The sequence below is a fragment of the Paramacrobiotus metropolitanus genome, unplaced genomic scaffold (assembly GCF_019649055.1).
Source record: "Paramacrobiotus metropolitanus isolate TYO unplaced genomic scaffold, Prichtersi_v1.0 Parri_scaffold0000010, whole genome shotgun sequence".
Taxonomy (NCBI): Eukaryota; Metazoa; Tardigrada; class Eutardigrada; order Parachela; family Macrobiotidae; genus Paramacrobiotus; species Paramacrobiotus metropolitanus.
In genome coordinates, this window is record NW_026570230.1 from 780,005 (window position 1) to 901,900 (window position 121,896).

Here is a 121,896-nt window from a genome sequence, read left to right on the forward strand (position 1 = left end):
TTTATTTGAAGCTTTACGCGCATCAGGCTTTACGCTGAAACCGGCTAAATGCCATATTGCTAAGCCGGTCCTTCATTTTTTGGGACATGTTATTTCAGAATCTGGCATCCATACCGATCCCGAAAAATTACAGCTATTAAAAATTTCCCGCAGCCTAAAACAGAAAAGCAATTACGCTCGTTTTAGGTTTAGCGAATTATTATCGCAAATTCGTACAAAATTACGCGCCCATAACCGAAAATCTTTATGCGCTTCTTAAAAATGTTAATGATATTACCGATTGGAATGAAGCTTGCGATAAGGAATTTGAGGCTATTAAAACAGCGCTAATGAACGCTCCAGTCTTGGCGAAATTCGATCCAGAAAACCTACGCTAATAGAATGTGACGCTAGTACAATAGGGATCGGCGCCATATTAAGCCAAGATGGTCATCCTGTCGCTTACGCGAGCCGCTTATTAACTACAGCTGAACGTAAATACGCGCCCACAGAACTTGAATGCTTAGCAGTTGTTTACGCTGTTCGTAAATTTCGCTATTATGTAGACTACATGCCGTTCACCGTTAAAACTGATCATCAGGCTTTAGTTAATTTATTACGCTCAACGTCAAGCCGCGAAGGGATGAATCCCAGGCTTGTACGATGGGCTCTACAGTTAGGCGCTTACGATATGACAATTGTCTACAGGCCAGGAAAGTACGCTCATAATGCAGACGCATTAAGCCGCGCACCTGTTGATCCCGCTGTACCGGAAGAGGACTTCGATATCCATTTCAGTACACCTACAGTACGCGTAATCAGCATACCAGAAGCGCCAAATAGCTCTGTACGCGATGCAGAAGAACAAAATTATGTTTTTCTGCGTAATGAACAGCTTAGTGATCCAGCGTTAGAGAAAATCATTCTAGCCATAGAAGACGCTGATAAGTCACAATATCCGCTTTCACGTCCCGCTAATTATGAATTATGGAATAATGTACTTTATCGTACAGGCGAAATTAATGACCGGCATACAAGGCGCTTTGTGGTACCTAAACATTGGCGTTATGATATTTTAAAAGCGATGCACGATTCACCAGCCGGCGGCCACCTCGGCCGCGAAAAGACGCTTTCCCACATTTGTGTTCGTTATTTTTGGGAAGATATGTTCCGCGAAATTAAACGCTATTGTCGTCGTTGTCTAAAATGCCAGCTTCGTAAAGTACCGCGTAAACCGCTTCCAGGAAAACTTCAACAAATTGAAATAGGCGAGCCATGGTTTAGGCTACAACTTGACTTTAAAGGCCCGTTAAAGCTTAGCAATAATAAAAATAAATACATAATTGTGGCAATTGATCAGCTTACTAAATTTGTAATTGCTAAGGCTGTACCTGACGACTCTGCTAGAGTTGCCGCCGATTTTCTGCTTAACGAAGTTATACTTCCATACGGTGCACCGCACGAAATAAATACAGACCGCGGTACACACTTTATGTGTAGTACAATAGAGACTGTATCTAAGCTTACTAAATTCGATCACCATTTTGGAACCGCTTATCATCCTGTAGGAAGAGGCTTAATAGAAAGGCAAATGCAGTGGATAGGTGACTGTTTATCAATTTTTGCTCAAAAACATACCGCTGAAAAATGGGATGAATTTTTGCCGTATGTTGTTGCCGCTTATAATCGTACAAAGCATAAAACCACGAGACAATCACCGTATTATATGCTCTTCGGCCGCGAACAAACGCTTCCAGGCGATACGATCACAAAAACAAATCTGCCAGAAAATTACGCTGATATCGAAGATTATTTAGATAGTCTTCAATGGCGATTAAAAGAGGCGCATGAAATCGCTCGTTCTCTTGCTAGCGACGACTTCCTTAAAAAAGCTGAACGCTTTAATAAGCGCCGCGTTGAACCTGATTTTTGCACTGGCGATTATGTAATGTTACGCTTACCTATTCCTAAAACAGGCAGCGAAACGCTTAAAGATAAATACGAAGGCCCATTCGAAATAATGGAATTTTCGTATCCTAATACAGTTATTATTAGGCGCTTACGCGATCGCAAAGAGGAGCAAATTGTTAACGTAGAACGGCTTAAACATTATCATCCAGAAGATGACCAGCTTAAACCGCGATTAATATTTAAATTTCCACCTAAAATAAGCAGCTTGATAATGAAAGTGAAATAACCCCGCTTACATCTGTTGATAATAGTACGAGTACATCTGCTAATAACAGCGTCAATAACACTCAGCAAGACCACGCTCAGCTACAGGCTAATAATCTGCAAAATAGTACTGTAGATTTACCGCTTAACTCTGATAATAATAATTCCGGCGAAATTAACGCTGAACAGAATGCAAAAAGCGAAGAACGCGTAAACATCCGCCTAATGACTTGTTATCTAAACAGCTTGATGAATTCTTTGATGGCGAAGATCCAAAGTTACAGGAGACGCTTAATAAATCACGCTATCCTAAGCGAACACGCAAACGTCGTTTTACACTGTGATTTACGCAAATAGTCGCTTAATTACAGTTAACAAACGATATCTTAGATGGTAGCTACAAGCTTATAATTGAATGCTAAATAAGGCTAAATTAATACAGGTAATTATGCAGTAGTTACGGCTTAAAATGTTTATTTCGCATTACCGTCTCAGATGGTAGCTAAAATGAACTGTAATACAGCTTTTAAACCGCATAATGTTGGTTGAATTATGCTTAAAATTATCATGCTAATAATTCCGCTTTTATCTTGTTCTGCAGAATATCGCGTAAGAACATGGCGTTCTCCGGCTTATACAATCCCGACAGCTGTTTTCCTTGCAAGATCAACTTAAACAACCGCGTATGTGTCGGCTGCCTTATGAAAGGACGAGCGGAAATCGAAGATCGCGTCTACGCGTTGTACTCGGAGGCAGTATGCGGAAACTCAGAGGCTTTACTCGGCTTGAAGCATATGGGTCTGTGGAATTATGCGATGAATAACCAGCAATACCACCGCGGGATCGCTCAGGCTATTCAGCATTTCAAGGCGAAAAACGAACCCGGCTGGCAAATGGTTGAAGCGATCGCGATTCCGTCTATCCAGTCAACTCCATCTACCGCGAATAAAGCGCTTCTTCCTCATCCGCCTAATGAATTACGCCGCGCACAGTTGAAGTACGCTGACGAAACCGAAGAGAACATCAGCGACTGGAAATCTGTCCCGCTTAAGCCGTCGTTCCAGAAAGCTTCTTCTGACGACTGGACGCGAAATGCAGATCGCCCATTGGGAACAGTACGTATTGAAAATAAACCGCGTATTGATCAAACGCTTGTTCTTTTAAAAACACAACCGGCTAATTATAACTCTGAACGCTTAAATTTGCAGAACACGGCTAACCACAGTCAAAGCGATGACCAGCGTCAGCGAGGCGATCAGCGTCAGTTCACCGAATATCGCCAGCCTACAGATCAGCGTGCAGATCGGCGTTCAGAACAGCGAACTACTCAGCAGAATACGCGCACTGGACAGTCTTCCGCTACCAGATGGGAGCCATTCCTCAGCGTATGAACGCTATGGACCAGGCTGAAAGGATTTTTAAGCATCTCGGCTTATCCAATGCAGCTAAGACGCATGGAAGTCTAGCGATCACCTGTGAAATGTTCGTTAACCGCTTATACGCGTTTATGGATGAAGTTAATATGGAGAAAGCGATGCAGGATGTGAATTATTACACGGATAAGCCTAAACCTGAAGACACACAGCTGATGTATAACGCTTTTCGCGCGAATGGTATGGAATCAGCTCTCAGCTTGGATACATTCTCCAACAAAATTAACACCATCGACTATGAACGGCTGAGCCAGTTTAAGTATTTCGGCAAAACTTCCCATTTGGCGCACCTTTTCCAGTTTATCTCCGCGAAAGCTAATCCAGCTCTGATGTTGTATGCCGCGAAATGTACCGTGCATCTGATGGACATCTACCGCGATTTGAAGGCTCGCCGAAAGGCTAATTTTAATGACCCAGCGATTAAGGCTCAGTACGATGAATTGTTTCGCTTGATGTTTGCCGCCATGTGTGGACATGCTTACAGCCATTCCCAGTTGGATAAGCGAATGAAAATGAAAGAAAATGCTGACCATCCGCTGAAGACAGTAATTACCGCGCTTGGACCGCTCACCAATGAGCAACTGCAGCTTGAAATGTTGGAAAGTGCACGCGCACGCGGATGGCAAATAAGGCTACAAAGGCTTAGCGACCTTGGTTGAGAAGCCCCAGGACGCTTATCAGTACTGGACTTCAATCCTGCGACAGCGTATGGAGACTAAGGCTTCCAAGATCACTCTTGGCAAACGCTCCCTGACGTCTCCGGAAGGCTCATCCGGATCCCCACATTTGCCACCAGGCGAACCGCTGGTTAAGCGTATGTACGTGTCTACGGATGAAGCAGCTAATGAAGCGACACTGGTGGATAAGCTGGGTAATTTGAATTTTACCGCTTCCCATATGCGTGATATCGAAAATGGAGGCGAAACTGATCAGAAAGCTGAAGGCGAAAAACTGGCTACAGATATCAAAACGGAAGGCGATAAAACTCCGAACGCTTTAAACGCTGATATCACTGATGATGAGACGAGCGAGAAGGATAAATCGGATTAAAGGCGAAAATTCATGGGATTAAGGACGAATTCATGTGGATCATCCTTGGAATGGATTAACCTTCATTTTCCTGTTTTGCTCACCCGGAATGACCAAAGTAACATGTGATGTTTTTGTTTAACTAACTCATTTCGATGGATCTTATTTTTCTTAGCATTTGTTTAGAATTTCCTTTCATTGTAAGGCAAATGGTATACTTGCGCTAACTTTGCGATAAAATTGTCCGCTTAATTGCAGCATTCGTAAACTTATACAGCTTCGCGTAACGCGCTTATTGTCTTTATTTTTGCGAATTTAGGTAAACGCTTATAGTGACTTCGGTCAGCTGCAGGCTTATACGCAGTGAAGAGACCATGCAGTCACGGGAATCCATTTCCGCGCTTCGGTCTTGCGGCTGTATCGCGAGGCTGCGGCGTGATGCAGATTCTCCCACTTGCACACTCATGCATATCGCTGGTATCGGCACCGGGGGTGCCAGGCTCTCGGAGGACCTCGAGTCCCCACCAGTGGCATGAGAGGGACTTACGCCCTCGTCCCAGCAGCTCAGACGCAGTGCAGTGGCTTTCACGCTTGGATCGTATATACCTGATCGCAGGTATTACGATCCGCCCTTCCGCTATCTTCCGCCAACGGCATCGCGCCGTACCTTTTCGGCGATTGCGTGAGGCTTACGTAGCGGCGTATGGTAGAGCAGCGTTAGCGCAGGTATATTGTGAGCTATAGATTGTCAGTTGGTGATGATGATTTTTAGAGAGATGTTATGCTTTCGGTTTTATGATAAAAAGTCCCTTTTTATCCTTGTCTCGCTCCCGTTTCCGGTAGATCGGCACTAGAGAGTCTCCCACGCAGAGAGGAGGACTCTTAGAGTACCCTCCACCCAACGGGGACTGCCATATGTCAGCGCAATTCGTTTGAAGGCTGGCGACAGATTTTTGACAATGGTTGATACGATTACGTAATCCGGTCTTATCCAATCGCGTTCCCAGAACGGGCTATCGGCGATCCAGATGGTGTCGTTTAATTTGGCATTCTTGCTTACATAGAAGAGTAGTCCAAACTCGGCAGACGCGCTGCAGTCGAGTTTGTGTTATAGTGTCCGGATACGACAAAATTTTACCTGTTATCTCAGGAGGCAACGTTTGAATTCTGGCAATCTTTCTAGGATGAATTTCCCGGTTGAGCACGCGAATTGTATTCATGTGCAGTGAGCTCTGGCTTTTTCTTCTGCATCTCGTTTCATAAACCGTAGAACCTCGTCTACTATTTCAATGATTTTGGGCTAAACAATAATAATAGAAAGAAAAAGAGTTTTTCAAATTGGTAATTATTAGAGAATTCGAATTTCCTCTAAGGTAAATAATAAAAGCCTACTAGCTACCTACAGAGTGTGTGTATGTGCATATAATGCGGCACATCAACTATAAAAATATTGTACAAGAATGGGCAATAATTTAAGGAAAACTGCAAACAAAATTATGTATTGTTTATGACTTAGTTTAATCAGAAACCGCTGGCCTATGAAAGGTCACAATTGCTGTACCTCTTTTTCCGGTCTGGAGCTGCCTTCCGGAAGCGCTAGAAGGCGAGATCGCATTCGCGGTGGTTCCGCCTTTGCCTTAGGGCGCGTCATATATTGCAAATGCCCGTCAACCACGTCAACAAAAACAACATCCATGTTAAAATCAGTGGTCCATGGCCACTTGTCGTCATCGTCATCAGAGTGAACGAATTCAGTTAGCAGGCGAAGGAATTCTTTTTTCGACACGGAATCCGCCAGAAATGCCGTGGTCTCTTCCAAGCGCACACTGTGTTTCGTAAAGGCATTTTTGGCAACACATTGGGGCGCCCCTAAAGGCTGCGTTTTGAATCGTGACAAGTTCTTTTTCCAGCCCTTCAGTGGTTTGCGGACGCATAGGAAGGGGAAGATATCCACATTCTTCTTGCCATCCGCGCTGTGCCATTCGACCTGCGCTAACTTGTTGATGTTAATGTTCCGCGCTCGTGTGAACGATGTGAGTAGTCGACCAGGCCACCAGATCCAAGGTCCGGAAAGGTGCTCACGCACCAGTACTTCCACCTCGGGCCCGAGGTCGTCAGTTTCTGTATCCGGCTTCTGAGCAGTATCTTCTTCATCGCTGGCGTTGTGAATAATAGGCTGTTATGCTGCACATCTTTCGTCCGTACAAAGCGTGGAAAGCCTTGGAAAAAGGAATCATCTCCCGTCTTTGGGCTGCGGAGCAAAGGTCAACGATAAGACCTTTCTGGCTTTCTCATTGTCAGCCACATCCACGACGCGGCCAAAACGATACTTTCCATCATTTCCCAAGACATCCACACAGTTCCATTCGTATGGAGACTTTGAAATTACCATCACAGCTGGATAAAAAGGCGATATTTCTCAGTTGAAACGGAAAGTTATACCATGTGCTCAGCTTCACCAGCCCATTCGATGTCGACGAAAGTCACAGATCAACGGAGAACGGGTCGCGCTTGGTTAATAATTGTAGAGATAGTAGTTAAAGGTGCATTGTTTTTTCGTGTACATTGTTTTTAATAATCTCTGTGTTACGTTGGTTATAATACAATCAGACAGTTTGGAGATTTAAATCACATACGTGTGTAAAGTAGTCAGTAAACCACATACATTAAAATGAGCCACTTCTTAATTCTTGGTATTCAGTTAGATTATGTTAATGCGCCTTCACACTCTGTTTTTTGCTTTTTGCGCGGAGTTTTGTTTCTTCGAGAGATTTTCTATAGAGTATTGATTTTATGTATACATATTGATTTCATAATATTTACATACATATAATAATAATTTGTAACAATTAATTCGCAGTAATTTCACTGTTGACAGAAAAAATCCGTACTTCGTACGGTACCTCATACTTATACTTCCTTTATGGCCTACCCTAGTGAGCAAATTGCATGTGAATCGAGCTACCTTACGAATGCAAAGCCTGAAGTGGCTGAAGAATTACGATATGCGGTACAAAATTGTAATATGTTCATGTATGGATATACGAGGTATCTTAAAGCTACCAGGGAAACAAAAACTGTCAAAATGCGAACAAGATAATGCAAAACTGCGCGCAGATCAGCGTAGATGAGTGCATTGGAAGTGTTTTACTGTGCACGCATTTCGTCATTATGAAAATAAATACAATATTATGTACTAATTCTTGTTAGTCACTGTTGTTAGCTAGAAAAACGAACACTTTTTACGGTTGGAATTAAGAAATATCTTCAGTAATATTAACATGGTAAATAAGCACTAAGCATTATTTCGACGCTAGCTACAATTTATGATATGCGGCATATACTGAAATTTGTCTCATTGGATTCAGTTAGTAAAGTATGCGACTCCGCGTTACTGCATACTTGCGTACAGAGTAAATATAATTTTTTAGAGTAAATATAACAGAGTAAATATAACTCTGTACAGAGTAAATAACTCTGTAAATATAATTTTTTAGTAGATACTGCGCCTTCTTTAGACCCATATGATTATGGCAATTAAAATCATTCGAAAACAAAGATTTCGCGTATATCAATGATTAATTTACTTTACGCTATTACAAGCGATAAAAGTATTATGAGACGTACGGGATCTCCTGGGCTTGGCCGGACTAAACAAGCTGTAAAACTGGGGAAGCGATCTGCATTCACTGGTAATTAAAAGGTTTCGCACATATATAATATTTTAATTAGTATGGTAAAGTGTGGAAACCCAGACAGAGCCAGGTTTCCAATATTTCCGTTTAGTACCACTAGTGTGAAAAATAAATATGGCTGTTCAGACTGCAACACATTTTTACAATTTGAGACCCACGAGGAGAACGCCGCAGTAGTACGTACTGCACATATACCACTGTCGTAAGTGTCGTTAGAAATAAGTATGCACTATATACATAATTAATATCAAAACAAAACCATATGTGGGTGAATCATTAGAGCACCGCGTACTGAGTTTTTAAACCAAAAAAGACAGCTGCTTCCACTTTTTCGTCATTTTACGTTAGTAAATTAAAGATAAGATTAACAGCCAAGAGTAAAAGCATTACCAACCACAAATTACAGTCCAGGCCATGTAAAAGAAATTTTCTTTAGATGGTTTTGTTCCAGCTTTAAAATTTGTTCGCATAAAAAAGCACTGTGCTGCATAAAAAAGCACTGTACTGCATAAAAAAGCACTGTTCGCATAAAAAAGCACATCCAGCCTACTAACTGGAAAGGACTGTGGCAATAAATGCTGTAACAACGCGCAAAATTCTTCTAACTGATCCTCTTTTATTATGAACATTTTTGGGAACAAGAATAAGTTACAAACTGAAAATCGAATTTATTTATGCAAAACAGAAGTTAATTTCATATAGAAAAATGCAGTCACTCACTAAATTTCCTGTATGACTTATAAATAAGTACAGATAGGTAATATAAATTCAACACCGGCTCTCTTATTTTAGTTTATATAAATATTACGTTGTTTACAAAGTCGCCGACATCGCTGGATACTGTACATTCTTGATACAGTTCATTATTGAATCGATACCGTCTTGACACGATAATATTGTTAGCTATGTGCGAATTACGTTTTTGATAACCTTCACATTTTGCAGTATTAATGCAGTACATTATGCAGTATACGGTTTACCCGGCGGATACGATATGATTTCCTGAAGGCCGAAAATGGACACATTGCTAAATACATTGTACGAGCAGTTTTCACATGGGACAATCACTGGTATGACAACTGCAAACCTGCAAATTGTGCGAAAGCGATAAGAAGAATTGTTTGAATGATGTTTATTGTTTATAATGGTACCAATACACTAGTTGTGCTTCCTTAATATTATACAATATTATAAGCCTTGATTGGAGAGATTTAAAATACTACAACTTCCTGCAAGAACAATTCGCGGTACATTTTTTGACTGCATAAATTATTAATCTTCTACTGTGGTCGTACAGCTTTTGGTTTTAACTTTAAGCGTACGCGAATGGCTGTGATCTTAAAGAATTTAATTTTAATTCACACTAAATCAGTAAGATTCTTCTGGAAAGACAAAAACCATACAAAGCACAAGATCTTCTGTTACACTTGGTCCAGTTCTGAGATATGACAGCCAAAGCGTCAAAAGATTAAACATTTTGGCAGATTTGGTTAAGAAAGTTATCACGTTTACTGCCTTCACTCCACACCGCAGGGCGAACGCGTATCATCGATTCAACGAAAAAACAGGTTCAATGGAATTAAAGAAACGAGCGGAAAATCAGCACATACAGGTGATTCGCAGGAAAAACGAAAGTTATGAGTTTTAGCGAATGGCATAAGAGTGACCTGCAAATAAAGGAAGCAATAAAAATCATGGTCCCGACGCCTTTTCTAGTAAAGTTGGGAACTCGAATATCTACGATTTGAAAAAATAATATTCGCTTGACCTTGCCAATAAACTTAGAATTTTATACAAGTACCATTCTAAAGCTGCTTACCGCGAGTGTTGTCGCGATCGTTGTTGCCGTATCCGCCATAATTGCGGGTGGTGTAGTTATCGGCACCGTAAGTTGGGCGATCCCAGTTATTAGAGCTGCTGCTGTAATAGCCACCACGCGCAGTTGCCTCTCCGTCAGTTGTGTAGCTGTTTCCATCATAGCGATCACGATCATAACTGGTAGTAGTGTTGGACGATCCGCAATTGTCACCTTCGAAACGATAAACCAATCAGTCACATTAACCATAAATATAATCATAACCCAAAAATTAATATAATACAGCCACTAGCCTGCAAATTAACGGGTAAAGTGCTTAATAAAAGTAAAAATCAGTAAACGCCAACGGTGAACCTGAGAAGAAGCTGCCAGTATTCAAATTTATGTGGCTGAAAATTATATAACCATTACCAAAAAACTTAGACCGCAAAGTTCAAACTTTTTACATTTTCCATAATTTAGTACACCTAGCGTACTTACGATCATAGCTGGTGCCGTATCCGCCATAATTGCGGCTGGTGTAGTTATCGGCACCGTAAGTTAGGCGATCCCAGTTATTAGAGCTGCTGCTGTAATAGCCACCACGCGCAGTTGCCTCTCCGCCAGTTGTTTGGCGGTTTACATCATAGCGATCACGATCGTAACTGGTAGTAGTGTTGGACCCTCCGCGATTGTCACCTTTGAAACGATAAACCAATCAGTCACATTAACCATAAATATAATCATAACCCAAAAATTAATATAATACAGCCACTAGCCTGCAAATTAACGGGTAAAGTGCTTAATAAAAGTAAAAAGCAGTAAACGCCAACGGTGAATCTAAGAAAAAGCTGCCAGTATTCAAATTTATGTGGCTGAAAATTATATAACCATTACCAAAAAACTTAGACCGCAAAGTTCAAACTTTTTACATTTTCCATAATTTAGTACACCTAGCGTACTTACGATCATAGCTGGTGCCGTATCCGCCATAATTGCGGCTGGTGTAGTTATCGGCACCGTAAGTTAGGCGATCCCAGTTATTAGAGCTGCTGCTGTAATAGCCACCACGCGCAGTTGCCTCTCCGCCAGTTGTTTGGCGGTTTACATCATAGCGATCACGATCGTAACTGGTAGTAGTGTTGGACCCTCCGCGATTGTCACCTTTGAAACGATAAACCAATCAGTCCACATTAACCACAAATATAATCATAACCCATAAATTGATATAATACACCCACTAGCCGGCAAATCAACGGGTAAGTTGCTTAATAAAAGTAAAAAGCAGTAAACGCCAACGGTGAATCTAAGAAAAAGCTGTACTATAACCATCACCAGGAAACTTAAACCGCAAAGTTATAACTGTTTCAATTTTCTATGATTTAGTACAGCCAGCATACTTACGATCATAGTTGGTGCCGTATCCGCCATAGTCGCGATTGTACTCGCCGCTGGTCTGGTAACCATATCGTCCGCGATAGTCAGTGCCCAGACGTCCGCCGAATCCACCATTACGAACGGTAGTTCGCTTGTCGTTGCCGTCGTCCTACAGTAACAGAAAAATTCTGAATAATTAATTTAAATCAAGAAGTAAAAACCAAACAGAAAAACGTGTAAATTATGCTCCTGTTATAAATAAGCAAAATATCACTCACGTTGCGATCATTATCCTTTCGGCGAGAATTTTCACGGGAACCACCAGTGGCAGGATATTGGCCACTTTTGAGCGCGTTGCTCTCACCTGGCAGCAGTAGGCGCACAAATCCAATACCCCGATCACGCCAAGCATTGTTCAGTGCCCTAAATTCATGAAAATATACCACCATGCATCCGTTGGCTTCTCAGAGATCTCTAAATCCCTGTACTTTAGCTGGAATAATCTCATTTTTGGAAAAGATTGCTAAATTTCTAAGGATTCTAACGATACCAAGCACTGGCTAATCAGAGAACCAAGTGGTAGGGAATGCGCCTCGTTATCTGGGCCTCGTGCACTTACCGCTTTATATTATCGAAGTCGTCCAGGCACCCAATCCGACCGTATAGCCAGATCTGGTCCGGGCCGCCCTGTTCGCCAACTTTACTTTCTATAAACGTGTGTGGCATGATTAGAGGACCTAAACGCGGTTCCAGAAACACCTCCAGAAATTCACCAGCTGTGAGACGCGGATACTGAGGAAGAGGAAGATGCTTATTTCCCAAAACTGCATCTAATAAGCCATCGACTGAAGTTTCTGGCTGATAATAGGCTCTGTTCAGATCATCAATCATAACGCCTATCATGAAATTACGACGATTTCCAGACATTTTCGGTGTTATCAGATAGCAGTGCAAAGGTTAAAGAAATCTAGCAGAATCAATAAAGCAACCACAAAAACCACAGAGTCTATGCGGAAAGATGCTGATAGAAACAGTGGCTGCCAGCGAGCTCGGTGAATGAGCGGCGTGCTGCAGCTGCGTATCAGCTGAGCAGCAGAAATCGCTCGTAGACTCGGCACCGCCCCCACGAGTGTAGCAGTACGCTGATTGGTCAGCGAGAACAAAGTATACGCTGAGCTGTCAGCGTATATGAGCGGCACGAGTGGTTTGCCACCTGCGTGCGGGCGACAAAGCAAGCCACAAGAGGTGTCTACCGCCTCGAGTGTGGGGCCTCTGACAGTGTTACAGTAATCGCGATAAAACAACAACAGTATATATATCCCAAGTTCTCAACCTTTACTGAGTTACATATGCTTTTATGCGGCAAAAAAATACAAGCGAAGATCTTCCTTATACAGAGCAGGAATGTGTACTGGCGGTAAATAGAACCGTGTCAGAAAATTTGAGAAAGCAGGGCAAATCGCAGCTACATTCAACCGAAGAACGCTGATTGGCCGTAGAGGGAGGCGCGGTCAAGTCGAGTCCAACTCCAAGTGTGAGTCGACACACCGGAAACAGGACTGTCGCATCCAGCTGCCACCGATAAGGTGGGCGACTGGCCTAAAGTGGCCCTAAACGGCTAAACTATCAATCTATTATATAATTACTGTATATGATGTGGACTTTAATCGTTGGTCAAATCAAAAACGCAATGCACAACCATGAAAAGAAGCACAGAAAAATTTCATTTAGTTTATCTAGCCCTTCCATCGTGCCCAGCACTGAAGCCGCATTTCCCCGTTGAATTTCCATCTGCTCGACAGCGAACATGAGCGCTCCATTGGGGCCTAGATTCTCCAGCTCCATCACGTCTTCCACGGAGACCAGTTCCTGCACATCCACAACAGCAGCGAAAGGTAACTTCTCGTTGGCGGGATCCAGATTGATAGTGGCCAGTTTTCAGTTTGCGGTTGAAAACGCTTTTTAACAGCTCCGCAATGTGGAAACAGTATGTGGTTTTCCCACTCCCTGGTGGCCCGATCACCAACTGTCCGTAATACGGCTTTCTCGCTTTAGCAGCCATTACGCTATTACGGAATCAAAATAATTTGATCGAAATTTGAGCCTTGCTGCCCTTGCAATAAAATCTTTGGAGAAATCGCTAAAACCAACAATTTACAACATCTTTTTTTCAGAGTTTGTTTCTCTGACGGCGAATAGATAGATTCCGGTACGCCTGCCCACTGCGTATACCCCGCCTGTGTGACGTAGGTGGGTGAGAGAAAATCGTATTTACATCCGCCGATGAGGTTTTAAGAGCCTTTCGCAGCCAGTTGGCCTGGACGAGCTGGCAGCACCCCAAAAGTGGATTAGTTAGAGATCACTCTATTTACCGAGTATTTTTCGGTTCCTATACGAAAAGGCGCAAAGAAGTTATTCCTCGTTTAAGCTCCATTAATAATGAGACCCACTGGGCGGGCGGACAATGCGACCCGAGCCTGAATTGAACGGAACTTATGTTTGAAGTCTCAAATGTAACTGGTGGAATTCAACCAATTACTGACTTGATTTCAAACAAGGACAGTTTTGATTGGGTTCGAGCAACCCAATCAAAGCGCACGGGCGTACTGGAATCTATCTATTTAGCACTTTAATCCATTTCCAGGGTGGCAAAGCCAGATTCACATTTCACAGCCGATTCCAATAGAATCACTGGAATATGTTCTTACCTCTGCAAACTGACTGGTAATGGTGAATGGTTGGTAATGGTGAATGGCCCATCTTCTTGGATATGGTGCGAAGCCACGCCCCTGTTGGCATACACAACTCTGGTGTCAAAGCGTTTCCGTTGAACAAGCCAGCTTTCGCCATTTTTGGCGCACGACACCACTAGCGAAATATCACTTGCCTCGGATGCATTAATTTTGAAATCTTGAAATGAAAAAGGGAATCTGTCTGGCTTCTTTTATCAAGTTTTTATCTGTTATGAAATTTGTTTTTTGAGTGTTTTTATTGAAGTTTTAGTTTTTAATTCGCATGCGTCGTTAGTGGTATTTATTGCCTAAACTTTAGCATCATGATTCTTGGGGATTTGGTAAGCGAAAACTCATTTGATAGTCATCAGTTGTAAGATTTCGCAACTCCGTAGGACTGTGCGTTTATGAAATTATGCGCTCTGAATTGAAATCGGCTTTTAGAGTTACCGTTAAGCTTTATGCCGTTATCAGTTAGGTTTCTTTTTTAAGCCCGGAATCTGGTATGGACATAATGTTGCGCAGTTAATATGTAACGGGATCGGTGATTTAAGCGCATAGTGCACGTTTTTATGAGACTTTTTGAGGTTAGGACTGTTTGTGGTCACTGGTTTCAGGGTTTGTAGTATTATTAACCACTGGCAAACTAGTTTAAACTGCGGCGAAATACGGGGTGTTTTATTGATTTAAACTTCGCTGCTTGTATGATTTAAATTAAGCACTCACTTACGTCTTCCCCAGGTAAGAGGCTTATGGAACAAAGCGGTCTATGTCGCCGACGTGCTCAACCCCTTTAATTCAACGGTTCGGAAGCCTATTCCCAGATTAGGTATGTGCAAATCAGGAAATTACGAATTTGAATCATTAGAATGAATAAATTGGAAATCATCTTTTCATCCATGTTGGCGAGCGATTTTTATCGGATTTATATGGACGATTTTCATAGACTTTTTAGCCAGCTGTTGCCTGCGTTGTCCGCACCACTCATGCATTTCGTTTAGTTTTTCTACCACGGCTTGTTGAAGAAAATACACATCAACGCATTGCATAATTGCGACTAGAAACTTTTATTGCCAATGTAAGTCATTTTTTGCGCCAATCATTGTGTTCTAATTTTTGAAATTAAGTTCCAGAGGTGTGATTTTCACTTGCTTAAATGTTTTGGAGCTTTGTTAAATTCTTTATGCGTTAATAATTTTCAGAACGTAGACTGAATTATGCTTCCACGCTTAGGCGATGATTTGGCGCCGGCGTTCCATACCCGAAGCGCTCTGGATCTGTCGGGCAAAGACATGCATGCCTTGGAAATGCCGGAGACGGTGCATCATAATCACACCAGCCGCACCGGAAAAGGAACCCAATCCGTAGGCAGTTACCTCAGCGATTCTGTCAGTCATCTTTTCCACAAAGAAACTCCCGTTCCTGTCATTAAACGCCGACCATTGTCGTCCGTTTCCAAGACATCCGAAGCGTCAGCGACGAAAGCGTCGTCCAGCACCAAAGCCTCTACACCCTCCTCTTCACCCAGCAAGGCTGTCGGGAAAGTCTCACCCCGCACCAAAGCCGCCACGCCGTCGGACACGAAGGCCGAGTCGAAGAAGCGCGGTCGACCCCGCTCCCAGTCCCGTACGCGTGCCGCTTCCGCCGCCAAGGAACGGGCGGCTTCGTCCGCGAAGGGACGCGCTGCGTCCTCCTCTAAGGAACCGGCGTCCAAGAAAGCCAAGACCGTCAGTACGAAGAAGACCGGGCAGCAACAGCAGCGCGGACGGAAGAGGAAGTCCGGAGAGACAACTTCGCCACGCCGCCTCCGCAGTCGCGATCCATCCCACCACACCCCCACGGAGACGCACGGTCGATCGGGCAGCGGCCGGAGCAAACGATCGTCACCGAGTAAGACGAAATATTAATAGATCCGTTGGTGCGTTGAAGTGTTCCTGTATTATTCCTGTCTTGGGCCTTGCGGATCCTGTTTTCCTACTAAGCATGGAGTATATTTATGGTGCAGTATTCTGTGCGTGTGGATCTCCTCCTCTGCATTGTTCACGGAGTGTGTCACCAGTCGGCGCTCCCAAGTGACCAAACTCTGATGCCTCTTATGTTTTATCCCGTGTTTTACGTATTTTTAATCGGCCCTGTGCATGCTGTTGGCCCGTATAGGTAATTATTATGTGGTGGGTGACGGGAATGTATTGTAAGCCAATGTTATTTTGTCAGGTACTTATTATTCTGTTTCGTTAATACAAACTATGCAACCTCAGATTTACGACATCGAATTTTGTTGTTGTCCGAATATGCTCTTGTTGTTTATTTATGCGAGACATAGTTAAAATGTGCCAAACTTTCACCTGTTGTTTTGAGGAAGCGATTTGTTAAATGATTTCATGGTTTCATCGTGTCGCCCTGCTGTTGGGTGTGCACTGTGCTGTCCAGTGCATACTGCAGGCGATACTGCTAAAAAGGCTGCCATACTGGTTAAATTGTGAAAGTTGCTGTTGTTTCTGCTTGTACTTAAGTTCTGTGCATTGTGCATTATTGTATGTTTTCCATTGAATCCATTCTATGCCTTTCTGTCAGCGGCGATACTAGGGATTCAGAGAACTGGTGAAAAAGTTAATAATGAGCAACTACGACGTTTTGCGATTGGTTAATTATTAATACAAATAAAATGAATTAATTTATTGTAAAAGAATTCGTATTCGGTCATTGGTTACCACCAGCGGCGTGGTTCTGGTGACGCGAACTTTTGATTCAAGTGTTCTCTGCAATGTTCTACGGGAGCCTGCATGAGAAGCAATGCCATCGACGTTCCCGATGTCTATCCCGATGCTTTTGCCAATATGATCCGGTGGGTGGATAAGCATTTTTGTTAATGTATAAATAGTGTGCATGTGCAAGGAAACACAGTAGCACTGGACACGGTACGATAAAGGGCAAATTACAGTGGGGTGACTCCTTCGATTTAATGTCGTGACTATTATTGTCGTCCGTAGATAGCGCTTGCATGATCTGCTATTTGCTGTTCCTTGCGTATATACGAGTTAAGAGTATGTATGTTCAATGTTGAATCCCTGGTTTAATTTTCCGTTTTAAAGTTTTACATGCACCGATGCAGTGCATTCCGACAACATATTCTGCATTCCGACAATTAACGTTTTGGCGACGATGAATTGCGCCGGAGAAGTACCGGAGCTGGTGTGCAGATGTGCTATAGCCTATAAGGCTGTAACCTCATCGTCAGCCAGTGGAACGCGGATAATTGTCTGGCTACTTTGACACAGGCAGGACGATTGCCCATTTTTAATACGGGTGTCGCGTGTACCCAGTTACCAGTACAGCTGGCTGCGATTTGCGAAAATCAGTAACGGATTCTTCCGTCTGCAGGTTCTGCACTTGCAAACCGCTGATATCATGGAAGGGTGTTCGGTTTTGGTGGATTTATTCGGGCAATTCTGCATTCGTACCATCTAATCGCCTATGCCATTCCCCACGGAGCGCCGATTAACGCACGAACATCAGGAGCGGAAGGTGATTCACACGGGAGACGAAGTGTTTGTGCAGTGCTCAGACAACATGGGACCATGGTGGGAGCCAGCGACCTTGATCGAGGTTGAGGACAAAAGAGTGGAGTTCACGTGGTGCAAAATCGGCTATGCGGACATAGAAGCAGCCGACAAGGTGATCCACGCGAAAGACCTCCTGAAAGGCGACCAGACGATGTTCTCGTATGTGCGCAGTCTGGGAGACTATGCAACATATCACTATGTCGGCATTGCTGGGAAGCGCTGGATCAGCGACAACCGAGTGGTTCGTTTGGCCGATTCGCAGCTGCACAAAGAGCTGGTCCAGCTGTGGAAGGCGAGAAAAGCTGGAAATGAGCCGCGGTGTGTGCAGTCATCTACCCATGTGTGTGAGAAAATCTTCGCTTTTTAATGCTTGCGAAAATCTTGCGTTGTCATGATTTGATACGTTGTCTGTTCTAATATTCATGCCGGAATATTAAAAGTTATTACATCACTTAAATTTTCTACAGCTTTATAATATTTTGTATCGTTGGAATAAGTCCACTGTCCACGGCGTTAAATAATTTTTAGGGCGCCTAGCTGACTTTTGCCGATTAAAAGAAAGTTTGATGATCGCATTGTGACTTACTGGTACAACTTTGTGTAACTAGTATTCCATGTTCGCAAGAACGTTTGTGTCATTGCAATTATATTAATGTATTGATATCGTACGTAGCTGACACTGACCGGTCAGAATATGCGCTCGTAACACTTAATACCTCACAAGATACCAACCTGTTGTTTCGAAAATTTTTGTATGCAGATGTGAAGAAAACCTATCGTGTTACTCCCAAAAACTTATGTGGACAGCACGTATGGCCAAAGTGGTCGACGTAATGCGACCTGTGGAGGTATACTGCATTTTTTTATAAATACGGGTACATCCGAAATATTACGAGATCCACAATAACAAGATGCACTTGTGTTTGTTTTTTGGTTCTTGTGGATTCTGTAATTTTCGATACATCATAAAGAATGAAGTGTAGCCTCACTCTGGTACTCGTACAGTCGTACTTTACTAGGATAGGATAGGATATACCTACTGGTAGTAGGCATTCATTGACGTCAATGTCCACAACAACATAACAACCCAAATAAAACAGTAAAACCAGCAGCAATACTTGACCGGAAGTAGAATTTCTTGTGTACTCGTTAGTCGTACAGCATTATAATACGGTTTGTGGTTCGCACTCGTCATCCTCACATTCGTCACATTTATTTGGTGATGTCCAGCTGGACAGCTGGCAGTTTGCAAGATCTTCGACGCCACCAGTTTTTTGGCTCGCAGGATTGTTAACTAAAAACGACCTGAAGACTATTGATTCGTTTCATTGATCGCACAGACTGTATTGGCGGTTATGTATTGCACAAACGATTCAAAGGTTTACAACAATATGATCACCATTCACCAACAACCGAAACAAAAATTACTCGTACATAAAATCGATATATAATACAAGGCAACTCAAAAATGTACAGCTTAACAAACAACGATTTAAGAAACAATTCAAAAGAGATTAGAAAATTGGTCCAAGATACATTTTGGTACGAGGTTTGATGTGACCGGAAAATCTGGACTGCAAACTGACAAATCTGGGCGCAACCGCTGCAAACTGCTAAAATCCATCCAGTATCTGCTAAATACATACACACTGCAAAAGACCAGCACGGGCACAACGCTCACAGACAGATAATATAATATGATGACCATAAGAAGCCCCGGCCAAACCCACGCGGAAAGGGTATGACTGACACTAACAGGATTAGATGGACTAATTTGCACCACAATAAAAGAAAGATTAAGTCCATCGGCGGCACAAATCTTGGAGTGTATATATCGCGTGCATGTGCCTCTTTCTCTATATCGTCTACAGCTGGCCAACATGTTGAATAATTTATCTGTGGAGAAGATCCTCAGGATTTCGTATGAACCGTCACATGTTGGGAATATTTGCTCAGATAATGGCCAGCGTGAGAAGGAGGATGGTGTAGGAGGTCAGCTGGATGGGGAAAGTGGACAGGAAGGTGCCGGGTGCGGCGTTGTTGCCGCTAAGACCCAGTGCCTGTGCTTTCCTTCCGGTATCCATGGGGAACTGGGTGGCTACAATAGGGTGGACATGGGAGATATGTTACACAGAGCTGTCGGCCAGTATGAGAGCTAATAAACTGTCTAAATGGAACTAAGGCTTGGAGAATATACTGCGGAAAGATTGCAGGCGGACGTATATATACGTAACAGGGTTAGTAAATGAAGTTGCACACACACAACGGGGTTAGTTCTCTTCACGGGATGACAGTGAACAATAATGCCAGTGTAAGGAAAATAAGGGACACGCGGACACTGCATGCTGAGTCAACGGGATTCAGACCGGCTAATAGGTTACGATCTTTGTAATCACCCACGACACGCGCAGATTCTGCAATATAATTATAATCAAACAGAAAAGAAAACCGAATTCCACGGAATAACAAAAGAATAATTTCACCGCACGATACAGTGTGAGTGAAACAAACTAAATACATAATTATTTTCTTGACGTCATCCATGTGCAAACAGGGGACAGTAGATATAGCATAAATCAAATTTCTGGAACACCGTTACTGAAGAAAACAATATAAACACGAAAACAAAAAACAGAAAAGGATAACACGTACACAGAAACTTTAAACTGAGCAGTTGCTCTTACATGAATAATTTTAGTATAGTTATATGAATTTATGAACTACCTTATATGAATCATTGAATCTGGATAGAAAAATAAAAGGCAACGGAAATACACAGCATGAACACACGCTCTCACGTATACTATACAAGTCTACTTCTACACAAGTCTTGGAGTCTGTACAAGTCTAAGTCGAGTCGTGTCGATGGAATTACGTGTTATAAAATAACTGCGTTTATCGTTAATGGTATTTTGTATTTTTATTACGGTTTTATTACGGCATGACTTGGGAAAAATCTATTATGTTTGCGCTTACCATAGAGGTCAACTTTGCCGGTGGCGGAGCCCAGCTTATTGTGCGCTACACACTGGTAGATGCCATAGTGTTTTTTCTGGATATTCTTGACCCGCAATTTCATCTCGGTGACCTCATTAACAACGGAAAATGTTGAAACATCGTAATATTGATCGCTGACTATTTTCCGTCCCTCAAACACCCATTCCACCTGCGGCGGCGGAAAGGCTTCCACGATGCACTCCAGTTCCCGTTCATAGAATAGTGCTTGACCAACGCGATCCCGTGGGACACGCACAATCGGCGAAACTAAACAGGTATGAAAATGGAGACTGTTCAGCATTAATCGATCATTCATCATTCCACACGCAATTATTCCGTTTCCTTCATTAGGCACAAATAGCACAGTACTCGTGGCCATGTACATGCACGCCGGTGAATTTAATAATAATGGCTTCATATTTCCCAACAGAATTGTTCCCGAACGTGCATATTAACCTTTCCGATACATTATAATAAGTCGATTTAATAAAAATTATTTATAAGTAACGTTAATGGAACAGTAATGCTACGCATAAAAAGGTTGCACAAAGGGCTGCAAAAGTTAATTACACAGACAGGAAATTAGGTGCAATTTACTTACATTCGACCCGTATGTTAATATTCCTTCGATCACCCTGGCCAACCGCATTATCCGCTGTGCAGATGTATGTTCCACGATGTTCTTTTTGTATGTCGAAAATTTTTAAATCGGTTCCATGGTAAACAGCGCCACCGGTCGGTAATGCGGCATTCCCCTGCCGTCTCCATGATATTTTGGGATGGGGAAAGCCAGTAGCATTGCAGAACAAACCGACATCCTCACCGCGACCAATTATCAAATCCCGTGTGGAATCGTCCGATATTACAGGCGGTCCTAAAATTTAACCGAAACGATTATGCAAGTGTGCGAAAATTACATTTGCACATAACCTGGAAATTTCGTCGGTAACTGTGTCGATTATGGTAACTGATAAATACCGGTACCCAAACCATAATCAAGCTTGCAATAAACAGTATGCGCAAATTCAGAACGGAATTTGTGTGAAAGTAGGAAAGCGTTTATTCTAGCGAGTAGATAACATTATTAATAGTTAATCATCGAGCACTGGTTGGCATTTTACTCACTGCGAATATGAACTGGAACCTCCGCCGTGATTTTATTAACATTATTAATGGGTATTTGGCACTGGTAAACTCCCTGATCGGTCTCCTGGAGATCCTGGATTTGTAATACAAATGTCATGCTCGTCTCATCGTAGCGCACAGAGTAGCGATTGTCAGGAACAATACGTGATCCTCGAAATGAAAGCGGGGTGTCCGTGCTATCGGCGTATCCCCGCCGCATCCACATCACCTGCCACAGCAGCATACAATATGTTACATTCTCAACGAGGTACATGGAAACATGGACAAACATAGTGTACAGTACAGACCATGTGTATATATTGTGTAGTATGTATATATTCGGTAAAATGCTAGTTGAATATTAATGACGCCGCCACTTGACCAGCGGCTCATCGCACACGGTCACCGATCTCGCGCCGTGTGGATACAGCCGGCACAACAGGATTAGTCAACGATCCACGTTAATTAGCGATATGATCTAGTTATTGTAATCCGTGTGTAAAGTACGAGGACGTAATTAATTATTCTTGGAGTGTGCGAAGCGTGTTTACAATATAGAAGTACATGTACACTTCGCATAAATTGCGGGATACGCTGTAGCGTTTACAAAAGGGAAAACACACAGCTGCAATAACAGTCTGTTACGAAATAGTTAACCCGTTCAAATATCCATAAGCTTATTACGAGTAAATGTAATATATGAAAAGCAATCAATATTAATACAGTATATTTATCGTTTATAACATACCATTCCATAAACATATACACAACAGCACTACAAGAAATTAAGCTTTTGCGAGAAAAGCACAACTTTAGAAAAGTAAAAATAATCGTGGAACACTTACGGGGAAATCTTTGGCAAATTGTACGGCACATTTCAGATCAATGGTCCCGCCAAGATCGGCCACAATTTCTTTTGTAATAAATGTTATCGTGGGATTTTGCTGCGCGGTCACTGTACAAAGCAGAAAAACAATTACAATTCCGATTGGGAATGTTATCATTACGGGCGACATGAAATCCATCACTATAAATCAAAACGCTGTATAACCGGCTAATGAATTGTGTTAGTCACATTGGACATGAAAATCATCAAGAAGCGGAAAATTAATATGCCCGAAAATATTATAATCACACATGGAACATGATGAGTTGTGGATGCAATAATTAGCCTGATTGTGATAATGACGGAATTGGCTGTTAATATCATGCTTGGTGAAGTAGCCGATGGGGGAGGGGGGCAGATTTTACAGGGTAGTGAAGCGGAGTAATGAGGGAGCGTGTCAAAGCCACAGTTTGCTTTGATCACACGCTACGGCAGTAGTCCGCAGTGGTGCTGTACAGTGTGCGGCTTTTGAAAATGTCCACCAGACAGGAAGGAAGCACCCGCACATCCTTCCCGTTCTGCCTTATTGCATTCACATCTTTATCTGACGTGCCAATGGCCAAACTGGTTCATATCCCGCAAACATTTTGCTAATATGTACAATATTAAGTCATTTACTACACGACTATGCAATTTTCGACCTTTGTGTATTGTTTGTAACCGGTCTGGTAAAAGTCTGCCGTGAGAATGTCCATTATCAAATTAGCGTGCTTAGTTGTAGTAAACGCACATTTTTCAGAACTTCAACAGGAATTTGTAAAAAATTTCCAGTTGAAAACGAGAATATTACTCGTAGATGTTTTGTACTGTATATGCACTCATGCCGGCGGACTGGATGTTTTCAGAAATGTGTTTTCGAAAAGACTAAATTCAATTCATCATTTTTACAACGTTTATCATTCCACAATCAAAGAAAACTGATACGACAATTAATTCGGCTATTTGCTTTGTGCTATCCTAACCGCACAAGCAATTGTCCAGTGCTGGACATATCCTCATACATAAGAAGGCGCATCAAAGTGTCACTGAGGAATGCCGCAACGATTTACGATGGACGCCGAGCGTCCATACGGTATTATGGAACGCATAAAATCTTTTAGGATCTATCGTCTCTTGTTTCCTCACAGCCAGACAAGTCATTAATACCGTAAAATGCTACGGATAATGTCCAGACCATAAGGCCGCACACTGGCGCTGCCGGTCACTATCCAATTGATTTTCCAATTCGGATTTTATCAAAACAACCTAGTAAATTTATTGGCTCACAGTTCATCAAATCCTCCACGATCGTGCCGTCGTCTAAAGATGGCTGCGAATTTTTGTATGACCATATATCACTAAAGCGATATTTTATGATTACAAATAATTTTAGAAACTGGAAATTATGGTCATGCATCTGTATACCGAAATTGATTTTATTTGAAGAATTTTCCGGTACCAATAAAAAGTCAGAGGTCGTATTTCCTGTATGCCGTATTGACTTTGTTATGGTTTCCCAAAACACTCGTCCGGAAAAACATTTGTAGAACAACATTAGAGACGCTGTATTGTTAGCACCTGAGAAGCGCTTTCTGCCAGCGATCTCCCGGCTAAGCTTCACACCGGATCAATGGGTAAACGTCCCATTCATCGGCTAAACAAGGTCAACCTATTGATCATTTAGTGGTCAGTCGGGTAGTCGTTTGATAAAATGAGAAAAGACTTGTATGTTTGCACATAAGAAGCTGATTAAAAGGAATACTGTAAAATGATACTCAATTTGGCTTAACTTAAACAACCGGCAGCCGTACGACGCAGCAAAGTGCTCTTATTTCTCGGCATATATATATATTTCTCCTCCCAGTCCTTATATAAAGTATAATCAATATATCGTATATATACATCTTGACACTTAATAAACTAAACAACGTAATGAATGCTCGTACAAACAAGCGATCTAGTTTCGCTTGTATAAATGAGCACATATGCTTAACGACGGCGTATGCATTCTGTCCATACTGAGCTTATTAAACATTTGCCGACAAAAATGTAATCGATATACAAACGAGCGAGAGTTTTTAACCGGCCACTGCCGGACCCTTCATATTTAATGCGTATATGGGAAAAATGCTTCCGAGACCTCTGAGAATGAGTCCTTCACAAGAAAAACACATTATTCATCTTTAAGTGCTTCCGCGACTTAAACGTTTTTAAGCTGCTGACCGCCTGCAAGTGTGTATATATGCCCACTGCGCGGGTTTATTTATTAATGTTCTTATACGCGTCTTTTCAACCTTCGCGTCCGGCTTTGGATTTGCCGAAAAGGACTCCGCTGTTAGCCAAATCTGAAATTGTTGATTTTAGCAGAGCAAGAGTTTTTTTACGAAAATATTGCGGATTGAGTCAATTGACATACCTTCGATATGGTCAATCTACAACCTACTTTACCGTAATAGTGTGTTTTTAAAACTGTCAACATTCAACAGTCATGTTTTAGAAACTCAGAATGCAAGAGGAAAGGGGATGTAACCAGCAGTAATGGATTATTCACAGTCATTACTGGGATATATTAATGATGTATGGAGCGCCAATGATAAGAGTGTTAAGACGCATTTTAAGTGGGTGGAATACATTAATCCCCGGCCGTAACCGTTTATTTCTCACGTTTTGCCTCAGATTTTGTTAAAGTGGCAGCATAAGGCCATCAGCAATTAGGCGATGAACCTCCATAAACTGGTCAGGCAGAAAAAAGCCCTTGAAAAAGTGGGCCAAATTTGCCGGTGTGCAATTTTACCGAGATTTTACACCGGAAAGCGAGTGGTGTGTACATTCGACTCCAATTGGGCAATTGACAATCTGCCGTGGCGATTAGGTGGCGAAAACCGGGCGCAGTCAGCGTACAGTGTTTCACCATCCATCTCTCGAGAGAAATGTTTACGAAAAATTCTTCGCTTTCCCCTTACGCACACAGGCAACCACGCCATCCGGATCAGTCATAATCCGACAAACATGGCCACGGGGTCTGATGATAATTTATGGTTTCTGTCGCTTGTCAGTTGCAGGTGTCCCCGTCCCCTTAATTTAACCAAAATATATCACAATACAGCCAGACCGGCATCATCCGACACCTTCCATAAACCATATTCCACCAATTTGGCCCCCATCCAAATAATACATTTTCCGTACCGTTTTTCTCCTCACTTATTTTCCAACTCATTGCAAACGCCGAGGCAGGCTAAATGGATGGTGGCGCAAGTCGCTAAGTACGCGGTAGTCAAGTGGAAAATTGCGCTGAGAAGTGCGGCACAATGCCGCTGCTGTGTACATGTATATTCGTATATTCAGAATGGGAAACTTGATCGGCGCTGTTATGTCCGCCGCGTTGGGATGGTAGATGCTGTTGTGGTGTTGCTTGTCGGCAGTGTGTGTGCGTTACATTATAGTGGCGTAAATGGGGAAGCTGCTGTAGTGTTGATGCATGGGCACGCTTGATCCCTTTTACATCTGTCAGAATATTTCATTCGATTCCGACTTGCATCCTTAACACATGTTGATGACGTAACCAGTGGTCAGGGTGCCGCGCAGGGTAAACAGGCAGAGAAATCTAATATGCGTTTCATCAACTCGTTATCGTTGTCCAATGGATACTTATCATTTACCAAAGCGCCACACAGGGTGAAACATTCCCGCTGATGGGCCAGCAAGAAACTTGTCAATATAAAACGCTACATTTGGCTGAAAATGCAGCTTCGGTATTTTCGTAGGCATTTCGGTTTTCCTTTTTTTTCAACATATGCCGTTTTAAATTTCACATTAACAGTATTACGATAAGTTCATCAAAAATTTTTTGAGGAAGTTAATATCTAGTTAAGTTCTAGTGTGTCATGTACAATGCTTAAAAAATCAACAAATAAAGATCTTGTCTGTGCACATTTCCTGTCAAGAGCAGACGGTTGTTTGAAACTTGGGAAGCTGTTATCAAAGCTGAACGGACAATGCCACCCGGATGGCACAGCATAGTTTTATGGACTTTACAGTCCATTTAAGGAAACTGCTGGATCACAGTCGAGTGCTTGTCGATGGGGTTTACTAACTTCCGGCGGTTAATTCGCGATTCTAAGTTGATCATGTTCCAGCAGTGGAATCAATGAGCAACTGGGTCCGGTGGCGGTTATATGCATAACGGTCGAGTAGGGGTGGACTGTGCTCGATAATATTGAGCTAGTTAATGCTGTCCGGGTTCGGTCAGTGGGAATAGTCGTATATTAGCCGGGGTTGTGTGGGGTGCGCGCGCGAAGAGCGTAAGTGCCATAAAACTTACAAATCCTGATAAGTGCTATTTTGCTCATCAATCCATGGACTATTAAAAGTGTATCAAGTTTGTTTGATTGAATAAAACGATGAGCATTTATCCGCGAAAGACTCTTTTAGCACCAATTCAGATAAGAAATATATATTGCAGGAAGCTGTAAAGATATATATGGAGATTGTCCGATAGGCGTCAGGTCAGTAGGATGTGTGTGTACAAAGAGCTGCTACTGTATATATATGCCGTACATCCCCTAATGACACACTGAAAAGCGTCCGGTCAGTTAAGGCTACCGTTTAGTGTAAATAGGCTAACAAAAGCCCTCGGTTAATCCATTTGATACACGGGATAGCTTTTCGTTCTACATTTGGTTTCAACTTGTATGGCGCAATCTATTAACTACCCCCACGGAAAATGACCAACAAAATTATCAGTCCTGTTGTCACGCTATTGACCATGTATGTCGGCGCGCAGACTGGCCGAATACATACAGAGGAAGTGGCGCGCTTTTCCGGCTGCCTCTAGGGAACAGGTGCAAATTAATATTTTTCACTGGTTGGGTCGATATACAGTTCGGCTACACTGGACACGCAGGTAAAAGGGAGAGTAAAAGTGAAAATTGAGAGAATTGTTCGGGTTGAAAATGGAAGGATAAAGAATGGGAAGCATAGAGAATGCTAACGGGCAGGATGGACAGTGTACATTTGACAACAACAATGTGCGGAGGTGATAGACGGGGTCTTATTAAGCTTATTTGAATAACCCAATTCCCATATGGGATTATTAGTTCGCAGGCGTATATACAGCGCCCATACTGGCGATGGCGAACGATGAGATAATCAAATGCATGGCTTCCCATGACTGAACTGGGAAGATCTTCCTCCATTGTATGTAGGCTGATGAGATTAGAGATAACAAGTACAATGGGAATTTTTTTATTTTAATTTCACATAAATTTCCGGAGCGCGGTTGACATATAAAAGTTTATCCTATGTACAAGAACAGAAAATCTGTTTTAATCCCACATTGCCAACTGCAAAAATAACTAATAAGCACGGCGTTTTCTACAGCTACTTTAAAGTTATTTAAAGTTATTAAACCACGATCCATATCAAGCGTGGATTACCCAGCTGTCGATTAAAATCACAGTGAATAAACACCACTAGCCGAATAATCCGCAGCACAGTTTTATACCAAAGTAAATTCGGGAAAAGCCTCCTGGGCCAAAATGGAAACATTGAATACAACGGCAGTGTAGAGTGATTACACGCCGTTGCAGGCACAGTTGTTTAATTTACTTTTGTCGTAATTAAGATTTATCTACATGTAATTAACGGGCCCCCTGGGGCGCCGCTTGGGCAATGAGCGATTCAGCGCTGTATTAATCCCATTGTCTCTTCTCCCGTCTGCCGGTCTCACCTGATGGTGACCGGCTGACCCCATGTGAACTGTCCAATTATCGGGGCTAACAAAACACAGCCACTGTGCCGCTGTAAACTTGTCCCTAGCTCCAGGTGAGATAACGGCAAATGTGAACTAATGCAACTCGGGCATAACGATAAATACACCATCGGCTACTAGCCTACTACGGTACACAGTAGTGTGGACAGCAGCTGGTCGATGCACTCGTCGATTATGATCGATATTTTATGCCGCTTGCGCTATATATATGGACTGGGAATATGTAGTGGCAAAGCCGTTATACACGCATGCGTGCTTGTACTTCCGCGTTTCCGCTAAATTATCATGCTCCATAAAAACTGTTCTTAATAATTAAAGTAATCAATGCACTGTCCGCGGCAAAGTTGTAAAACCGCGCACTCCATACTAGATATTAACAATGGTGCACATTTTTCGCTACAAAGTATAACACACAACGCGCGCGTGCGGCGCTTGAATAAAATCGTCGTGCAAAATGAGAGTATTCGTTAACTGACAATTTTATTAATTTTTTGGTATTCTGTATTGCTCGCTGTTCATCGAACGGATTTGTAACGATTTAATAGTCAGAGGCGTTTTTTAAGAGCCATTGATTTTCTAATTTTATCAGATTTAGCCGTAATCCGTAAATCTCGCAGCTTAGTCTCCGCGCGTTGCTTGCACATGCGCGCACTGTAAACTTAATAAAAGTGGCCGATTGCCCGTTGATCAAGTGGCCAAAAAAAGCCAAATCCCTTTAAGGCGCACAGATTGTGTAATGGGGGTTTGTTTTGTTAATGAAGAGAGCACGCCGGCTGTAAGGTCACTGGGACCCGTGCGTATACGGGACTGATCATTTGGGGATTGCGTCGTAATTTGTCCCATTAATACAATAGAATTACAGTGTGATTGATCGTTGGCTGCAATCTTGTTATACAGTGGGCTGCGATGCAATTAAATGCGTTTGTTTGAAAGTCCTGCCATACAATGTACATACACGACATTTTGGCCCGGACTTGACATAGCCATGACCATCTAGTAGCCGGCTGAGAAATGAAGGCATATCGCCGTGCAGACACATTATTGATAGGTTTTTAATACATTTTCTTCATAGCTGGAATGCGGCGTAAGAAGAGGATGTTAGGAAAGAGGAGAAAGTGATCCTCACTCTTTAAACGACCTGTCCATCGTGCCGGCTGCTTGAAGCGCACATGTACACACACTGGCCAACATACCAAAGCCGGTTTTATAGCTACGCAATATACCGTCGATTGTCCGCTGTCTGCAATTCTGAATAGCTTGGGCGCTTTAAAGTAGGCATAGTTAAGGACTGCAGCGTCCATTAGGATTGTTGGCTGTCGAATACGCTGTACAGTACGGTTAAATGATGAGATGGGGGGCTTTGAAAGAATTCTCAAGTTTGTAGATAAAAGATGGGACAATCTGATACCTGGTCAGGCTGGAGGATCACAACACCGTAAGGTGGTTTGTTCTTAAATCAACACTTCATAGCTCAGACCGGAGCGGCTACCGGTAACTGGTGTGCCGGTAAAGAAGCCTCTTATCGCAGACACACGGCAAATATCTAAATGTGATCAAGTGCTGCTGACCAGAACATTCCCGGCCTCAATTTTCAAACGGTAGCACATGCGCATGCACCGCTGTACTCAAACTGGGTGTATTTACTTTTTCATTTAATTCTCCATAAAGGAACAATTTATGTCGGTTATGAAAAGGATTTGGAAATTAATTTTACATGTATTGAAAATATTCCTTAAGCGGGCGTAAGAGGTGCTATTTATTAAATGCCATTCAGTAATCGTTATATCGACTATTCTCATAAATCAGAATTATTGTGTAAAAGATTTCGCAGACAGTATTTTGTTTGTTGCAAGTCCAAATATCAAAAATGCAATTTTAAGTTGAGAATTATGTTGGATTTAAATTTTGTGGTTGGCAGACTGTGGAAGTCAGATGGTATCATTAATCCTTTTTGCCGGCACAAAAGAAAAGCTTTTAAGGGAAACATGACTTAACACGAAGCCAGCAATGCCGGCAGATTAGGTGCAGTGTAGCACAAATAATTTAAATTGACTGTTGCTCCACTTTTTGAACTGCAATATACTACTGGACTCCATATTCCGCCGGCATGGACATCCCACACTGACGGGCACACGGGATGTAATGTTCAAATAAGAAAAATGTTCGATGCTAGCAAAAAGAATTGACTATTTTTCCCCCACAGCGCGCACTCTTTTTGGCTGTAAATAATTCAGTTTCCGGGGAAATTGTATAATGGTCACACTTAAGTGCGCAACAAAAAACACTGACCCAGATTGTCTGTTTGCGTAACGAGGCGTAATAGTCGGTGGTACGACAACAGAGGGACCGGGAAAAAATGCCCCAACCCGGCAAAAATGTAAATTTCATGCCACTTTTCACAGTTGTAGCTCAGAGCAATGGATTAGCCTATATTTTCATGTCAATGCAAATTGTAGCATTCCCCCGTTGTTAAGTGAATGCAACGGCAGTACAAAGTGCATCTCGGTAATTACATTTGTCCAATGGACGTATTAACCCCTTACCGAAGGATCCGTAAATTCCAATTAGAATAGCAAAAATCCACATCTTCCTGTCCCAGTCCGTGCAGTGCAACAAAAACAAACGAGACCAAGTTTGTTCCGCCGAACTGGCCGGGTTTTTTTTCCAAACACGCGAGATTCAAGTCAAAAGCTGTGGTTGCCGGCAAATGTGATAAAGGGCACGCTGACCATTAGGGAAAATACGTGCAAGCGGGAAACTGTAAACTTTAAAAAGCAAATGCGGCGCAGATTTGTTAATGCAAATAGACGATAAGATCTTAAAATAACAGACTAGCAGGAACAGAGGCAATTACGTGATGGCCAAATGGATCCCAAGCGGCATCTGCTTGTTGTAAAAGCTGTTTGGCGGATCGTTTCGCAGCAAGATCGTGTCGAATGCGCACCCCGGCAGCCGTGGTCAATGTCTGGCCAGGGGCGGGGCTAGCGCTACATACTGTGCAGCATTTAAAGCGGGATGTGGAGGAGGAGTTTCCGCTGGTTTTACGCGCTGCTGTTCTACTCGTAGTACGGATACCATTCGAGTTTCCATAACATGGACATTGTAAACAGATCGTAAAATGCCCGGTAGTACCGGGCGGAACCAACGCCGCATTGTTAACGTTGAGATATTGCTAAATAGTGGCTGCCTATTTACATGACTGGGTAAAGTGTATGAACAACATACTAAAATATAATAATTCAACCTTTCACTTGTACTTTCAGTTCTAGTTTTTTAGTTTAGCGATGCTGCATAAAGTACAAATTTATAAATATAAGTATTTTCAAGTACAACATTTAATGATGCTAGAAAAGTGAGAAAACGTAACCGCTGTAGCAATAGAACTTTTAATGTGTTTCACAGTTCCATATTGTTCATGAGCACTTGTCGGATCAGTGCAAACTGCTCTATAAAGTAATTAATCGAAAAACAAGTTCTAACAACAAAACGCAATCTAAACTAAACACTCCATGAATTTTTACTGCCTTAAAATTTGAAAATCTTCACGCTTTTTGGCACACATCCTGCAGAAGTTTGAAGATAAAATGTTCGGGAATTGAAACACCGATTAATAATTAAAGTTGCGTTACTTATGTCGATGAATATTTGCTTTGTTTTGGCATGTACTTTTATGTGCAAGCTTCCAAATAAATAACATAATTACCAATACTAATCAGATTCAAGGAAATTATTTATGTAGAGTACACAACAAGGTCGCTAATTAAATATATTCTTTAGTTATAGCAACTTATAAATGAGGATCTATTTCTATAGTAACTCATGGGATCCCATGTGCAGGCTTGAAAATACCGGCAAGTTAATGCGGTATCGTATATAAAATAACTGTTCTTTAAATAAGGTCAACCAATGGTCAATTATTTCCATTATTTCCTGCACAAAGTTTAATACCACAGATTCACAATCTCGGCTGCGGCACACGGAGGGGGTTAGCATTTAAAATGCTTTTAATTCGCTGCGACAGCACCGTATAACGAAGGGTTTCCATGCTGGATCTATGTCAAATTTCCTTTCCCAGTGCCTGAACAATATACTGCACACTCCGTCAAGCTGGGTCAGAGCGGTGTGCAGTGAAAAGAAAGATAATTGTCAAATATAAAATTTTAATACGCTCATTTTTCTTCGACAATGGTCAGTTGGCTTCTGAGCGCTGATCTCATTAGCCAATGCACCACTGCGCTATAATGATCTGACTGTCCGCATGTTCAATAGCGCGGCGTTAGCATTCTGCGGTTAGGGACTACATTTTCCGCATGGATGGAAAAAATTTACAATTTTTGAATTTAACGAAATGTGCTTACGACTGAGTGTGACTGACAGAGACAGCGCCTTTTTAACCGAGGAAGCACAGTTACGGAGTGTGGCATGCTAATCAGTATTGTCTGCAATGTCTGACTAATTTGAAATGTCACTGACGCAAAGTTTGACTTCGACCGGCACATGCACAAATTTAGAACAAAACCCAAAGCATTCTGGACAACCACAATTCTGTTTGCACTGCATACTGACATTAACGTACAAGCAAAATCATTACGAACTTGAATACTCAAGCTATATAGTTATTCGTTTATAGATATCTGTATTACAATATAAGTAAAAATATGAATAGAAGTATGTCTGTCTGGCATATTATGCAGCAGCGCGCGCAGATATCAGACGTAACATACGAACCAAAGAATGCGTTTCGCATGCATTAGATTCTGAGTTCTACAATCAATTTTAACTGTTCCAGTAGAAACTACCAACATGAATTTTTCATACGAAGATGGCAAGACAATGTACACGCATAATTTGTTTTTACATGAGGTACGATTTTTCTCGTTCGTCATTAACGCTGGTGATGCTACCCACCCATATCCGTCCAGAAATGGGTGGGTAGAAAACCATGAAAAAGTTTAGATTTTTCGTTATTATTTCTTTATGATATAGCATTCTTGCATCCTGTTATACATATACAGGATGAGCTGGAACCTGGAAACGGCTGTTCTCTGTATTCGATTTGAATTCCAGGCTAGCTCCCCGACATCTTATTCTGTTATTATACTGCCGTGGCGAGATTAAATCTAACCGAACGTTGGTGAACAGGAAATGGGACCTACGTAATACCGGTATATCCCGGTATGTAGAGCAAAATTACGAAACTTCGTTTGGTCTCACAACTGCAATCGTTAAAACCATCAGCCTGCATAGTGCATAGCGTTGTAAATTGTGGCGTTCTGGTTCTGCTTGCTAAATGTATAAAGCAGCACCTTCATTTCAACGGTTGCGCGGGGCTGAAAGACCGGACAAATAAACAGTTAAAATGATTATCCAAAACTGTCAGTATATTTCACAGCGGCACTAAACCTTCTGATTGTGAGATTAGCTCAATAAATTGAAGATCCTGTGACGCGAATTTATGCGACCGCCGGTTAAATATGACTAAACTGTCGCCTTAAGAGTTAAAAGGAGTCGGAAACGTACAGTGTGCCGCATGTATACGGTATTGGCACGCCGAAGGAATCGGGATAGGACAAAACAAACATCACCGTCGGGCACTGGAAACATTCGGAAAAGACGTTGTCCGGAAGGTACTGGAGGGAAAAACGATCCAAACCGGATAATGATGGCTGTGGGTCGGTGCTCCATGAGGCGGCAAGGAATACGATGGGGTAAGACTGAGTGTGACTGCTGGAGCAAAATGGCAGTGAGACGGGTGGAGAATGTTACCGCGCGCCAGAAGAAAGCAGAAAGCAGGCAGATGCGGCTACAAACAGGTTGAAGGCCCTGGCTTTATGGAGCAAGTTATTCAGAGCCAGGACCAGTGGACGGGGTGCGACTAAGGTTGACCTTTTATATATCGGTCTCTTCAGTATGAAATTCCAGTACGCCGAGTTTTCTGGTTTCTCAATATGTGTTTTCAATATGCCTTCTATGTTGGGTTAGAGAACCGACTTATGAGCAAAAAATTGTGAAAGCAAGCTGCTATTATAATCAAGCGGGCTTGTAAAGAGGAGAGTTTTTTATTAAACTTATGACATTTGATAGTGTCTGTAACGTAAAGTTTTTATTCACATTTTTATTCACTTCCGTCTTGCAATCACAATATCTTTTATGGATCGCTACATACATAATGATTTTTTTCGAGATTGTCGGTATATTTACAAAGTCGTAATCCACACGAAAATAAAACTGTTAATGCATTCTGCAAACAGTCTCAGGATAAATTGATTGTAAAAGTTTTAAAAACTTGTATCTACATTGTAATTGAGAAAATTAATAAATTAAACGGTACCGCTGGAAAGCCAACCGTTAATAGAACGATGCCGGTGAACACGTGGTGGACGAGGCACTCTTACATTTGCTGACCAGATTTTCCTGTGCATATCGGAAATCATTCATCGCCGCCTGGGGTCGCTCAACAAAATCGCACGGCGGCAGATCGTAGACCCACGGGTTGTAGAGCATATCAGCCGCACCCAGACAGTAAAACTGTAGCCGATCATCGACAATATCTCGAATGATCTTGTCCTCTAGCGGTGTGATATCCTTCGGCATCTTTCTTGTCCACACAGAAATTCCCGGCAAGTCGCAAGTCTCCGCGGTTAGGGTGTCGTTAGCCGTGAAACAGTAAGATCTAATGTACACAAAATTCGGATCCAGGTACAGCTTGTAGAAATTTCGATTGGATCCTGCAATGTCATCGCTATTCAGTACTAACTGATTTGCCGCTGAATTGTATGATTTTGTTGACCTTCTTCGCCGGTGCCCAAACCACCAAAATATCCGAATGCTATACAGAATCCGTTACAACTGGTGTTTTGTGTTCCATAAGCCGCCCAGCAGTTGTACGGTGGAGTGTCTTGGCGAGCAGTGACGTGGAAAGACTGTACATACACCATCTGATCCGAATCACGTCTCCATCCAATTCCGCGATTTTCTTCTACCGGATTGGTAAGGTTGACTAAGGGAATGTTTTTTGGTCCGTACATGTACTGATACCAGATACCTAAACTCTTAAAAAAATAGTAGGAAGTAACTAGACGGAACTGCAGTTTATGTCGAAGATCGTCAAATTAGAATTCTTACCGCTGGACTATCCCAGGCATATCCGCTAGGTTTACTCTGCTTGCATTGTGTTTTGTAGGTATTACTGCTAGTAAGCTGTGCTGCCACAAGACTAATTGTCATGACAGCGATGAGCGAAGAGGATAGAAAAAGCTGGCACATCATCTTGATACGTCGTAAGCGAAAAAAAACGAAAGAGCCGAGACTGGATAAAACGGAAAGCAAAATTTCTCTTTTTATTGAATAGCTCCGTTCGTTCTTGATTTTATGATAGGTTGGACTTTAAACTTGGTGATCATAGAAGTATCGCAATAAATCAGTAATTAGGATATCCATCTTTACACCTTAGTCTTGAATCATTGCCGCAATCAATCAAAACTTTCATTGTAGCCATTCTCACCAACGGAACCGTTAAATTATTCTAAAACGACAGCTATTAGCCTTATAACTCCTGCTTGTAAACGGTGTTTACAAGATTGGGTGATTATTATGCAGTGTCACCATCGCGTTGTTCGTTAGCTTTGTACTCTAGAATAGGTGTTAGCGGGTTGTGGTTGGCAGTTAGCCTTTAATTAATCGGAGTAAATTTATCTCGTCATTATAAGAGAGATATATAATATGTTCGAGTTTTTAGCAAGTTGCGTCCATCTCCCGCCCATTCTGTTTTAAAATTTTTTTATACATACACATGTGCGTCTTAAGTAATGTTGTTTTACGATAGGTGCCGTCATCTGGTGGATAGTAGAAATAGAGTTATATCCAGCTGGAAAGCTAACAACTTTCTCAACTGCAAAGGTCATGACATCAACGTTAATTAGCGAAAGCCTTATAGAAATGCTGAAAGCCGTGTAACAATATCTATATATTGAACTGTATACGCTATTAGAAGGAACCTGGCATCCGAAGTTCATGCCTTTTAACAAGCTAGACACCCTTTTTAAATCTAGGTATAACTTCAAAAATCTGCATTAAAATTTATGTGGTTATTATTTATTAATAAATGCTCCATTCGCAATTTACAGTGAGAAACGATGTGAAAATAGATGTGATTTGGTCAATCTTGGTTTCTGCTGGCGTTTAGATATTTGAAATATCTCATATTTGATCATATTTCCAATCATTCTAAACAACAAAAATACATAATACGTGAGTCATGACGCATGAATTTGATCCTCTGATATGGTAAACGTTGTCTGGGTAGCAAGAAGAATAGCATCCAATAACAAGGAAATGACGAATTTTGGACTGACCGAGTTCTTACTTGTTAGTGTTAAGTTATGACAGATAACCATCTCAACTGCCACAAATCAGAGAAAATGCGTATGGCGAATTCCTGCAGATGCGGAAAACGTTGTTAGCATGGATAACTTACCAAGTGCATTTCGTTTCTCGCTGTATGTTTAAATGCTATGCGGACTCACTGGACTACTTAATTTTCAGAATGAAAAAAGTGTGCGTTTTTCTGATCGCCCTGGGAGCACTGCTGAGAGTGGCAGGTAAATCCACAATAATTATTGTTATTTTAAGTATGAGTGCTTACTTTTAATTCGAGTGCGCAAAAATTCCAAGTAGCATTGGTTTTTTCTGAATATTGGTACAGGGATGTTGTATTTTTGTCTGTCTAGCTATAGGATCACCGGATGTTAATTCCGCCCCAGTTTTCACCATGCGCTATATGGGGCATTACATCAAAGTTTTTCAAACGGTGACAGCGAACTCTACCGATCCAACATTCTATTACACTCCGACTTGTATGCTTTTTCCAAACATATCTTCCGTTAAAGAATCCCCGAATCCATCCATCACTATCAGGATTGGTCTTTCCGATGAGGATTACCTTCATAATATCAGTCAATTTATTGCTCAACGAACTGGAACCAAGCATCCACATTTGCTACCGATTCCTTTTCGATGGATGCGCATTGAGGGCTTCGATAGTAACCTTCGACCAGCCTACATAAAAGACTTGGGGAAAAGTGTTGACAAATATCCTGACACAATTTTATTCCGCATTCAGTGTGTATCGCTCACTGAATGCAACCAGCTGGCGGAATCAATGAAAACCGATAGTGAACATTTTGCATCAAACTTGCAACTAGCCTTCTCTTATCAAAAACCGAACACATCGAAATTATTTATCACTATCGAAGCCGACCACGTGCATGCTTCCGTGACCTTTTCGGCCATCAGTGAGCGTTTTCCGGATGCCAGTTACGCTTTCTTACAGAAGGCTGATCTCGACGATCTCGTTCGAGAGACCGTAATGAAAAGTATCGAATCCTCCTTGGAAAGCGATGAATTCATGGACACTGGTCAGATGGACAGTATGATACGTCAGGTTTCCGGAAAGATGCGGCATAATGTGACATCAACGGTTCATTTTACAGAAGCTGATTGGCATGTGACCTTTTGGCATGATGAAAATAAGCGGCCGGATGTCAAAACACGTCATTTGGAGGCGTTATTTAGTGACGGAATGAACTGGTTGCAACGGGAGGTATCACGAGACAACCTCACGGAGGCAGTGGCCGAAGCGCTTGACGAACTGAAAAGAGGAGTGGGACCGGTGAAACTGGACGGGAAGCGAATTGTTATCAGACCAATGAAACTGTATTGTATTGATCTCGCTAAACTTCGTGGACAGCCGGGTTTAGGCAGTTTCAGTCCGCTTGTAACGAAGAGCATTGCTGATTATTCGTCTTACGCACATTCTATGACCCACGTCAATCCAATGAGCGCTGTAAACGTCCGCAGTGATAAAGAAATTCAAAACCACTCCCATGGTGACATCACGTCCGTCGAGCGTCAGTTGAACGAAACTTTTGAAAGACGATTACAAGCCTTCCAAAATTATTTTGAAGCCAAACTGCAATTAGCTGTCAACAAAAGCAAGGCAGTTGCACATGTTTTGAGCTTGCTAGAAGAGACCATGCAGCGGGTGACACAACTGGAAGCCAATATCACCCAGGCATTCCATCTCAAGGAAAATGATAGCGGATTGCAGTCTGCATCAGAAGAACTCAAACCACTATTTTACATCCGAAATGACAGTCTGGACGAAATTGCTCAAAGAATAAACCAGATGGAAACGAGAAACGAAGGATTACTCAGCAATACAACTGACCTTGCTAATATGTACGCATCATTACAGAGGAATGTTTCGTCACTGGCCCGGAATTTGGATGACCTCGCCGAGAAAGCAACTCCCCAAGCCAGTGCAATAAGGGAGTTAAAGAAAAGTGCTGCTTTAATGGAAAATAAAATTACGTTAGTCAACCAGACCTGTGAGGCCAATAGTTTAGATCTCGCTGCGATGGTAGGCCGATTTCTTCCAATCACTGCACAACTGCAGAGCCTCACGGAAAGAAGTGACAACCTGATTGCAGTGAGCGCTGGAAGCGACTCGACCAAAGTACCGATTGGATCCATTGTTGCATTTACGTCTGTGGGCGGGATGAATTCCTGTTGGCTGGAATGCAACGGAGCCTACTTTTCTACCAATAGTTATCCCAAATTGTACAATGTTTTAGGCAGCACCATCCTGCCGGACCTTGGAGGACGCTTCCTGTTAGGACGGAATTATCGGCACTCAGTCGATTCCACAGGTGGAGAGGAGAGTCATACTTTAACTGTTGCAGAGATGCCCCAGCACAGTCATGCTGCCGCTTACGGCGGTGAATTTATGGATATGAGTGGCAAATATGGTTTTGCAAGGTATTCTGCACGCTCGTTATACTTATCTGAGAGCACAGATAAGGTTGACACGAACCGCAATACGGCACGTACCGGCGGTGGCTCATCACACAACAACATGCCACCATATCGGACCGTAATGTTTTTTATCCGTGCGTGTTAACAACTGCTCTAGTTTGAATGGCTTGTTTTCGTTTTAAGTCGCTCACGTAGCTAGGTTTAAAAATTCGAGTGGAAATTTTTATGAACCGCCTGATTTAACATTTTCAGATGGAATTTGGTAGTACTAGTTCCCGGTTCGCCAGGTAGCACTTTTTTGACGTGTGTTGTGCAGACCCGAGACGTGACGGCGACAGTATGTTTAAGTAGAGTTATCGCGCAATGTTTGACGTTAATTGGTACGTCTGGAGTACGTAGACTACGTAAAATTACAACGAAATTGTTACAATTAAAACGCATCCGTCCTGGCTCCGTATTTTGATGGTGCTCGGCACATCTAATCCATGAATGCCTTTTTATGAAATCGAACCGGGGTTTGTATTTGTGACCTTTTTAATAAATTTTTATGCGCTTTATACAATACGAGGAGAAGCACAATACACTCTAGCTATGAGCAAGATAAACTAGGAGCATAACATATGTTAAAGGGCAAGAATGAATTCATAGGGATAAGTGACGGATAACATTCTGAGCAAACTAAATAGATACGTACTGAGAAGGTACTGTGAATAGGTACTGCGAATACGACAATTTATTGCCATTTGTGTGTTTCATGAACATCGAAATATTCATTTGAGTACAGTTGTACAACGCTTTATACATGAGGCGAAATCTCGTCTTGTACACCTTCAAGAAGAGCAAACTCGGCGGTATTATTGTACATCGGCTCCCGCCGATCAGCAGCAATGTAACGAAATATTACAAGTGGAACTACCATCACTACCGCACCAAAAGCAAACGAAAATCCTGACCACCAAAAAACTGTTACAGAAAATACCGTTGCAAAAACAAACGAACCAAACAGCGGCATGACTGCCTCGTACGCCGCAATGATGGACATCATCTTTCCGCGTTCACCAGCGTCAACCAAATTTGACAGCAGTGATCGGATGGCCGTGAACTGCATTCTGCATGGTGCTCCAATAATGACAAATATGAATGCCATCCACGTTTTTGTCGTCATCGAAAGGATGATGAAGGAAAGAATTGTAGATAAAATTCCGGTGGTGCCAACAGTGAAATCATTTAACTGCAGCATCCGTATAAGAAATGGCACACCAATCATCATGAAAATACCTAGAATAGGCATGGTTAAAGAAAGGTGACACAAATAAAAGTTGGGACTGATTTGAAACTGTTACCGCCAATTATATCGCTCATAGCCAGCAACATTGCGAAGTTTTCCATTTTCCAGTTCAATGGAGCTGTTTCGAAAAATAGCTGCTGAATGGAACCTGCGCCTGGAATATTAACATTAACGGCTTTACACACGTGATCTTCTTGAATCTTCGGTAAAACGCAGTTCAGTTCCATTACGAAATGGGCGCTCGTTTAAATTGTCGCAATAAACATTTTGTTGTACAAATAATCGCGACAATAATTTAAGCGTTTCGTGACCTCTAACCTTGTACGCAAATATGACCGATCACTGCGCTTATGATCAGCAGAAGAATGTGCTTCGATGTTCCCCCAATACGATCTCTAACCAGCAGATCCTTGTTTGCTTTGAGATTCTGTGTTGTAAACACCAGTGCCAATCGATTTTTTGCTGGTATTTCTGATTGCTTTGCCCGGTTACCCACGGCCAGTGCAATGTATGAAATCGCCAGTGCGAAACACATGGTGTACAAAATGATGGGAAACGGAAATCCAAATGTACGATACAGGACGCCACATGATAATTCGGCAATGCTTCCCGATAGGAACATTGTCCCATCGAAGATGGCGATATTAGCAGCTAGCTCCGTTGGATTACAATGGTCACCTAAATAGCTGTATAGCGCAGCACCGGCCATGGCGAATCCGCCCAGAGAAGTCTGGACCAATGAGAAGAGCAGAAACGCTGCAGGGTGCGTCGGGACGTACGCTAATACGGTGAGAATGATACCGCCCAGCAACATTCCAAACGTTGGAATCTAGTAACCAAAAAATATACATAATTACATTCTAACCATAACAGCGACAAGAAAAACCACGAAGCGTGGGGAAATGTTTACAAGTATCGCTCGTTTGTGTCCGAAATGGTCGCTCCATGATCCTGAAAATGCAGTATCCTATACATGTATAATGAATACCATAGTAGTGTAATGTGATCACTTATATGATATACAATGTATATACATATATATACTAAATATACATAATACTAGTTTTAAAGTTTAACATGTAGAATGTGCTGTTTTATACAAATATTTTTTTCGTTACATATTTTCTAATTAATGATACCTGTGAACACAGCAAACAACAGGCTCGGTAGACTGACACCGATTTTCTCCAGAAAGATGTAATGAGCCGTGCTGGAGCTCACTAGATCATTCTTCTTCTGATGAAGTCCATCCGTCAGGTTTACGCATATATTATGCGGGAATTGGTACACTTCGGCACAGACCTATATTTAGGCAACGAAACATGAAACAATTAAAAAAGAATAACTGCAAATGAAGTCTTACCCGCAGTTTTATTAGCTCGGTTAACACTGGTCCAATTATTCCAAACTGCAATCCAAATAAAAAAGCAGCCGGTGACAGTACGGCGGAAGGCCGATAAGGCGAAAGCTTATTCATTGTGCGCCGCAATCACGAAATCGACAAGAGCAGCTAAATCTGGTTTTTGTAATTCGGCCAATTAATATGGTAAAATGTACAGAAAGGTAAATCGAGTGTTATCTGTCTTGTTCAAGTAAAGATGCCGCATAAATCATGTACAAGGCATGTTTTAGCGAAATGCTAAAACATTGGTAAACCATGGAACTTTGAGACATTTTAACGAGAACACTTAAGCGATAAGAATGGATGCTCCGATAAATTTAAGATCGCAGATTCGCAGTGGTTCTACGTTGCTGTCTACGACATGTATTCAAATCTGCGAAGCATGATTACAGTCTGTAAAGAGAATCTGGAAATTGCGCAATCGGCTACGCATAAAGTGTAAGAAGTTCGTATTGTGCAATCGTAAAGGATGTGCAAGAATATTTATAGCCACATAAAATTAATATTTTCCCGCTGGCAATCTTACGGCCGACACGACCAAACTGCACGTGTACATATACGAGTATACAGTAATTAAGACTCGGTTCTTCAAAATGTTTACAGCCACGTTCAAATGCCACACCTATACTCTGCAGCAGTTAACTGGAACGAAAAGACTGCACATGCATGTGCTTGATGTTTACTTGCAATTACAGATCTCGTGTGCGATATTTTAAGGTATATACGCGTTCGACACGGTATTGTAGTAATCAAGTCAATCTTACGTCAAACCAATTTTACGGGCGTGTTAACCTGTAGAACCATGAATCATCCAACTGAAACTTGGCAATAACATATCGTAACTTCGATTCAGATTATTCAATACATTACACGGAAGGTCGAAAATAAAAAGTGAGAATTAATATAGTTTAAGAAAACCGTTTGTTTATATGCATGACGCGAAACACTTTCCGCAGTTTACAAAGAATCGTTTATGTGGCAAACAGCAGACAAAATATCCATGATGTCTACAATATCTATATATTGCCCAAGCGTATGCATTTGAATGAACTTTATGTATAATCGGAAGAAGGATTGTTACAAAAATTATGCAATGCCGATTGTTACTGAGTACTCTCAAATATAAAATGTGAGAAGTCACCAACGGTATTAATATTATTTCTTGAGTATGTGGTACCGTGGGACTGCATAATGTACATTTGGGTGTTGCATGAAGGTCATCATGGAAACCTCAAGAGGCCACGTGAATGTCGCAAAACACAGTAAATAAACACAACCCAACTCCCATGAGACACGGAAAAAATTATTATTAATAAGAACCATTTGCCACTACAGTAGGAGGAGCTATGTCATTGAATCCCGCGATATACTGGTTCAGGCATGAAGGAGCACCTATAAAGTCGCACGGGGCTTTATTGCTGGGAAAAGCCTGCACAGGAATGTCGCTGGCAGAGCATCCGAAAGGTCGGAAAAGTGGAGTAACGATATCGTTGTCGACATGGTCTTTTTCGCTTTGTGACCATTGCGAGGGATCGTTGTGACCCACGACAATTACAAATGGGTCGTCACATAATCCGGGCTTCAGACTGGGAGTTGTGCACGCATAATACACCTCGTATTTTGTGTCGTAGTAAAGGGTCACCACACGGGATGGCACTAAAAAACGAATGTGAAAGCAAATAAATCGGGCGGAAACTGACTAGGCGCGAAGTTTGGATGCGTATAAAACTAAATAAATCATATTTTATTACATTACATTGTATTTCTCCACCGCCGGGAACCGGTGCAAAGCTCAGACCGACGCTCTGTCCATTTGTGGCCGCAAAACCCGACCAAGAGCCATGACTGCACTGTGTAGAGTTGATATTGTCGTACTGGACAAATTCCAACCATTCAAAATTTCCTGTTAAGTTGGTTAACGGCAATATGGAGTTTCCCAAAACATGTCGGAAATATCGTGGGTGCACCGATGCAGCTTGAAGAGGAAACAACTGCCGGTAAACCCATGCGATTCCACCGATCTAGAAAAATTAATTACAACCAGATGAAAAGCGATGACTGGTGTGATCGTAAACTAAACCGACCGGCTTCTTACTTTGTTCGTATCGTACGAAAACGTACTGGCTGGTGGTATATAAAGCGGCCATATACACGCATTTGCGCCGGAGTTCGATGAACCAGCGGAAGCCGCGGAACCATAAGTTGTTGTGCCGGCGGTTGTGGTCTGAACGGCTGTGACAAAAGTGTAGCATTAGGCGTGATGACATTAGCGCATAATATTTTCCGTACCTGTAGTGTTGCTGGGTACGGTTAGGGCGGTTCCGTTTATCAGTCCGCTGAGACATGTTGGTGGATTAACAAGCGGACATGTTGGTTTACTGGTGTCATATGTTTGCAGCGGCAGATCTTGGGTGGTAATGCAGTATGGCTGAAATGTTGTATTAATGATACTGTCAAAATTGGCTTTATCACTGGCCGACATCTGGTCCGGTCGGGTGCGGGTCTGCGCCCAGATCATGGGAGTGTCACAAGTCCCATCCTGCTTCGGCTTATAACAGCCGTAGCCAATCATGATTTTCTGATAGTCATGGTACAAAACCGAATACGCTTTTAATCCTGTTAAAAAAATCACGTTAAAGTTCATTGTAGGTGCCACCCCATATATTTGTGATGTCGTACAATACATACGGTTGATCGTGTCGGTTGACACCGCGTCGAAACCAACTTGCATGCCGTTATTGGCGTAAATCCCAGTCCAGTATTCGTTTACACATTGGCCGGTACTTGGCGTCGCCCATGTCAGCTGCATGTATGTGCCGATGCCGGATGAGTTGGTGAAGGGTTCGGTGGTTGGACCGAAGCTAGTGATGACAATATTTTGGTTCTGCGTAACATCACCGTTCTGCCGGTAGCTGAACCAGGTTCCGGCAGCCTGTTACGAAAATACTCGTACTATGAGGAATATTAGAAGACGGAAATCCTTTGCAACAGAATAATTACAAAAATCAAACTTAAATATAGCGTAGTACTAAAAATCAAATATGTACCAACCTGTGCCGCGGCGTCGCCTCCAGGGGGGTTGATCAAAGCCGGATATCGACGGGAACATGATTGTCCAGTGGTCACCACGGCATGCACTAAAATCAATTTAGAAAAAACGTGTGCAGTTTATATCATAACCGTAAGTAAACCACCTACAGGTGTGACTTTTAAGTAGCAATAAATAATTTTTAAGAAAATTGTGAAAAATCGACAAACTGACCTGCAATTATAATAGTGATTAGTAAAACGACTGTCATTTTTTACGCAAGCTGATGGTTTCGAAAAACGTATTTCGCTGGTCTAAAAGCTTGCGAAATCATGGTTTCCTTGCTTTCTCGGTTTTGGTTAACCCCTGCCATAAATGCGCGGTGCTTCGGGCACCGGCTGCAACACAATCTGTCAAAAGCGCAGAAGTCACAGTTATAACCGAAGATTTATTTTCGTTATCACATTAGTAAAGTGGCGAACGTTGTTGAATTCAGTAAACAAAAAGAAACTGACCAGTCAGAGGTCGCAATACAAGAAGCAGACCAGGTAATTGTAAAATTATGCAGCAAACATGTGACATATTAGGCTTAAAAATGTCATATGTTACTCATAAATCACCGTCTGCTAAAACGGCTATAAATACGGTAATACTGGTGCTGGTTTGATTTTACGCACTTGATTGCTTTAATGTACGTACAAGGCATTTGTATGGACTACTACAGCATTCGTGGGAGTATTTGTTGATAACCGTTTACAAATTATCAATATCGAAGAAACTACCAGAGATCTGCAATTTAAATTGCTAATAATTATTGTGGGTAAAAAGTAAATTAAGCAGTTAGGCACTTACAATAAACGTCATACTACTACGCCCATCAACACACGTTTATATTCTATAACAAACTCGGATGCGGTTCGTATCCCGCCGCATGACTTGCGGCGGGATACGAACTACATCCACTGCACTGCAGTGGAATAAGCGCACACTTGTGCAACTGCCTACCGGCGTTTTCTGGGCATCTGAAATTGGACTTCCATAATCGAGATCGTTCGCGCCTTTTGTCTCGACACTGAGCATACTACGTAGCACTTGTGGTACTGCCATATTGATAACACGGGAATAAAGCTCCACTGGATGGCGCAAAGGGAAGCAGAGCACTCTTTAACCCATGCCCCCGTTTATTTACCACGAGAATTAAATTTTTAACGCGAGGGATATGTACAGACACCCTGTGTCCCGCGGTACGAGGGACGAATCGGGGAAGCGTTTTTTTAATGATCGTAAACTTGAATAGTTCAGTGTTATGATTTCGTGATCCATTAGCTGCAGCTCAGCGACACACCGGCCAAGTACAACAGTGCGTGTCTAATCCGATTCCGGTTCACTGGCAGCTCACACCGTACTTTATTGGCTCCTCCCTGTTTGCGGCTTTCAATCTCCTGTGTATGTGTGCTGTACATGTGTGTCTGTTAACGGACTACTGGAAGTTTTCTCCCCATTAATTTGTACGGTTTCCTGTGATGGGGAGACGGCGCCATCCGGGGAGCAGAACCCAGTCACTGGCAACCTTAAGGCAAATGTTGTAATTGTTTGCCGGTCTGCATGCTGCCACTGTGCGCCTGAGCATAAGGCTGTAGATTCTTTTTATTAGCGGCCTTACATAATTGCGCGGCCTCATATTATTCTGCCCCGACAACAGCTGTGTAATCGTCGCGCTGGACAGAGAGAAACTATCTGGATTAAGTTAACAAATTTTTCCGGATTAATTGTGTGTTGAGCGTGCTCGGTACGCGAAAGTTTAGACGATGTAGTCCTGCGCGGACAGTCTTGCTTCTCATTGTTTTAATAATTAACTGTGTTATTTTATCTGGAAACATAATGTGATTTTACCGGTAAGTGGGAGAATTTTTAAATTTGGCAGTAAAGTTTCAAATGGCATAATTCACCGTACAGATATAGATGGTCAGACGTTATTATACAGCGGTTTTTCTACTTGCTTAATTTAATGCGGATGTTTTACAAAATTTGTATAAAGTAGATTTACCTTTGCCAAGGATTTTGCTTGAATGCGCTCATAATGTTAAATTAAAACCCGTATTATTAAGCTATGTGGCAGATAAAAAATTACATTCGCCAACCACTTGATGGTATTATCAGGCTGAACAATATCACGACAGCGGTATTTTCAACTGCCGCATATCTTTCGACTACTGGGTAGGGGTATGTTATGATCACTGTATCTGTATGCCGTTGTAAATATGTTTAAGCACATATTTACAATAATGCATACCTGTGAAACCTAGCTAGTATCAATTAGTAATGACTAACGAATGCTATTAAATGACCAATCAGTGTTTATGCTGGGAAATTGTGCAAAACATTTGAAGTGATGGCAATGCACATATCTGTTTGCATATTTCTTAAAGATACAACAGTATAAAGCACTGCTAACATGCTTTGTAATTTTCGCATTGTTAGTCGAATTTTCCCCGACCCGTCCTGCTCAGGTAAAAAGCTAACATTTTTCGCCGGAAGGAAATGATTTCTGCATCTCTTCCGATGAAAAATATGTATGGGACAGCAAGTAGAATTGATTAAACATTAATGGGTAGACGTGAGAAATACACAATTTTGCGACCACTAGCGCAATCGTGTTAATAATATACTGTAATCAAGAATCGCGTTTGCCGGGGTGATGCCGAACAGCCGTGGTTTTGTGGAATATGGCCAGTGTAGTGTGTTACGCGTCAACGTGCTAAGTAGCACTAAAAACAAACTATCGATTTTTTTCGCTTTTGATTTGTTATATTATCCAGGAAATAAGAGAACTGCAGCGTGCGTTAGTTGAGCTATCAAAAGGATACTAAAATTAATGTGGCTCTTCTCGTAGTCATTTGTTTATTTGTCCCACTGTCGAGATGGCGGCGACCCACTTCACTACTGTTTTTGACAAGTTAATAACGCCAAACCAGTTATTGCGGGCGATGAAGGATAACCGGAAATTCAGTGTCAAGTCATAAAGCAATATATATGTATTTACTAACGTGATGCTGTGAAAATCGACGCAGATACAAATACACGAAGAGCAAAGGCTCGTAAATAACCATTGTGTATCATAGGTGCTGTGTTGAGATGATACGCAAACGTAGGAACACGGGTAGCTCGAGAAAATTAATTGTATGCCGACACAATTCCAGCCTATATTGTCGAATAATATGTGAAAAAACACCTTTGGGAGGTGCGCATTAAATGCGCATTTTATTAAAGTTTTACAATAAGGAATGTTTTCTCTCACGCCAGAGCAGTAAAGCAGGTTGTGTTTACAGGTACCATGCAGCGCGCCCTCTTTGCATTATTATCATGCTTTGCTGCATGTGGTCAAATTAGTTGGTTTTAGATTGTTCCCCTGCTCACAACTCATTTACGCAAGCTTATGTTTACAGACCATAATTAATGAGCGGAAATAAGCTGCCAGTGGATTTTCCAAAGTATCGCCAAAGTGTCAAACCATGAGTAAACATAATATGGAGTCTGCAAAACATTATACGCTTTTCTAGTAACTCGAACCACTGAGGATGAAACACTGCAAAGACACGAAATCGATCACCTCCAAGTAACATGTATTTGTATACTGACTATACTAAAAAATTTGACGAAGTCTACAGCAGCAGTTTCTAAGTATCGGGTTCGTCGGTTTGATAAAGGTCAATATTTGATGCATAAATATGGCTCAAGCTTACGCTTGTCACATGATCTTTGAGCGGCGTATCTTCGATCTGGCATCTCAACTACAATAAATATCAACGTTTTTGTTGAAAATCAACGTGGACAAAATCAACGTTTTTGAAATTTCGTGTTAGAGTTAAATCTACCTAAAAATTGAAGAGAAAATATCGATGTACTTACTGCATGTATATAAGGAACTTTTCAAAACGAAAGCCTATTAAAGTTTTACCATTTTTACAACGGCGCTTTTGTATAGTTGTATCCAGTCCTTCCGTCATATCATGTGCTTGCACAATGGTAACCTGTTTTACAAAATTGCATCACATTTATCATGAAATTTGTATTAATCGTCATATCGCAGTAATCAATACTTTACAGAAGATTTATTTCTTTTATGCGAGACTAGTGTAAAACCAATCCGTTTTGGCAGAAAAAGAAACTACCGGAAGCAGCTATTGTGTCACAGTTTGTATTGTGACTGCTCAGACGAGGCAAATCACGTCATGCATGAAAGATTCACAGTATCGGTGTTGGCGAGCCACGGGTATTATTCTTATGGACAGTGTTGATTATTTTTAAATAACTATGATGAATGGGACGATTAGCGGTGGTTAATCCATCTAACCCTGAATAGCTAGTACAGCGCTACCGCCCCCGAATGCCCCACTGCTGCGAAGTTATTTCCTCTGACAGCCCATCACAACCCATTCCCCGATTATTTAAGCCGCGCGATGCTCTTCTCACACGCAACTGACGTGAGAATAACTCCCGGAACCTGGGATTTACCTAAGCTGCGTGCGCTACTAATTTGGATGCTGTGGCATGCGCCGGCCGTGCTGTACATACGAGATTAATTCCACCGGTCGATGCACTTTTTGATGGATGTATTTAACGGGATGAGGCTGGAAATAATTCCATGCGTGACTGTTTTCAACCAGTGTGCTTACGTGGAAAAGCATAGGCGTTTTTGGGAACAATAAGCACGGCTTAAGCCAATCCAATTTTCTCATTCGACGTTTCTGCCCTTGCTGGCTCTTTTAACAAATCTAATCCGCTGCAGACTGTAAATAACACTAATTTTTCAACATACAACTGTATCCTCTTTAAAACACGTAAACGAATTTGTTCATGATTTTTTTCACAAGTAAAGAAAGCGACTATTTTCTTTGTTTTGACGTGTAGGTAGCTGTAAATTAATGAACGCTGTTTTTCATAAGTTATTTCTGACCAGCAGCGTTTTTATAAAGTCTTGGAGAATTAATTTTCCAAACCGCTAGAAATAAGTATATAATCGATGGTTCCCTGGCGCGCAAACGTTTACCGCGAGGATGACGTTTGAATGATCAAACAGTCTTTATATATACCGGCAATGTTTTTATGTTCCTGACTTCATAAGTTATGTAATCCCCGTGGTTGGGAGCATGAATAATTCAATTGTATTTCGCTTCAGTTAGCGATCTGTTTGCCCCGCAGTCTTAACCCGCCGACAATGTGACTTCGTTGTAGATCTCCGGGTGAAATTGGATTATGGAAGATGATTTGCCATCGAATTCAGATGGATTAACATCCAATAACAAATCACTCTCGCTCGTCCCGGCATCGCCGCTGCCTGATGCTGTGGACGCCGCCGCGTATAACACCACCGCCACCACCACCGTACCGGCAACGCCCGTCTCCCTGATCGACACGAACACGACACTACCGTTAACCGGCACCGATGACACATCGACCATCCACTGGACGTATAGTGTACTGGGCCGGCGTCTCCTCTTCCGGCCCTTCTACAAACCCGAGTACAAGGATGCCGAAGATTACTATCAGAAATCATACGACCCGCTAACCGGCGTACGGGTGGCGGTGGCGTTGGGCGGCCTGATGTTGTTCATTTGTGGTATTGCCGTGTATAATCGTTATGGATTCTTTCGCAAACGCCGGCGTCTGCATGTCAGTTTGCGTAATTCCCAGGAACAACTTGAAGGAATCGAGTGGCTGAAAGTGATAGGATTTCATGAGACTTCCCTGGCTTATAATCCCGTTTGCTCAGATCAGGATTTACCCAAGAGTCCGCCGTGCAGTGCCAGTACGGCGGCGGATGTCGTGATCCACAGTGCGGCACCGCAGCAGCAGCCGCAACACAGCTGCTGGCAGCCGGAACGTGATGGTAATACTACTGGGCCTGTTAAAGATCGATTAATAGTGGAAAATGAACATGCTGACGCGCGCTGGCCCCGTTCGGAACAGCGGACGTTTAATGCGCTACCCGTTGTTAGCAACTTTCCCAAGCGTACAAAAACTATCAACTACAAGCAAACGCTGCCATTGTTGCGGCGCACAAATAGTTTTTGAAGCAGTGCAGTGGATGTGTTGGGAAACCAATTGAAAGCATGTATAGTGTTCTATTATTTTGAATTAAACTACGAGACGAGTGTGAATACGATCCAGAAAAACAAATACCAGTATTACAAATGTTCATTTATGCTTATGCACAAGTACCTACGTACATGCAATAATTCCTCTTTTGTAGAAGTACTCGTATTTGCATATTAAACCACTTAATAACTTTAATTTGCTATTGTCATACGATTTATTATCAGCATAGAGCAAAAGTAATATTTGTAGAAATATTATTTGTAATATCGCCACAAACTGCACTTGCCATTGTACAAAATTAAGCACAGTGTCAAAGAAAAGCTGCATCGTCTGACATGTTGAACATGGATAAAAAATTTGATTAAAAGCGGAGTAGCTTGCCAGACCAATGGTAATTATGTGCTAAAAAGGAAGTGTAAGCCTGCTACGATGACGCGCGCGCAAAATCAGTAAATACCGTAATTCGTAAATCCATGGCCAAGTTTCAATATTATTTGTTTGAACTTGCAATATCATTATTTTACAGCAACAGAGGCAGTAAGAAAGTAACACCGCCTATCAGTGTGTAGTCAACTCTATGCTGAATCGCTGATAGCAAATTCTCCAATAACAGGATCTTACGTTCTTTCACAAATTTCGTAATTGCGACATAAACAACCCATATCGGAAATAAAAGGTGCCGCTACTGTTGATAAATTGGCCGTTTTCTTATTTCCTTCAAAGCGCGAAAAAGTATCTTCATTTTAATATAACCGTAATCACGCCATACGCAGTTCTCCTTTTAATCCTTCTTTTAGCGAAGTATAGTATGTGACAGCCAGTCAGCTTAATAATAAAGTACGTTCAAGGTCGCTATTCCATTTATTACTACTGAAGTACCCATTTTATCATTACGCGTTATATCGTGTACTGGCTAATTGTAACCGTCCCATAAATGATCCCGAATATCACTTTGCCTTCAGGACGATGTGACTGTCTGTCTCGTTCTGAGATCACAGAAGAACGAATTCTTGCGGTGGCGGCAGTTTGTCTATTTGGACTTCTAACGGTAACAGTGAACCTGCTACTTACATTTTCCATTGTTCCTTACAAAAAGCTGCGGTCCAACGTTAATTTGTTGTTGGTATCCAATGCGATCGCCGATGCCGGTGTGGGTTTGTACGTCATTCCCACTCAGATGATCTTATGGTTAGTCTCCGAATGTTGGCCCTTTTCCCATTTAAGCTGCCTCTTCTATTATGCCTCCAAAGAACATCTAATTGCCGTTAGTGTCATCCACATGATGGTCATCGCTATTGAACGATATTGCCGATTATTGCACAACACTAGTAGATTCTACAGACTGTGTCTGCAAAAATGGCTGCCGGTGACCATAATTATTTGCTGGGTGTATCCTAGTACTACGAGTTATATTCGCATTTCGCTTCCGTATTTTGCAGCGTTGTATCCATACGACGAGGTCACTCTGGATGCGAATCCAAAGGACACTTGTGCTGCGTACAGCCAGCAACCGTGCAATTGTGTCAGTTGTTTTACGACGGCATCGTTCGTCGTTGAGGCTGTACTGCAGTATTTCCTTCCAATGGGGATTATGGTGTTGGCGTACGGTCGAATTATTTTCATTGCGTTCTCCCGATTAAAAAAGTCTAACCATTTGCGAGAGCGTCTACAGTCGGATTTATCCAACCGGCTAAGCCACACAACGTCCGCTGGATCAGGTCATAAAAAGGTCACTAGACTGAAGTTTTTTCGAACCAAGGAATATCGCAGTATTCGACTATTTCTTATCATACTGATTGCCTTCCTTATCCCATGGGGACCACATGCAGTTAATCGGCTAATGTCGGCGTTTGGATATTCGACCATGGACAGCGGCCTCCTGGATGAGGCCCTGGAGGCTGGCCAACTAGCTTCAACAAGTTACTCAAACCTGCCGTACCGCACATTTCGCTCTTACATAAATTTGCTGGGATACCTGAATTCTCTCGTCAATCCGCTGCTGTTGTTCATGTTTTGTAAAAATTTTCGCACCGGATTTCGTGCAACGTTCTTTGGGTGCAGGTTTTGCGAACACGCTGATCATAAAGATGTAAAATTTGAAGAACATAATTCAAAGTGGAATCATTACGCGCAAGCGATAACAAACGCGACATAAAAATAAATGCAGAAAATTCGTGAGAAGAGAATAAATTTATGTGTTCCAGTGGATAATTACGTATAACGTAATGTGAGAGCAGGTGCTGGTGATACTCAATGCGACAATTATTACAATGCAATTATTTGCAGGAATGCCATTCAAGCCAGTACAAAAAAATGATAATACTGGCTACGTTGATATCACTTTTTGTTTCGTAACCGACATAATGTTTTCGGGGTTTAACAGTTTATGAACTAAAGAGCGCTAACCGAAATTAATAAAGCAATTTCATACATTTTTTTAGGGCAGCACAGGTACAGTATTGCGAGGTATGCTTCAATTAAAAATTTTTGACTTCAGATAATTCTTTGTTCGGAAAAATGTATTGTGCAGCTCATAAAATTTTTCAGCGGTATATAAAAATTAGGTTATTTACAGCGGTGATTCCTTCCAGGCTGAGAGATCAAATTGTCGAAACTGCTGACAAGATTGAATCGGATTTCTGTAACAACACACAGCTAGTGTTTTCCCCATCTGCAGTTTAAACAGCAAACAGGAATGCTACCTACATTGTGGAAACCGTTTCAAACACCCGTGGTTGGCTTTGTACCATTATGGTACTGACATCACACAGTAATTTGGCTAATGTGGTTCCCCGAATTTCGGCCAGTTGTGCTAGGTAGTAAAAACGCACAGTTAAAAAAACAGCAGTTTGTGTACGATGCGCAACAAAACTGGATGCTTTACCATCGGAAAATGTTGACGGTATGGGCAAACCATTTTCATACCAGAACCGATCGGCCCTAAAAATGTCAGCTCTTTAGCGCCTATTATAGAAAAAACTGGTGCATGCACATACCTTCGCAGGCGAGAAAACTGCTCCGAAATGATACAAGCAAAAGTTGGACCGATAATTCCCCCGTTTATACGATTCTCCGAAATACCGGCAACGTATAAATCAATATCATCTACCGACCTACAACGTAGAGTAGTGGCAGATTGGCTCAAGCGAAAGTGTCATTGGTTGTGCACTTAAATGTTCAGTGTTTGGTTTTCGAGATTTTGATTAGATGTTTTCATTTTTGCACATACTGGTAAACTGATGCCAATCTAACCACGACGTCATCAGGTAGAATTCCCGTAATGTTATTATTAGAACGAAGTTCTTGAAAGCTGTTGGCTACCGGAAGCCCGCATAACCGGCGAAATTGCATATATCCAGGCAGCCCGTGATCACGCCCTCGTTGCAGATTTAAACTAACCAAATCCATTCCGAATGTCGCGCTGGGTGAACGGAATAATAACTGGGAAAGGTCAGCGACGACATTGTTGTTGATAATCTTTCCGGCATCTTGGACCATGCCGATGATCAGCTCATCAGCGACGTTCTCTCCATACATTCGGCTTGACTGGAAAAAAGTATCGCGAACAGTCTCGTTGCCGGAAGATTCGAAATTGGCTCTGAGGCGTCGGAAATTTCCCGTCACCTGCAATAAAATACGAAACTCAAGTGGAAGTTGTTATGTTTTCTGTAAGTGCTACTTTGCGTACCATTGAGTGACCAACTCGGAATGCCGCCGTTGCAAATTCATTGGACATGGCAGGATTTAGAGTAATGTTGTAACCAGTGAAGCGACCGGTATTCAGCAAGGCTAAGCCGGTGTGGGTATTACTATTTGATACTCGAATACTGTCCCCCACCAAAACCGGCAGCCATTCCTAAAATTGAAATTATCACGAAAGACCTTGTGGCGATCGATGTTTGCTTTTAAAAGGTCGTGAATCGGAATAATTTATCAAAAAAAGTCGCATTGAATCGTCTTACGTTATAGGTAATGTGTTGCAACTGGGCAGCTACGATGGCTCGCGCCTCTTGGTACAGTTTTTCGTCGTTCCACTGCGGATTTAAGGTTTGTAAACGCTGACATAAAAGATTGTGGTGACGCATGAACATGGTTTGCACGGCTTGCAGACCAATCTGTAAGAGGAAGAAAGTTATTAACTAATTTCGCAAAAACTGAAATGCGTTATAAAAGGTTATTCATCAATGTCTAACGGATACTATACAGCTGCATACCTGCACATTAACGCGAATATCCCCTGCGTCGAAACATGGACGGTTTAACGATGCGTCTTGGCAGGTTTGATTGCGTCCATCGCTCGGTAGTAAAGAGTATCGCCGATTGCTTGGAAATGGCTCACTGGATTTCAGAAATCCTACAATATTTATTATAAATGATGAGTGCAAATTTAATGAACTCAAGGGTTTTTCGCACCATTTTGAAAGAGACGCAACTTGTTGGCTTGTTCAAGTGTGCTACCGTAGACTGTAAAAAACAGGAATGGAGATACAGGTTAAATGGTGGGGCACTCAATCAAGATAAGGTCACTTACTCTGGTTGCCATCAATATAACTCGATGCTTGGTTAAGCTGGTCTCTGGAACCTAAGGTACAACCGGCACGACTTCCGGGAAGACTTCGTACAAATTCCATACAACGCTGCCCAAACCTGTATGGATAAAACGACGACACTTTAGCTGAATGACTTGGTGACCTTTAATGGAACGTATTTCACTCACCGTGAATAGAATGGATCGTTGGTGGGAATGTCGATAGCTAGAAATTAGAGCTTTGGTAAAAACATTTAAATTGACTGCATCAGGATTTACCGCAGAGGAAGCACTGAATCACAAAATTGGACGGTTCGTACGCCTTTTCGCAAATTAGAATTTTACTGTTGGAATGCTACTGCCTTTCTAATTTATTGTAGTTATGGTTGTTGTCGCTCTTACGGAGGCACTGAAGATTAACTTGAGTTTGCGCTAGCGTAACGTTCGCAATGGAAGTCGATCCAGGCGACGATCCAGACGGAGGCAAACAGCAGTTTCCTTGCACTTGCGTTTGCGGGGTATGCTGGAAACATCAATTGCATAAAAGCAGGATGTATCGTAACTGTGGTCTGTGGTTGACGCAGTTCTAACTAACTTGAACAGGTTGCGCGTAATCGTTTTTAAATATATTTCAGAAGAAATATGGCTTGGTGTATAGGTAGTTCCATTACTTATTAATATAAAATTTCTTAAATGCAAATTTTTTTATAGCAGGGATGCCCACAGTTTATCGACTCCATTTCTGAAAGCACTGCATAACGCACCGTGAGATCATGGTCCTAAAAAAGATCAGCACACATAAGTTAAACATAAGAAACTAGTACGTATTATATACATGCGTTGTACAAAGCAATATTGTGCAGAGCATCAAAGGTAACTTACCAAGAACTGACCGAACTGCATAAACTGTAAAAGAAAAAGCACAAGGAAGTAAACAGTACCACTCCTTATATACAGGATGCGATTTAGCAAAGGTGAATTCCGTTTTGAAAAAATGAAATGATGTCCTACCATGGTTGTCCAAGTGGGTGCCAATCGGACTTGCGTTCCGACCAGGCTGGAGCTGATCAGCCGTGCGCTGGGCAGCGCAATTTTTGACTGGCTTTTTCGCGGCTCCGAAACACCTGTACATTATAAAACTGATTTAAAAATTGCCGAGCTACGAGTATACTGCAGTTCATAGCCATCAAGCAGGTATAAAGACCACAAGAAGATTTAATTCATTCGACGTACCGTCGGCGTAATCGGGATCGAGTAATCGCACAAATACGGTGGATTCTTTTCCTCTATCCGGAAATGCAACGTTATTGCAGCGTCCAGTTATGGTTCGGTATTTTAGTGGAGTTGACGAAGTATTCGCATTATTTCGGAAGCATTCTGAACGAACTAATTCGCTGGATGTAAAAGGCGATGACAAGGAAACCTGCGGACTAAAAAAACCAATTTGTTAACAAGAACGTATAATTATTTGCCAGACAAAAGCAGAAATTCACACGAGTGGACAATTACCAATACATTCAGCCCGTCAGGTGAACGTATATATTCGAATATCTACAATAAATCGAATTTGAATGATTTACGTGCAATGCATACTTACAATTCTGCATTCTGCGAGCAGTTGTCCTTAATTTGAGGAAGGACGACGCCGCTTAATACATCTGTTATTTCTGTCTTGTTGAGGTTAAGCCTGCAATGCAAAATTCCTTTATCGTACTGCCATCCAAGGGGTGCAAACCTTGCACAGCTAAAGCTCGCTGAATTGAAGTTAAATAAAGTACTTAAACGAAAAAAATTTGGGTTAATTATGCTACGCTAGTGCTTACATCTCAGACACGGATTTTGATACCAACTCCACAGTAGCAGCCTGTTCCGCTGTTTTTGTATTCTCCGGATTCGAGCTTCCAAATATCCCGGATAGTGACATTGGAGTGTGTGTGGTGGTCTGGCTGTCGAGTGGCGAAACTGTAGTAAAATTTGCCGGTGTGCTTGTAATCTGCGCTGCAGAAATGGTAGATGTTAATGGTGTAGAAAATGACGTTGAAGTTGTTAGGGATGTTAAAGTGACCGCGAAGACTGAACTGGGAGTTGTGGATGGACCGGACGTTGGACTGCCAGCAGCTGCCGGTGTTGTTGCTTTTTCCGCTGGAGTAACCCTTGAAACCGGAGTCACTGTTGTTACGGGAGTGGTATTCGGCGTAACCGGTGGAACCGCAGTTGTAGCAGGCGTCCGTGCTGGAGTTATCGGCGTTTGCGCCGGTGCTGGTGTTAATGGATTCACCGGAAATGAATTAAACGTTGTAGGTTGTACTGTGTTTGGTAAAAGCGACGTCACCGGGGTAACAAATGAAGTTACTGTCGCAGACGTCGTCGGGTTAGTGCGCGGTGTTGTTAAAATAAAGGGTGGCGATATAGATGTGCTTGTGGTGCTGCTCAAACCAGGAACCGGCTTGGGAATGGACGCAGTAGAAGTGGGCGCAACGCCCGATACTAAAGGTGTGACAAAAGGTATTCTGGGCAGTGTGGTTGGTGACGCCGTGGTTAAAGTGGCAATGGTCACCGACGGTGTATTGGCCGGTACCGGTACGGGCGGTGCATTGGCCGGAAGCGGAGAATTAGGACGTCGACTGCCGCGAGAAAATGTGTACTGTTTAGAAACATTTTTTGAAGCGGAGGAATAAAGGTTGTTGATCAAATCCTTGGATAATTGAGGAAATTTATCACTTAAATCCGTGAGCAGATTGGCAGTGGGTACCGACATAAATTTTGGTATTTGCACATTGTAGATTGACGATGGAAATGTGAAGTTAAATGCATCTATCGGAATTAGTGGGGGAACTCCTTTTGGTAAATCAATAGGTGGAAACTGGTCAACAGGAAACGTCCTTATATTTGGCGGCGAATTGGTCTTCGTGTCTGGTTGCGGAGGCAGAGGAATGCTTTTCGCAGGCGGGAATAGTGACGGAAAGGTCACGGAATCCAAAGGATTGTTCATATCAAACGGAAATAATTCACCAGGGAATTTTATCGGAGTCCATTTAAAAGGAATTTCATTATCGGACACAAGTTTACTGTGCGTAAGGTTAAAAAATTCAGAAGATTCGCGGTCTTCCCATAAGACCGTTTTTCCGCGTACAAAATACGCAAATGCGATAAGCGAAAGTAAAATATTCCGATTCCAAGTCTTCATAGTTGTGCTGGTGTAAGTACACATGCATAACCGAATTATCACCGTAGTATTCCAGCACTAAATTATTTTAGAATTATGATAAAGGAAACCAACGCGCATTTTATTGCCAGCTATATATACGCACATCGTAAGCAAGTGTCTGAGGTTTATCATTAATGCGAGGATATCGTTCTTTACTGTGTTTGCTGATTCTAATTTTCTTCCTGTACGATTACCGCTGACCCATTTGCAAAATGTTGTGCCACTGATTTTGAATTACAAAACAACCAGGAACAAACTAAGCGTCACTATGGTACGGGTATTGGCAGAACTGTAAATTTATGGACTGCGCTTTCGGTAACACAGGTACGCAGTAAAACGTCTGTAAAGTTAACGCAGGTGCCGGTTTCGTAAATTCAATGATGTTCGTACATATACTGTTTTGGAAAATGGTGTATTGTACTTGGATTGTCCGGAAGACATTCCTTCATATTCCTTCCGTTGTTGACGTCAACAGATTTAGACTGCTTGTATTGGTAGCTTTTGTAGATCCACTTGAAAATGTAAGGCATATTTACCTGATGCTGATACTAAGTATTATTATATGTGATATGCGGTAACTTCAAAGGGTGCATAAATACAAATAGACAACGTACTGTACGAGGTGCAGAAGAAAAGCTGCTGAAATTTGCAGTTTGCGGTCGGAGAAATTCGGTCGAACGGCTGTTAACATATCATTTTATTTTTACTGTGTAAAATCGTATGCAGTATAGATTGCGAGTACAGATTATGTTCAGTGTGCACGAACTTATTGAAACTTACATGTATTCTACACATGGCTTCCGTTACAAAGAACTTAAATTGCCAGTTTTTATGGGCCACCCATGGTGCTCGCTCGTTTTATTTTAAACGAAAACTGTCTAAATTGCCCTTTCATGAATTTGCAACTACAACAGTGTTAATCGACGCTTGCCCTATTCATGCCTGAAAAATGCATATAAAATAATTACGAGTTGACTGAGTCGCAAATTAAATTACTCCTTATTATCTGCAACATTAGCAGTGAAAACAGAAAACACGATCCGGCACATCGTTTCCGGCATACAAAAATATGCCACTCTGCATTAGAAACCACATTCTCGTTGATTAAAGCTGCCCAACAATAATGTTGTCTCGAGTAGCAGATGTTGTAGCTCTCTATCAGACGTGAGACAGTGCCAAGAGTCGATTACCGTCTAGCCTTACATCTTCCCGCAATAAATAAATCATCTGAACCCACATTCTTCGTGACTTCCGTTCCGGAAATATATCTTGTTTATTTGCATGCTAGCAAATCACTAATCCCCGATTCGGTAGCCGAATTCTTAGCGAGCAAAAGACAGGCAACGTCAAGATGTATACACAGTAACATGTACAAGTAAAACTGCAAATGTCAAGTGCATTCACTTATGTAATACCGCAACTGCATGCGATAAGAAAGAAGAACTGAAAAAAATAATTTAATTTTGGGAGATTTTCTAAAATTAAATTCACTCGGCACCATGTACAAGACGCTGAAACATCGTTATATTTAACGACCGAAAGCTGTCTTTCATACATTTAAATATTTGACGTGCACCAACTTGGTGAAAGCTTTGATTACGCAACAGCATTCCTGTAGAGTAAATAATTATTTAACTTCCACAATGTTGAGAGTGACATATTTAACGCAGCACAGATTCAGACTGGCCAGAAGGATGATAGCGCACGCGGTGAGGCCCAGCATAATGTACAGCACACCGGAACTGATAAAGAAGGCCATTCCTTCCACGGGCGACAATGTCGTGGCCAGCGGACGCGGGGTATGTGTGGTCAGCATTAACGAGTGACCATCGGTGTACACAATATCCACGGTCTCTTCGCGCTTCACCAGGAGGCCCAGTTGTATTAGGACGATGGCTCCCACCAGGCACGCCACGAACACGATGAAACCCAGGAGGATAGTGGCGATGAAGGTGAAACGGACTTTTGTGCTGCTTTGCTTTCTCACGGCTAAAATGGCGGTTATTCCGCCGGCTACTGCGATTAACGCAAACGGGGGCCCGAAGAAGAAACTGGTCTGGTTTCGCTGTTGACTGAGTACTAAAAATACAGCGGGGTTAATAATAAAAGCAATGGCCAGAATAAATTGTAAGTTTTACTCATAAAATTAATACGTTGATCGTAATACCTTGCTAACTACTAATGGTAAGCTGATTAAGCTCTATGCATAATATTATCTTATATTTGTAATGCACCACAGTTTTGAAATTTATGATATATATATGCAGTATACTCGTAATATGTCAGTAGATCCAGTACGTTATGGTAATCAACTTCGTGGAAGTAACATGGTTCCATAATTATATTGTGCGCCTATCCGTATCTGTACATATAACCTAACAATATGTCAGCATTTCCGGCGCCAGCAATATGTTTTTAACAATTTCGACCACAGATAGAACTAACTTCATGTGGGTTGGCAGTATCAAGCCTCAGGGATGCAGATACGTAACCGTTTGATCAAAATCACGTAAAGTAAATAAAAATGCCATAAATAAAGCGGTGGTTCAATCGCGAGTAACAAATTATCGTTCAAAGCAGTTTCGAAATCATTGCAAATCTAAATTTGCACACGATAGTCCTGTTACCGATAAATACAAATTACTTATTTTTTAACGTAAACCAAATGTAAGAAATCATCAGTAACGCCACTGCATGAATTTTAAAATCATTCTTACGGAGGCATCCATTGATAAAAAGAACAGTTCCAAATAATATCTCCAGGCTTCCGAGCACTGTCATCGGGACTTTGTACCTAATGGGATGTGGCGGCAGTATACTACCCGGGTCGTCCACCACGGTGCGCGTGGTTAATGGTACCTCAATAAATTTCGTCATTGTGCAAAACCGATAAAAAAACGCGATACCGTATATGAGTAATCCAGAACAAATCACGGGCTAATTGTGCGTGCTACTGCTGTCCACATGATCACATCGTTGTCGTTTTCTGAAGCCACAAACGGGACATAAAACCTGCTTGCTATTTTCAACATATATACACTGGAAAATCCCTGGCGGCGGATGCTCTCGCGGCTGTGGATAGCTCATGCACTCATTTTTCTGTACCGTTCCTATAAATAGAAAGATTTATTACTCCAATTTGAACGCCAGGAAGCAGAAGGGTATAAGTGTTTTTAAAATGTGTTACCGAAACTGACAGCAATACTGCACATGATTGCGATGCTCGCTGCCGATTCGCTGGAGCGGGGTATCCACGCGGGAAGCAGCTAGATTATGTGTGGAATGATCGGCTAGAGCACATTAGATGTTTTCGTATTCCGGGTAAAATTTTGACCGACTGACAAAATATTTAGGAGCTGCAGGATTATTCCCATATACCGATAATTAAGCAAATAAATTTGGCGGCTCAATGTTTTCTGACAGTTTTTCGCTTTTTTTAAATATGTAACTAGAATGCTGACGAAAGCGTGGTACGACAGCGTATCACGAAGGAGGAGATACGTCAGATATACGCCTCTAGCTGGCGAAAGATCTTGTAGAGCGTGAAATGATTTAATCACGAAATTCTAAAATTGTGAGGCGCCAGTTTGCTAAACAGCTTAAAATCAATTAAAACAATTAAGCTAAACAAACCACGCCACGTTAATCGATCCAGCATTTGTGGGCGATCATAATTTGTGACCTTATAAGTAGCCGTTTTATGCCTGATTAATATTAATAGGCCCGATCAATCCTAGCTGATCTTCTCGAGAAAAATATCGCAAAATAAAATGTGAAAGCAGAATGCGTCACCGATGGATGACACACAGCACAAAAGCAAATGCGTTGGACCAGTAATAAGCAGTGGATCACCAGATAAAACGCAAGCGCTGACTGCTAAATGAATTGTGATGCGTACACACGAATCCGCAGGAGCATTTTAATCCGCATGCTTGAGGTATCGATAATTAATGCAATAATTTATAACTTAAATGAAGAATGTATTCCATTTACTCACGCATTTAATGTAACTTAGCTAATTAATACGCGTTATTAATTAATGTAATTGAATTTAATTACAGTAATGCAACCTAGACAATATTGCAAAATGTGCATTGCTACAAACGTATGTAATTGTAATCACTAATATTAATTATTACTTTAATTACTAATCGTAATTACTTAACTAACAATCACTAATAGTCTATTACGAGCAAGAACTTTAAAATCTAATGGGGCTAAGTTATTAATGTGGATTGTGGATTAGTACTTATTGTGGATTAATACTTACTTATTATGGATCACATCTTATTAGCAAATTAGCAATTAGAGTGCTTAAATATCTATATGTTAAGGGTTGTATGGGTGACCCCTGTAAAGTTCGGTTGGCGATGCAAAACAACGGAGGTGAATGTGTATGTGAAATAGAAAACGCAGCTTCGAAGCTGCGTTTTGTATTCATCTGTGGATCACGTAGCGGACCAATGAGCGCAGTCGTTAGCTTTCGGCTTGGGAATATTGTGGTGACTAATTCGCGTTATCTTTCACGGGCGCGCAAGAGAGCGTTGTGCCCTACTTCAGCGAAAACATCTGCCAAATGTTTAGCCAGGTCTGATCAGCACTATTGTCTGTATGACGCATACTTTATGCCGTTTTGTACTCGTATGATCTATGTTTCTAAAATCAGAAGAAACCAGGGTGCATATAAATCGTAGTGTGTTTAATGGTATCTTCAATTTTTTCCAGTGCTCGGAATTGAGAACCACAAATGGTGTTAGTAAATATTATTAAATGATGCAGTAATTTATTTTTTACACAATAATATGAAAAAATTATGTATATATAATATGTGAATATGCGTTTTACTGTCTTACACATATGTATAATTATAAGATAGAATTATGTACAGAGTGCTTGTAAGGCTCAGCCGAATGTAGCGAAATCAAAGTAAATCTTTGCCCTGAAAAGAGCGCTTGAAATCCCGGTCAGTCAAGAATGACACCTTGCGCCAACATCCGGCATTGGCATGCTCGGAACGGAGCTTCTCCCAGTAGTTCTTTGCTTCCTTTTCTTGCTCCACATAGTGCTTTGTAAGACTGCTGTGCACGACCTAAACAGAGAAAATTTTAAAAATCTGCTTACAGGACGGATAAAACATAAGACTTCCAACACTGCAAATGCCGGAAGCTAAAGTGTACAGTTATATTCTATATATTTTATTTGGTTCCTCATCTGTAACCATCATGTTTTTATGATCGCGATTTGTCTGTATGAAATTTTTTCGCGATTTTTCGGCGCACTAAATTTTAGCTTCGTATTCATTATTTAGTAACAACTTACTACAGCAAAATCGATTCTGCGAAATATAAATTCCGGAATATTCCGCTGGAACAGCCTCCACTCATCCTGTTGTCCGGGAGATAATCCGCCAAACTTCTCCTGAAGACTCAGGTGCAGTCCAGCCAGCATAAGGTCACACTGATGTTTCATTGCAAAGTCAATGGAAGGCGAGAGCACTGCTACCGTTGGACTGAAATCCGATACCGTCTGCACCAGATCGCGCAGCATAAACATTTCGCTGAGTGTCTTCAATCGGTTCTCCCCATAAAAGGTCGCCAGGCTCAACATCTCGCGCGCGTTCTTCTCCAGAGTCGGTGCGATACCAATGTAACAGTACAATAGAAAGTCCAATACCGTCGATGAAGATAAGTTCGTGAAATTGTAAACCGGCTTTTCTCGGCTGGAATCGCTGCGTTTATTGGCCTCTAGATGTTTCAATAATACCGGCGACACACGGGCCAATGCCTCTTCGTCGACATGGAAGGTATCCTTCCCGGCCACTACCGCAATATTGCCGAATTCTGGGTTATTGAGAAGGTATGTCTGCTGGACATGGCAAGCCGTTTCCGTTGATTTGGGGATACTGGAAAGGATCTGACAAGCGTTACGCGTGGTGTCCAAGATCAGTCGCAACCAGCCGGGTTTGACGTCCACCGGCGGGAGCGTCGTGCCGGTACCGTATTTCAGCGAAGTCGATAGCTGATCTTCCAGTCCGTGGACTAACTCCAGCACTTTATCGTAGATTCCTGCATTTCTGTAAGAGCAGACAACTAATAATAAAATCTAGACGTGTTTCTTTACGTAAACATAGTGCAAATGTCATCGATGTTTCAATGTTTTAAGCTCTTCTACTTACACTAACGGGAGCTCTGGGCGTAAAAATACTTCCAGTGCTACCGTGAAAGTCGTTGGATCAATATAACCGTTTGGGGGGTCCAGCATTTTCTGATAAACAGGACAAAAATATAAAAATGAAGGGTCTACACTATATGCTATAAATTAATAGACTTACGTTCAGCGAGATAACGTTCGGAAAGCCAGCGCATTTGTTAACCTCCGTAAATACATACAAACATTCTGAAAAGCAAAGTATGTTTTATTCCAATACTGATGTTTTAATGTCCGTAATAATAATACGTTCCCTATATCTTGCGGATAATTAACACCTTTTTCAAGCGGGTTGGTTGTTTTTATCCACGGTACAAAACGGAAATCCATATCCGTTTTGCATACCCATGTACCAAAACTCGAATCGCATTCCAAGTACACATTGACGTAGGGTTTCGGTTTACCAAAAACCACCATGTCCTCCACCACGACAAAGATACGCCTGAATACGTAGAAAAACAGTACGTACTTGATGAAATAGTTCTACCCAAGAAAGTTTCTTTATTCTTCAAAAGAGCCAACCGAACACATTAAAATGGCTTATGTAACATTTGCAAAATTGACACAACTGCATAAATGGTGAGGAAATAATGTGAGCGTACTGCATGTACAATAATATTGGATAGCAGGCGACGTACCATATCAAATTACGGATATGAATGGGACTGCTGTACACTTTCTTCCCTTTTGTAAGCAGCCGCGCATCGGGAATCACAAAGTTGATGGTACCTTCCATAAACGACTTTCCTGCAAAAATTACGGCCAATACTGATAATGGATTATCATCCTGATGTTCTGTGCTTAATTTTAAAATTTGGAGTTTTACCGACCTTGATTCATCGTCATTTTGGATGCTTTTAATGACATCACGGCATGAGACGCACACTCACTAAATAATTATGTAGTCGTGTCTGGCAGCATCGCCGCTATATACCTACTCTACTTTATATCAAGTTTACATTAATTCAAAGCATCGCGCGTCCTCTTTAATTTACTTAACGTGTACGCACTGGATCCAGCACCATGGTTCTTGAGCGATGCGGAGCGCTGCAGTGCGTCGGCTTCGTGCCTGCTTGCCGAGTCCGAAATCTGATATTCACAATAGAAACGCGCGCGAGGTTGTTTACCTTTTATTTGTCAATTAAAGGAATACGTTTATCAAAGCGAACGGATCTTGGGTCGGCCTTGACGGCGAACACTAAAGCAATTAACAAACGGGCTTCATCACTTCCAGTATTATTGTATTTGAAGATGCGAATAATAAACATAAGTCAGTAGCTAGACTCGAAAGGCACTTTAAATGCGTTCTGTACGATACAGAGCCGGAAGTTCTGTAATTTTTCGATCACACCCCCCTACCTCTTATTGGACGGCCGAGTTAAAGTGTTCTGTATCTAAAAGGAACTCTCCTGGCTCCGTTACGATACAGAACTCGCATTTCTTGCTACGTCAAAGTTATTTTTGATGTGGGTGCACAGTCCGCTGTACGTCTAAGTCCTATTTTTAATTTTCAAGTTTTGAGGGTGTAATTAACGGGAGTTTAATTGTTTCTATCGAATCAACATTCCAGTTCTGCTTTGTTCACTGATTTTAGCTGCCTCCCACTGTGCATGTTTGAATTTGTATCGTGGCAACAAGCAGCTTCGCCATAGCCGTCAGCGCGAGGAATACCTCAGCGTACTTTACATGCAATGGCCTTTCGCTTTTTCACCAGTCGTTTGATTTCTTAACTTAACAAAACTTCAGATCGCCAGAAAAACAGAAAGGAACCTGCCACAAAGTTGTTGTGAAAATGAATAAATCGTTGACCAATTCAACTACGGTAACTGGGCGCTTTTAGAAACCGTGGTCTCGTTGCTCTGTAACGCTCTATAAGATTCAGCGCTGTACCATTGGTAGATTCACTTTTACAGAACTCCCGGCTCTGTATCTTACAGAACACATTTAAAGTCCGTTTCGAGTAGTACTAGTGTAAGCTTATGATTTGCTTTTTAGTGTACAAGCGCAGATTTAAGGATACCGGTATCCTTATACAGTACCAGTTTGCATCCATGGTTGGGCCAAGATGTATAGAGTCATAGACTATAGGGTAGAGCCTGGTGCTGAGTGAAGCTGAAGTTAAGCTGTACAAAAATTCAGTACTTTTCGGCATGTTTTCGTCAAAGGCATCAAGTTGTAATTAAGAGCGCAAACGTGTGGCACGACCTACAGCCTCAACCGCTTGGAATTTTTCAAAACGGATTGCACATTCTCTTGCTAGTTTTTTATGCTCTCCTGCTCGTTATCGATTTGATAAGAAATTATGACTTTTGCATAAGTCAAATTATGAATATGAGTGAGCCTTATATAAGTCATAGCAGCAGTCGGAGTGAGTGCGGTTGTAGGGCGCAGACAGACTGTCGCTACCGCGCTGCCTGCCTGGCCCCTATGTATACATGCCCGATTCAAACCACATTTTTTCTACTTTACTCGACTCCGATGTTTTTTGGAATTTCAAAAAACAAATGGCAGATTCAGAATCAGCGTAAAATTTTACTATGGCTTTCTGTCTGTAAAAAGTTTGTAGCCCTTATGGATCGTCCGAAAATCACTGCCACACGTTTACAACTTGATGGCCGTTTTGGTCATTGTGTTTCTTTTGTCTTTCGAGAAATGTTAACGAGGTGTGACGGCAAAAAAAGTACTGAATTTTTCCCCGGTTTGTTTCGGCATCAGTATCTATCCACCTTGGTTTGACCGAATTCGAAGGTCTAATGCAACAGCCTACAATTCTGTTATAACGAGGGCTGATGCATAATTATTAAAATGAATAATATATGCATATATAACGGAACCCGAATCATAAGTACGAATGTAGCTCCCGCTCGTAATGCTAAGATACAAGCGGCCCGACAGGCCAGGAAGGTCACCGATTTCTTCCAGTCTGCTCTGCGGGTGTTCAATGTGAAGCTACACATATATACCGCTCCTGTACAATAATTAGCAACATCTTTCAACATTATCGATGACCATCGTTCGTCCCAGATGATGGCCCCAGATGTTCCTAGTTTACACGATAATTCGATCCGAAAAAACTGTTGTATGAAAACGGTAAACAGCAGCACCTTACCGGGCATTTGCGAATACATACACATAGTGCAAAGGTTGCCGATCGATATACCGGGCACGGTGGAGAACACAAGTCCCACAAGTCTGTTTTGCAATTTCGTTTTCTCGTGTTTCCCGTCCGATCGCCGGTCTCTAAATGCAGATCTAATGCCATCTCGCACGGTAACGGTTCGACTGATCGATGAAGCCTTAACCGTACCGCTGGACGAACGAATGAACCACTCAATAATTAAAACAAATGCCACTTCTTTATTAAAATATTACACCTGTTGTATACGAAAGAAAAGACAAATTTCATGGCTGCAATTTATTACTGGTACTCTAAACTGGACTATAAAACATCCGGCCCGCCATTTGCATCCACTGCTGCGTTATCGCTCGTATTCGGGTCCGTGTTCGCATCCGGCGCACTCGCAGCCGAATCACGATCCGGTGGTGGTAGGTTATCCACATCCGAAGGTTGCTGCAGATCCCTGAATCCGTTGTTCATCGGTGCTGTTGTGGGTTTGTTCTCTGGTGGCATGCTGAAGCGGAGCTTGTAAGGTCGACGCGTTGTGGTGGGAATGTCCGGCACATCACATTTTGGCTTGACATCCCACGGATAGTCACACATGGTCCGATTCAGATCGTAATGCAGCCCTTCTGGGCAGTCGTACTCGTAAACGAAGTAGTCTTTCAGGTTGGTCGGTACACAAGCGTAAAATTTGTTACAGTCAAATGGGTTTCTGTACCATCCTTCGCCGGTTGGACATGTTACCGATACCATATCTACAATAACATTAATATCTTTGATTACAAATTGCAGCTGATCATGAACTATTATTTTGTGCTATTTAAATTTAACGGTTTCGTAAGTATACACTAGCCGCAACCATTAACCGGCCTCTATATATGTTTAAAATTGCTGTTTAGAGCATGTTTCCCGTTCATTTTTTTTGCAGTATTGTACAATACATATCATTAATGCTGTGTCAAACCACGAAATGTGTAGTAATGCGTAAGTGCAAACTAAGTGGATCTTTTTAAGAAGAACACTAGTAGTAAAAAATGATAAACGACAAATAAAAATTCTTCAGAATCCACGGTTCCTCTTTTAATTTTGTCTTTAGAATTGTTTACAGTTAGTTTTACTTTCTCGAACTGTAACTAGTACAAAGTACTGCTATAGTTACGCGGACTTATTTAAAACGGGAGTCGGATAATCGTAGAATTAGCTTATCAAATAATTTTCCGCTTACGTTAGTATAATAAAGTAGACACTACCGTACCCTATAAAATATTATTCGTATGTACCCGGGTCTTTCGTTTTTTGAAATACTGCTCGAACCCAAACATGGTTACAGTTATTTTTGCAAACATGAATAACGTGGGACACCATATCGATTTGCAATTATTTCATCGTTGTAAATTATTATAAGTACGTTGTTAAGTTATTATATATTATTGACCATATTTTTCAGTTGGCCAATTTTATCAGTTTCGGGGTATGCCGGCGCAAATTCGAAGTGCTCGAATATACGTAATGAATATGTAGAATTTTTTGGGATTGAGCAGTGAATTGATTGATTTACGGAAAAACCAGCGGCAGTCCATGGCACACTTACCTGGACCGGAAACGTAGTATGTTTCTTTGCCCAGCACGTCAGGAAAGTAAATCACAGCCCAGGAAAGTAGAGCAACCCAGGCGACTGACTGCAGTGTCCTCTGGCAATCCATGGCTGACCCCGACACGAGACAAGTTTAAAAATGTATAAGGATTCCCCGGCAAGCACAACAACTTCCCCTGTTGGCTGGACCTGACCTCAGGTGATAATCAACGCAATCGCTTCCATTAGCGATATCCCCATGAGATTATACTGCTGCGCTCACCAGCATAGCTTCACACTGACCGGCGGGTATATTGTTGCTCTGACTGCTACACTAATGAAATGCGATGCAATTAATTATACGAGTTTCGATCTGGTTGCCGCTCTTAAATGGACACTGTACACTGCCGAACTGGTTTATTTGGGTATTTATACGCGGTAATCGATACTGATTAATCAGAGCATGCCAATGAGATTTAGATTCAACTAAACAGATAGTACAATCCATAACAAGGGTTTTTCAATGTATACACTTAATTGGAAAATTCACTTTCTGTGATCTTGTTGAGCCATCTTTTTATCTGGCGATACGCTTCATTAAAGATATTTTCTGATACACAAAAACAAACCACATCAAAACGACCTTGTACCACTTCACAAAGCGCACCGTGTGGGTCAGTGTAATTTACGCATTTGCTAAAAAATCTGCGTATGAATTTTGGTTACGATTTAGCCTTTGGGTTCTTTGTGAGCGCGTAATGTTGCTTCGCTACTTGGATTTATTGGTAAATTTAAGAATGGATTGTAGTTTTTTATTGCCGTCATTAGCCAGCACATTACCGGTGAAATTGCGCTACATGGCGTGAGCGGGACCGTTAGCTATGGCCCATGTGTGCTGCGTGTAACATGGCGTTAGAAGCAATAGCCCAGTGAATTACTGGCTAACTTCCGGTTAATCTGGCCCGATCCCTTCTATTGGGCAATTGAGAAACAATATCCTTGCTGACAGCTCACCAGTCGATCTATCGGTTGGGAGTCCCTCTCCCAAGGATATAACGTTAACATGTGTTCGTCTGTGTCCCGTATATATTGCATGTCTGCATATATATGTAATATGTATATATCCGTCTCAAACTGCATCATGCCCTATATATCGGCGTCCATTCAGCGGGATCAACTGACCGATGAAGCGATGATGAGATAGATGCGCTAGAGCGACTCTCCCTTTATACAACACCCGAACAAGCACACATCCCAAGGGTGCTCCCCGGCTCCATGCTGCTCCAACAGCTCACCGGAAAACTGCCCTTTAAAATTGCGAATAAAGCCATGGGAGATTGATGTTATCATTAAGTATTGAACGCGAGCCGGCGCGAAATGGGTTAAGGCGGGAAGATTAAGTTGAGGAACGCGCCGGTACTGACGAAAGATGTCGGGTGAAAAGTTTCGGGGATTTTTTTCCAGGGGAGGGGCCGGGTGGGTGATTGATGGCGGAGATAAGGTATCAAATCTCGCGTCCAGAAACAATTGGCCTAATTGCCGGCCAGCCAGATCGATTGCATCTTGACAAACTGTTGAAAATAACCGCATTGCTCGCTATGGCGTAATCGCATCGGGGTTGTCAAAAACAGAGAGGAGCATTTTATTCGGTTATGTCAGCGAAACGAAATCACTTGCAACACGCTCACAGTTTGGGAAATTGCATTTACCCTAGATTGCTGTGCGGAACAGTTTTGAAAACCGCGTAACAGTTTTTCATTTTATTGCAGTAAAATGCAATTATTTGGCAAAATTATTTATTTCAGTTAAATGGTTACTATATATAATTCTTGAATTTCAGAATTTAATTTTCAACCACGAATCGGAAGTTAAAATCAAAACCTAACCATAATGCTGTAGGAAATTCTGTTCGCTTCCAATTGTAGATGTGAAGTCTGTATACATTGGTGAAGTGTTTTTTGTGCATTTTGTTGTGGGTAGCTTGCAAGAGTGGCGTATTGGTTGACAAGTGATCGGAAACTGTAATAAAAGAGAGCAAATGATTGATCGCGTTGTTGCTAACACACTAACAGTTTGACGAATCGGTGCACTCAAGTTCCTTTAACGGCCACAATCTGCTTTCTAACTGTTATTTAAACACATTTACATTTGTTTAAGTGATCCAAAAAAGTGTCACGTTTCCTGTAGTGTTTTCCAAACGAGCCATTGCGCACCAAATTAACCTAATTACGGTTTGCTTATCGACATATCGCACCATGTCCAATAATTTACAGGCTTTTTCCCTGATTATAACCGAACAGCGTTTAAACGTTTGCTGTTCAGCACGCTGAATCGCACGAGAAATGGAAAAAATAATCAGGAACGCGATGCAGCGATGCTGGTAGACTGCCTTAAAACAGGACCCAACGTCCAGTCATGCAAGATAAACATACGCTTTATTGCCAGAACATGCGTTCGAAGCTTTTAATTGTTATTTGCTAATTTTGTCAACACTACATCCTGCCTTAAATAAGCAAAATGAAAATAACCACCTTAAAATAAAATCCCTTCCCAGAAGGCCTACAAAAAATAGTGGTGACCCCGGGACACTAAATAACAAAAGACGGTTATACCACTGATATTAACACATGGACGGCGATGATATTTGATAAAACAAAAATTCTCTGAAATTCTAAAAATTGACAGTGCACATTAATTGGAATAATACATTGTAAGTACGCTTCGTTTGGAATGTACGAGTACACGCATACAGTAGTTGACAAGCATGATTAAAGTACAGCAATTTACTTTGTGGTTTGTACAGCTAAGAATTTATAGCAGGTTTTTTCACAAAAAGCCCAATAAAATCGGAAAAATAAATTGTAAAATTATTTCATACCATAAGCATAAAGAAATATTTAATTTCCGCACGTGCAGCTTTCGCCCGCGCCCGGCATTGAAATAGTATATCATATGTGTGTAAGGGATTTGTACAAACACCATTCGCTGCGCATTCTGATCACCTCCGTGTTGCCAGTGGCCAGCCATAAAGCTTTAAATTGTGCTTTGATCTACTCTTGGCGAAAACCGGACCGTATGGATTAATTCAACCGTTACGAGAAAAGGTTGCAGCATCCGGACAAAAGAAAGCTGAAATATTGGTGCATTATGGCGTGAAAAATACAGTGTTGCCATATTGCCGACTGTTGCTTGGCAGTCCTTTAAGTTTTGATGTCCAACATCTGGATACAGTCATGGTTCAGTGGATGTAAAGAGTCGGACAAAAACGCAACAGACGTGTTAGCCAGCACTCGGCGTGCGCTGGTGGTGAAAAATCTTTATTAGCTCGCTGCACGCGGTATTGCGCTGGTGCCGCCATGGATTACGCTATTTACGGCTTTGTTTTGGTACGCGCCCACTGCAAAGCGGCACGGCGCGCGGCCAATTAAGCCGGCAACTGCTCAAGTACCATACGGTCAAGTTTAGACGCATAGCGGTGAAAGGGGGGTTATGATTTCGGCTGCGGATGATGTAATTGGCTCGGATTTCTTAATTACTGGACTTAAACTGGACCAAAAAACGAACAAGGTTAAGAGAGGTCACTGGAGACAATTTTTACTAATTGATTATATCTTGCACGCATCGGTTGATACGTCATGTAATAGTTAACCAGGACTGCTAAATGGTGCTTATTAACTTTTGGTCACAATTTTTGCCGCAATGCTGCACAATCAAACCGGAAAACCAAAATGCGGTCTTACTTTGCGATTCATATTTTTAATTAAAATGCATAATTATTTTGTTATGTGAAAATTTACTTTATTTAAAATTTATTTTATTTTGCTTGTGAAAGAAGCCGAAAGGTTGTCGCGATTAATTGTCAGTAATTAAACAAATCAAACAAGGACAGAAGACTAAAGATAACAAATGTCCCCGAAAAGTTGTGAAATTAAAAGAAAAGCATTTTGGCGGAAAGGCACTGAGTTAGTTTTTTTATTTTACCATAGCAAAGTTAGATCGTACACAGCGGACGTTGTAAAAAGGTAGTATTCGGCAGCCAAACAGGCGGAAGTGACCGAGAGCTACTGAATTTAGACTAGATAAAGTTAGTCAATATTGCATTTATTAGACAAGAAGGACAAACATTTTCAGTTTTGTGGTCACTTTCTCATGCACAGCCCCATCATAGCGCATGCAAGGATGCAGGCACAGGCTGAGACGGTCCGCGTGTAGTTTAAACAGTACCACACTTCCGAGTGTACATTGCGGATGTTTTACTGCACTGTAAGGACACGTTCAAGTTGTCACAAATGTCCACTTGGGCCGGATCGTTCTTGCCTAGTTTATTTTCCATTAAGGTCAATTTTGATCTCTGATCGGGGAAAATGTGTTTGCCGACATTATCCTTCGCTCTACAAGCAGTGATGTCTCATTACGCCCGGCGTGCTACACCGCTCCATGGGTCGATTGTTAACTTTATAGAGAAATTGTTGAATTTGGAGCGCATTTTCCGTTTCAAGTTTATGTATGCCGGGTCGGCTATTATGCCGTTGTAGAGGAGGATAGCCGAAATATTATTATGCAGTCCAATTCAATCCAGTCACGCACACCATCTCAGGCCAGCCGGGGCCATTAACGGGGATGGTAATAATTTGCCGGTATACATGTTCGAGTGCAGCCCTACAACCTTGAATTGGGGCCGGTTCCCAGAGTCCCGTTAGTCGGGGCTGTATTTGTCTAACACAGAAAAAACTCAACAGTGAGCGTGCGAGCGCACAACATCCGACAGATGTTGTACTTCAAAAAACGCATGCTTAATTAGCGTTGTTTGAAAAGTGGGCCGCGATATATGTAACGAGTTGTTAGGACATTATGGTGCTGCTGCTGTGTCATGTGTGTATTGTCCTATGGAAGATGACGTGCTGCGGCTAATAAGCCTCATGAGCTGGGAGTGCTTGACTCCAAAACATGATTGTTGCACTGGTCATTTCCGGTCAGAGAGTGCGCGTGCACAAGCGTCTTACAAACTTACGCATGCTCATTCCCACCAATAACTGTGCCGGGGGATGAGTAGTGACATGATGTTTACTAATGTTTACTACTCACACAGGCGCACCATACGACGATGCACCCACATATTCGTACTGGATAAAAACAAAATAATGTGGTTTATGAATCACCCTGGGTGCATCATAATTGATTCTCCCCGGGAAAATTTAAATGCGATAAACACTGAAATAAATCCCAGTATACGCTTACAACTAATGCGTTCATGGAAACTATAAATTTTAAAGGGATAAACACTTAAATAAAATTTCATTCGAAATAATTGTCATTGATAATGTTGTACAAGTTGCTAACTAGGTTTAGCGGGATAATAATTAATAAAAAATCTCCGGAAAATAAATGAAATATTTTCTGTAGATGCTGCATGTGAACTTTGATGCACCCACGGACATTTTGCGGCTAGAGCTGTCGCAGATTAAATTTCCGGACGTCGGTTTTCACACACGTATACCGCACTGACCACTGCCCAATCCCAGAGTCAGACAAAAGAGCGCCAGCAGTTGTCGTCTTTTCGCAACCCCAACCGAGCACCCGGCTTAAAAGAAATTCGAGCGGACAAATCTGGCGGGATTAAAGGAGAATTCTGTGCATTTCCTGCTGGTTAATTGGCTGTAGTCCCGCACGTTTGTGGCCAACTAAGCACATGATTTGCCGCGCCAAATTGGACTGGTCAGCAAGTACTTGAGCGGTATATGCACACGTACAAACAGAGCACAGCAACATCTCCCCAAACGGATTTCTAACGAGCAGTTTTCCAGCATTATGCCGACATATTCATTTACACCAATTTATATCCCTTTTACAGGGGGATATAATTAGTCAAGCGGACAAAATGTGCGCTGACCGTGCAACTCAAATGACTTGTAACCTTGATCATGAAGCTGTCCGTATATATCACGGCGGTATAAAAACCGCGATACACATCGGCGCTCGACGGCAAATATTCCATCATGACCACGCTGCATTCCGGCTTGACCACTGGATGCACCGCATTGCCGACGCGCAGTTCTCCCATCAATTCTTCACGCTCCGGCCTCTTCCATCAACTGGAATGCTCCGATGTCATTACGAATTTAATTGGCTCAGCATATTGTACTTTTCGTGATGATTAAAAATTTTTTTGCAATAAAATAACTTAAAAACCCGTGCGCCTGTTGAATTAATGTGTACATATGTTGTGTACTGTAATTAGATGAGCACGAGTAGTAAACTGTTTCCTAAATTTATGGATCTTTTGTAAAAAAATTTAATAGCATAATTTATTTGAAAATTAAACGTGTCTGCCTTGGGGTAAGTGTGCGTGTAATAATTCATAATTTGTTGAATGGGCTTATCAAAAACCAGCTCTTCGGAGAAAACATTGAAGTCAGATCTACAAATTTGATTCAGTGGACTGCGTAATGCAAAAATTCCCGTCATTTACTTGGGGCGCTGATGTTCTAGCGGCTCGGTATTTAATGCTAACAATTTTGGTTTGGTGATAATATGTTCAGTAAAAGCACTCGATTTCTGCTGAAGTAAGTGCCGCTAGCGTGCGTTATTTATTTTTCATTGATTCACATCGTAACAGATCCTATTATGGTTATTTCTGGTTGGGATCCAAAACGCTCAGCGGTTCAATCTATTCTTCTAATGGAGTTAGGTAGCGCCGCGGCCAATACATATTAAAGAAACCAAATTAACACGCAATATCTGCCAACATAATCGATAGAGCAACGGTCAACAATCAATAAAAATCGTTACAAATAATTCATACACATCCTTGTCTGTTCACGAATGGCCGGCCCAGGTATGTGTATTTTGACAATGATTAGCGTACCGCGCGGGCAGCGGCGGCAACAGCATAAACTGGTTGCCGGGACAATGCCGGCGTGTACTACACCCCTGCTTATAACATTGCAAACCAGATTAATAGGCCAATATGCAGCGACAATCCATAAATAAGAAAACCTGTAGGCTTATGTGGATTTTTAATATTATTCTTCCATTTTTCTATCGCGAGGTGGAAGGTCGAATTTTACCGGGAAAAATACATATACACGTGTGCCGTTTATATGTTTATTCTATACCTGCACACAGCTGCTTACTCGCGCTTCATTGCATCGCAATCGAAGCGGGCCAAAACGGTTGGTGGGGAAATTTGCATAAGATTCCCGCCTGCTTTATTAATCATTTCATTACACACGTGGCTGGCCGGCGGTTAATGAATATCACCGCTTATAAGCCAGCCAAATTTACCTCGCCACCAGCCAAAAACCCGTTCCAATGGAATTCCGATTACGTGCAATAAAAATACCATGCATTCGCTTACTTGTGGCAAAAATGCCATTTTTTTCCAGCACATTGTTCGACGGGTTTTTTCATTAGGATAGCGGAAAAGTATGTGACGGTGTACAAATAGTTGTCTGTTTGTTACAATTACGCCGTACGTCTTTATTCTTTCTTACATTTTTGGCAACACTACCACCAGGATGCTTTATTGGCTAGCGGTCAGTCGGGGGCGGTGCTTGGGCTATGGTTGCAGGCGGTGTTGTATCGAAGCCGATACATACACGGCACATATTGTGAAATCTTAATAGCCACTACACTATACAGTGAGCGGCACGTACTCGTTGCAGTGATCTCAAACGGTTTTTATTCTTTCATATTTTGAGAGATACTCAACGGCATCTTTTCACACACGCAGAGAGTATAGCGAGCGGGGCAGAATCTTGAGTAATATTATCGCCGGTGTGTGTATGTATGTGTGAGTTATCTGTTCGGCAACAATTTTTTCGTTGTTAGAGTTTTTTTCACCCTACCTGTAACAGTCATCATCTACCGCCATATGCGCACATTGCATCGTCAATAAACCCACACTGCGAAGAATCGGAACGCGGAACTTTTACCTCAGCAATTGTTGTGCCACTTTTCGCTTGCTGCTTTAATGCAGCATATTTTTCTCTAGTCGTTCCGTTCGGCGCGAGAAGAAAGAGAATTGTTATATTGCGCTGTCTTCCAACATCTTCGTCGGATACACTCTATCATCGCTACTAAACAGGCGCGTATGTGCGCCGTGTGCGGCGGAAACCCATCTTTCTTTTGTTGATTTGCGGCGTTTTGAGACGACAGCGTGTTGTTAAGCGTAAGGCGTCTGCCATCATGAAACCTCACTTTCTCCAACGGGTATCCTGTGGCTGGATAACGGTATTGATATGCACTCAAGGTAAGTGTTGTCGTGTGTACGAGCACTGTTAATTGAACAAATGACCACTGTCGTCGGCAACCTTCCTGTACAATTATCTCGCTGTTTACTTTCCCATTTCGCACCGTGTAAACAAAGCAATTAATCCGCGTTTGTACACGCAGTTCTTATTAAATTTATTTTCGGCATTGGGCCGGTGATTTGATATAAATTAAATGCTTTAATGTTACTATGGCAGATTGCAGCTACCATCTGACGATAAAATATTTATGACGTTTGCACTAATTTAATAAATGATTGGATTTAAACGGCGGGAGTATTGCATGCATGTTGATGCGTTTTCACCAGGACGCGTAATGTTCCCTTGTTTACTGGACCTTCTAATTGTACTGATTGCATTATGACAAGACCACGTGCTGTGCTATTAGCATCGTGGATCGGGCTAATTGTTTGGAACAAACCGCTTTGGCGGATTAGTTAGATTTTGCCGATTGCTAACAATATACAGCCGCTTTATCGGCCAGCGCCGCTGTATATGTGGATGCACATATCCGTGCGAGATTGTAGTCGGAGAAATCGCAGCATGTACAACATTGCCCGTAGCGGTTGTCCAATCGACCGGTTAAAATATATACGAGTTTCGGGGCTGCACTTTGGGGAAACTGGGAATTAGGGAATTCACGTACACATATAGCATCGCTGTTCAATCGAAACAATACGCAATGAATTGTGAAATGAGTTGGTATTGTGGATGTTCACGGGTGGTAAAAACGGAAGAGAAAGGGGGATGCTGGCCCTTATTCAAGTGATCTTTACTGGAAAAAAAGGCGTTAAGCGAGGGAAGACTCGCCAGTGCTTAAACTACACTGATTTGATCACTCGCTCTGCTCCTCTCTTATCTTTGTTCGAACGCGATCTCATTGAACAAGATCACATCTTCCGGCGGGGAAAAGACGCACTAAAGATACACGGCAGATCATGGCTATTGATTCATGCAAAAGTTTTTTGGCACAAAAGATGAAAGTGTTTTAGGTTATAGGCGTTTTTGTTTGTAATACACGCTGCATCCATTTTCTTACACGATGGTGTGTATGAGCCACCGCTAACCCACTTTTATTCATACTCCCATCACTCACTTCCTCCACCCACATTTTCTCATCATCGCCGGCTATTATGCGCGCCGCATAATGCGGCACGGCGTTGGTAAATTGAACGTTAACACATATCCATACGTTTAACGCTTGATCATGATTTTCTATGGGGCCGGCTGTGTATGTTTTACGGCTTCACGAGACGGATGAAGATTGAGATTTCAAATTTGCTAGTCAGGGATTGTGTTTCATTCTGCCGGTAGGGAAGCCCGATAAGCGCTGGGAACGGCCAGAGCGCCCCACGATAACAGGATAAAAGCGGGAAAATATTTGAAAAATTGTTGGAAGAAATATTTTGTCACTGTGACAGGCGTGTGGTTTGCGTAAAGTGCAAAACTTTATGTGGATATTGTCGGCTGGTATCTCACCAGCAATGAAAACCGAAACTGAGAAAGATCGGTCCGAGTGAAGAATATGCTTAGGTCAGTCACGAGGGTTGATTTGACGGGAAACTGCGCTTGATATGTCCAGTTGGTGGGCATGATGCCGATTTGATGAAATATTGTATACATTTTCAAATCTCCCTCCAAATGATGATGATGGATATGTCAAATCCTGCTGGGTCGGATTAGGACAGGAAAAGATCTGCGCATAGCGATCATAAGAATTGTCCCGGAGTGCTGTGTGCCGGTTGAGAGGGACGCTTTCTCAACACACACATATACCATACGTACAACACTCGCGGTCATCACCGGCTCCGTTTCAACGCTTTTGATCGGCACTTTGGTCAGTGTAGTTGAGCGATGCGCAGGAAGGGGGAGAGATATTTATACGAGCCAGAGACACACACACGTTAATTCCACGCTTCATCACAACAGATAATTAGGGGGCGTCCTGGCCAATTGTTCCCTGTGTCCGGCTGCGATGCACTTCGGGTTCTCGCAATACGTATATGCCTGCGTGTGTTTGTCAGAAGAAGAACCGGGAGAGAATGGTGTGCGCGTGATCTTGATGATCTCCTAGAGCGGAAAAGTGGCAACTGTCATTGAAATGGTGAATGTTCCCAATGGACTTGCCACCTTCAAAACAATGCTGACTCACCAGGAGTGCGGCACGTCTGGGTCAATTTCTCGCAGTTGTACCCTTTCTTATTAGGGCTATAATATAATAATTTAGCTGTGTCATATGAGCTTCATACATATAAATATACTCGGACATGTTATGTCCCCGCAAAAATTCTGTTAAACTAACAAATAAATTCAGACACTACGTGAAGAAGAAAATTAAAATTTTAATAATACAGTAAAATATGATTTACAAATCCGCCTTTAAAATAAAGCACTTCTAAAATGCTTCCAAAGCAGACACAGGCGACTACTGGTCAAGTCTGTTTGCCATTTGTCTAATGACAAATGACAGCTGAGGTATTTAGACATTGTGGCTAATTCGCGGTTTTGCAAATTCTCACCTATTCTGTGCTCCTCTGCTTCCGATAGATATTACTAGCTCAGACAGCGACCACTATTTACACATTGCCTATAATTCCGTTTAACCTGAACCCGTCTGCAGCAGTCAAGAGGACAAAAACGGTCATGAGAACCCGTATTAATTAAACGGATAAAAGCGTCACACATACTGTCCCGAGGTGTCCGCCTGAACAATGGAAAAGAGGTCGGGTCCAGTGCAGGGCAGTGTAACAAGTATAACGGCAACTGTGTGCTAGACTACGCTACAGTAGCCAGTCTAATTGATAGGGTCTTCCTCAGGCCACGCCAGATTACCGTGTATTGGCGGAGATGCCCATTGAAAAATATTTAGCACTTTGTTTTGGCAGATTTCGGCCAGTGTTTCCATCTTCACTGTACACTGTCCATCGTCGCTCATTAGGACGATCGGGCTGCGCATATGGCAGGAGTTGGTGTTTATTTAAAGTAGAATTCTTTCACGGCTACTTAACAAGCGCTATGTTTACCAAAGACATTCCTGACTGGACAGAGAAATGGCCATAATGTTATGCTCTCGGACCACACGGCTGTAAAAGCTCCACATTACACACAGCTGCTTCTTTAGCGTACGAAAGTATAGTTAGTAGAGAGCGGGCCCATTTTATGGGGCAGTTTAGGGGAAATAACGTGCTGAGCACGATTTAGATGGCTGTAAAATGGAGCGCTACCGGTGGACATTATCGTTGATAACGGTTCTCAGGCCGCTTTTGTTGTTATTCACTTCTTAACAAGTAGGAGCCGACCGGTCTCCCATATAGGATTTTGTTATGGCGCTTGAAAGTTTAAGAACGGATGTCTCCATTTTATTCAAGGATCGGATGGAAAAATATGAAAATATGTAATGTACACGAGGATTTATGATAGATGATAATAGGCGCATTATAGTGTAAAGAGGCTTGCCAGTCAGGCGAAACTCAGTCTGCGTGGAAGATCCTTTCATCGGTGGATATAACTGAATGTATGTTATGCTTGTTTGCTTGCCCTTTCTTGGACCGGAGCATAATTCATGCACATAAATGGTCTACCGTTTTAGTTTACCAAGTGGCTTATTTTTATTCGCAATTTAAATATAACTGAAATTAGGAAATCGAAAAATTTTTAAAGTACTCTCCGAGAACTTGAAATATTTTTAATTTTAGTAGCACGAATACAAAAGACAGTTGACTATCCGGATATTGAAATATCATTATAAAGTGATAAAACTAATGTTATAAAATAAGGTTTAGTTTTTCGCTTTTGCTGAATTTAAACTGCAGTATATTAATTTTGTGACAAGTAGCAATAGACAGTTTTTAAAGAGGCGACCAAAATAAAATACACTATGTCCCCACAACTCACAAGCGTCCTATCAATCTGCAGATAAATGGTTTATCCAAACAAAATAAAAATCTATAAAAACCATATGATTACACGGAATATTGCAGCCGGATGTTTTAGTCCATTGAGTATACTGATTGTATATTGAACTGACAAGCGTGTCGCTTAGAGGATGATGGAAGATATTAGAAAGGAAAATATTTGTGGAAAAATTGATAGCATGGAGTAGTTGATTATACAGTGGGCATTATTAAGCCGATATTACCGTGCTCCATGTCGCAACTACCATGGTCTATATCTGTGTGAATCTTGGACTCTAAAAGCGATGATTTTCTTCGATGCCCCCGGGCCAGCCGCAGTCGGCAATGTAGCGGAAGTGCCATCTTGCATGGCATACTCTTTCAATAACCTCTACGACATTTGTCTATGCTGTAATTATTAACACAGGCAGTTCCACCTCCACCATTCCGACGGGTACTAACCATTATGATATACAACAAAATACTCTCTCTGCGTCGATTGTAACCAAGTTCATCTTGTCTATCTGTATGAGAGCTTAAGAGAATAACTTGACCGCAGCAAGCTTGTTGTGTTGTTGTCATAATGTGGCGGGCCTGCCAGCTGTGACGTCATGCAATTTGACGGTGCTTCATCATTGTCGCTGTCAGTCTGGGAGAGTTTAAGGAGTTGCCCAGTTAATTTCCTTTTAATCCAGAATAGCGGATAGCGGATAGCAGATAAAATAGCGGATTTATGACAACATGCTCGGGCTTATGATAATCATGAACCAATCCAATTAAATAATTAGATCTAGTTTTTGGCAGTAATTTTTCAACGAAATCGTGTTATCCAAAATCACTTATGCTGGCCGTTGGGCAAAGTTTATCACAAAATCTAAATTGTTTAAAATTTTTTGATAATAAAAATACTGTTTTAAAGTGGTTGCCATAAATGAAGCAACCGAGAATAGTTTTTTTTAAGAACATGCTCATAATGTTTGGAATATGTGAAGAATGGCCATCGGTCAATATTAATTAGGTGTGGCGAGCCGTTTACATCATTATGCGCCGGTAACGCTGCCACAGTTGGTGCATATAGCGAAAAGACAACTGTGTTGATTGTACATTTAGCGAACCGTAACTATTTCAGTTGCATTGTCCGGCGTTCGGACATAAATTCGGAAAAATTGTCTATGCAGATTAACCTGCAAGACTGTCACATTCAGTCAGACCCTGTTCGCACCACTGAACACTCTTTGACATGCAACACAACATGGACTACTCGTACCAATTGCAAAATCCCACTATTTAATCAATTGTCTTCGCAACCGCGTGTACACGGAGCAGGCAATAGTAAAATGTCGGAGCGAAAAAAAACTCAAAAATGATCGTGACGGACTGTTTGTGTACAGGCTCACACAAAGCAATCAAAGACCCGCGTTGCGGAGCTCTGAACAATGCTGAAGTAATCGGTGACTCTCGGGTGGCTGTGTACCGGCATTGACCTACTGATCATTTGAAAGGAACCGATCAATCACTGAAATCGGTTATTTTGTCTGCTTTGTCAGCAGACTATATTAATCTTACGTAAAGTTGTCTTACAAAAAAACTAATGAATTTGAAAATTTGGGTAGGCATGCGTCACTAAGCAGTGACCGGTTTGACGAAATATAAGCTCCGCAAAAGATTGTCCAAATTTTTTAATTTTTTAAGATTTACGATGAAGATACAGGATTTAAAATTTTTATCAGCTACACAATTTTACAAATGGTATAAACGAAGTACATCTTGAGTTTACTGTGCGGGCGCCGGTAATTATCATTAGAATTTCTCGCATACGAAATGAATCGCTGTCACACAGAAATTATTCTAGCATTTGGGTTATGCGTAGTGTACTTTCCCATTATTGTCTGATGCGTTGGAGCATGACAAATGCAGTATGAATCAGTGCTACGCGCTGGTAAAGCGAATTATTAGAGCGTAATTAAATTCATAATCTGAGTATATGATGCATAAATTTGCTCGTTTAGATGGGGTTGTTATCGCAGTGCGCTTACCATAGAAGTATACAACGAGGATGAAATGACGATACGATGAGCGCTTCCGCAGTTTACGCGGGGCAGTCGCTCGTAGAAATCACATACCCTGCGGCCTGTATAATTACTAATTGGATTACAGCATATATCCGACTACGTTACATGACACTTATGACCTTCCGCACTATTCTACGCTTATAGACGCACGCGTTTCTTCCCCCCTCCTACGGGCTGTACAGTGTGTGCTTGGATAAACAATAGTCAAACTGTATACAATTTATTTGCGCAACACCAATCGTTCGTTTTACTCCGGTCAATATTGGCTCAGGGTATTTGAACAAATACAAAATTGGGTCGTATGTTTTATGCGTTGTTCCGCAGTCTGAAGCTTAAGCAAATAGAAAACTCTTTCGTTCCTATGTATTCTTTGAGAAAAACAATCTTGGTGTGCAACGAATTATGTGTTGCTATTTTTGTGAAACTTTTTTTGTTCCCTTCCAGAAAAATTTCGTTAACGCTAGAACGCACGTAAACGTGCACACATAACTTAGACGGAAGTTTTTGTATAATAAATTCGTAGAAAGATAAGCAAACGATGTTAGGGGATAAAACATATGCACATTCACATTTGCGGAACTGGACATTCACAGCTGGTCATCACATATCGGCGTAGGATTGGGTGAGAAGTTTACTGGCAATTATGTGTTTAAAATTTATGTGCCGACGATAAAAGTGTCCGGATTGTCTTGTTAACCTTGAGCAATGCAGACAGTAGATCCCATTACCGGTTGCCGTTGGATTGACCATATGTTCCAAGTGGACGATCACTATAAATAATATCCAATTTCACATAACTTCTATCGTCCTCTGCCGCGCCGTAAATATATTTTCCTCTACGCGTTTACTCTTGAGATTTTCTTTGACGGAAATTTTCTGACAATTCGGGTTTATATATATTGATCGGGGCATGTTGATTAGACGCGGGGGCCGGTTCATTCTTTCTGGCACGATTCCGTAGTGATAGATATGGGGACCTCATGCCGGGACAATTTGCCGGCCAAAGTGTCATAGAATGTGCCCATGCTAAGTACCGGGCCTTTTTGTTTAATTATACCTATTTTTCATGCAGTTTACTATGTAGATATTGTTAGCACAAGATGGTCCGTTTCGTTAACCCGCTCACCGGACAGTCAGAAGTGCTCACAATAACTTAAACAGATACAAAATATGCAAAAAAACTGATTCGGTCTTTAACCTAAACTGTATCATCATAACTGCCCCCTGAACTGCTTAAACAAATAAACAGATCTATTAGCCAGTGCAATTTTGAACATTTTTTCACCGCTTAGTTGTTTCGTTCGATAACAGTCATTATCTTAACACAGCCACAGTACACAAAATGCACTTTATATTTATTAGTAAACAGTGTATTCTAGCATATAATTAGTTGCCAAATACCATTGTACAACCCTGCAGCACATCTATCATTAATCGAGTTGTATGTGAATTTCCACTAATTAGAAAATCATTTCCTTCTTTAATTTGCAGCTTCAGTCGGCCATTTGTCAAAAGTTTAATATGCCGAGTTTAATTTCGCCAAAGCTTAAATGCATTTTGCAGTACATGTTTACTCTTGCCCCTTTTACTCGACCCGATTCCCAATAATTTAGCCTGCTTCCTGATTAAAACTTCCCATCTGGTACACTTTTCTTTCCATTGACTGCTTAAACGCTTTATGGCCATGTCCGGGCCTTTAACACGCTGCATCTGCATTGTATGTGGCCATGGTCCGCTCCATCCTCGCACAACAGGCAACAATTTTCTTGTACCGTAACACGGGACAGAAGGGGCCAATTGTTTGGGCGTTTATTTGGCCACCTAAAGCCCTAATTGTTTAGCATGGCCATAATGCACTTTATATTTATGTACCATCCATTCTAATTGCACACTATAGGATTTTTGCAAGCCACTGTTAACTTGAATGGTGTTAGATTGTTATAATTAAAATGCCGGTGTGTATATAGCGCCTGTCAACGCGTTTTTGTTAGTCCATCATCTGTTGACTGAAACTCTCCACAACTTAAGTATCGTTTTTCCCCTCACGATATACACGGCAAGACCTCTTGAATAAACGTAACAAAATCTACTTGGGCGCAGGATAGTGTGTTGTATTCAGTGGTGATCAGCGAGTTTTGACTATGTATTAAATTGTGATATCCTTGATTGCCAATGAACGGGTGAAGATGTTTGTTTGGTTAAGGGAGCGAAGCTGTCACGTCCTTCGTCCTTTTTACCTGAGCGGATCAGTGCCGGCTACTGATTTGGCTACTGAAACACTCGGTAGTACGAGTTGCTGTCTTATTCTGTAGACTGTAGTTCATATTCGGATGATTCGCTTCGCCGAGTTCTCTTATCAAACGCCGGAAATGCAAACTTTATCAGCGCATTGCGCTAAGCCGCAAACGATCATCTGGATTATTTTAAATATAATCTTTATGGGATCGCACAATCAGATAGCACAAAACAAATCTATCATGCCAGTTGTAAAATGCATAAGAATAATAACGGCTGGAATTTTGAAATATTTTTTTACAGAAAAAAGAAACAATTGAAACATGTATGATAAATACCGAACAAACTTCCTGTTAACGAATGTTATTGCAAAATGCAAACAGCTTAGCCAGGCAAACTCTTAGCTGTAGCCTACAGCGTCGGATATTGATATTCATTATGAGACGTTGAGGGAATCGGTGTGAATTTGTGTCAGACGCGATATCCGATCTCTTTTTAATAGAAATTTATAATTTGATGAGTGATCAGCACATGCCGATCGCTAACGCTGACCGTCCAAATAAAAATCCATTTTCCCATTTCGGAACGGGGCAATCAGGCGGCCATTACAGCGTTGACCGGCTGTTGCAGCACCGGCACATGGCCATCCTCCCTTGTCCCGTGCCGTCCGGACGGACCAAATTATATTCCTAACGTCGGGGCGCTTGATATATATTTGCATGACAAAACCGCTCCCGACAACGCCGGCTGGATTATTCCCATCGCAGCCAACGTCAGTTTTATTAAAGCGTTTAGACAAAAGTTTCATGCATATCCGGTTGTGCGAAAGAGGTCATATCATAAAAGGCCGGCGCTCGTCCAATTTTCTGGACCTGTCAACGCCAGGAATATATTTATATGAATTGTATTGTATACATGACAGGAATATATGTACCCATCTATCGGGACTAAATTGACCAGTGGCTATATACGTGCCGTCCGTATATATAGCGCTTAGGTCGCTTAAAAACGATTGATGGAAATTTTCGGGATTATGCGCTGCGGAAGTTGTTGTGTGTATATAAAAGTATATGTATTAGCTGGAGCCTGAGTAATGCCTTGTGCATCTTGCGTGCTGGCATGGATTTATTGTAATACGAGATGGTATTTCATTTAGATAAGAGCTTTTCCATGTCCAGCGTCTGTCCATCCTTCACAGCGACATGAGGCCCCTCTTAATCCGCTTTACGATTTTCAGTTAGCCCCTCTTTTCGGCATGGTCAAGCTAGAGTGTACACTAGTAAAAGCCGGGCAGGACTTTTGCGTTTTGCGAGAATATTGAAATGAACAGCTCAGGTTTCATGTCATAATAATACTCCTTGTGTTCCGCAGCGGTCACTTGAGATAAGCACTATGCATAGTTCCGTTTTAAAAACCTGTATTCAGAGCATAGACCAACAAAATAACATACCACAAACCTCTTGATGCGTATTGTTACAAGAATACATAAACAAACACGCCGGTTCAGACTGTCTGGGAAATGGCCCGACATACGATAGCACTTGACGAATGTATAAACACAATTAAAATTTTATCAAATCCGAATCACGACGTATTAATAACAATATTTTATGTACACAAATTTTGGTTACACTGTATTATTTTGCCAGTACTTAATTAACTTGACAGTTCAACAGTTCTTTTGTTTTCCATTGTAGTATTATGTGGAGCATCGCCAGGTGCATTCGTGGAAGAGCCAGCCGATCAAGAAGTGAATCCAGCTGACACCGTCGATCTCCGATGCCGGCTGACTCCCCAACCTGCCGGACCAATTACCGTACTCTGGCTAAAGGACGGTAAGTGTGCATAATGTCTAGTTAATACTCCATATCCGGTAACAATACACCTTCTACCTACTGGTCACGCGTTCGTTCACGTTTTTCGATATACTAATTATACAGATGTTACCAAATGCATATCCCGGCAAGTACACACTAGACTTGCTACTACTCTCTGTTCTCTTTTCACCCTATGATTAACATATAGCGAAAAACTGACCAGCTGGGCTCCACTTGACGCGCTCTACTTGGAGACGGTGTTCTTGTATATTGCGCAATACTCTTACATCAGCTGCCGGCCCCCGCGGCCGGCCATCCCCACGAGTGTACAAATGGTAATTAGTGCTGCTGGTGTTAATTGTAGGCCAACTGCAGAATACGCAGGCCAGCGGTCTGTACACCAGCACCGGTGACCCCAGCAACTTCGACTATTCCATTCGCATCAACGGCGCCACCGTCGAGCGGGATGACGGGGTGTGGGAGTGCCAGGGATTGGTCAGCGGAGGGACAGTGGGTTCGCGGAAAGCCCATGTGGTCGTCCGGCAGGCACCGCACGACCGACCGATCATGCAGCAGGATGCCGGGACCATTCGCAATGGGGATGATCTACTGCTGAAAGCCGATCAGAACTATACGGTCACTTGCGAAGTACACGAGGCTAATCCTCCCGCCAAAATTAAATGGTACGTACGTGCCAGAAAGTTGCCTTGACTGTTCTTTGCAGCAGAAAAGAGCAAAATCAAAGGCACGATACATACACTTACACAGGGAAATCGGTGTTGCATTTTCTACGTTTTTTTGTAAATTTTAATAAAAACTTTTGGAAAAAAGAAGAAAAAATGTCAAGCGAGGCGCACTTTACAAGAAAAAAATTGTGTATGTGTTTACGTACTCTGGTTCGCCTTTAACTGATGATGCGTTTCAAAACTTCAGGTGTTGCGAATTATAAAATTTAACAGCAAATTCGAAATGATTAACTGTCTAAGGACGTTTGGTACAATGTAAACTGTAAAGTGTGCAGAGGAAAAATATACCCGTATATTAATGAAGATAAAATGAGCTGGTAGACCCATCAATCTGTCCATCTCAGAAATTATTGCCTAGCTGCTCTACTTCTTTTTGATCTGATAAAAATTCGTTATGCTATAATTATGGCAATCATTACATATTATTTTCTGCAGCAAATGCTCTCATAACTTGGCATAGCGGTGACCGATTTTTCGACGTTACACACACCACTTAGCCACTCGTTACCTTTTAAGTCATTCCACTACGTCAATTTTACACCCGTAAACGGCATTTATCATTCTTTATCCACATGGCGCTTTTTGTCGATTATGTAGCTGGCGCGTTTTTCATGCTGCTCAACGGATGTACAGTATTTGTAATGCAGGAGAAAACGCAGTTGACCGTTCGCCATCGTACCGAACGCTTGAGCGTGAAAACGACTAATTTCTTCCGATCATACAAAACTGAACATCGATTAGCTGGTCATTGTCAAAGGAAGGTTTATCAGTGTCAAGTAGATGTGGTGTGTTATTGAAGGGTCACGCACAAAAGTGCATCCGATCAATTTCAAGATCACCATTCTGTATTTATGACATAATTTTTATTGCCATTTAAGAAAAAATTGATTGATAAAAATTGCTTTTGTTATGTGTAATGTTGTAAGTCGTACATTAATCAGCAGCATTGCTAAATGTTTAAAATGTACTTCGTATTGATTTACATGGATCGAAAGGTTAGAGCGCTTTATATGTAAACTTGTGGTGAGAGTCAACTGGACAAAAGACTCGATGAGCAAATGTGTACGGGAAATTCTCAAGACGAAACAGGCGTTGAATACAAAACATCAGTGCTGTTTCATCTATTGACAGAACACCGGTATATAAACCTGAGTCAACATTGCCAAACGTGTGTTGTGTATTGTTTGCAGGACGATTGGGAATAAAGACGTTAGTGACTTTGCCCATACCATCAATCAAACGGGACCCAACAGTAAACTGTACAACACCATCAGTACATTGACCTATCAGTATCAGCCGCGGGACAATCAGGCCCAGCTCAAATGCGACACCATCCACGCGGCACTGGCCGGTCCCTTATCCACTTATGCCCATCTCAATGTCCAGTGTACGTGCTACTTTCCATTGCAGTGTGGTAGTGGAGACGGAATAGATCCGCTTTTAATATCAAAATCCCTTCTCCCCGTGTATGTTTAACTTCTTAATGTTACTACAACCGCGCGCCGCTTTAATTGTAGTCGCTCCCATAATACAATTTCAACAAGAGCCTCCGGGAGACATTAGCGAAGGACAGGATGTATTACTAACATGCCTGGCTAATGCCAACCCGCCAGCGTCCATCAAGTGGAACGTCAATAACAACCAGGAGATGCCCATGCTCAATGAGACCACCATCAAGATCCAGTCGGCCTCCCATGTTTCCAATGGGAACTACACCTGTGTGGCCAGTAACGACGGTTTTGCGCCGACCCGGGTCTCCTATACTGTGGCTGTACGATGTACGTACACGCTCCTTTACGATTTACAAACGGAAGAAAATTAATGTCATTCGTTGTATTTTATTTTTATTTCGAAACACCCATCATTTGTACGTTAAACCTGTTTAGTAAATATTAGAATTTTGTTGACCACCAATTTTAGAAAAGGTCATCCGATGTATTTAACGTTTATTTTGATGACGCTGATGATTTATAGTTAAAATTATTTGCTGAAACTTAGACGCTGTTAACTGACCACGAATTTTTCTCAAGTATAAGTTTTCAAATTTTACACGTAATATGTTTATTGTTTTAGAAAACACATTGCTCAATATCACCCATAACGATAACTGTGATATGGCCGACATGAATTATATATCACGCTCTTGACATCGTCATCCGTCTGGTTTTTGCACAAAAGAATATGTTATCCTAACGTCTTGGTTTTTTTTGTGTTTTTCCCACCAGATCCGCCCAGCTTTGTGATACACCCACAGGGCAGCAGTGTTGATGTTGACCAAACCTACTCGATGTTTTGCGATGCTGAAGGATACCCGCCACCCCAGATACAGTGGCTGCAGAACACCACAGATGGCCAGACGATCGTGCGCGGCGCCGATCGCATGCTCAACATCACCGTCGACTACAGTTCACAGGGAAAATATTGGTGCAAAGCCAGTAATACCATCAACAATAAGGACAATATTGTTCTATCCGATGTGGCGGATCTGCTTGTCAAGGGTAATTGTATTAGTTTTTCGTTCTTTTAGCGTATACCGGCCACTGTCGCGTATGGTGTTTTCTTAAGGTTGTGTAATATTAATGGATTGTGCATTTGTGCGCATACCCTGTAAATGTCATTATCAAGGTTGTTCACGCTTTGATAAGTAGCGCGTTTCCCGGTACCCTAGATCTGTATTTTATAATATTGTTTTAATTATAATGTTTTAAATATAAACACGTCTGGCAGCGAACCGAGTACTAACCGGCGTATTTTTTCAGGACCTCCCAAATTTGAGAATTTAGCCTCGAATCCCCGACTGGAAGTTGTGGGTGAGAAGGGCGGCGATGCGACGCTGACTGCCTTGTATTGCAGTAATCCGCCACCGACTTCCGCTTACTGGATGCGAGAACAGAAAGCCGCCGAGCGCTCCAAGTCCCAGCGAATCGAACCCGGTCCGACCGGCAATAAGAAATACGACATCAAGACGAAAGACCGCTCCTCCGGATGCTACGAATCCCGACTAATCATCTCCAATCTGGAAGCGGCTGATTCCGGGAAATACAAATACTGGGTGGAGAATGAAAAAGGACCGAACGCTTTCACGACCATGCTTACTGTCAGAGGTAAGTAGTAAATTAAATACCTTGGTTGGAATTTTTCTGTAGAAAAAAACTCTTTTTGAATTATTAGCACTTTGCATTCCACTGCTCTCAGTTTGCGCTTTAAGCGTGCGTAATTTTTAAATACATACCGCAAAACCCTTCATTTAAAAATTCTAGTAAAATTTTGTAGAAAATACCACATACGAGAATTTAATAGCTTTACGTATTTGCAGATTCCGTTAATACTGCCCTGATTATTGGACTGGTTGTTGGACTGGGAGGAGCGTTGATTTTGGCGTTGATTGCTGCTCTTTGTTGTTATCGACTGAAAAAATTCTGTTTTGCTTGTAAGTGTTCATCAGAGGTTGCTGTTATTAAAATTTGAAGAGGTTAAAATTGTTTTATATTTTTTTTAGCGAGCAAAAAAGCCGGGAGTTTTGACATCGAGAAACGGGAAGTTAAACAGGAGAACGGAACAACCACCATCGAGACAACCCGCACTGTGCAGAGAGAGGATAATTTAAAACAGAATCCCCTACAAACGGAATCCATGTTCATTAAGACGGACAACAAAAAACCCAACGGTGTCGGCAGTCATGTGATTATGAACGGTGTCAATGGCGTTCAGAACGGAAATGATCTCAGTAAAAAAGTATGCATGGAATCGCATGCGAAAGGCATCGCGCATCATTGTGCGAACATTTAATTTCTTTTGTGTTTTTATGAAAACTATGCCTTCGTTAAATTTTTTTATCGTTCGTGTTTTCTGATTTCGTTCAATTATTTTGTTTGAAATTTTTTTACCGGTAAACTGCAGGAATGTAATGTGAAGATTTTGTTGAGTTTTTGGTTGCCGGCAATTTTATGTTTGCTTTTTATCGCTAAGCTTGGTTGTTTTCTTGCACGACAGACTGGCCGTGTGGATGGGATGCCGGCCGAAGTACTACATTATGCTCAATTGGATGTTGACGGACCAAAGGAGAACGGCCACCATGGACCAATGGGCAGTCCCCGCCTGGAGGTGCGCAACGGCCACGATTACTCAGATATTCGACCAACGGTTTTGTAGAGTGTTGTCTCTTCCTGGCGCTTTTGCTTTGCTTTGATGCACAGAATGTTTTTGGTTTTTCTTCCGGCATAATTGTATTGGCGTGTCATTTATCTTCCGCAACGCGTATCGCGACCACCATGGACAGGTTTTCGGGGGCGGATCGGAACGAATTTGTTTGAGGACTTTAGTGTGCGTGCATGCACGGAACATTCCGCTTTCTTTCAGCTTTTATGAATCTGTTTTTAGTGAACCTTGTTGGATTTTGCTTTGTCTACTTGTCACTTATAAATTTTCCTAAATTGTATCGTGTTGGATACTATTACTGGACGCGGAGGTCACAATCTCTTGAATTTATGTACTCGTACGAGTGAATACGTCATGTATATACCTACCACCGTTAAATTTATAGAATTTTGTCTCTTATTGTTTTCGGTAGTAGCAGACTTTGTGTTTGAATGGGTAGTGACGTCATATTTTGTAAACTGCATGTTTCACCTTTGCTGCTGCACCTTTGTCGTTTGATAGTCATTCTGCTTTAATGCAAAGTGATTTTTATTAGCTAATTCAATGCTGTTCTTACGTGTATTCGTGCGCCACACCAATAAAGTTTGTGATTCACGGAAGAGTACCAAAGCGCGCCATTGATTGATTGATTGGTTGATTTAATTACCGAATTACACATAAAATTACGTATATGTAAGAATCAATAAGATTATTTTGTGATGATAGTGCAACCCGCATAGCCTCATAAACTGATAATAATGACAGAAATTGCTTAATTTTCACGATGGTAGAGGTGCACATCAAATATTCGTTTTGAAACGCTAGCTTTTGTAATATTATCTGTGAAGGCATTCGTTGTTTACGTTATGCAGAAAAGCTCGTACACCTATTCATATATTGATCTCTTGACGCAGCACTGACATTGTAGGAAAAGGCCATTTGGGAATTTCCTTTGTAAGTGTGACCTTTGTAGTACGAACATTTCATGTTGAAGTCATATATTCCCGTGGTAAACACACTCTGCAGTCCTATGCATGGCGTTCTTGACTGAGATTGGAAAATGTAAACTACAGCGTCGTGCCAGGAGCAGGAGTAGCTTCATTTTTGAAAACAAGCGCGCAAAAACGAACCACCAGTGGGACATTGCTTAGCCCAAGAGTCCCGACGTACCACGACGGTTAATAAATATTTGTATGTGAAATAATATGCCTGCTATGTGCCTTTGCAGTCTGCATCGGGCTGTCAGTATTGCGTACTTGTACCGTAAAAGCTCAGAAAATTGCTGGGATGACGAACTCAAGCGACGCGTTGTTTATCCAGCGCCAGCATGGTACGTTGAATTAAAGATTTATTGCTTTATTGGTAAGATCGCAACACCTCCGCACGCCAGCCGCCCTTCCACTTGTGGATTGCGCAATGGCCCGGCTAATTTCCACGGTCTACGCGTCTACAGCAGTGAAAGCCTACATCCACCTCCGTAACTCCCTGGATAATAAGAAATCATCGAAAAATGATCCATTAGAGCCCAGGAGAAGGATTAATTTAGTGTACGCTGATTGCTTTCTATATCCTCTTTCACGCGTGACTTCCGCTCAGTCATAAATATCCCATGCTCGACCTATGCCGGGTCCATGGTAGCGGTACAGTTTATAACACTGGACTGCGTATGGTGAACTTGTAATGCAATTTTTATATCAATGCTAAGAAAACAGTGCTGTATTCCTGGATGAAAAATTTACGGCAGTACCGGTGTCCCATATTTTCGCCGTGATGTGGATGATTTATGCCAACCGGATATAAAACTTCGGATTAGACACAACGTCATGTGCGGCGTCCGGCAGTATTAGAAAAATGATTGACCAATTTTTTAATGCAACGCTACATAATTTCACGCATCTCGTGGTTAATACTTCAAGTGGACAGTACAGTACGGTGTACATGGGTTATTTGTACGCCGCGATCACCGTGTTCAGTTACGGCAGTAACGTGTTTCTGCTGGTCATTTACGTGAAATCGCCCCTTCTGTGGACACCGTTCTACAGCTATCTAATCAGTCTGGCCGTCCTTGATCTGCTCAAATCCTGTACCGTCAATATTATGCAGGTTAGCAATTATCTTCAATTTCACTGGGTTTTTGGCAACGAACTTTGCATACTGTTCTTGTTCTGCTCGCAAAGTATCGGCGTCAGTATTATTTATCTGCATCTGCTGATTTGCGTCAACCGGCTGTGGGCGGTCATGTCACCTTTCAGTTATCGCGCCAAACACAAGCATAAATTAGCCATTGGTCTAATCATGAGTGTCACCATAATGGCTAATATTTCAACAATACCCATATATACCGGTGACGGCACCAGCGACATCCGCAGTCGCGCCCCTGTGCTGCGCCATTTGTGTATATACCAGTTCGGCGCGAAGCCCTCGCTGTACTTTTTGACCTTGGGGGCGCTGACGCATCCGGTGCCGCACGGGCTCATTATGCTGCTGTACCCGATTATTGTCTGGAAGGTGCGCAGTACCGTGCGCCAGATGCAGAGTGTGTTTGCCAGTGGGCAAAATCCGTCCTTTACCCTGCATGTATCCCTGGATACGTCGGAGGAACAGGTCCGAATACGGGGCACGCACAATAAGCACAAGCACATCCTCCGCGAAGCCAAACGGTACTTTGGCGTGCTGACAATCTTGTTTGTCAGTTCGTTTTTGTTCTGGACGCCGGGGAATGTGGCACGCAGTGTCATGGTGACGTCGCCGGTGGTGGATATCCGGGTGTTAGCGGTCACGGATTTCCTCTTCGCCATGGACTGTACCATAAATCCCTTGCTTTGTTTGGCTTCGTCGACCGAATGGCGGCACGCGGCAATTTCGGTTTTAAATAATATTCGAAGATCCGAGGTTCAGCAAGCTTGTTAAACCTATACGCCTGCACATCAAATTATTTGAAGAGGAGCTGTTTAATAAAAGCTATGTCCCGTGTCTTTATTGCCAATTTCGGATCGTTGTTGTGTCAAATGTGATAAATGACAGATATTAACTCTGGCTATATATACTCGTAGCTGTAAGAGCCCTATGATGCACTCATATAATCATTAAAATTAGAGGCTGAATCATTCACCTTTATCCTGTGACAGAATAAATTCCAAAAAAGTTCGGTAATTCCAAATTAATTGCAACCAGAAAAGCATAAAATCTATTCATAAATGTGCATAAAAGTATTAATATTCGTATACACAAGTAGGGATAATCTACTGCAGTAGAAATGGTGTCTGTGGTCATCCCTCATCTTTCCTAATAGCCGCATATAAATATATATATATATATATATATATATATATATATCACGGTAAATTAAAGAAATTTAATTGGTCATACATACAGCAATATTGAATGACTAGTCTCTATATTCTGCAATTTGCAATCGTATAATAAAGTTATAAAAGGCAGACGTTGCATCTAACGACAATGGATGGTAAAAGGCTGGAATCTTGATTTGTGAAATGAGCGGATGAAGCTGATCCGATATCCCCGCTCGCGAGAAAGATTAATCCATCAGGCATGTGGTAACGCAGTGTTCCTGCAAACTATTATTTCCGAAATCCTGATCCTTCAAATTTGATTCTGTGAATAAGATTTTTCAGTACGCAAAATAGATCGAGAGGCTGTACGTACTATAGATATAGCTATGTAGCCACCCTACATACTGGTAAAACTTTCTTTGCTGTAATTGGGTGTTTGTCATGTCCTGTAATTACTGAAAGCAATCATCTCCTGCAGAAGATACTTGTTAATTTTTGACACCCAATACGCAATACTTTTCTACTGGACAATTTTGAATTACTTAAAACGCACCGTATACATATGATACACACTAAACAGACGTAGGTGCTTCGCACAACAAAGTTATTAACGCGGGATTACGAGATATATATATTATATACGTAAAGATTATCAGACTTGCTGCTCGTAGATTCCCGGAACATTCCTGTGGTGCTAACAATGTGTTAATTACTATGGTCATTAGAACTGCTATTAAACTGGACTAGCCCAAGTCAAGTGCTTAGTCATGGGACCCTTAGCAGTATAAAGTGGGTTTGGGAAAACGGGAATAGTTTGTAAACAGTGGCCGAGCAGCGTCTATTCACTCTATTGCACGCAGAGCAAAACAAATTAAGCACACCTCTATTAAAAGTTTTGTCTTCTTGTTCTTGTAACGAAATAAACTACACCGGCCAGAGTGGAATGGTAACACACGTAAAACAATAAAAAATTCAGAAAAAACATTTGTTTTCCATATACCGTAAAATTGCGGTAAATTCAACCAGAAAAGACCGTCATTTGCAAAAGAACTGAGCGTGTCAGCATATATACACATCATGCACGCCCTTTTAAGAGTAGCACTGACCTTTCGCAGGACTACTTTCCTAATTTTAATGGTCAAAAGATGCATAAGTTTATTTACAGCAACCACTGCATTGTATGGTTCTTTAATTAGGTACAGCATGTTTATTCAGTCATCTGCACGTAATTGTGAATTATCAGAGTAACCACATGCGGACACCATCTGCGATATCATGGAAAATCGACATTGCCAGCGTATCACAAATGCCATCTATATTTGTAGCTAATGCGTTAAGAGCCATTCCCTGAACACTCTTTGCTTTTTTTGCCTTCTGGATCACTATATAAGCGTTAATGAAGCACTTCCAGAAAACAACGATGCAACCATCGACAACATGAAAATTATCTTATCTGTACAACACTGATAACTACATAATTTTAGCTTTCCTTTCTGGTATCAGCGATACAGTGGAAACCGCCAAACAAAATCGACATTGCTGCTAACTTTGACGATCTTGCATCAAAATAGTTTTAAATAACCATAACAAATGGCCGAGGAAAGCAACTGGTGGGAGTAAGTCCGCTATGATGAGTAGTTCAAACTGCATAATCAGTTTTGGAAACCGTTTATGACCTTATATCTGTACATACATCTTGTGCCGTTTTCCAGCGATGACGTCGTTACAGCGGAAAACCCAAACGAGCAAACGTAAGACCTACTTTAGTAATTACTGTTGTAAGATTATAGTTTTTACAAATCTTTGTTTCGTCTATTCTCACTTCACGACGCGGTAAGTAGTATTTACAATAATTATCTCGGAGAAACTTTTGCTGCAACAGTGCAAGCCGTGTTGAGTTGTTCGAAGTGCTTGTGACACGGCGAGTTCAATTTCAGGGAAGAGGCGCCAGGAAAGCGTGAAAATGTGGACCAATCCGAAAATGTGGACCAACCCGCGGCCGCAGCAGCAGAGTTAGTTCTCGAAAATTACAACAGTTTCTATATAGGATGCCAATGTGTGGAATAAATTTGTTGAAACTCTTATTATTGGATAGGACCGTAATACAACCAAACGGAGACAATTTGCTGCTGGATTTTGGTACAACTTCGCAGTAAGTCATGGCATTACAGCTTCATAAATACTGTAATTCATTAAATCACTTTTGTACTAATGTTTTATAAGCATTACGTAAGCCATTTAGATTTGCAGTCCCGCTTTTATCATTTTAACTCATATGGGCAGATCCCAGTAATGAAGAATGACTAGAATAATTCATGATCAAAAGCTTATATATGAAAACTGTAAGGGATGGTAGACAGGCGATATAGACTATACTAGATATGCACTATGCAACATATTCTCAAAAAATGAATAAGCATGAAGGTATATTAGTAAGAATGTTGTTATTGTTTTCTTTACTTTTTTACAACAGTGAGGTGCCACAAAGAGCAGAAGCCCAGCCAGATTTGTTGCTCGATTTTGATGCAGGATCATCCTGGAAGTATGTGTACCAGTTATGCATTCTGTATACTGCGAGAAATTTTATAAACAATTTTATAAATAAATCTGATACCTTGCTTCATGAAGCAAAATAAATTCGTAATTGTTTTAACGACTTATCGTTTTGTAGAGAGAATGTGCAACTTGAAGATGCGGACGTCTTACTAGAAAATGCCATTGAAGACGACCAGTGCGTAAAATAAAGCCGCATTTGATTAATGGAAAAAGAACGTTGTAATCTGTTACGGTGTAATTATATAATAGGGAGAGTGCGCCCACTGGTGGGGATGACGCTTTACTGGATCTGGGAATAGAGTCCGAATCAGAGTACGTATAGCGTACCTCCTTTGACCGAGATACTTTGGACAACGTACAACATGCAAAATGCATTAACGCTTATGTTTTTGTTTTTAGAAAACGGTACGGAGCCGGCACGTGCATGTTTACGGGGTTTTCGTGCAGCGCATTGCAAAGTAGAAATTGTTTGATTATCCTGGCGAATAGGTTAGCAAATTGCTTTATTGCAGCGATGAGCAAGAGGACCGGCCGAAAATGAGGTTAGTCGTGCATGCCGCGTTCCACGTACAGAGTACACTTGTACAATGGACTATCCACAATAGCTTGCATAATGGCGTTCTGCCTTGATTTTAAAAATTCAGCGGTATTTTGTGGGCTGATACGAAAAATGATTATGCTGAAGCCGCTTTACCTACCTCTGTAAACAGTATTTTTTTTTCCTCTAAGGAAAATGCAGTCGGTAGTAGAACCAGCCGCACCGCCGTCGGCGGAAGCGAAGTCCGAGGCGCAGTTGATAATCGAAGCCAAGCAGCGCAAACGGGAGGAAGAAGATATGGAAGAACTACAGGCTCTGGAGGAGAAACGACGAGCCGAGCGGGAACGAGAGGAAGAAGAGCTGCGCCGTCTCAAGGAGAAACAGGTCAATACAACTGCAGTTTTTTACTAGTAAAAGTATACATGCTGTAACAGCGGCAGCAAATAAAAATTATTATGATTTTAATATATGCAGTATTAAGAGCATACTGAGATTTACAAAAACACGTAGACGTACTTTTAATAGAACCTTTAAAATATTAAACTGCAGGCAGAAAGAAAAAAGGCTCGTGAAGAAGAAGAGCGTCGTTTGGAGGAGCAAAAGCAGCTGGCAGAAGAACAGAGAAGGAAAGATGAGGTAGGCATTTTGTTAGTGCACGTGCATAAATAATTTTAATGCCAAAACAGTTTAGAATATGTAAGCTACGTAAATACATACATAATAAATTGCATCAAAAACATTAATTACGTACATGAAAACATATAAGGTGCTACAGTATACATTTGCATACATATATGCCACCATTTGTCGAATTTCGAATTTTGATCCATGATAGGAGTATCAATTTGTTTTTAGGATGCGCGGCGCCAGAAAGCGGAAGATGAAAAGCAGCGGAAGAAGGAAGAAGCTGAACGAAAAAAAGCAGCTGCTGCCGCTTCGGCTAGCGGTGGACGTAACTTTGTTATCGACAAGGAGCGCAGCGGAGAAAGCGGTGTTGATAAGGTAAATATCTGAATAACATTTACGAATCAGTGTTAATAAGATACAAATACATAATTTTATTTTAACTGTTTGTTTAATCGATAAAACCTTGCTACAGAATTGCGCCAAAAATTAAAAATAAGGTATAAATATACGTCCGTTTAATTAAATTCGGTTTGCACGGTTTTAAAAGTTTATTATGCACTTATTATTCGGAAAATTGTGCTACAAAGGCATAACTGAATATGTCTGACAATGAGATCTTATCCGGAAGTAGAAAACATAAAACATGTTATCACAAATACTGTGCATATTTCTAGTTCATGAACATATCAAAAGCCAAAACGGAAATGTCCCTAAACGCCGGCGAATTGCAAGACCTACGCCAGAAAACCATCAACGATCGGGTCAAACCGCTCTCGGTTTCGGAATTGGATCACAATGGTTTAAAATCCAAAGCGGAAGATTTATGGAAGACTATTATAAAACTGGAAACTACAAACTATGATCTGGGCGAACGTTTCAAGCGTCAGGAATATGACGTAAGGATTTTAATAATTGGCTGGCATTTCGGTAATGCATGCACCTGGAAAGCAAACTATTTTTACTGCAGCTGAAAGAGCTCAATGAGCGTCAGCGCCAGATCAGCCATAAAAAACATCTGGCACAAGGACTGGACCCGGAAGCGGCCAGCTCACGCTATCCACCGAAAGTACAGCTGGCTAGTAAATACGAGCGACGCGTCGATCGCCGGACGTTCGAAGAGCGCAAGAATCTCTTTGAGCAGAATGGCGTCGACGATAAACCCAAAGAGCTGGTTAAGCCGCTGGCTAAGAAACGCGAGGACTGGATTAAGCCGAAGGAAACAAAGTCTCACCGAGAAACGCCGGCAGATGACTTCGAAAATGAACATGCGGAAAACGATGAAATGGAGAAAAACAGCGTAGTGCATGTGGATGACGAATCTTTCGAACAGCAAAAGGTCAACTCACAAAACAGCCAAGAACACGATCAGGACGATTGGACTGAGCCAGATCTGGCAGAAGAAGCGCAGGAAAATCACATTGCTGTGGCGTCAAATTCGAGGAAGTCAAGCGGTATTGTTTCTCAGACGGAATCAGAACGAGACATCAATGACGAAAATGTTAACGAGGACGATTTGTTTGCCGGCAAGGAGGATTATACGGCACTGGCAACTACGACTGAGGCTTAATTGATACTAATACCTACCCGTAACAAAGATACCACAACGCAAACCCACTTCAAGAGCAACTCTAACTTCACTTAAATTAAGATTGTATCCAATAGTCAATGTGCTGTAAACAGAGTGCATGAGAAATATTGTATGTATATACACACCGTAAAAAAAGCACTGGTTAAATTTTTAATGCCGCAATATGTGCATGTGTGAACAATAGAAGTTCGAAAAATGGCCCATATAAAAGACGTTTTGAGGGCGATTTGGCCAGATTAAGACAAAAACCTGCTTCGTAGTTATACAACACTGTGTTTTATGTACCACTAATTTACCGAAAGAGTAGGCATTTTAATAAATCGATCCGAAACAGCATAAAAGTGCGTATTACAAGACCGCTTATTAGCAAATAGCAAAAAGTACCGTCGTAGTTAAGATTATACCTGACAATTAATAACTGAGACAACAAAACTGCGCTGCGATACACTTTTTCCAGTGCACTGTTCTTATGATACGTTATTCGATCAGTGTTTTGTAGGAGTTCACAGTGTGATTAAAACAGTCTGGCCATATCGCTTCTGGACATTCCGGTAATGTGTTGTCCCACTTGTAAGCGGCGAACTGGGACGAGCTCAGGCAGTAGGGCTGGAGAACAGCGTTGACCGCGCTGTTAACAGATTGTATGGCTGAGTTCGACATGTCCGTAGGTTTGGTTTTGGTGTACACATAAAGATGAGTACTGGCACAAGCTCCCGATGCCCAGTTGTGCTTAGCACACCAAAAGAACATCACGTACGACGACTGGTCAGTTGACCAGATGATGGAAACATCGTAACCTGCCAAAACAAGAATAGAGGTCACTCTTTCAGCTGTTTGAATTTTTGCTTTCGAATGGCTTCTGGAATTTTGAACAAAAAAATCTATTAATTTAATTGTACCGATACCGGCGATACGTATGCGTCTACCGCAGTAATCTTGTTTAATTGTCGTTTAGTATACATATTTCATTATATAAATATACACTACCGTGGAGGGTATTGTTAATATGCACACACAAACACAATACGTACCATCTTCATTTATAGCCCCTGAACTGGTCAGTCCAAAATACGGCCCAAACTGGCGTCCGTCGTTCGTGAATTCGCAGACTTCCACTTCATAAGCGCAAGAACCACTTGTATATTTGCGCTTTTCTTGGTAAATTATTTCAGATAATTGGCTTCGGGTAGGTTCGACGCTTGTTCCCAGACTGGTGTAGTAATTGACGACATTTACATCGGTTGGATTTTGCGCCGTGCCGGAATCGCTATTGTATGTAAGGTAGCCATACCATGGTCCGGGGGTCATCAGCTAGAAGTAAATAGAATAAAAGCCCGGTAAAGATAACTAATCGGCAAAGTACTGCACTGTATATCTAGGTATTTGCGTAAGAGGTAAATTACTGCTTAACCAAGTTTGTCTGCTAACTAGTCAAATGTTTTTTTATTTGTTTATACGGATTGAGTGCACGCTTATACGGATTGAGCGAAAATAGGTACCTGGCCGATGTTATACGTGTTAGGAGTCGCGACAACGTTCGGTATTGGAGTGCAGGATCCCGTTCCACTACCCGATCCACTACCGCTTCCCGTACTTCCGGTCCCTGAACTGGAGCCGGTTCCGCTGCCATTCCCGGTTCCCGTGTTAGTTCCCGTATTAGTTCCAGTGTTAGTTCCAGTGTTGGCACCAGTATTGGTTCCCGATCCAGTCCCTGATCCAGAGGTACCCGCTCCGTAATTGCCAGTATACGTTTGACCATTGGCATAGAACACAAAAGTTAGCCAACCTATAATTATTACAAAGATTATTAGTCAACAGTTTTTGTTACGAATAACCCTGTACGGCATGTAATATTATGTTCATCAAGAATCATCAAGACAGTATAATAAAGGCAGCAGCTAACAAGTAAGCTGTTAGTCCACCCTGCAAAGTACAGAGTATGTGAACTGGCTGCAGACCTAAAAAAATAATGCCAGTGTTGCTGTTCATGTTGCCGGTTTTTCAGTATTCTAGACTGGGTAAATAGATAAACAGGATAAAACAGAATATTTTAAAAAGTCAGCAATCACCAAATTGGAAGCTTACTGTTCGCGATGGACAACAGCAGTAAATTATACGTGTCCACTCTGTCACATACGTCCTTATCCAGATTCAGATCTATATTGCCACGAATGGGATACACCAGAGCCGGCAAACCAGAAAAGACTGACCAAAACCGATATCATATTCTGAAAGCCCGTAGTCGAAAACCCGGCCAGATAGTATTCATTTCTTTCAAAACCTCTCCCGCTTCGAACGCCAAGGCGGAAGAGTTTTGACTACCTTCACCAAATGTATGTTACTAAATTATTATAATAAAAATTATCGTCGTGGGACTTTTAACCAGGCCGTATTGCCACGTAAACCAACTAAAATATAGCAGTTACAAAATGAAAGTATTTTCCACTAATTAAAATATCAGAATGAATTTAGCAGAACGTTATTACGACAAGAACGACTACATATCTAACGCTGTCATCGAGAGCAATTTCCAAACAAGTGCCGGCCGAGCAGCTATCGCTACACTATCACTACTGTGATTGTCTGTTCAAAATCAGTGATAGACCGAACTACCGCCGCTGTTCAGTGCACAAACCGTTAGTTCAGCGAGTGACCGAAATACCACTATATTCTAGTTAAAATAGCCCGCTAAGCCAGTGAGTGACCGAACTACCACTATGGATAGCTATGTGAGCGGTTGACCGAGCTGTCATAACTGTCCGATGCTCAAAGCCCGGTGGGTAAGCGGGTGACCGAGCTGTCACTACTGTCCAGTGTACAAAGCGCGTTAGGGAGCGAGCGACTGACATACCACTACTGTCCGTGCACTCAGCCCGGTAGGTGAGCGGGTGACCGAGCTGTCACTACTGTCCAGTGTACAAAGCCCGTTAGGGAGCGGGTGACCGAGCTGCCACTACTGTCCAGTGTAGAAAACCCGTTAGCCCGAGTTTCCACTACTGTCCGGCGCAGAAAGCCCGTTAAAGGTGATACGAGTGATCGAGCTACCACTATTGTGGAGTGCACAGAGTCCGTTAGGTGGGCAGCCGATCGAGCTAGCACTACCGTCCGGCGAACAGAACCGGTTAAGCAAGCAAATAGTCGAGGTACCACTACTGACCGGCCGTACACTACCGGGCACCCACCACTTTCCAGTGAAAAGAGCCAGTGAAGTGACGAATCACCGAACTAGTGATCCAGTGCACTATCACTGTTCCGAATTTCATACCTTATACAAGGTAGATTGATATTTCGGCTATCTTTTTTCGGATAGGGGATATCGTAAAAATTATCTCCATGTACAGCCAAAGGGAATGCTTTCAAGGTTGAGAGAATCATGAACTGATTTTCATATAAAATTCGTGTTTGCCCTATTGCATGTATCAATCATGTTCGACGAAATACAGATGTTATTCTAATAAATATTCGTTCAAATTCAAATAAAATGCCCATGGACCACAAGAAACGCGGAGGCGAAGCCGAGGCTGTTTCTCGTATACTGGTATTAACAGCCTACAAATATTTTACAAATTCACAAAACAGTCAAAACCTGTTTAGCTAGTAAAACGTGGAAGGTCACTGCCTCGAAAACAATTTTCCGCTAAATTGGCGCGGAGTGCTAGAGAACATTGTCTTTGAATAATCAGTGGTTTTAAAAAATTACAAATACCCTTTAGCGTTGTATTAACGCGAAAAGGTCACTAACATCTCCAAGTCAATGTTAGAGAAACTTCCACTACGTAATTAAAACGTGTTTTTTAATGATACACGATGAACTGGCAATTTTTTAGCAAGACACTGTCAAGGATAAAACCAGAATTTGGCTCAGTTCAAGCTGAAAGTACCTTTTAATGCAACTTTACAATAACAAACTACTCGTAAAAGTTGATCACTTTTTCAACCTGACTACAGCATTGCAAAGAACCTCAGAAAGAATTTATGTTGCGATGAGCTTTTGCATTGTAATCAAAATGCATTCGCAGTATATAACTGCATAGCAATATTACGACAATATCCATCAGGGATGATTATCAAAGTTGCACTTTTACAAAATTTAGATTCAGACCGTATAAAACGGTTTTGTCATAAATTAAGACGATCAATCCTTAAAAAAACTGCACACAAAGTCATGTTTAACAGTATCTTTTGAATAACAAGATGGTACACAACCGTATATAAATTTCTCTCCCAGTTTAACATCGGCATTATGTTATTCAATTAATGTTTTATAGGCGTTTACGGTGTGATTAAAACAATCCGGCCAGGCAGGTTTGGGACACTCCGGAAGTGTGTTGTCCCACTTATACGCGGCAAACTGGCTGGTGTTTAAGCAGTACGTCTGCAGGACACCGTTAACCGCGCTGTTGATCGACTGCGTCAACGTAGATGACATATCCGTTGGCCTTGTCCTGGTGTAGACGTAAATGTGAGTGCTGGCACATGCTCCCGATGCCCAATTGTGTTTTGCACACCAGAAGAATAGTATGTACGTCGATTGGTCAGTTGACCAGATGATGGAAGCATCATAACCTGCAGGTGCAAAATTAAGATCGCTGTTGCAGTTGCATGCTTCTTCATATTTCCTTAACGATGATTTCCGGAACTCGAAAAAAACTAATTAAATTTTGGTTTTGCTATAGCCCAGTATTTCAATTGTTGACACTGCGTTGCTTCTTGCGCTATCAACGCTAAATAAATTATTAACAGTATTTTACTAACCATAAGGTGATTACGTAAATATGCATACCATCATCGCTTATGGTCCCCGTGCTGGTCAGTCCATTGTACGGTCCAAACTGGCGTCCGTCAGTTGTGAATTCACTGATTTCAAGTGAGTAAGCACAACTACCACTTGCGTATTTGCGCTTTTCTTGATAAATTATTTCAGATAACTGGCTTCGGGTAGGCTCGACGCTTTTCCCAAGACTGGTATAGTAATTGACGACATTCACATCCGTAGGGTTCTGCGTCGAGCCGGAGTCGCTGTTAAAGGTCAAATAACCATACCATGGTCCGGTTGTCATTAACTAAAAACAGAACCTCATGTAACCATATCACATAATTTTACTTTGCGCAGCGGCTTCGAATATTTACAGGTGTGAAATCGTTAATTACCTGGCCAATATTGTAAGTGTTCGGGGTCGCGATAACGTTAGGAACTGCGGTGCATCCTGCATTAGTTCCAGTCCCGGTTCCAGTACTACCAGTTCCAGATCCTGCGATTCCTGTCCCACTTCCGGTGACGTACAACACGTCGGCATAATTCTGCGTGATTTTTATCTTCTGACCCAAGCACAGGTCAAAGAAATCTAGGACTATAGTAACGATTTTACAAGGTGTCATAGATTAATATTTGCACATAGTCATTTGGTTGATCAAATTTATGGCAAAGCTTACTGACCGAGGTAAAGTACTAAAGTTTTATATTTCGTGACCAGTTCCATATTCCGCAATCCGACGTTGTCTCCTTAACTGGTACCCGAGGAACGCAAGGCTGATTGTGAGAATATTGCAACTACACGTAACATCAACCGAGCTCGAAGCTTGTCACTCATTTACATAGCAGTCTTCGGGCTATTTATACGAGCATGATTTTGTATGTTATCTGTACCTATTTCATACACGTTTTTCTTGTGATTACGCAGTAATTAGACGTACTATGCGATAATCATTTAACAACATACCATGAAATCGTTCAACACGAATATTATTTACACCTACTCGCATTACGTAACTTAACTTAATTAGTTCGAAATTCAAATTAGCAACTCCGGCGTCGGCAACATACAGAAATTGTACTCGTATTTCCACTTTTCAACTGCATGAGCGATTTCGGTCTAAACGTTCACCAGATTTGAGTGAAGTTTACGAAGGCACTCTAATGTTCGTTGGTTTTTATTATATTATATTTTTGTACTGAATGCCAGGGCACTTCAACCTTGGGAGTTGAAAAAGCAAGCTCGCTGCTGTAATATCATTATGGCAAACCGCGGTTAAAACAGGTAGAGTAGTGCATTTAAAATTTTCAGTACAATGATCGGTTATCAACTGAGCGGAAATTTCGCCAGAGGCCAACAAAATCCGAAATACAGCACCTACCAAGATAGATTATTTCTGAGTGTCCGCAGAATTCAAAAACCATGGCCATTTTAAAACAATTTTGCTTATATACGAGTATAAACCATTTCAAGGGGTATAAACGTACAGTAGGGAATAAACGTACTAGGGAATAAACGTACAGTAACTAGGGAATAAACGTACAGTAACATTGTGAGTTTTCCACCGGTAGTCGAAAAGTTGAAATAAGAAAGATTGGAAAGTCGTTGGCGTATCCAATAAATTTTTTATTAAGGCTCAGCCATTCAACTTGCCAGGATTGTTACCTATGTATACAGCAGTCGTTTACAGTAAATTCAGTAATTGTACAAGTACTCCTGCAGTGCATGTTTTCATAATAATATTGTATTTTAGACTACCGTATATGCGGAATCGTTTTTGGGTACTTACACAAATCGCACAATAACATCTACCACCATTACTCCGTTATTTTGCCAAAACCGGATAGTTATTTGTTGCAGATGTACGGTCTTCCCAACCCTGATCTTTCAAATAATCAACATAAATACTGCATTCTTCGAAATAGTGCGCCCATCCTGCTTATGCAGCAGAATGACAAATACAGAGCAAACTCAAACTAAAAAAGAAGCGTATAGAACACGCACAACGTATGCTTGCCGAGTGCGCAACATAAAGGAATATTCATCAAATAAAAAGGCAAAGACCGATTCCGGTTAAATTTGTTCTTGCCTTAGGTAATTCAAGGTGGGCCCTAATACACAAGATAAAAGAATTGTCTGTTAATAAAACTTTAAGGTCGAAAATTTTGATTTATTGAAAAATGGCAGCAAAGATAATTTATGTGCTTACGCTTTTACCGGTGTGTCTGGGTATTCCCGGTGTTGTTGACCTTTCGCAGTCGTTGATGGATAAAGCTCGTTATCCCGAAATTAAAGGATGCTATAGAATTGAGGCTCTTATTCTGACAATGCAAAACCCCCGAGGAACAACGCGCAACTGGATGCCATGTGATTTAGTTCCCGGAAGTTGCAATCCGAAAATTACCGGAGCTATTGACTAGTAAGTTGCTCGTGTCATCCTTTTAATTTAAACAAATAACGTTTCCCTTTATAACGGCAATGAACAGTTCTGCAAACTGTTTTACGTGACGGTAATATAATTGAGTATTGTCACGTGTTACTCCAGTGAGACGTTTCCATGAAAATAATTGTTAATTCGATTTTGATCATATCAGTTCAGAGTAATTAAGTTTCCACTTTCCAGCCAAACCCCAAACAATGATTTTGGTAAAGATTCCGTTCCGTACAGCCGGTTTTCTACGTTATGGGACGGTGGGTCGACGAAAAATGTGGATGTCAATCAAATTATGAGCAAGGATGTCTGCAACCACAGCACTTGGGTAACTGATAAACGCACAAGAAGGAAATTATCCTGCGTGCCTAACGGACACTGCTAGTTGAATTAACTAACACTGGCTTGTTTACAGAAAGTTAATGTGCGCATTCGTGCCGTCGATAAAGGTATATAATATAATACCTGGTAATAAACAATCTAAAATACGGTAGTATCAATACTGAACGGTTATTATAGAACTTGAAACCGATAAGATAATTATGCTGCATTGTTTTCCCGTGTTTCGTACGTGTCTTAGGGTAGGGTTTTGTTTTGGCGCATGCCAGTGGAAATCTGTAAAAAAAGCTTTTATGTCTTGTTCTTGTTCTTCCCAGATGTAATCAGCGACGACAGTATTGACCACTGGAGCTGTTTCATTTACACAACTGACGCCCCGGCTTCCAGCGAGCAGAATGCCCACTGGAGCGATGAGAAAACATGCACAGGACACAACAGTGCTCACAAGTAAAAAGATAGAGTGCTTCTGATGCGCAAATTTGTTCGTGATTACACTGAATGCTTAATTCTCTCCTTTGTAGGATTACCTGGAAATACCGATGGTTTTATGTGCCGTGCTCATCCTGCAAAGAAGTCGCCGGAAGTAGTGGTATACTAAGACGATATACGCCACTAATTGGTTGATGATCAAATGTACATAATAAATCTACTGTATTGTACGACTGTGCTGTACTTCAAGCGCGTCTATAAAGCATACCGTTGAGCATGGTTTAACAAAAAGTATACTAAACTATAAAAAAGTCTAAATAGATATTTTTAGTGGATTTACACGAGTAATACAACCGTTTCGGGAGGGATAAATCTGTTGGCATGCATAATTTTGCGATTTTGTGAAGGTTGGTTACAATTTTAATGTTTCAACTGGCGCTTACCATTAGACTGCGCAAAGGTCACCGACACCTCAAAATTTTGCATGCAAGAGAACTTACCATAAATCCTGATTATTGTCAAACAGAATACGGGGCTACATTGAAATACAAATTAGGCGATTGCTGGCGTAATTCGCGATGCAGCACTATTGTAATCACTGTCATAACCACGTACAGGAGGAATTATTTCCGTAATAAAACGCGTATTGCCTGATGCCTGCCGCATCCTCTCATCCGCTTTATCCGTGTAATGTAAACTGCAGCAAGCATTTACGTTGCAGTTGCATTACAGTAATATTGTACAGCGTTAGGCCGGGAGTGGAGCAGCATCCGGCCGTGTATTATACAGAATTGTTATTAATACGCCATTCTATCGCGTCAGTATCAATATATTGGAAACAAGGTGCGCTTTTTGATGTTGTGCGGTTATGCGGAAGCACTAACGATGTTCGTCTGAGGCGATCGTGATTTAAAGAAATATTATGTACCACAAGATCTATTTCTCTACAGTAAAAGTTTATATTGCACAATTTTAGCGCGATGCTAAGGACACTGCTGCTGTTAATGTATTGCTTGTATTTTGGGCTTCAGATAAATTTTCTAAACGGGCAAAACATGCGAGCATGCGTATTTAAAAACAGCTATGCACGAAAACTTCAATTTGATTACAGTAAAGCGGGAGCAGCGGTTGAATTAGCTGCTGATTATGTAGTCAATGACAGCGTTTTACCGGCTGGCGTTAATCTAGAGCTGTTTTCTATCGAGCTCGGTCCAGAGTGTCCAGATCAGAGTCACGCCCAGGATTATGTTTTGGATCTATGGAGTCGAGGGTTCATCTGCAATATCTATATCGGTCCAGGTAAAGCTAAGCGGCTTGTAGTTAAAAATTAAAAATATTATTTGCTTTTCGTTCTCGCAGTTTAAAATTTTACATTGCGTCAGGCATGGTTTGCTGCTTCCTTAAATGAAATGCAACATGTAGTAAATTAATAGCGGCACATGCTGGCCATAACGCACTACGAGTACAATACAACGGTGCAGTTCATCCTACTGAGTTGTGCGAGTGTCAAAGTTAAATAAGTGTTAGGAGTATTTCTAAGTTTCTTCTGGCGATTAAAAGCTGCTTGTAGTGGAAACACCAGTTATATACCTAACACTAATATAAAAATAGTAGCGCTATTACTCGTATTACTACGTTATATTCAAGACCAAGTTCGCTGTGTACAAAACAGGATGTTTTTACTTAAACTGACTGTCAACGGGTGAATTTCATCGCAAATTTACGTAATATACATTTTTTAATTATTAATCTTTATTTGTGACCGAAATTAGGATGCACAGCCGATGTGGAAAATGTGTACGACATTTCCGATTTCCTTCGGATTCCCATGATTGGATTATCCGGTGCCGGTGTTGGTGCCGGGACGAGTCTGGCGTTTTATCCGTCTCTAATTAGAATGTCCGTTACCCACACGAATACCCTCTCCGTATTATTACGTTTCTTTGCCTACTTCAATTACACCAACATCGCTGTTATTGTGGATCGGTCTGACCGGTTTTACACCGATATGTTTAATGTCATCCAGGGAACCATCTACAGGCAAACGGACTCGCGTTTCTATCTGTCGACGCTATTTCGGCAATTTAACAGCCGTAGAACTAACGCAAAGGAAAGCATCCGAATGATTTTCAAGGAAATCGAGCAATCTGCACGAGGTGTTGTACCTTCTCAATCCTCACAAAGTAAAAACTGTTGTCTTTCCGATTTGTGTAGTTAACGATATTTTTTACAGTTGTGTGCTTATTGGCCAATGGAACAACCACAAGAAAATTGATGGTAATAAACATTCGTACAGATACTGCATGCTGTGCTGAGATTCCAGTAAAAAAAGTGATAATGATGTATTCCACAAAATAGTACTTCCACTCTAATTAACCTGGCAGTGCCAGCGGTATCAAGGAGTTTTTTGTCGAAGTTTGGTAAAAATTGAGGAACCTTAGTGGTGCTTTTTGCACCTAGCAGACGCTGCCGGGTTAATGTATGGCAAATCCAGCGGTCAAATAATTTAGTATGATTTATCATTAGTTTTTACAGTTACGCCTTACATTTTTAGGTCCGGGCTGCTAAGTACAACATGATTTCCAGCGACTATGTGAGTAGCCTGCAATCTTGCAATCTGAAGTTTATGGGATAAATGATTTTTTTTCTTGATAATTTGCTTTTTAAATGCGTACAAGCACGAGCAGATGTAAGTCATCCAAAGTTATAATGTGCCTCCTCATTATTGCGAATATCTGTACTACGCTTTGTTACCCTACCCGATACTGGCTGGTACAAATGTAATTAATTTATCAAGGTGACGGATCGAAATATTATTTCTAATACCCAGTAACGCAATAATTCAATAATTTATTGTGCGATTCAGGTCTATTTGGCTGTGGAGCTCTTTCAGAGCGCAACATGGGGATCGTTTAGTTGGCAAGTTTATGATGACGATGACAATGTAGGTACGACTTATTATGCTAAGTACCTATCTGTACGTATTACTTTCATTTTTGTTTTATATTATAGTCTAATTTTTCACGTTCTATATTCACAGTTTTTCAGTATTAGAGATGAACGTCTTCAGTAAAATTATGAAATGATTATCATCTGTATTTTCTTTCAGGCAGCTCGAACAGCGTATTCATCGCTACTACTGGTGTCGTACAAGCAAAGCATATCAGCAGTTCAAGAACAGTTTGAAAGAAAAATCAAAGAAAAATCTCCTAAGTACGGATACATCTATGCAGCCCGGGAAAAGGTCTCATATCTCATGTTAATTTTTTTTTACATTTTTTATCACTGAATATATATCGTAAATTTATATATCGTAAATCATATATATATTTCGTAAATCGTAGTAGGTTAACGCAAAAACTAATGGCATATCTTGTATAGGTGGAAACCGTTGTTGCGCATTTCTATGACGCAATTGTTCTATATGCGTCGCTCTTATCATCCCTCGTGAAAATGGGTGCTAAAGTTACGGATAACGAGGCACTGTGGAAAATAGCCAATAACTACAGTTTTACGAGCCCACTCAGTGGATTGGTCCAGCTGGACAATAACGGAGATCGCCTCAATGATTACGCAATTAAAAAGTTCAGCGATACTTCTTCCAGATTTGAGGTACATATATTTTCTGAACTTCAGTATAAAACAATTCAGTATAAAAAAAGAGCACGTATCTGTACTGTAAAAAGATTAATACGATCGTACTTCGATTTGGTGTACGTACGGGCAGCACTCTAGATAAACACAGTTATACGGACTACAGATATGTGGTAATATGCATATACAGGCAATTTTTAGAATTTAATGCAGCAGAATTGACACATTAATGCTTTACCACAGATAAAGAATATTGGGTGTGTGTGTTATATTAAACTGTTTGCAGCCTTTCCTTGAGCTTCCTTTCGCAACTCGCACCGTTCAGATTGTGGACAAAATAACATGGAAGGATGGAATGTCTTTCTTACCACCGAATACGCCGCGATGTGGATTTCGTGGTGACAATCCAGATTGCATTGTCCGCAAAGGTCATCAGTGTCAATCTAACGTTTGAATAACACTGCGGCTAGCGGCGCGTGTAACTGCTCACGTGTAACGTTACAGCATTAAGTTACAGCATTGCCTTTTTATGGATATCCGGAACTTTCTTGCCTTTCTCCAGATTATTCTCTAAATCTTGTAGATTCCGGGTGGGATGCACGCACCATCGTGACCATTGTGCTCATACCGCTGCTAATCGTCATCTTCGGATGCGCTACAGCGCGTTTCGTCCTGACACGGTACATCTGGCTAAAATAGAACGGATTATCTGATGTTTGCAAGTAATTCTTAGGCTTTTGTCTCTGTAGATATTTTAAGGGGACGTTTGATCCGTACTGGTGGCGCATACTGGAGCAGGAATTACGAGAACCTAGTATTGATGGAATGGGAATTACAGCTGTGCAGTCACGATCGCATCACAGTGCTTCCGGCTTATCTGCTGCGCGCTTTACAACAACGTCAAGCAAGGTATGCAGAATTAAATTAACAGAATAAACAAAATTAAAACTGCTGGTCTCAGAAATACATTTTGAGATAAAAGCAAAAATTTTGTAACGCCCACCCATTGATTTACTGTGCGTGGAGGATCTTTGTATTAATATTGGTGTTTAGGACAAAAGTTCCAAACTTAAAGACACGATATCGGCCGTTAAATCCACGTTTACCATCGGCTCATTATATCCTACCTGCAACCAAATCTTTGTTTACAAAACTAATCTCGTTGGAGCAACGGTGCTGCCTGTCCCGCTTAAACGGGCTAATATGGAGATCGCCCAAGCAATGCTTCCGGTACTGTAAACTGCGAATAAATTAAAGTCGGCATTACTTGCGTAGCTTTAACGTACTTCCTTTAACAGTAATTTAACAAGTCCAAAAAGATAACTTATGCTAGCTGCATCAGCGGTTATTAGAAAAAGCAATTGGAGTAAATTACTCATATATACATCTATTTGTAGTTGCGGCTGATCCAACATGTTAACTTGCAAGAATTCTACGGCATCGAGGTCAGCAATGAGAACTTGTGCCTATCGCATATTGGCGAACTCTGCCCAAAAGGCAATTTAGCTGTCCTACTCAAGAGCAGTACCGTTAAGCTGGATGAAGTGTTCAAAATTTCTCTCGTCCAGAATCTCGTTACTGTTAGTACATAAGTTGTGATCATTTTGGAAAACTGCATTCACCACAATATTTAATTAATGTTTCAGGGGCTAAGTTATCTGCATAAGAGTGTGGTGGCCAGTCACGGTTTTTTATCGGAAACCACTTGTTTAATCGACTCGCGGTTCGTGTTGAAAATTACTGGTTACGGACTGAGTGTATTCCGCACCGAGGCACAACTACACCCGCCGGCCAGCAACGCTGACATTAAAATTTTCTACGATTATTTGTGGCGTGCCCCGGAATTTCTGCGTAAACCAATGGGCCCCAAGGGACGCCAGCCGGGAGATGTGTACAGTGTGGCTATCCTCATGCATCAGATTATCCTGGAAAAACCGCCCTTTGGTAACCCGGCGCACGAAGAAGACCCGTGGATTGTGGAAGACGAGGGGAAAATTAAGGATATTATTATGGAGGTACCTTCGTAAATTGCATGTCAGATGTCCATAAAATTATTAATGCGCTGCCGGTTTTTAAGGTCATCGATGCCTAACACAATTTTTATGGCACAGGTAAAACGCGGATCTCCTCCATTACGACCGCGCCTGGTCCGTAATGTCGGGCCAGACTTCCTGTGGGATTTGATGGAGCAGTGTTGGATGGAAAATCCCGCTAGTCGACCCACCATACACAAAGTACAGGAAACCATTAAACACCGGGCCCCGCAGCCGGGTGACCGCGTTACCGACCATCTTATTCAGCGAATGGAAGGTTATGCGACTACTCTGGAAGAGGAAGTCGAGCACAAGACCCGGCAGTTTATGGAGGAAAAGCGTCGAGGAGAAGAAATCCTTAGCCGAATGCTACCAAAGTCCGTCCATGTATAAATATTTTTCAACTGTAAATCCAACGTTGTTCCTATGCATTTTGACAAATCGCTAATCCATCATATAAATTTCTCTTAAAAATTTAAAAAAAAAATGTTTACGGTTAAGTGTTGTTTATGTTGTTGCGAAAAATTGACATTTACGTTTTATAGATATGTAGCCCGTGCAATCACTGATGGAATGCACATAGAACCGGAGACATTTGATAGCACGACAGTTTTCTTCAGTCACCTGGAAGGTTTCGAGCAGATCATCAGTAGGGCGTCTAATCCGTTGGATATCACAACGATCCTAAATAACTTTTACGTAATCTGTGATGCCGTGATCGATAAATATGATGTCTATAAAGTGGAGGTCGTTACGGACGCGTACATGGTACAGGAAATGACCTTTCCATAGGATTTCATTTTGCAGTAAAGTCAGTTAGCCTTTGTGTGGCGCAGGTTGTTAGTGGATTACCGGTTCCCAATGGAATCGAGCATGCCAGTATTATTGCGAAAATGGCGCTGGAACTTACACGGAAAATAAGCGGAAGAGCGTTTGATGGCTCCCCGGATGGCACTTCGGTTGACTGCGACCTTCGAATCGGAATGAATTCCGGTATGAATTAAGCTGCTGCATTAAAACACTAAAGTATTTGTAACAAATAAAACCAAAGCTGCACAGTATAAATTCATAATTTAAAACAATAATAATTACTGACTAAGTGGAAAATGCCATCTCAGGTATAATAACGCATTTCCAGGTTCATGTGTAGCTGGTATAATTGGAATCAAGCTTCCACGATACTGCTTGTAAGTTTGTGATACCCACGCTTGCAACTAATGTAAATGCGGGCAGTAAGGTGGTTTAGAAACGCTCGCTTTTGCAGCGCAGAGAACTGATAACGTTTTCATTACATTAGCTAAATACAAAAATGTATATTAGCAAATATCTAAAAACATGTCTGGAAATATTTAGATTTGGTGACACCGTGAACATAGCTTCCAGAATGGAGTCAAACGGGCAAGGTAGTCTTAATCGTGTGTCGACAGTGGATAATCACATGTACAATACCTAACGTATGTAATGGGTGACTTACGTGTGTAACCCGTGTCCCATAATAATTGCAGCCGGCAAAATACACGCCAGCACAACTACTCAGGAATTGCTCAAGAACAACACAGATTTCAGCTTTACTTGTAGGGGTGAAATTACAATCAAGGTGCGGTGCACCTAGCTAATTAGACGCTCCCAACTACGAATTTGAATAAATTATTTGCAGGGAAAAGGCATGATGACGACATACTGGCTACATGGAAAACAGCAACAGCCACATTAGTTTCCTTCCGTTTTTTACTTATCCAAATTAAATACATATTATATTATTCATATCAAACTAAGTTAGCAAATCGACTGTATTTACTGTAGCCCAGGAATAATTTTTCAATAAAGTTTTGTGTCTAATTTATTCCTGAGAAAACGATTTGCGCCAAAAATAATTACAAGTATCATAAGTCTTGCAAATTAGCGGTCTGTCGAAAGTTATGGTACTGCCCGATGATTAAGGCGGAAAGCGGTTTTATTATCATTTTCCTATTTGGAACCACGGTAAAAAATGAACGGGGTGGAGTGAATATCATTATTGTATCAACTAACGTTAGCCATAACACAAACAAATATATCCGCGTACCTTGGCATTAATCATGAGCACCAAGCCTACAGGGCACAACTGACAATCGACGTACAAAGCCGACTACAGTCAGCCATCCCTACCTGCGATGTTTAACAGCAAAATGTCAAGTTTTCTAGGCAAAAAACAGCATTGACTAGCGGTTTTACAAGAACAGTTGATCAGGTGTCACAGCCGGTTGCTCATATTTATACCCGTTCAACCGGTCGGCTGCAGTGCACACTGCTACTGCTTCCTCTTATTTACTAGCAAAGGGTGGTTCTTGCATGCTAAAAAATGAATCCCCTTTCCTTTTTTACTACGATACTGGCATGCTGCTCCTGTGCTTTGGCAATTCCGGGACCATGGGATCTCATGCAGGACGCGCTGGACCTGAAGAACACCAAGATTACAGGCTACTTCCGGATTGAAGCGCTGATCCTCACCATGCAGAATCCACGCGGCACCACCAGGCGCTGGATGCCGTGCGACTTAGTTGCCGGGAAGTGCGATCCTTTGATCAAAGTTGCCATCGACTAGTAAGTGTGCATCGCTGAATAGAATGAAAATTATATCGTGTACTGTATTGAAATATGTGCAGTTTGTCTTGTGCATAGCATAAATTTACTGTTACGCCTTCAGCTACAGAGTACTAGCAGAAACAGTTTAACTTGGTAAAGGTTTAGAGGTTTTCTGGTTAATATATATGCATTTGTAATCCTTTTGGAAGTTTTGATTAATTTAGGAGGTAATAGTTGCTGTTTTACAATACTGTAATGTTAATGTGTGCATTCGATCATTTAATTAAGTTAATTTTCAGTCATACCCCCAACTACGACTTTGGAAAGGATTCCGTTCCGTACGGCCGGTTTTTGACTATTTGGGATGGAAGTGGTGAAAACAACGTCGACATCAATAAAATCGTCAGCAAAGACGTCTGCAATCATAGTACACGTGTAAGTTAATCAAGACAAGTTCCCACATTTATCGCGTCTTTTTGCCAGGAACAACTCACCTCCCATCACGAACAAAATGCGTTAGAACGATGTGTCAGTTAAACTGCCTTGAGGCGATGGATTTACAGTAATTGATTAATATGGGAGTGTGATTATGGGAGTGGAATATTGCGATATTTAACGAACACAGCACTTTTAGATGACTTAATTGTTTCGTACCACTCTGTCGTGTATTTTACATACAACTACCTTGCATGTGCGTAACACATTATTACCATTTACTGAAGTATTTTACGTTGCAGAAAGTCAATGTGCGAATATTGGCAAAAGATAAAGGTAAGCCGTTGGTGTGGGTTCGTTTCTAACGATAAGTGCTGTACATTAAGTCCAAGTATGTTTCTCAAAAGTTTGATTTTGCTCTGTATAAAGACTGGTTTTGAGTAAGCATATTAATATACTGTAAATACGTGAACTCAACTTGTTGTTTAAACTCATAAGCAATCAAAATCTGCATCTTTCCTCTGATTTACACACATCATTAATTTTTTGGTGGTGTTAAGCCGTATGTTAGTGTTTCGAGTTCTTGTCTGACCGATAGACAAACTAACAAGTAAAGTAAATTGATAATATAATTTTGATCTTGCCATTATGATCAGATTACAATTTGTGTGAAGTCCTTTGCAGTAGTAATAATACTCTCATTTTATCATGACAGATGTTATTCGGGACGACACTATCGATCACTGGAGCTGTTTTATCCAAACGACACCTCCGCCGGCAGAAAGTGAGCAGACTGCCCAGTGGTCAGAGGAGAAAACATGCAGCGGCCACAACAGTGCGCATAAAATTACCTGGAAATACCGATGGTTCTACGTACCGCAGGATCAATGCAAGGAAGTTGATGGCAGCAGTGGTATCATTCGTCGGTACATTCCATTGTGGGGCAAGAAATAAATATTCTCTTTAAGCTGCTAAAATTGATGTTTACCGGTTAACTCTTTCTAATCTTGTTGTTTACGAACCAACCATTTCGCGCAAAGTTGTAAACAAGGTTGCGCTTGCGGGCTGATGCAGTATTTGTTCCATAAAATTGATTTTGATACATTAGTAAAAAATCACAGTTCACAAGGTGGACACAGTTCTGTTGTCAAACCATGAATTGCCGTGAATTTTTTATTTAACTTTCATGGAATGCAGTAAGAAATGCCGCAATGAGTTAACGCAGATCTGTACCTCAAGATTGTACTGATCACTGTTGAATACGGGATTTCGCGGTTATGCATAAGATTGGTCGAAGTGGACACCAATCGGATTGAAATGGTTAATAAATCGTTTATCTTAAACTGTCATCAGTAAACTGTATCGTGGGCTTTTAAATAGTGCAACCAGTTTATTTGGCTGGCTACCAAAGTATTATTTTTACGATCTCGCTCTACACTGCAAAGAAACAAGCTAGAAGTATATTATTTAATAATCAGCACTAGATAGTGATCTTGTTGAGTGACATTTATCCCAATAAATTCGACTATTTAACCGCAATTAGTCTAATTGTTTCCTGTCTTCGCGGAAACTTCTTGGATTCACTCTATGACTTAGCCACCTGGCAAAGGTGCCCCAACGGTCATTTGGCTCTCCTTTAAAAAATAATTGATATCAGTACTATCCCGCAGCAAAGTGGCAAAATTTTTTTGGAATAAATGTGAAAAGTCATCCGGATGACACCGGCCAGTGAAAGTAAGTATATAAAGCGCTAACTAAAAATAACCAACCAAAAAAATTGCGATCTGATTTTGTAATGCACGGCTAATTACTTAGTATTTATTGCCAGTAGTACCGGTAATCCATTTCGCTAAGACGTGCACATAACCCATATACCGCTATATGATCTGTTTTCTGCAATTTGACCTTTAGTGCATTCACAAGGCACCAAAATGTCGCTTGGGCATAGTACGGTTGTTTGTGTTGGTAAGTTTCATCTGGGTAGTGCATATGTATAATACAAGCACATGCAATGTTTATAAATCGTACCCGAGCAGACATTACGTTCCGTTTGTAATCGTTGTTGTATGGTTTACAGGCCTTTTACTCGTGAGCTTCTACCATTCGGCTAATGCAGCTGGAAACAAAGCTTCGAATTCTGGGACCACCACCGGAAGTGGCAAGTGTAGCCAGCTCCCAAATGTCCTTTCGAGCACTAACACATACAAAATTAAAGAGGTATGTGCAATTATATGTGATAATATTATGATAGTATACAATATGGCGATACAATGATATACAGTGTTTTACCAGTAATAAAGGAAAAATTATGTAAATGTTCGTGACTTTGCTGTTAATTGCACGATTTATAAGAATGAATATGATGTGTGTAGTAAAATATTTTTGCGACATCGTATTACTGCCGTCTTATTTTACTAACTAAATGCCTGTTTTAAGATAATATTTTTAACTTTTCATGCAGCTTATGACCAGCAACCCTTGGTACGGATACTTGACATACAACAGCGACACTCGCACGGCGCAGGATCCTTCAGAGTTAAACGTAGTAAATTATTACATTAGCTACTGGAAAAGCAGTGAGCCAACACGATCCCAACCGTCGGAACTGATGTATCAACAAAAACGGAAATACGTGAACGGCTCCTGTGCTTACCTGCTGGAAGTAGCGCAGTTTACCACCGATGGTCGGCAGTTTGGACCATATTTGCAAACTAACGGTTCAGGCCAGATCACTGACGATGGTAAGAGTGCGCTCAATTTACTAAATAATAATTTTATTTGCGTAAAATTATTAATTAAACGTAGCAGTCTTCAAACAAAGCACAATCGCATACACAGCGGTTTTAAAAAAAAATTCTGATTAAATTTAAAACAATTATCAGGTTACGATGCCTCTTTCATCTGGTCAACTGACCAAAAGACTTACATCATGTTTTTCTGGTGCGCCAAACACGACTGGACATCGGGCAATTGCGCCAGCACTCATATTTACGTTTATACAAAGGCCAACCCGAATGACATTTCCAAGTCTCAGCAAGATTCCATAAATAACGCTGTTAACAGCGTTCTGAAACCCTACTGTCTGGATACCGGGAAATTTGCCAAGTATAAATGGGATAAGAACCTGCCGGAGTGCCCTCCACTGCCTGTATCAAAGAGACCGGACTGTTTTCAGCATTACGAAAACGCTTTCATAACACTGATAGAAATGTAATTAAACTATCGTATTATCCCGGAAAAACACTGCAAACCGGGTTGCGGAATGAAAATGCTAATAATTTGAATGAGCCTTTCAAAATGTGTAGTTCTCATCTTCACGTATAGCTACTTGCACTTCCGGCTGTATAGCTGCAAAACCATGGCAGTAATAATGTACGGTCATTGAAGTTGCTCTTATTATATGGTTACGTGCATAATAAATGAAATGGTGACGGTGAACTTTTTTCGGCTTCCAGTAAATATGAGCTTATGTAGTTCCCTCTAATATGACTTCCTAGCTCGTCCATTCAGATATCAGCACTTTAAATACAACATAGATGCCAGCATTCAGTCATATTAGAGGGAATATTAGAGGGAACTAAGCTCATGCTTACTGGAAGCCGAAAACAGGTCACCGTCACCATTTCATTTATTATGCACGTAACCATATAATAAGAGCAACTTCAATGACCGTACATTATTACTGCCATGGTTTTGCAGCTATACAGCCGGAAGTGCAAGTACTGTATGTATGCTTACTT

The 121,896-nt window shown here is 41.5% G+C and overlaps 23 protein-coding genes across 27 annotated transcripts; 12 read left to right on the top strand and 11 right to left on the bottom strand.

Moving 5' to 3' along the window:
• Window positions 1-2,787: 2,787 nt before the first annotated feature.
• Window positions 2,788-3,545, top strand: LOC129583455 (uncharacterized). Its single transcript, XM_055475251.1, has 2 exons — window positions 2,788-3,269; window positions 3,363-3,545. Exons 1-2 carry the CDS (start codon window positions 2,856-2,858, stop codon window positions 3,543-3,545), a joined length of 597 nt encoding a protein of 198 aa, XP_055331226.1. The 5' UTR covers window positions 2,788-2,855.
• Window positions 3,546-9,651: 6,106 nt separating this feature from the next.
• Window positions 9,652-12,529, bottom strand: LOC129583360 (probable serine/threonine-protein kinase clkA). The gene is made up of 7 exons (XM_055475136.1): window positions 12,103-12,529; window positions 11,762-11,906; window positions 11,511-11,652; window positions 11,073-11,270; window positions 10,608-10,805; window positions 10,131-10,340; window positions 9,652-9,978 (listed from the first exon to the last, which is right to left on the bottom strand). The coding sequence occupies exons 1-7, from the start codon at window positions 12,408-12,410 to the stop codon at window positions 9,956-9,958; spliced, it is 1,224 nt and encodes a 407-aa protein (XP_055331111.1). The 5' UTR covers window positions 12,411-12,529; the 3' UTR covers window positions 9,652-9,955.
• A 1,799-nt stretch (window positions 12,530-14,328) lies between these two features.
• LOC129583286 (uncharacterized) lies at window positions 14,329-16,831 on the top strand. Its single transcript, XM_055475038.1, has 3 exons — window positions 14,329-14,556; window positions 14,957-15,044; window positions 15,449-16,831. Exons 1-3 carry the CDS (start codon window positions 14,539-14,541, stop codon window positions 16,120-16,122), a joined length of 780 nt encoding a protein of 259 aa, XP_055331013.1. The 5' UTR covers window positions 14,329-14,538; the 3' UTR covers window positions 16,123-16,831.
• Window positions 16,832-19,195: 2,364 nt separating this feature from the next.
• LOC129583318 (lachesin-like) lies at window positions 19,196-31,341 on the bottom strand. Its single transcript, XM_055475083.1, has 6 exons — window positions 31,079-31,341; window positions 22,746-22,855; window positions 21,901-22,129; window positions 21,377-21,649; window positions 20,755-21,042; window positions 19,196-19,876 (listed from the first exon to the last, which is right to left on the bottom strand). Exons 1-6 carry the CDS (start codon window positions 31,119-31,121, stop codon window positions 19,731-19,733), a joined length of 1,089 nt encoding a protein of 362 aa, XP_055331058.1. The 5' UTR covers window positions 31,122-31,341; the 3' UTR covers window positions 19,196-19,730.
• A 3,542-nt stretch (window positions 31,342-34,883) lies between these two features.
• On the bottom strand, window positions 34,884-35,818 carry LOC129583456 (uncharacterized). The gene is made up of 3 exons (XM_055475252.1): window positions 35,661-35,818; window positions 35,326-35,587; window positions 34,884-35,263 (listed from the first exon to the last, which is right to left on the bottom strand). Exons 1-3 carry the CDS (start codon window positions 35,802-35,804, stop codon window positions 34,884-34,886), a joined length of 786 nt encoding a protein of 261 aa, XP_055331227.1. The 5' UTR covers window positions 35,805-35,818.
• Window positions 35,819-36,960: 1,142 nt separating this feature from the next.
• Window positions 36,961-39,795, top strand: LOC129583306 (uncharacterized). Its single transcript, XM_055475071.1, has 2 exons — window positions 36,961-37,135; window positions 37,265-39,795. The coding sequence occupies exons 1-2, from the start codon at window positions 36,979-36,981 to the stop codon at window positions 39,493-39,495; spliced, it is 2,388 nt and encodes a 795-aa protein (XP_055331046.1). The 5' UTR covers window positions 36,961-36,978; the 3' UTR covers window positions 39,496-39,795.
• Window positions 39,796-40,075: 280 nt separating this feature from the next.
• LOC129583374 (proton-coupled folate transporter-like) lies at window positions 40,076-42,652 on the bottom strand. The gene is made up of 6 exons (XM_055475151.1): window positions 42,002-42,652; window positions 41,778-41,940; window positions 41,549-41,589; window positions 40,957-41,467; window positions 40,694-40,792; window positions 40,076-40,628 (listed from the first exon to the last, which is right to left on the bottom strand). Exons 1-6 carry the CDS (start codon window positions 42,113-42,115, stop codon window positions 40,147-40,149), a joined length of 1,410 nt encoding a protein of 469 aa, XP_055331126.1. The 5' UTR covers window positions 42,116-42,652; the 3' UTR covers window positions 40,076-40,146.
• Window positions 42,653-43,109: 457 nt separating this feature from the next.
• On the bottom strand, window positions 43,110-45,438 carry LOC129583372 (uncharacterized). Its single transcript, XM_055475149.1, has 7 exons — window positions 45,303-45,438; window positions 45,092-45,177; window positions 44,729-44,972; window positions 44,330-44,656; window positions 44,136-44,272; window positions 43,797-44,061; window positions 43,110-43,696 (listed from the first exon to the last, which is right to left on the bottom strand). Exons 1-7 carry the CDS (start codon window positions 45,337-45,339, stop codon window positions 43,350-43,352), a joined length of 1,443 nt encoding a protein of 480 aa, XP_055331124.1. The 5' UTR covers window positions 45,340-45,438; the 3' UTR covers window positions 43,110-43,349.
• Window positions 45,439-46,599: 1,161 nt separating this feature from the next.
• LOC129583381 (uncharacterized) lies at window positions 46,600-51,287 on the top strand. Its single transcript, XM_055475159.1, has 2 exons — window positions 46,600-46,963; window positions 50,304-51,287. Exon 2 carries the CDS (start codon window positions 50,325-50,327, stop codon window positions 51,141-51,143), a length of 819 nt encoding a protein of 272 aa, XP_055331134.1. The 5' UTR covers window positions 46,600-46,963; window positions 50,304-50,324; the 3' UTR covers window positions 51,144-51,287.
• Window positions 51,288-51,947: 660 nt separating this feature from the next.
• Window positions 51,948-53,322, top strand: LOC129583457 (histamine H2 receptor-like). Its single transcript, XM_055475253.1, has one exon. It carries the CDS (start codon window positions 52,102-52,104, stop codon window positions 53,320-53,322), a length of 1,221 nt encoding a protein of 406 aa, XP_055331228.1. The 5' UTR covers window positions 51,948-52,101.
• A 250-nt stretch (window positions 53,323-53,572) lies between these two features.
• On the bottom strand, window positions 53,573-58,991 carry LOC129583328 (peroxidase-like). Its single transcript, XM_055475096.1, has 18 exons — window positions 57,519-58,991; window positions 57,293-57,382; window positions 56,929-57,125; window positions 56,707-56,819; window positions 56,578-56,601; window positions 56,460-56,474; window positions 56,098-56,218; window positions 55,885-55,921; window positions 55,699-55,814; window positions 55,581-55,631; window positions 55,382-55,521; window positions 55,130-55,282; window positions 54,856-55,023; window positions 54,397-54,791; window positions 54,164-54,280; window positions 54,052-54,107; window positions 53,874-53,979; window positions 53,573-53,806 (listed from the first exon to the last, which is right to left on the bottom strand). The coding sequence occupies exons 1-18, from the start codon at window positions 58,904-58,906 to the stop codon at window positions 53,737-53,739; spliced, it is 3,357 nt and encodes a 1,118-aa protein (XP_055331071.1). The 5' UTR covers window positions 58,907-58,991; the 3' UTR covers window positions 53,573-53,736.
• A 1,173-nt stretch (window positions 58,992-60,164) lies between these two features.
• On the bottom strand, window positions 60,165-62,039 carry LOC129583373 (uncharacterized). Its single transcript, XM_055475150.1, has 2 exons — window positions 61,621-62,039; window positions 60,165-60,982 (listed from the first exon to the last, which is right to left on the bottom strand). Exons 1-2 carry the CDS (start codon window positions 61,778-61,780, stop codon window positions 60,531-60,533), a joined length of 612 nt encoding a protein of 203 aa, XP_055331125.1. The 5' UTR covers window positions 61,781-62,039; the 3' UTR covers window positions 60,165-60,530.
• Window positions 62,040-63,685: 1,646 nt separating this feature from the next.
• On the bottom strand, window positions 63,686-66,045 carry LOC129583424 (uncharacterized). Its single transcript, XM_055475214.1, has 7 exons — window positions 65,941-66,045; window positions 65,749-65,857; window positions 65,389-65,552; window positions 65,235-65,299; window positions 65,079-65,167; window positions 64,223-64,976; window positions 63,686-63,992 (listed from the first exon to the last, which is right to left on the bottom strand). Exons 1-7 carry the CDS (start codon window positions 65,975-65,977, stop codon window positions 63,825-63,827), a joined length of 1,386 nt encoding a protein of 461 aa, XP_055331189.1. The 5' UTR covers window positions 65,978-66,045; the 3' UTR covers window positions 63,686-63,824.
• A 2,384-nt stretch (window positions 66,046-68,429) lies between these two features.
• On the bottom strand, window positions 68,430-70,174 carry LOC129583411 (uncharacterized). The gene is made up of 2 exons (XM_055475197.1): window positions 69,823-70,174; window positions 68,430-68,986 (listed from the first exon to the last, which is right to left on the bottom strand). The coding sequence occupies exons 1-2, from the start codon at window positions 69,932-69,934 to the stop codon at window positions 68,550-68,552; spliced, it is 549 nt and encodes a 182-aa protein (XP_055331172.1). The 5' UTR covers window positions 69,935-70,174; the 3' UTR covers window positions 68,430-68,549.
• A 7,075-nt stretch (window positions 70,175-77,249) lies between these two features.
• Window positions 77,250-93,584, top strand: LOC129583253 (peroxidasin homolog). Its single transcript, XM_055474980.1, has 10 exons — window positions 77,250-78,055; window positions 87,972-88,109; window positions 88,456-88,774; window positions 90,028-90,224; window positions 90,355-90,615; window positions 91,063-91,335; window positions 91,597-91,941; window positions 92,154-92,267; window positions 92,337-92,572; window positions 92,831-93,584. The coding sequence occupies exons 1-10, from the start codon at window positions 77,992-77,994 to the stop codon at window positions 92,987-92,989; spliced, it is 2,106 nt and encodes a 701-aa protein (XP_055330955.1). The 5' UTR covers window positions 77,250-77,991; the 3' UTR covers window positions 92,990-93,584.
• Window positions 93,585-94,912: 1,328 nt separating this feature from the next.
• LOC129583458 (5-hydroxytryptamine receptor 6-like) lies at window positions 94,913-95,884 on the top strand. Its single transcript, XM_055475254.1, has one exon. The coding sequence runs from the start codon at window positions 94,913-94,915 to the stop codon at window positions 95,882-95,884; it is 972 nt and encodes a 323-aa protein (XP_055331229.1).
• Window positions 95,885-99,239: 3,355 nt separating this feature from the next.
• On the top strand, window positions 99,240-101,898 carry LOC129583418 (troponin T, skeletal muscle-like). Its single transcript, XM_055475205.1, has 6 exons — window positions 99,240-99,365; window positions 99,553-99,745; window positions 99,911-99,997; window positions 100,217-100,363; window positions 100,663-100,884; window positions 100,956-101,898. The coding sequence occupies exons 1-6, from the start codon at window positions 99,361-99,363 to the stop codon at window positions 101,553-101,555; spliced, it is 1,254 nt and encodes a 417-aa protein (XP_055331180.1). The 5' UTR covers window positions 99,240-99,360; the 3' UTR covers window positions 101,556-101,898.
• Window positions 101,726-103,361, bottom strand: LOC129583423 (uncharacterized). The gene is made up of 3 exons (XM_055475212.1): window positions 103,076-103,361; window positions 102,608-102,887; window positions 101,726-102,373 (listed from the first exon to the last, which is right to left on the bottom strand). The coding sequence occupies exons 2-3, from the start codon at window positions 102,882-102,884 to the stop codon at window positions 102,054-102,056; spliced, it is 597 nt and encodes a 198-aa protein (XP_055331187.1). The 5' UTR covers window positions 102,885-102,887; window positions 103,076-103,361; the 3' UTR covers window positions 101,726-102,053.
• Window positions 103,362-105,536: 2,175 nt separating this feature from the next.
• On the bottom strand, window positions 105,537-109,190 carry LOC129583419 (uncharacterized). 5 transcript variants are annotated; one of them, XM_055475207.1, is made up of 5 exons: window positions 108,548-109,190; window positions 107,712-108,441; window positions 106,728-106,927; window positions 106,360-106,639; window positions 105,537-106,142 (listed from the first exon to the last, which is right to left on the bottom strand). In XM_055475207.1, the coding sequence occupies exons 2-5, from the start codon at window positions 107,758-107,760 to the stop codon at window positions 105,823-105,825; spliced, it is 849 nt and encodes a 282-aa protein (XP_055331182.1). In that variant the 5' UTR covers window positions 107,761-108,441; window positions 108,548-109,190; the 3' UTR covers window positions 105,537-105,822. The 5 variants fall into 5 exon arrangements, 4 of the variants coding, with proteins under 4 accessions (XP_055331182.1, XP_055331184.1, XP_055331181.1 ...); XM_055475209.1 differs by lacking the exon at window positions 107,712-108,441 and adding an exon at window positions 107,014-107,127 and having other exon boundaries at window positions 108,548-109,189; XR_008689784.1 differs by lacking the exon at window positions 107,712-108,441 and having other exon boundaries at window positions 108,548-109,188.
• On the top strand, window positions 108,379-110,058 carry LOC129583422 (uncharacterized). Its single transcript, XM_055475211.1, has 5 exons — window positions 108,379-108,749; window positions 108,954-109,089; window positions 109,177-109,210; window positions 109,418-109,547; window positions 109,622-110,058. Exons 1-5 carry the CDS (start codon window positions 108,511-108,513, stop codon window positions 109,722-109,724), a joined length of 642 nt encoding a protein of 213 aa, XP_055331186.1. The 5' UTR covers window positions 108,379-108,510; the 3' UTR covers window positions 109,725-110,058.
• Window positions 110,059-110,185: 127 nt separating this feature from the next.
• LOC129583417 (atrial natriuretic peptide receptor 2-like) lies at window positions 110,186-117,263 on the top strand. Its single transcript, XM_055475204.1, has 20 exons — window positions 110,186-110,828; window positions 111,302-111,685; window positions 111,763-111,806; window positions 112,084-112,122; window positions 112,396-112,473; window positions 112,639-112,773; window positions 112,911-113,141; window positions 113,410-113,551; window positions 113,707-113,803; window positions 113,873-114,032; window positions 114,177-114,353; window positions 114,521-114,703; window positions 114,770-115,138; window positions 115,235-115,533; window positions 115,702-115,924; window positions 115,993-116,149; window positions 116,295-116,343; window positions 116,510-116,559; window positions 116,662-116,753; window positions 116,814-117,263. The coding sequence occupies exons 1-20, from the start codon at window positions 110,510-110,512 to the stop codon at window positions 116,868-116,870; spliced, it is 3,285 nt and encodes a 1,094-aa protein (XP_055331179.1). The 5' UTR covers window positions 110,186-110,509; the 3' UTR covers window positions 116,871-117,263.
• Window positions 117,264-117,360: 97 nt separating this feature from the next.
• LOC129583421 (uncharacterized) lies at window positions 117,361-119,499 on the top strand. The gene is made up of 4 exons (XM_055475210.1): window positions 117,361-117,739; window positions 118,021-118,156; window positions 118,459-118,492; window positions 118,872-119,499. Exons 1-4 carry the CDS (start codon window positions 117,498-117,500, stop codon window positions 119,108-119,110), a joined length of 651 nt encoding a protein of 216 aa, XP_055331185.1. The 5' UTR covers window positions 117,361-117,497; the 3' UTR covers window positions 119,111-119,499.
• A 319-nt stretch (window positions 119,500-119,818) lies between these two features.
• Window positions 119,819-121,370, top strand: LOC129583459 (uncharacterized). The gene is made up of 4 exons (XM_055475255.1): window positions 119,819-120,121; window positions 120,234-120,373; window positions 120,618-120,897; window positions 121,039-121,370. Exons 1-4 carry the CDS (start codon window positions 120,088-120,090, stop codon window positions 121,368-121,370), a joined length of 786 nt encoding a protein of 261 aa, XP_055331230.1. The 5' UTR covers window positions 119,819-120,087.
• The last annotated feature ends 526 nt before the right edge of the window (window positions 121,371-121,896 follow it).

Bases quoted from the DNA above. Each gene is read 5' to 3' on its own strand.
- LOC129583455 (XM_055475251.1), top strand. From the start codon at position 2,856: ATGAAAGGACGAGCGGAAATCGAAGATCGCGTCTACGCGTTGTACTCG. The intron at 3,270-3,362 runs GTACGTATTGAA...TTAAATTTGCAG, and splicing joins CAGATCGCCCATTGGGAACA to AACACGGCTAACCACAGTCA.
- LOC129583360 (XM_055475136.1), bottom strand. From the start codon at position 12,410: ATGTCTGGAAATCGTCGTAATTTCATGATAGGCGTTATGATTGATGAT. The intron at 11,271-11,510 runs GTAAGTATGCTG...ATCGTTTCAAAG, and splicing joins ATACGGCACCAACTATGATC to GTGACAATCGCGGAGGGTCC. The intron at 10,806-11,072 runs GTAAGTACGCTA...ATCGTTTCAAAG, and splicing joins ATACGGCACCAGCTATGATC to GTGACAATCGCGGAGGGTCC.
- LOC129583286 (XM_055475038.1), top strand. The intron at 15,045-15,448 runs GTATGTGCAAAT...TTCCACGCTTAG, and splicing joins GAAGCCTATTCCCAGATTAG to GCGATGATTTGGCGCCGGCG.
- LOC129583318 (XM_055475083.1), bottom strand. From the start codon at position 31,121: ATGTGGATTTTTGCTATTCTAATTGGAATTTACGGATCCTTCG. The intron at 21,043-21,376 runs GTAAGTAAATTG...ATACCTGTTTAG, and splicing joins TATTAACATACGGGTCGAAT to TTTCGCCGATTGTGCGTGTC. The intron at 19,877-20,754 runs GTAAGCGCAAAC...ACCCTATTGTAG, and splicing joins CGGCAAAGTTGACCTCTATG to CCACCCAGTTCCCCATGGAT.
- LOC129583456 (XM_055475252.1), bottom strand. From the start codon at position 35,804: ATGATGTGCCAGCTTTTTCTATCCTCTTCGCTCATCGCTGTCATGACA. The intron at 35,588-35,660 runs GTAAGAATTCTA...TATTTTTTTAAG, and splicing joins ATGCCTGGGATAGTCCAGCG to AGTTTAGGTATCTGGTATCA. The intron at 35,264-35,325 runs GTCAACAAAATC...ATGACATTGCAG, and splicing joins TTTGGGCACCGGCGAAGAAG to GATCCAATCGAAATTTCTAC.
- LOC129583306 (XM_055475071.1), top strand. From the start codon at position 36,979: ATGCGGAAAACGTTGTTAGCATGGATAACTTACCAAGTGCATTTCGTT. The intron at 37,136-37,264 runs GTAAATCCACAA...TTGTCTGTCTAG, and splicing joins AGCACTGCTGAGAGTGGCAG to CTATAGGATCACCGGATGTT.
- LOC129583374 (XM_055475151.1), bottom strand. From the start codon at position 42,115: ATGAATAAGCTTTCGCCTTATCGGCCTTCCGCCGTACTGTCACCGGCT. The intron at 41,941-42,001 runs GTAAGACTTCAT...GCCTAAATATAG, and splicing joins CCGAGCTAATAAAACTGCGG to GTCTGTGCCGAAGTGTACCA. The intron at 41,468-41,548 runs GTAAACATTTCC...TTTGGTTACTAG, and splicing joins GACACAAACGAGCGATACTT to ATTCCAACGTTTGGAATGTT.
- LOC129583372 (XM_055475149.1), bottom strand. From the start codon at position 45,339: ATGACAGTCGTTTTACTAATCACTATTATAATTGCAG. The intron at 45,178-45,302 runs GTCAGTTTGTCG...AATTGATTTTAG, and splicing joins AATCACTATTATAATTGCAG to TGCATGCCGTGGTGACCACT. The intron at 44,657-44,728 runs GTATGTATTGTA...TTTTTTTAACAG, and splicing joins GTCAACCGACACGATCAACC to GATTAAAAGCGTATTCGGTT.
- LOC129583381 (XM_055475159.1), top strand. From the start codon at position 50,325: ATGGAAGATGATTTGCCATCGAATTCAGATGGATTAACATCCAATAAC.
- LOC129583457 (XM_055475253.1), top strand. From the start codon at position 52,102: ATGATCCCGAATATCACTTTGCCTTCAGGACGATGTGACTGTCTGTCT.
- LOC129583328 (XM_055475096.1), bottom strand. From the start codon at position 58,906: ATGTGTACTTACACCAGCACAACTATGAAGACTTGGAATCGGAATATT. The intron at 56,602-56,706 runs GTAGGACATCAT...TTTCTTTTACAG, and splicing joins CACCCACTTGGACAACCATG to TTTATGCAGTTCGGTCAGTT. The intron at 53,807-53,873 runs GTAGGTAGCATT...GTGTTGTTACAG, and splicing joins TTTGAAACGGTTTCCACAAT to AAATCCGATTCAATCTTGTC.
- LOC129583373 (XM_055475150.1), bottom strand. From the start codon at position 61,780: ATGACGAAATTTATTGAGGTACCATTAACCACGCGCACCGTGGTGGAC. The intron at 60,983-61,620 runs GTAAGAATGATT...CTGTATTTTTAG, and splicing joins TTTTATCAATGGATGCCTCC to TACTCAGTCAACAGCGAAAC.
- LOC129583424 (XM_055475214.1), bottom strand. From the start codon at position 65,977: ATGTCATTAAAAGCATCCAAAATGACGATGAATCAAG. The intron at 65,858-65,940 runs GTCGGTAAAACT...TAATTTTTGCAG, and splicing joins CAAAATGACGATGAATCAAG to GAAAGTCGTTTATGGAAGGT. The intron at 63,993-64,222 runs GTAAGTTGTTAC...TTCTCTGTTTAG, and splicing joins GCAGAATCGATTTTGCTGTA to GTCGTGCACAGCAGTCTTAC.
- LOC129583411 (XM_055475197.1), bottom strand. From the start codon at position 69,934: ATGGATTGCCAGAGGACACTGCAGTCAGTCGCCTGGGTTGCTCTACTT. The intron at 68,987-69,822 runs GTAAGTGTGCCA...ATGTTATTGTAG, and splicing joins ATACTACGTTTCCGGTCCAG to ATATGGTATCGGTAACATGT.
- LOC129583253 (XM_055474980.1), top strand. From the start codon at position 77,992: ATGAAACCTCACTTTCTCCAACGGGTATCCTGTGGCTGGATAACGGTA. The intron at 78,056-87,971 runs GTAAGTGTTGTC...TTTCCATTGTAG, and splicing joins GGTATTGATATGCACTCAAG to TATTATGTGGAGCATCGCCA. The intron at 92,573-92,830 runs GTATGCATGGAA...CTTGCACGACAG, and splicing joins GAAATGATCTCAGTAAAAAA to ACTGGCCGTGTGGATGGGAT.
- LOC129583458 (XM_055475254.1), top strand. From the start codon at position 94,913: ATGGGTTATTTGTACGCCGCGATCACCGTGTTCAGTTACGGCAGTAAC.
- LOC129583418 (XM_055475205.1), top strand. The intron at 99,998-100,216 runs GTAGGCATTTTG...ATTTGTTTTTAG, and splicing joins AACAGAGAAGGAAAGATGAG to GATGCGCGGCGCCAGAAAGC. The intron at 100,885-100,955 runs GTAAGGATTTTA...TTTTTACTGCAG, and splicing joins TCAAGCGTCAGGAATATGAC to CTGAAAGAGCTCAATGAGCG.
- LOC129583423 (XM_055475212.1), bottom strand. From the start codon at position 102,884: ATGACCCCCGGACCATGGTATGGCTACCTTACATACAATAGCGATTCC. The intron at 102,374-102,607 runs GTACGTATTGTG...TTGTTTTGGCAG, and splicing joins AGGGGCTATAAATGAAGATG to GTTACGATGTTTCCATCATC.
- LOC129583419 (XM_055475207.1), bottom strand. From the start codon at position 107,760: ATGGCCATGGTTTTTGAATTCTGCGGACACTCAGAAATAATCTATCTT. The intron at 106,928-107,711 runs GTAGGTGCTGTA...TCGTTACTATAG, and splicing joins CTCAGAAATAATCTATCTTG to TCCTAGATTTCTTTGACCTG. The intron at 106,640-106,727 runs GTAATTAACGAT...TTCTGTTTTTAG, and splicing joins ACACTTACAATATTGGCCAG to TTAATGACAACCGGACCATG.
- LOC129583422 (XM_055475211.1), top strand. From the start codon at position 108,511: ATGGCAGCAAAGATAATTTATGTGCTTACGCTTTTACCGGTGTGTCTG. The intron at 108,750-108,953 runs GTAAGTTGCTCG...TCCACTTTCCAG, and splicing joins ATTACCGGAGCTATTGACTA to CCAAACCCCAAACAATGATT. The intron at 109,090-109,176 runs GTAACTGATAAA...GCTTGTTTACAG, and splicing joins TCTGCAACCACAGCACTTGG to AAAGTTAATGTGCGCATTCG.
- LOC129583417 (XM_055475204.1), top strand. From the start codon at position 110,510: ATGCTAAGGACACTGCTGCTGTTAATGTATTGCTTGTATTTTGGGCTT. The intron at 114,033-114,176 runs GTATGCAGAATT...ATTGGTGTTTAG, and splicing joins TTACAACAACGTCAAGCAAG to GACAAAAGTTCCAAACTTAA. The intron at 116,344-116,509 runs GTAAGTTTGTGA...GGAAATATTTAG, and splicing joins AAGCTTCCACGATACTGCTT to ATTTGGTGACACCGTGAACA.
- LOC129583421 (XM_055475210.1), top strand. From the start codon at position 117,498: ATGAATCCCCTTTCCTTTTTTACTACGATACTGGCATGCTGCTCCTGT. The intron at 118,157-118,458 runs GTAAGTTAATCA...TTTACGTTGCAG, and splicing joins TCTGCAATCATAGTACACGT to AAAGTCAATGTGCGAATATT. The intron at 118,493-118,871 runs GTAAGCCGTTGG...TTATCATGACAG, and splicing joins AATATTGGCAAAAGATAAAG to ATGTTATTCGGGACGACACT.
- LOC129583459 (XM_055475255.1), top strand. From the start codon at position 120,088: ATGTCGCTTGGGCATAGTACGGTTGTTTGTGTTG. The intron at 120,122-120,233 runs GTAAGTTTCATC...TATGGTTTACAG, and splicing joins TAGTACGGTTGTTTGTGTTG to GCCTTTTACTCGTGAGCTTC. The intron at 120,898-121,038 runs GTAAGAGTGCGC...AACAATTATCAG, and splicing joins AGGCCAGATCACTGACGATG to GTTACGATGCCTCTTTCATC.